General features: G+C 49.5%; 2 protein-coding genes across 5 annotated transcripts; both read right to left on the bottom strand.

Annotated features, from left to right (window-relative positions):
• Positions 1-28,201: 28,201 nt before the first annotated feature.
• SMIM12 (small integral membrane protein 12) lies at positions 28,202-32,401 on the bottom strand. Of its 2 annotated transcripts, none has more exons than XM_008533442.2 (2): positions 32,269-32,401; positions 28,202-29,149 (listed from the first exon to the last, which is right to left on the bottom strand). In XM_008533442.2, the coding sequence occupies exon 2, from the start codon at positions 29,142-29,144 to the stop codon at positions 28,866-28,868; it is 279 nt and encodes a 92-aa protein (XP_008531664.1). In that variant the 5' UTR covers positions 29,145-29,149; positions 32,269-32,401; the 3' UTR covers positions 28,202-28,865. The 2 variants fall into 2 exon arrangements, with proteins under 2 accessions (XP_008531664.1, XP_070466462.1); XM_070610361.1 differs by lacking the exon at positions 32,269-32,401 and adding an exon at positions 32,064-32,180.
• Positions 32,402-37,146: 4,745 nt separating this feature from the next.
• DLGAP3 (DLG associated protein 3) lies at positions 37,147-94,176 on the bottom strand. Of its 3 annotated transcripts, XM_070610358.1 has the most exons (13): positions 90,222-90,361; positions 89,877-89,985; positions 72,841-72,923; positions 70,225-71,382; positions 65,728-65,933; positions 65,350-65,422; positions 55,095-55,308; positions 54,498-54,811; positions 54,010-54,095; positions 40,168-40,652; positions 39,085-39,176; positions 38,682-38,825; positions 37,147-37,986 (listed from the first exon to the last, which is right to left on the bottom strand). In XM_070610358.1, exons 4-13 carry the CDS (start codon positions 71,329-71,331, stop codon positions 37,768-37,770), a joined length of 2,940 nt encoding a protein of 979 aa, XP_070466459.1. In that variant the 5' UTR covers positions 71,332-71,382; positions 72,841-72,923; positions 89,877-89,985; positions 90,222-90,361; the 3' UTR covers positions 37,147-37,767. The 3 variants fall into 3 exon arrangements, with proteins under 3 accessions (XP_070466459.1, XP_070466460.1, XP_070466461.1); XM_070610359.1 differs by lacking the exons at positions 89,877-89,985; positions 90,222-90,361 and adding an exon at positions 93,979-94,176; XM_070610360.1 differs by lacking the exons at positions 89,877-89,985; positions 90,222-90,361 and adding an exon at positions 83,772-84,007.
• Between the last annotated feature and the right edge of the window lie 9,876 nt (positions 94,177-104,052).

Here is a 104,052-nt window from a genome sequence, read left to right as displayed (position 1 = left end):
TGTATACTCCTCAGGAGAAAATCAAGATTCTAGATTTTCACAATTCTATGAGGTACTTTTTCTATAGATGAGGAAAGTAAGGTTCAGAGAGGTTAAGTAACCTGCTGAATGTCACATAGCCACCAGGTAGCAGAGCTAGAAATTGAACCTATTCATATGTTTGATCTTTCATTGACTTAGTCAACAAATCGCTTCTGCCATCTGCTCTGTCCCAGATCCTGTGCTGGGCCTGAAGACACAAAGACGCAAGGAGACAAAGTCCTCAAGGTGCTTACAGGGAAACAGACCCGTGACTCATTATCTACAGTACCAGGCAGAATGGATACTGTGCAATGCCAGCCCCTCTCTGGTTCCCTCCCCCAGCTCTGCTGCCTCCCAGAGCTGTGGAACCCCAGCAACAGCCCAGAGACATTTCCTGAGGCCGCTGTTTTCCTTGGCCCCATGGTGGGAGACAGTGTGCCGAGCAAGGTGGAAAACAAGACAGAAGGTGGGGGAGGCGGGGTGAGCAGACCTCCCAACAACCTGTCCCCATCTCTGGTGGGAGCAGGGAACAGAGGGGCTGCCCTTCCACCCAGCCACCAGCCCACCCAGGCTATTGTTCCCTTGTTGTGACAGGGGGTTTGGCTGGGGCCCGCAGACCGAGGTCTTCCTCCCCAGCCCACAGTGCTTGGACAGCTGGAGGAAACGGGAGGCCAGGAGCCAGCTCGCCACTCCAACAACAACAGGCTGCCCGCTGGCTGGCGGCCTTGCTGGGGGGCCGGCCTAGAGCCAGAGAGGCCACCCCACTCCACCCCGCCACTGGCAAAACATGTTTTCTTGTTTTCTGAGGGAGAGGAGGAGGCCCGTACCCATCCTGAGCAAACACGGGAGCTGATAAGCATGGACAGGCCTGGCTGCCAGGCTGCCAGCTGGGGCTGCAGAGCAGGGGCAGGCCAGGCCCTCCCTGGCAGTCACTCAGTCCAGAATGCCAGGCTTAGAGGCAGAGGGGGGATAGCAAGGTCCTGGCCACTCCAGGAATAAAGTCCCCAACCCAAAGTCTGCCTTCTCTGAAAAGGGAAGACCCCGGGGGCTGCCAGGCCACGAGGACCATCGCTGACCTCAGAAGCACAGCAGGATAACCTTTGAGAGCAGGAGCGCACCCATCACTGGGTGCCTGCTTCTTGGCCAGCCTCGGTGCCTGTCCCTTGCCCGGCATCACCATTGTCAGTGCTCACACAGAATATGAGAAGGAAGGCTTGCGGCCCATCACCTTTTTCAGGTAAGAAGACTGAGGCTCAGAGAAGCAAAGTGACTTGTCCAAGGCCACACAGTGATGGGTGCACAGTTGGGATCTAAATCCATACGTGCCAGACCACAAAGTCCATGTTCTTTTCATCCTGTCCTGGCTAGCCCCACAGCCCGTGATATTTGTAGGGGTCTTTTTACAAAGCACTTACCAAGTTACTGTATTAGTTTCCTAGGGAGCCATTACCAGCCTGCCATAGCTACCCCTCATTTTTTATCAGGAAGCTCACAACAGACCCATTAGGTTAAAGTCTTAGTTTGGGTTCCCCCTAAAGCAGGCCCTGAGGTAAGGGTTTGAGTGCAAAGCAGTTCATTTGGGAGCTGATCCCAGGAAGCTCCCATAAGGGCAGAGAGAGGGAGAAGGCAGCAAACTAATACACGGGGCATCAGTGGGCAGGGACTGTGGGCAACTGGGGCTCAGTCCCGCAGGAGACCTCTGGGACACAGCACAGAACACCATCGTCCCCCAGACATGCAAGGAGGCTGAAACACTTATCCACTGTGCCCGCCCATCTGGGGTGAGGGCTACGCCTGGCACCTCAACTCTCCAAGCTTCCAGACTGCCCTGTGAGGGGGCTGAGCAGGCTGCTGCAGCCAGAGAAGGTTCAATGCAAGTTGACACGACAGCAGGTGCAGGAATAGTCGGGGCCAAGGGGACATGAGTGGGGCACTGATGGCCCCTGTTACCATTGGTAAATCAGGGGGCATCACCCCCATCTTGTAGATGGAACCTCTTGTCCCTCTAGTCCACATCACTCCCAAATCCTATGCATACTGGGACTCGGTCCCTGAGGCTGCTCTTCAGCTCTAAGTAAAAAGATGACCTCTCCCAAGGGTCACAGTCCCTGCAGCCAACCCACATGGTCTGAACCCCACCAAATGATTATGAGTCCCACCATCCTCACCAATTCTGCCTCTGTCCAGCGAGAGTCCTTGTCCTTCGATTCCTCCCACTTCCACCTCTGCCTCCCACCCCCATCCATGACCTCCTCCTCCTCCAAACAGTTGGTGCAGTATTTACTTCCTCTCTTTTTGGGGAGAAGATCTTAATATTACTGTCCAGGAGCCATATGGTCAATCCCCAAATACCCTTCGCCATTTCACCCACTGCACCCAGGGTCTCTTGTGCAAACAAGACCTCTGGTGGCCTCGCAATGCCAGAGAGCCAGTGCAGGCGGACAAGAGAGGGTGCACCAGGCACGTCCCTGCACAGATGAGGAAAGCGCCAAAAGTCAAGGGGTTTGTCCAGCTTGAACGCAGCGAGCTATCTTCTGATTCCAAGTCTTTGGAAAAGAGGGAGAATGAAAGAGGCAATAGAAGGGTGCGTTGTCTGCAGCAAATTTCAAAAGACTAAGAAAACTCACTAAAACTCAGCCTCCTTTTTATTATTACCATGCACTGGCAATTCTAGAGAACATTAGGGATAAAATAGGCCCCCACCAAGGTGGACTGCTCCCACCCCCACCCCTTAGTGCACCTGCACCGGGCTCCTCCTCTCCCATTCTCTACGACAGACATTATGAATTGGTCATGTCTCTCTTTTCCACTGAAGTGGGATGCTGCCTCTTACATCGCTCTGAGCAACGGTATTCTGTTCCACAGGCTGTTCTCTGCACTAGGGGTCTAGCTTGGACTCCACCCTCTCACACTTACCCCAACTCCCCACCCCCATCTCTCTGCTGTCACAATCCTCATTCATCTTCCCTCACTGTCCGCAGCTCTACCCTTGCTCTGCCCTTGTCTAACACACACCTGCTTCCTGGCCCCAGGGCACCTATAGCCCTAGCCTGAGAACTCAGTCCAAAAAGGTTTGGCCTCCTGCCAGTCTACCTCTGGGCCATGATCTCCGGCTGGTCACACAGCACAGACCCACAGGGAGCACTGCACAGTGACTTCTCCCCTGTGCCTTGTGTGATCAACCCAACCTTGAACCCTCAGGGAAATCCCCTATAGGGAGATCTGGCATCTAGTGCTTCTAATCTGAGGTTCTATTAGGGGTTTGCTTCTAGGTTGGCTTCTTCTAGGTTTGGCGTCTGTCTCCCTCCATCAGAAAGTAAATTTCGAAAGGGCAGAAAGCTGGTCCATCTTCTTCCCCGCTGTATCAGCAGTACCTAGAGCAGTGCCCGGGATGTGGCAGGCACTCAGTAGCCAGCAGTTGAAAGAGGAAGTAAATGAGTTTTCCTCCACCCAGATTTTGGTCCCCGAGGCCCAGACCCATCTGGGGTAGCCTCAACACTCAGAATGGCTTCCCCCAGGATCTCAAACTCAGAGCCCCCTTGGAGCACACTGCCCTTCACCCCACAGAGGACCTCCAGCTCTTCTGTCCCCGCAGCCTGTGTCCCTCAGCCCTGCTGTGCTCTCCTGCCTCCTCCCTGGGCTCTCACCTGTCCTCTGGTTCCCTGAGATCTGTGTCTTTCTCCAGTACCTGTTAAAAGAAAGCAGCAGCCCCAGGGGGCTGGCCCAGTGTGGTAGTGGTTAAGTTCATGCACTCCACTTCGGTGGCCATGGGTTCAGATCCCAGGTGCAGACCTACACACCACTCATCAGACCATGTTGTGTGCTCATGGGGCCATGCTGTGGTGGCGTCCCACATACAAAATAGAGGAAGATTGGAAACAGATGTTAGTTTGGGGCCAATCTTCCTCACACACACACACACAAAAAAAATCAGCAGCCTCAGGGATGGACACACAGGAGGTGGAAGGGCAGAGTATTTGAGAGCTAGGACTCTGAAATCAGACAGGCTGATTACCCAACCTCTCTAAGGTTCGTTGTCTTTTCGTCAAGAAAATGGCAAAAGTAATAATACCCATCTCAAAGGTCCTTACAGGGATTAAACAGAGAGCTAAGATATACCAGATGTGTAGTGAGTACTCAATAATGTTTACTGTTAACAACACATTACTAATGCCAAGCTAAGAGCTATTCTAATAGCCCAGAGGAGAAATTCCAACCCACTCAGCCTCTCCTAAGCCTTACAGGGATCATTGAGGAAAATGTTCAGAACTTTGGGTTGCAAAGAACTCAGATTGAGAAACACTGTTCTAACCACCCATTTGGTCTTGCATTAATGACCCTAATTCTTCACTCCTCCCTGGACCACAGCCTTTGTCACATAACCTTGGTTTTTCTCACTGAAGAGATAGAGTCTACTTCCCCACCCCTTGAATCAGGGCCAGCCTTGTGGCCTGCTTTGACCAGCAAAATGCCCCAGAGTGCCTGTGTGCCAGCTCTGAGCCTAGCCCCCAGAGGCCTTGCACATTTGCCTCTCCACCACAGCCAAGAGAACATGCCTAGACTAGCCTGTGGGAGGAGGAGAGATGTGTGGAGCAGAGCCCAGCCACACCAGTCACCCAAACCAAGGCAGTGTCTATCAGCTGACAGCCAAGCAACCCACACTCATGTGAATGAGCCCATCCAAGACCAGCAGAGCTGCCTAGGCAGCTCCCAGCTAACTCCAGACCTGTGAGCCCCAAATCCTTATTGTTGTGTACCATTGAGCTTTTATGATTGTAATGCAGAAAAGGCTGACTGATACACTACCCGACCAGCTATTGGCCCATGTACCGTAGCCTTCCTACCAATGGCTGACCAGCTGCTCCTCAGACAGCTCCATCAACAGAAACCTGATTGCCATCAAAGGCAGCCTATTCCCAAAATCTTTCCATATTTTGAGCTAAAATCTCTCTCCATGTCTTTCAACCCTTGGGACGAACTCCTAGATCTACACACAAGCAGCCAACCTCTCTCCTAGGCCCATGTGCACGTTCACGTGGGAGTCCTCCAACCACTTCAAAGTCAGCATGTCCAAACCAAAAGGCTTCTTTTTTCCCTCTCCGTCTTGCCCAGGACAAGAACCTCTCAGCTCTCTGGAGTCTCGCTCTTCCTCCTCCTCCCAACATTGAAGTAGTTGCCACGTTGGGAAGATTCTATTTCCTCAGAGTCACACATCACTCTCAGTGCTGACCTCATGTCCCTGGCCTGGATCCCTCCAACACTTGCCTCCCAAGAGTCTCACCCCTCCACTCCTTCCTCCACACTAGCTACAGTTCTCCATCCAGCCATCTTTCCTTCAAAGAATGCTACTCGCATCTGCTCTGTTCCAGGAACTGCTCTAAGGATAACGACACAACAGGCACAACCCCGACTCTCGGGGAGTTCATCCAGTGAAGGGGCTCATCCTTCTAGCACAGGGATCTGATGATGATGATGATATCATCCTTTATTGGGAGGCTGTTATAAAACAAGTACTTTGTACCACACAACATCTCAAATCCTCCCAACAATTCTACTGGGTTTTATCATATCCATTTTTATGGATGAGGAAACTGAGGCTCAGAGAGTCCAAGTGACCTGCTCAAGTCATAGCTCATCAGTGGCAACATCTGGCTATTGGTTCCAAAACCCAGGCTCTTCCTATGGCACTAAACTGCCTCTCAGGCTGCCACCATGTCCCTCCCTACTCAAAACATCAGCGACTCCCGTGGCTAACAGAATAGAAGCCAGTCTCTTTAGCATGGAATTGGGGCCTTGCCTTTTGCTATACTCACACCGGGTCTGCATGCTCCAGACTTGCCCGTCCCCTTGGCTTCTGCTGTTTCCTTAGCCTGGGACGTTCTCCCTCACATCCTGACGTACCCATTCCTCAAGACCCAGCACAGGCACACCTTCTCTGCAGTAGCAGGACTCTCCTGTGTTCCCAGAGTACTGTCAGGCCCTCTGTGCTGGCACAGGCCAGTCTCCCACGGCAGACTTGGGTGTCCTTGTAGCTACTGAGTGCTGTGGAACCAGACAAAATGAATTGGACTGGATTGCTGAAAATAGGAAAGTGGGCTCAATCGTGGGACAGAAATTGGTTGTGTAGAGTCATTCAACCAATATCTATTGGACACCTGCTAAGTGTGCAGTCAGGATTCTTGATGGTGACTAGTAGTAACAACTCTGGCTAACACATGTGGAAGAAATTACTAGAGGGATGTAGAGTGGCAATAGGAAGATTTAAAACAGAGGCTCAGAGAAGCACCGGGAACCAGGGAGGCTCGGCAGCAGGAGCTCCAGCTGAGGTGACACTGCGGCCAGAAAACTCAAGCAGCGCTGCCGCAGGAGCCCGTCCCTGTTCCTGCAGGCTTGGCCTCTCTGAATGAACCCTCTGTTGACCCTCATCTTTGGGCCGTTCTCTCTGGATTCAAAGTCTGAGCCCAGATCACGTGCCCCGACCCAAGGGGGAAGAGGAGGATATCTTGCAAAGGCAGACCTCTGTAGCAAGGGATGGAGCTCTGCTTCCTCCAAGACTCACATGAGATTCCCTCAAAACAAAGAGGGGGCTTGGGGCACAGGGAAGCCAAAAACATATGAAGAATGTCAGCAATAGACCTTGACCTCGAGGAGCTTAGTAGAGGTGAAGAGGGACCTGAGAGATTATCTCTTTAAACAAGACCCAACATGTTCTCAGTGGAACACCATGAGGACAGGAGTATGGGAAAGGTGAAATGAGAGACACTGGCTAACTCGGGTTTCTCCATTTTAGGACTTCTCAGAGCCGTCGATACACCAGTGGGCACTGCGAAAGTCCAGGGCTGGAAGTCCATGAATCTTCAGCTCTTCTCTTATTTGACCACGCAGCCCTTTTCTTGGAGAGTATTCTGTAGGACTAAGGTTCAGCAGACCACACTCAGGGAAACCCCACTCTAACTCAACCCTCATTTTCAGACAGGGAAACTGAGGGACTTTCCTGGCCTCGCTGGTTCCCTGGGCTCCTGACTGTCAGCCCAGGACTCAGGGAAAGGACCTGTTCCTAGGAAGAAGGGGCAAAGAGGCGGGGACCTGGGCCAAGGGAGCTGCTCTGCCCTCCTCAGCCTGGCGCTGCCCTCCCCACTCTGCCTGCTGACATGAGCTCACCCTCCAGGTGCAGCTGAACAATGCACACCCTCCAGGCCCTCGGGGCCCACTTCCACCCTCAGGAAACCACTTCTAGGGGAGAACAGTCATGGGCAGAACCAGGCAGCCCGGGCCCAGCTCCCAGCTGCCTCAGCACCAGAGGAGAGTGGGCAGGACACCCAGAAAATTAGCAGGAGCTGAGGGCCTGGCTGAGGTGTGCTAACATCCAGCCCCAGCTCCACCACACAGCTGTTGGGCCTTGGGAAAGGTTAGTGAATTCTCTGAGCCTCGGTTTCTTCAGCTGAAAAAGAAAGATCAGGTGAGACATTACAAAGGAAAGGATTCTTTTAAAGTGTGAAGCATTCTTCAGATGTGAAGAGTTATTGTTACATTGGGGATCAGATATGAAACAAACTTTCCTAATGAGAGATGCTGCAAAAGACTTCTCAGGGAGGTCGCATTAATTCTGGGGTGACTTCCACATAGGGAAGTGTCTCTTATTTGGTTATGTTTGGCAGGGCCAAGACCTGCCTGGAAACAGAGATAGGCGAGCATTAACACTGAAGGATTTATTCCAGAAACATTTCCTGAGTGCCACTAGTGTGCCAGGAACTGTGCTCATAGTTATTTTAACACACACACACACGCACGCACACACCCCCCTCATGCTGGCTCGCATTGCGTCTCCATGCCCTTGCTCTGACAGCCCAGGCTGCCAGAATATGCTTCCCCTCTTCACCTGGTGAATTTCTATTCATCCTTCCAAATGCAGACGAGGCGTCACCTCCTCAGGGCTGCCCTCCCGGCCTCTCCTCTCTCCGGGCTAAGTTGGGTGCCTCCTCTGTGCTCCGTCTGTACAGATCCTCTCACCCATCTTCCTACCCTAGAGTGATATTACCTGTCTGTACACTCGTCTCCTCCAGCAGACCGTGAACCTGGCACGTACAGGTTGAGGGAATGAACGTGTAACCCAGCTTTCAGCTTTTTCCGTTGTGGGAAGCCTGAGGTTTTTCCTCAAGTCAACCCTTGAAGCAAGAATCCACGTCTTCACATTGCGCCCAAAGAAAATAAATTCCACAAAGCATCTGGGTGCTGGAGATTTCGTAAGGAATACAGAGGACTTGCACAGCCCACAGCAAGATCCCCCAAATACTCATCAGATGTGTTTATTCCAGTCTCATTCTCACCGCCAGCAGTCCTCGGTGGTGGACAGAATAATGCCTCCCGCAAGATGTCCACGTCCTAATCCCAGATCCTGTGAATATGTTAGGTTACGTGACAAAGGAGAATTAAAGCTGCAGATGGAATCAAGGTCGCTAGTCAGCTGAGATTAAGATAGGGAGATTATCCTGGATTAGCAAGGGGTCGTTAAAAACTGGGAGAGGAAGGCAGAAGGGGAGGTCAGATGTCATGTGAGAAGGCCTCAAGCTGGCTTTAAAGATGGAGAAAGGAGAAAGGGGGCCATGTGCCTATGAAGGGAGGTGGCCTCTAGAAGCTGGAAAAGGCAAGGAAATAGATTCTTTCCTGGAGCAGGAACACAGGCTGACAACACCTCGCCTTTGGCCCAGCGAGACCCACTACAGACTTCTGACCTGCTGAACTGTAAGAACAGATTTGTGTTGCTTCAGGCCACTAGGTTTGTGATCATTTCTTTCAGCAGCAATTGGGACACTAATGCATCCTCTTACCCCTGCGCTTTACCAGGCCCAGACTCTCCTGTCTCAGGCAATTCCACTCTGGCCCCAGACGTACACAGCTCACTCAGCTAAACAAAAGCTCTGTGGTTGCCTAAACTCACCCTGCTTCAAAGGCAGTTTAGTAGCCATCTGTTATTATCCAAGGATACAGCCCTTGACAAGAGGGCCCACAGCCTAGCAAATAGTCAAAATAGTCCTTCCAAACAGATACAGTACTCTCCCTGAGGGAAGTACCAGTAAATCAGTTGTCTCCATCTTACCACGAGTGAAAATAGTAATATAGCTAACATTTGGGAGCACTCACCACGGGCCAGGCAAAATTCTTCCAGCTGTTAACTCATTTCACGTGTTATATCATTTCATCCTCCCCACAACCCAGTGAAGCAGGTACTAGTCTCAGCCCCATTTTACAGTTGTGGGAGCTGAGATACAAAGAGTTTAAGTAACTTGCCCAAGGTCACACAGCTGAGATTTTAATTAGGCAGTCTGACTCCGGAGTCTGGGCTCTTAACCACTGCAGTGTCCTATCTCCCAGAACACAAGTAAATGAATAAATGAGGCATGGACACAGACGCATGTGTAGATGTCTGTCTACACATGCAGATGCTGAGAAATAAAGTCATTAAGACAGAGAGTCCAGCCAGGAGGCAGAGACATGACCCATCCACACAGTCCAGTGCTCTGAGAGCATCCTGCTCAGAGCTCTGGGAGCAAAGGGGAAAGGAGTCCCGAGTGGATAGGAGGGGTCAGGGAAAGCTCTCTGGAAGAAGTGGCGCTAAGGTGAATTTTGAAGGGTATGCAGGCAATCATCAAGTGAAAGATGTCAAAGGGCATGGGATCAAAAAGACCCTGAGGCCTGAAAGAGAAATACAGAGACAGGACAGACACTGAGAGACAGAGAAACACTGCCTGTAAATTACAGAGGCAGAAAACAGCTGACTGTGTCGTGACTGGCTGTTCCTGGCCCAACCTCCCTCCAGCTCTGGGACAGAAAATAGCCTGGCTGACCCATAGTGTGCACAGCACTTCCTGTGCAGCCCTGGGGACCCCGAGCTGTACTTTCTCAGGGGTGGGGCTGGGGTGGTGCGGACAGTGAGGGCAGAGGGGGAGGGGATAAGAAGTCCTGGCCCTGGATGAATTCTCCAGGACAAGAGTGGCTGAAGATGGGAAGGAAGCGGCATGCATATGTCGGGGTCCGTGGATGTGCATGGGTGTGCGTGTGCATGAGGGTGCCCAGGGTGGGTGATGAGCCTCCAAGTGTGCACATGACTAATCCTGGGGTTCCATGTGTCTCTTCATGGAAAATGAAGCCTGGATGGACACACAGCAGGTCATGGTGGCCACCTCCCTATCTTAGGTCTGTGAGGGATTGGAATTGGCCACCCCAAGACACATCTCTTTGGCATGAGGATTATTTGGGGCTGGTTGCTTTAAAAAAAAACTACAGACATGAGAAAAACTCTGAAAAGTATAAGTTACCCTTTGTAAGAGACATTTACACTTGTCAGGAGAATCTCCATCTGTAAAGGTGTCTCCCTCTCTGTACCAGGAAGAAGGGGGGATGACCTTATCTCTAAAAACTCTTATCAATGAGGAAAGCAAGGACTTAAATCTGCATAATAGCCTTACTCTTGTTTACTGTACTTTTCTGCTAACCTCCCATAACTGACACCCCCCCACCTCCAACATGCTCCTTTGTCCTTAGCTGAAGATGGTATTTAAGATGAGTGCCTCCACCACTTGGGTGAGTTGCTCAGTTTTCCTGAGTCTCTCCCACGTATTCACGTTACAAAGCTTTGTTTAATTTTCTCCTGTTATTCTGTCTCATGTCAATTTAATTCGTAGCCCAGCCAGAAGGACCCAGAGTGGGTAAAGGAATTACCTTCCTCCCCTACAGTCCCAGGGGAAAGGGCAGCTCTGAGAGCCTTCTTGAGCACACAAGCCATCTTCTCTGGGAAGCCTCCAGTTTCAATGTTCCTGAAGCTGCTTCCAGGGGCCTCTTTATCCTGCATGGTCCCTAAGGACATCACCTCTGCATGCTCCCTTCACGGGTCAATGACCTGGTCCCAACTTTTGCTGGGGACTTAGTGATCCAGCCAGAACCTTCTCTGAGGGCCTTCCCCAGGGAACAGGGGGAGAGGTCGGGGCACAGCTAGGCCTGGCTCCCAGAACCCAGAACATCTCATTGGGAAGGATATCCTCCTCTTGAGGAGATCCCAAACTCCCCCGGCGATTTCTCCATGCCTCAGCCTAGCCCCTTCCCTCCGCTCCTCATTGAGTCCCCATCTCTACCACCCCCAAGGTTGTTTTTGAGACTGTCTGTATTCCAGCTCTCCCATCTTGTCTTTGTGCAGTTTATTATTTTACTCTCTCCGCCTGTTGGATTTTTATCATTCCAACACATGGAGAAGTCTTTGACTGGAGCACGTGTTTTTCTTATTAGATGGACCTGCGTTCCGAAACAGTCCAGCAGAGACTGCGTGGCCATCTGCCAGGCTGCCCCAGAAGGACTGCTGCAGAGGGGGTTCCTGCCCGGGAGGGAGGCTGGGCCTTCATTTTCAGCTGCGTAGACACGCGCCTTGGCGGAGGCAGTCCAGGTGAAACAAGAGTTTTCTGGACATTCAAAATTACACTCCCTCGCTCTCCTCCTAAGTCTGAAGCCTCAGCCAGGATTACTTCTGCATGACCTTTTGGCTCAAACTCTGACACACCTAACAACCAGCCAGGATCTTTGATTCCACCACAGTGGGACCATGGAGCTCACCCCAAAAAGCCAGAGAAAAGCTGCTAGGCTGGAAGTACACTGGCTTCATCTGGCTGGGCATGCCAGGCCTTCCCGGCCCTCAGTGGGACTGCTCCCCTGGCTCCCAGGCAGCTAAACAAATAAAAGGTGATATTGTCCCAGTCTTCCCAAAAGGAACTCAATGAACTCCTGGATTAAGAAAAGGGAAGTGACATCTGTTGAGCACCTACCATGTATCTCCCTTAATCAATACAACCACCCTTAGAAAAGGAAATTGCTATTCTAGAGAAGAAGGGATTTCCAGATAAGGCTAAACCAGGATTCAGAGTTGGGTTGTTTGATACATTGGAAGGACAGCGCCCCCTCTTCCCGGCATCCCTGCACAAGGGGAGGGTCTGACGCAGAGGGAGTATACAGGAGGCAGGCTTCTGGAGAAAGAGAGGCCAGAGCAAGATGACCTTTCCCCGGCCCAGCTCCCAGCACTGGGGCGGAACCTTAGGGAGACCAAGGAGGAGCTACTGCCAGAGGCGGTTTCTTTCCAGGGGAATTCTATGAAAAAAGACTCACAAGACACACTGCTTTGGGGCCCAGAGACAAAGTATGATCTGGATCTTTCCCCCACTTTTTTATGGAACTCCAAGTAGGTCCAGTTCAGTGAGGACCGAGGGAAACATGAGGCCACCTGGAACCCGGTCTGTCTGCGGGTTTGAGGGCACTGGGATGGCACTGGGCATGGAATAAGGGCCCTTTCAGGAGCCCCGCAGCCCTTCTGTGGCCTGCAGGCCAGGCCAGTCATGACACACCAGGCTAAGAACACATGTGAGACATCCTGGGGACTCTCTGAGTAGGTAGAAGTCTGGGTCCTATAGTTGGGGAGCCATGAGGCAGGAAAAGTGGGGCATTAAGGTCAATGTGATTTCATCTGTAGCCACAGGTTGGTGAGGCCAGGGAAAGTCACATCACACACCCTTTAGAGCTGAGGACCCAGCTCAAAGAGGCCAAGTCACTTGTGGAGGTGGTGGAGCTAGTGCCCAGCCTGGGTCTTGGCCCCACAGCCATGCCCTCTCCGGTACATTAGTCTGCCTGAGCCACCTCTAACGCCCATTTCAAAGCCCAGGTCCCGGGAAGCCTCTTCGTCATCCCCACCCCAGATCCATTTCTAAGGCCCATGCACTTCCAGCGAGAAATCACCACAGCAGAGAGGGCTGAGTCCACATCACAAACCCCTGGCCTGCCCTGCCCAAGAGGCACCATCACACCTGTTCCCCTCATAAAGCCACCTAAGAAACGGTCTGCCTTCTCTGGGAGTGGTAGCCCCATCCACAGGCCACTGCAGAAGTGGCCGTCTTCTCATCTAACGCTTCTTCCTCAGCCACAACCTATCAAGGGACAGGCACCCAGGCCGGCATGTCTCTTCTCTGGGCTTTTTAGATTTGGAAACCAAGGACTAAAGTCGGTCCTGTGACTGAGGCTGTATGAGATCAGACTTGGGAGCTCTCAGCAGCTCTGTTTTCCTCCACGTGGAAGGAACAGGTGTGCAGTGAGAGGCTGAAGCCACTGTGGAGAAAGACACAAAAGTGAGAGGCAGAGAGAGTACTGGTGACTCCTGTGTACCACCGAAGCTGCTCTGTGAAATGGTAAAGTCTTTTTTTTTTTTTTTTTAGGAAGATTAGCCCTGAGCTAACTGCTGCCAATCCCCCTCTTTTTGCTGAGGAAGCCTGGCCCTGAGCTAACATCCGTGCCCTTCTTTCTCTACTTTACACGTGGGACGCCTGCCACAGCATGGTTTGCCAAGTGGTGCCACGTCCGCACGCCGGATCCGAACCGGCTAACCCCAGGCCGCTGAGAAGCGGAACATTCTCACTTAACTGCTGTGCCAGTGGGCCGGCCCCTAAGGTCTTCTTTTTTTTTTGCCCGAGAAGATGAAGTTGGATTTGGTCACTTGCCTAAGGCCCCGTCCAGCCCCCACAGGCTTCCATCCATCCCAGGATAGGCAGGACGAAGAGCAGCAGCGGCAGGGAAAAGAAAAGCCGGGTGGGGGGTCCCCAGGGGGGCTGTCCCTTGGGTCTCTCTCAACAATGACGAGGGTAGCACATTGTTTGTTCTAGGTTGAGATACCTCCCCGGATACCCCCTCCCCTGACTGGCAGTTGAGTGAGGCAGAGGCAGGAGTGGGTGGTAGGGGCAGTTGCTAGTGTCTTTGGAAACCTTCTGATGCCTGGGGACACCGCTCTGACCACAACTTCCCATAGGCAGGGAGGGAAAGAGGAGAGGTCAGATGGGGAACAAGAGAGCAACTTGTTCTGTGCTAGGAAGCAAGGCAGTGACCCCAGGCTGTGTGGAGAAAGGGGCTGGGAGACCTGTGACCAGTAGAAGCAAGAAGGATGCTTGATCCCTAGTCAGACCCCCATATGGCCTTTGAGTCAGCCATTTCTCTTTTCTTTCCCTTGGGGTCCCCAACTGTGGAACTAGCAATGGGAGCAGAACATACTCTGAGCCAGAGAACCCTGATTCTCCCAAGTTTGGGGACAACTTGTCCTCATATGTGATCCTAGGCCCACTCCTAACCTTATCATCTGCCAAGCTCCTCAGAACTCTAACTGCTGTGACCGTCTGTGTACCTGCTCAAGGTGGGCAAGCCTATGGGCCAACAGTAGTAGCCTCAGTTCCCAGACATTCTGGGACTTCACTGCTGGTGCAAGCTGATGGGAAAGGGCAGGAAGCTGGGCCTTGGGCAGGGAGAGTGAGCCACTCCAAAGGCAAGACCCAGCCCAACACTAATGTCTGTAGGCCAGTTTGATGTTCAGAGCAGACAGGTTTCAGAAGTGGAGTTTCAGGAGATGGGTGTGTTCAGGGCGGGATCCCAGTCCACAGCTTAAGAGCACAGAGACCTAGCCGAGCCCTTTTTTTGGGGGGTGGGGGGGACACTAACAAGATTAGTCAAGGCAGGGCTTACGAACTGAATAAACTGAGAAAGTACGGCTGGGATTAGGCAGCTAAGGTCCAGGGGTGCCCAGGACTCATACACACCAGGCTGCTGGCCACAAAGATCATTCCAGAGCCCAGCAGCCTGCCAAGACTCGGGGACCAGGCCAGGCTGAGTGGTGGCATAGGCACTTGTAGCTAAGTGTGGCGAGCGAGGAGAGACTGAGAGTCACACGCAGGAACTACAGTCTACACCTCGGAGGAGGTTGTGTCACCAACGTCAGGGCAAGGCCATGTGAATGGCGGTGGTTTCTACAGCGAGGATGGGACACAAAGGGGGAAGAGAGCCTAGAGCAGCAGGCTTTAGGACAGAGAGTCTTATGATGCTTGTGGCTCTCCCAGGCCTAAGCAGTGGTAATTCATACCTGCATGGGGGCTGTGGGACACAGGGCAAACTGAGTTCGCCTGTAAGGCCTGAAGATGACCCAACCCTGGAGCACAGGACCCACTTGGGCGGATGTCTCAGCCCAGCCTCAGAGGTCCCTGGTCTGTGAGTGTTGGCCCAAGTGTGTTCTGGATGAACTCCACTGACGGAGGAAGAGTGCTACACAGGAGTCCAGACCCCACAGGCGCTCCACGAAGCAGAGGGCCATTATTTGACTCGGCTCTCAGCTACCCACATCCTCTCTCCCCATTTGCGTCTTTCCGCTTAGATTCCGTGATACAGCACATCCTCCAGTTCGGCGCTGCCCAGCAGAACCTTCTGCAGGGATGGGAATGCTCTGTCTCCACGGTCCAGCACAGCAGCGCCCAGCCACAAGTGGCTGTTGGACATTTGAAATGAGGCTAGTGAGGAACCGAATTTTTAATTTTAGTTCATTTTACTTTTAATAGTTACATGTGGCTAGTGGGTATCATAGTGGACAGTGCAGTCCTGGCTCTTCCATGCAGTGGGGCAGAATGAGGTCCAACCACTTAACCATGTCTGTGTGACAGCAACGATCAGAAGGGTTCTCTCTTCAAAGTGGGGCTGAAATGACAGAGGCAAGAGGGAAAGGGAAAGAAAAGAAAAGAAAACATACCCAGGTGGTGGGCACATGCATTACCTTACTTCATCCTTCCAGAAACCCTGCAAAGTAAATACGGTCATCCCCACCTTACCATGAAGAGACTGAATCTCAAAAAAGTCTAACAACTCATCAAGGGCCACACACTTAGTTAAGGCCAGAGTCAAGGTTTGAACCCAAGTGTCTGACTCAGACTCTCAGCATCCGTGGTTTTCCATCTGATCACATAGCTGAAAAGAAAATTGGCCCTTCCGGGCACCGACAGGTTCGAGTCGGGCAGGGCAAAGTCACGGGGCTACCACACAGTTCTTGTGCTCGTCTCTTCCTGAGCTCTATGGGCCCTGTGACAGCTTCATTATTTGGCCCGAAGGGAATTTCTAGAACTCAGACACACCCAGATTCATACATAAAGCCAAAGGCACATGGCCAAAGAAAAATTATCTGCTCTGTGCCGTCCATTAGTGCAGATAATTAACCACTGATTTGATATTCTTGGCATAAAGGCAGGCAGAGGTCTGCTTTGTTTGGGCTGATATTAACATACTTCTTCGTCCTCCTGCACACGCTGAGTTGCTCACTCACTGGAGGCCCAGACACGGGGGTCAGCACTGAGCTGGGAGGGAAGGAGACGAGGGGGGAGAAAGAACTCACATTTCTTAGACAGCTAACATGTGCCAGGCACCAAGCTAAGAACTTCAGCAGGTTATCTCAAGGAATGACCATCTCTAAGAGGTGGCTCCGATGCTTGTTTCCCAGGAACAAAACTGAAGCTCAGAGAGGTGAGGTGACTTGCCCAAAGCCACACAGTTGATAGTGGCAGAGTATGACTCCAAGCCCATTTTATACCACACTGGCTCTTGCCAGAGATCCAGAAAGCCTTCCACTGCTGAGAAAGTGCCTGAACTCCTTTCCAGCTCTATCTGGCACCACGCCTGAAGCCAGGCTCCTGAGGCAGCCATCCTTTCTCCATTCCTTCTCCAGAAGTTCAGGTTCCCACGAGCAGGATTGGACCCCAGCCCCCAACCCATTGTACAATCAATGACAATGAGAGGCAGGCGCCCCCTTCTTACCCACCGCTTTCCTGCCCCCCATGGGGTGCTGCCAGGTCAGCACAATAGTGCATTCTGTGTCCAAGAGCCTCTACTGGTGGCCCCCAGCCTTTTGCAACCCCTCCAGACAATGGCAGAGCCCAAATCACCTGATAGCCAGTGACAAACTTATGTGACTGACCAGCTCAAGGAAGTGGCCTTCAATAGTCCGATAGCTTCCTGTATCCTGACATTGTGAAGGCCCACTTCCTGTGCTGTCTCCGAAAATACAGCAAGGCAGAGCTGGGGGCAGGGGCAGGGGCAGGGCTCCCCCATCCTCCCACTGGCCCTGGCAGTATTCAACTCGCTCCCCTAAGAGTGTCTCACCTGATTTCTGATTCTCGGGGAAATTCCCTGCTGGCCTCTGACCAGTCCCTTCACCTCTTGGCCAAACCCCACCCAAGCCCAGTTGGAACAAAACTATTTTCGTTTTTTTTAAAGATTTTGTAGCCTTCCTCAGCTCTCCCCACCACCACCCAGTTCCAGGATCTCAGGCTTCTGCTGGGAAGGGCTTTCCCACGTCTGCTTGCAAAGTCCTGGTGCACATGAAACACACTTCCCGGGGTCTGCTGCTCCCTCGGCTCTGAAGGATAACCTTCGATAGGCTTACAAAGGCTTATGTAGTCACCCCTCAATCTTATCTTCCCAGAGTGGCTAATCACAGTTCCTTCAGCTTCCTCCATGTTGCAAAAAGCAAAGCACAGCAAGACAGCGGGGACGCAGGGAGGCCCCTCTCTCTCTCCCGGGGCTCTGGCTGGACTCGGGAAAAGGCTTTCCCAGGTTTTGCCTCCCCACGCACCTTGCCTGCCAGCAGAAGCTGCTCAGAGATCAAGACCACCTCCCAACCAGCAGAGGTAGGGGCAAGAGGGGAGCTAATGTACTGCTTTCTGTGGAGTCAGGCTCTAGGCTAAGAGCTTTCCTTTCAATTACCTGGTGATGTAGGTAGTAAATCCTCCTATTTAAAACAAGGACACAGAGAAGTCGAGTCACTTGGCCAGGATCACCCAGCCAATGGGAAGCAGAGCCATACTACCCCCTGTCTTGCATGGCATTGGGAGACGGGTTTAGGTATAGGGGAAAGAGAAGGATATCATTTGCCCCCTCCTCCCACACCCCCTGTTAGGACCCCCACCTCATACCCCAAAGATTGAAGGTCTTCCCCCAACTTCCTGGCGCTGGAGAAGCAGCTCCACTGAGAGGCAGGGGGCTGCGCCCACCCTGCCCGCAGCCTGCCCCTGCATTGTTCTCCACTTTCAATAAAGCGGGCGCTGAATCAGCTTCAGGCCATTGTGGTTGCCTGGGTGGGGGGGCTGGTGTGGGAGGCAGGGACAGGTCAAGAGGTAACAACCCATTCATTCCGGCCCAGCCTCGGGAGACCTGAGACCCAGGCTCAGCCAGTTAGGAGCCCCAGGGCCCGGTGTCCGGGAATCAGGGAGAACAAAGAGGTCTCTGGAGATGGAAGGAAGAAGGAGGGGAGGAAGCCCCCGCCAACTTTCCCACCCTCCACCGTCACAGGGGAAGAAAGGCAAAGGGCACAGTGAAATCCAGAGGGACAGCCAGCTTCCCTGGAGGTAGAAAAGAACTCCAAAGCCAGCAGACCTGGGCTTGACGCCCAGCACCTTCTTCACCTGTGACTTAGAGGTGACTCATCTCTGAGCCTCAGTTTCCTCATCTGTAACAATGGGGACAGCCATCCCTGCCTTGGGGATCTTGGGAGGATTAAGTGAGATGTCATGAAGCACCCAGGCCAACGCTTAGCCTGCAGGAGCTCAGTGAGCAGGCAGTTTCTCTCTCTTCTTTTCTGGGATTTGTCTGTTTCAGGTTCCTGAGACTGACAAGGTCAACAGCAGAAACAGGGTGGCTGGGGGCCTGCCCCATGGCCAAGCGGTTAGGTTCATGCACTCCGCTTCAGCAGCCCAGGGTTCGCCAGTTCAGATGCCAGGTGTGGACCTAGGCAGTGCTCATCAAGCCACGCTGCGGCGGCATCCCACCTGGAGGAACTAGAATGACCTGCAACTAGAACACACAGCTATGTACTAGGGCTTTGGGGAGAAGAAAAAAAAACAAGAGGGAGATTGGCAACAGATGTTAGCTCAGGGCCAATATTCCTCACAAAAAAAAAAAAAAAAAAAAGAGGGTGGCTGTCCTCTAGCCCTTTTTCAAGAAGCAGGGAACCTCTGCAATCCTGGGACATCTGGAACTGGCTGGGCAGGAGGAGGCTGGCAGCCTGACCTAAAGCATCCATTGTGCCTGTCTCCACTGCTGGCTCTGGACTCTGCAGGGAAACAGCAGCCACCTGAGACCCTGGGCTGCTGACCCCAGAGGGAGACACAGAGGGCTGGGACAGGGCAATGCACCATCGGAGTCCCCTGAGATGATCTCTAGTCCACCTAACGGGGCCGCATGAAAGTGACAGGGAGGTGGGCTCCAGGGTAAGGCAAGGTGCTCACTTGTTATCAGGCCAATTCTGAATCCCAGCAAACTTCTGAGCCACTTCCCCACCCTGCTCAGCTTTCGTCCAAAAACACATGAGCTCAGGGGAAAAAGTCTTTACTAGAATAACAGCTTGAACCAAGCCAATCAGGTAGGTAGATCTTCTGGAAAAAACAACAGAAGTGATGTTTGGATTCTCAGTACTATTTCTCCCACTCCCTACCTGGACGGGTGGAGAGTTGCAGAGCTCAGCTAAAACAAGGACGGGCTAAGTTATCTCCTTCAAAGCCAGTGTGCCCCCACTGGGAGAGCCTGGGGCCGCAGCCAGGGCCTGGAACGGCTGCCTGAAGGAGGAAGGGCGTCCAGGCTCTGATAAGACAGCGGAAGGACAGGACCTGAACCTGGGGCCCGCTGACTGTTCCTTCACCCCAGAGACCACAGGGATAATCAGCTCGCAGAGCCTTCCGGCCTCGGGCGTTTGGTTCCCTCCCTAAGGCCTCTTGGGGAGAGGAGGAGGAGGAGGAGCCAGCACCAGCCTCACCCCAGGACCAGGCCAGCAGCCAGGGACCCGCAGGCCCCTGCCTCAGGAGGCTGGACCCCTCGTCCAAGGCCTGGCTGCTGCCACTCTCCCCGTGGAGGTTTCCCCAGAGGTAGCCCTTTCCGGGCGGTTGCCCTGTCCTCCTGTTACAGACTGAACTGTGTTCCCCTAAAGTTCATATGTTGAAGCCTGACCCCCAGCACCTCAGAATGTGACCGTATCTGGGGACAAGGCCTTTAATGAGGTGACTAAGTTAAAATGAGACCGTTGGAGCGGGCCTTAATCCAATCTGTCTCGTATCTCTATAAGAAGAGATTTGGACACTGAGAGAGACATCAGGGGCTTACAGGTACACAGCAGCACAGCCACATGAGGAGACAGCAAGAGGGCAGCCGTCTGCAAGCCAAGGAGAGAGGCCTCGGGAGAAACCAACCCTGCTGGCACCTTGATCTTGGACCTCCAGCCTCCAGAACGGTGGGAAAATAAACTCCTGTTGTTTCAGCCGCCCAGTCTGTGGTATGTTGCTGCAGCAGCCCAAGCAGACTAAGACACCTCTCCCGCCTCAGCTGGGGGATCCCGAGGAAGGGTCTCCGCCCTGAGCATCACCATGGACTGGTGTCCGAGAGCCACAAAAACCCAGGCAGGGCCCCTTTAGCTCAGCCCCAGCCCTCAGCTGCCTCCTCCAGGAATCTCCATGTGCCTGCAGGCCCATCTGTGAGCCAATGGGGGCAGGGCCATGTGGGTGCTGGGGACCCAGCTGGAGCTGGGGGATGCTGCAAGAGTCCGAGGCAGTGCAGGAGGGACTGGGGCGTGGGGGAGGCAGTGAAACAGGGGGCAGAGAAGCACCAAGCGGCAGAGCCAAAGGGCCTCAGGGCTGGGGATCGGGCTCCCTCACCATTCCCCAGCCTTCAGCCGCATTACTGTAGGCCTCAGTTTCCCCTCTATACTTGGGCACCCCCTCTTAGAGCCCAAGAGAGATGGGGGTCTTGAAGCAATAGTAAACGCACGGAATGGAAAAACTACCACTGATCCAAACAACCAAGTTTTCCTCCGTGCTAACTGTCTGTGAGTCTCCGATCCAAATGCCTTGTGTGTGTTTTCTTTTAATCCTCACTGACCCTATAAGTAATATATTATCCCCATCTGACACATGGGACTGAAGCACTGAGATGTTAAGTAACTCGGCAAAGGCCACACAGGTGCAAGTGGCAGTGCTGGGCTTTGAACCCAAGCCATCTAACTCCAGAGCAGAGTTTTGTGAAAGGGGGAGGAAAGATTTGGGATTTGAGCCCATCAAGGCCTCAGCGGACGTCAATGAGCCACACACAGGGCTTTAGGACAACAGCAGCTGAACAATCCACCTTGTCATCAATTGACTAGATAATAAGGACACAGACCCATCTGTGGGAAAGACTGTGACCTCCTACCCTCCTGCATGTGGGGAAAACACCATGGAGAGCATCAAAGGGGCAGAGCTAGCCCAAAGGTTTACCTCTGGTCTGTGCACTGGGGAAATGAAACCAGGAGGAGGGCAGGAAAAGCAGGCTGCAGCCTCCATCAGGGGTAAGTCATGCAAACTGCCAGCAGAGGGGCTGGGGCTGGCCTGCTCTGTGCCCCATGGCCAGGGGGCCCTCAAGGGTGTTTCCCTCAAGTCAACCCGTCTGCAGGCTGGCTGACCTTGGTCTGGTGTGACGACAAGATGCAAACTGGGAAGAGGAGGGGGTCACAGGGTGGCCACCAGCCCAGCTCTGCCAAGAACTCCCTGTGTTATCTTGGGTGAGCTATTTCCCGCTCTGGGCCTCAGATCCCCTTTGTTGGCAAGAGGAGGACCAGTGCTCTTCTCCCTTCTGTTTGAACTCCTTGGGGAGGAGGGACAAACGAAGAGGGCTTCATATAAATACGGAAGTTTACATGAGCTTTTTGATGAAATGAAGAAACCAAAGCCTGTCCCATCCATTTCCAAGGCTTCCACCTCACCTACCAGCACACCCTCCCCTCCCAGGCCTCGGCCAGAGGGAAGGCGCTAAGGGAAAATGGAGACAAAGCAGAGACACTCCAGAAGCAGTGGCTCCCTCAGGCTCCTGGGCATTCCCAGACCTCCCCAGGATTTCCGCCTCCCACAGGGTGGGCCCAGGGGTCTTCCAAGGCTGAGGACGAACTCTACCTGGTAAAGGCATTAAGTGGTTCCCTTGCCGGGTTCCTTGGAGTGTTCCCATCCATCCTGCTGACCCGCTGCAGAGCTTTGATCACTACTACATGAAGGGCTTCCTGAATGCTTTCCTGAGGACATTGTTCCCCACTCCAGAGTCATCAGGGTCAAATTCATCATGGGCTATGCCGCTCCAGGTCCTACCCAGTGGGGAAAGCCAGCCCTCTGCCTGAGCCCCACTTCCCCTGGGAAAAGTCAGCCAGCAGTTTCTTTAGTTTGGCTCATTACAGCCTCGGGGGAAGCGAAGCTGCAGTGAAACACCACAGCTGTTGGCTCAAGGCCGCCAGGCACCTCAAAGCACACACCTGGTAGCCATGCTCCCTGTCTGCTTGGGGCCGGTCTCCGCACCCCAGCATCTCCATACCCACACTCCAGCCCCACTACCAGCTCCAACCTAGCATCTCACTCAGGGGTCTCTTAATTCATTCAACATTTATTGAAAATGACTGCAAGGTCCTCTGTGAGGGGCAGAGAGGTAAGACTTTGTCCCTGCCCTCAAGGAACTCACAGTCTGCAGGGGACAGACACATGCCCATCACAGCGCCTTGTAATAAATGCTGCAGCAGGGAATGAACACAGGGCGCCAGAGAAGCACGGACAGAAGGACGACCTCTGCTTAGGGCAGTAGGTATGGACTCACATCTGCCAAGTCCTGCAGCATAACAGTTCACCGGAGAGGCACGAGGCAGAGTGCACACAGACGCATCAGGATCTGAACAAGCATCACGCACTCAGGAAACAGCGGAAGCTAGGTTCTGTCCTGGAGACAGATGGGAGGGAGGCTGGGGAAAGACGGCAAAAGATCTTGCATGACATGCAAGGGGCTTTGGTGACAAGAGCCATGGAGGTCTTAAAGGAGCGACCTCATCAAAGACATGTTTTGGAAAGAAAATGTGGCAGAAATAGGGAGGATTTTCAGGAAGAGATCAAAAGTTTAGGCAAGAGATATTGAGGGCCTGAAGCAGGGAAGTGTGATGGAGAAGAGGATGAATTCCAGATGTAGAAGCAGTGGGTCTCACAGGTTAGGGGGAAGGGTTAAGAGCTGACTTGAGCCACAGGAAAGAGGAGACAGACTCTGTGTCAAATACCGTGCTGGGCATTTTACAAGCATTCTCTCAATCTTCACAAGAGTTATCCCCATTTTACAGATGATCCTTAGAGAAGTTACATGAATTTTCTAGTCATACCAACTAGATTACAGAGTTAAGCTTCAAACCCAGGTCAACACTTCGAACCATCAGACTATATGGGAACTCTAGACAGGGATGTATAGTAAGCTGTTTCAGACAATGATATGGAGTTTGGGGGAAATTTACCACTAGAGATAGACACTGGGGAGTCATCAAGGTGGATTCAGGTGGTGCTTGAAGCCAAAGATAAGGCTAAACCTGCCCAGTAAGAACAAAGCCAAGAATGAAGCTAGGAGAACACTCGCATTTACAACAGGAGGGAGTGGTGGCAGGGGAGAGAGCTGGAGGAGGAAACTGAGATGGTGGTGATGTTAAGAGAGAATGCCAGGAAGAGTGCCAAACATGGCAAAGAGCTATAGGATGGCTAGGACCAAAATGAGGATACAAGACTGGAAATTACAAAGGCTTTTAGCCAAAACGGCTTCAGCACTGTAGCAGTCGAGGCAGAGAGCAAGCAGCAAAGGGCTGAGAGGAGTGCAGGGATGGGGCTGGGGGCTTGAGGAGCTTGGTGTAAAAGGAAAATCCCACGGAAGGGTGCCCCCAGAAGCCATCAGTGGAGAGCACCAGGCAACAGTGTCATGCAAATTTCTCCAGCTGCACTTGGCAGCTCAGGCCCAGAAGTGGACAGCGGAGCCAGGGTGGGCAGTGAAGGGATAGGGGCCGTGGAGAGAGGACAGAAGGGCACAAAGGACTTTGGACTCTTCTAGACAGAGAGCTGTCCTTGCTGGGAATCCAGTAAAGATTTTTTAAAATCTCAAATCTTTGGAGGACCCATTTGGAATTTTTAAACAAAAAACAAAGCCAGAGTTTACCTTTGCATTATGTAAAAAGGATGTGATAAACAGATTAATGTTAACAAATTTAACTCAAGAAGGATAAACTTTTTAAGTACATCGGAGGCACCACTGGAACAGGATGCAAACCAATATACTACTTACTAACCACTCCTCTTTACTCTTAAAGCTGACTCCCCAAAGACTTCTATTTAGCCAATCCTTTGGGAGACTGTACAGAAAAGGAATAAGAGGGCATTTATTTCTAGTTCATTCTTCAGACTGGCTGCCATCCCAGTTTGATGAAAGTGAGGTTTTCCCAGGACATAACACAGCCCTTGCACGTTTTCAAAGCACTCTCTAAACTGGTTTCTCACTTGTACACTATCAGCAGGGAACACATCAGTATTCCCATTTTGCAGGTGGGGAAACCAAGGCCAGGAGAGGAGAAGGGGCATGCCGCAGGCCACCCAGTTCTCTTGCCTCCAAGTCCAAGGCTCTTTCCTCTACCCATTCTCCTGATACATGACACTCTTGGGCATTCTGCAACACCTTGCTCCCCATGCCCCGTCTCCGACCTTGCAGACAGCACCGACAGAACCACTATGTAGCAACATGGGTCTGAAGCCCGCACTCCTCCCAGCTTGGTTCTCACGCAAGGCGGTCCTTTCTGTAAAATACTCCTAAGCAGCCCCCAACCACCAGGTCTATGAGGGTCTGTTATCACTTTTTGTGTGTGAGGAAGATTAGCCCTGAGCTAACTACTGCCAATCCTCCTCTTTTTGCTGAGGAAGACTGGCCCTGAGCCAACATCCATGCCCATCCTCCTCCACTTTATACGTGGGACGCCCACCACAGCATGGCTTTTGCCAAGCGGCGCCATGTCTGCACCCGAGATCCAAACCAGCGAACCCCGGACCGCCGAGAAGTGGAACGTGCAAACTTAACCGCTGCACCACTGGGCCGGCCCCACTGTTATCACTCTTGCAGCAAGGTTGCTCTCTCCCTTGGATCCCCACATCCCCAGGGTCACAAGGATACATGCAACTATTACAGGAAATGGAAGCTTTTCCTGCAATAAAATTAAAGCGGCTAGTATTTATGGAGCACCTACTGGCTGCGACGGACTCTGCTAGGAACATTACATACATTACACTTTAGCCTTGCAACAGCCCAGCAAAAATAGGTATTCTTATCCCTGTTTTATAGATGAGTATATAGCCCAAGGTCATTCAGCTATTGTTGAGACAGTATTCACAACCCAATCTGTCAGAGTCCAGACTCCACTTGATTTATACTCCGCCACACAGGCTTACCACCCTACAACTGCCTAGAGAGCCACCCCAAAGTGGAAGAGGACATTTAGGCAAGGCAGGAGCTTCTTCATTTTCACCACCTGGCTCCGAGACTCCAGGGAGGCTGGTCCCACGGGGTCTCCCTCGGCTGACAGCCCCATCAGCCCGGGGCCCTGGAAAGCTGACAGGAGTCAAAGGGCTCCCTGGCAGGCTTGTCCTGGCCGCTGCCCAGCTGACTTGTGCTAACACAGCAACAGGCACAGGAAAGGCTCTGGCGAGAGTTGAAAAGCACCAGACAGTGGGCCGCTGAGGGCAGAGACGTGATCCCTGCCGTGCTCAGACAGGATACCCCTGCTCTCAAGCCACTGCCACTGGGCCGGGAAGAGACCCAAGGCGGGGGCAAGCCAAAAGCCCCAAGCACATCGACTTCCTAACGTGCTTCTCTGAATCGTGACTGCTGGGCCAGTCCAAAAGAGGGCCACCTACGTCTGAGGTGAATCAGCAAGCCTGGAAGAAAACCAGCCCAGGCCCTGGTTCATCCCACAACCCTGGCCTGCCTCTGCCCACAGCCACATACACCCTGCTTCTTCATGTCACCCGAGCAGAGGCAAGAAAGTGTGCACTGTCCTACAGCTCCAGGGCAGCAGCAGATCCCAGCCAGCTCGTGGGAAAGAAAGATCCAGCTGAGAATATTAATAGACTTGCTGGAGGCAGAAATGCACAGAGGGCAAGCCCTGGGAAATAAAATTATTTGAAAGGGGGCACAAAGTGAGGCTGGAAGAAGGCAGCAACTTGCATTTCCAAAGATAGGGCTTCCTCAGCCAGGCACTGGGAGGAGGTACCCCAGTGCTTATTCTAAAATATCTGGAAATCCAAAAATGTCTCAGTCTGTGGGAAAAATTTTTTGGTGTTGATTCTGTAGGTTTTCTGTCCTCTAATGTTTTGCTTAGGCTGATACTAAACTAAGGACGTGCTGGATGCCCAAGAGTGTTCTGAGGAAAACCAATCCTGGGATCTAATATTTGCCACAAGTGTTTAAACTGCTAAAAAAAACAAAGCATCCTTCTTGGATTTCATTAGAAGGAGCGGGGCACTTTGAGAGGTCGCCAATGGGTCAAGTTAATCCCATGGGTATGTTAGCATGCTTGGAACTTTTTTTAAATGAATTGTCAGCATTCAAAAATCAGTTTACACACACACACACAACAAAAAAAAAATATGCACAAAAATCTGAATTTCTAGCATCTTTTAGAAAAAACCTGAAAAATCTGATATCACCAGGCAAGCAACACAATTGGAAGGAGCTGCATAGCCACTGCCCCCTGTATGCAGGCCTGTGCTTTCTAGTTCCTGGCCCGGCCGGCTCATTTCAGCCACGTGGCTGACCCCTGCAGGCATCCCAGGCTGCTGCTACTGGTCCAGCCCCTTGATGGGATCCCAGGCTTGGTCGTGCTCAGGACTGCCACAGGGCGGCAGCACCGGGCTGTCAATGAGGCCTGCCCAGCAGCCAGAGTCTCTAACCAAGCTGAGCTTAGCATATCCTTTCAGCACCAGAAATCTCACCCTTACTTCAGTAGCAGACACTTCTTCCCCAGACTCCCCATCACGTTTGTTCCCTGAGAAGCAAGAGCAGCTCGTTTCAACATTCCCGTTAGGCCTCAAAGATGGAGGGGAAGCCACTGACTTGACCTCCTTCCTGCTCTCTCTGGCCACCACCTTCCACATCCTTGCAGCTCCTCCCACTCCACAGCCAGCATCTCTACCTGTTCAGGAATTCGACCCTCACCCACCTGTTGACACCACCAGGCCTCAGATCCTGAGATAAGCAACAGAGCAAACATTTTAAAGGCAGTTTGTTCTTCATCAAATGCTCGTTACTTGCCTTTGCTCACTTAGGTTAAACGTCAAACTTCACAAGGCACTAACTATGTTCTTAAGCCTCTTCCTGCCTCTGCTCTCACTCCCCTTCCAGCCTCACCAGCGACACCTTAAGTGGTAGCATGTAGTACAACCTCCCACAGCCCTCTGGGAAAGACATTTGGTATTATGCATGGAGACCCTTAAAACTGCTCATTCCATTTCATCCAAAATGCCATTTACTGTTCCTTCCATTGAGTCCCAAGTGCAGGGAAAGCCTTACATAAGATTGTCTTTGCAGCATTTATACTAGTGAACAACCGGAAACCCAAACATCCAGCAACAGGAAAATTATTAAAAACAAACTATGCTATATTACCACTTGATGGGCAATTATGCAGCTATTAAAAACAATTTGGAAAGGAAAAAAAAGGGGGGGGGGGCAGCCCTGTGGCCGACTAGTTTAGTTTGCGCGTTCCGCTTCAGCAGCCCAGGGTTTCACCACTTCGGATCCTGGGCGCGGACATGGCACCACTCATCGGGCCATGTTGAGACAGCGTCCCACATGCCACAACTAGAAGGACCCACAACTAAGATATACAACGATGTACCGGGGGGATTTGGGGAGAAAAAGCAGAAAAGGAGAAAAAATAAAGAAGATTGGCAACAGTCGTTAGCTCAGGTGCCAATCTTTAAAAAAAAAACCAATTAGGATTATGAAGATCACATGACAAGATGGGAAAATGATTATATGAAAAACTATGTGAAAAAATATAAAATTAAATGTACAGTAATGATCATCTAAAAACACTATGCCAAGAATTAGTGAAAGATAACAAAATGTGAACTTTTTAGCTGCACTAGAGCCCTGGGACTGTGGGAGCCCTTTTTTTAAAATCCCTACTGAATGTTCTCTAAGGGACATCTATTATCGTTAGAGGGGAACGTGTGTGTGAAACCGGCAATTTTGATAATAATCGTTAAGCCCCCAGGTCTCCTCTAATTCAGACTCTGAGAGGTGCTATAAGCCTCTCGCGATCATGATAAAAGTGCTCTTGGGATCCTGCGCCTCCAGGATTCAGTGCACCCACAGGACTGAAGCAAAGCCTCCAGGCCCCGGAGCCTGGAGGTGAAGGCGATGTCACCCCACCCTGAAACACCTGCTCCTGCACACCTCCTACGGAGACCCCAAACACCATGTGGAAGACAGCATTAGATCAACACGGTTCTCAGATGCCAGTTTAATCACGTTTTGCGCTACATAGTGATGGGGTGGCTGGAAGCTGGCGATTGTTTTCAAGCAAATTCACCTGCCCGGAGGTGAACAGCCTGGGCTTCCAAAAACAGAAAAATGCTTTCCCTCCCCAGGGAATCCCCCTCCTGAGCTGACAGGACAGGATTTCAGGAAGAATGAGCGCAAAGGACAGGAAAAACTAGTGAGGGAGCTAGGTCAACTTGTGAATTCTTCCCAGCGCAAACTGGCACAAGACACGTAGGTGTCCCTCCCAAAGGCAACACCCCAACCCCAGCCACTCCCACTTGAGGCCGAACCGCCTCCCCACGGAGACCGAGAGCGACACGTTCATTTCTTCACGCCGTTCGCAGCAGAGCAGTCACAAGTGCAGAAGCCTGAGCGGTTGTGGCCACCATCCAGCAGACGCAGCGTTGAGGCCAGAAGCCTCAAGGGTCCTCCTCTTCACGGGCCCTCAGCTGCCACTGTGCCTGCCTAAACACAGCACAGCGGCCAGTACGTGTGCGGCTGGGCGGCGGGTGCAGTAGGGGCCAGAATAAGCAACAGAGCAAATCAGATGTGGGTTCTGGGGCTGGGTTGACATGGTGGCAGGACTAGTCATGGCCCACGCAAGGACCCACAGGGCCCCGCGTCCTCCATTAATTCTTCTCGGGGCGGTTTCTGTTCAGGACGGCTTTAGGGGCAAATTCCAGCTTGTCCTTAAGGCTCACCACTTGGGTGTGGTCCTTGCCCAGCAGCTCATCCAGCTTGCGGTCCTCCCGGCGCTCTGAGATGCTCTTCTCCTCCTCCACAGGCTGGGGTTCCTTTCCCCTGATGAACCATTCCAGGTGGTAGCCCACGGCCCCGACCACAAAGGCAACAGGAAATGTGACATAAGGAGCATAGGTACGCACCACGGTCCAAAGCACAGGCCACATGACATCTGCAGAAGAGCACAGGCAGCATCAGAGAGAAACTAGCACCTCCTGCCCACCAAATACGGACAACCCGCTAGGGCTCTCCACTTCTCAGGTGGCCCGGCACAATTCACTGAGCATCCACCCTAAGGAGAGTAATGCAAGGGGGAACCTGGCTTCATGCAGCAGTTGGGTTCCTGAAACGATCTAGGAAATTGTGAAAGATTCAACTGTTAGGGCAGGGGGGAAGAATTGCTATTTTATGTACTAGACTCTTTGAAATTTATGCAAATTATGCAACCATGTATGGCAGCGTTCCCCACGAGGGCACCTCTGAGCCTTACCTAAGAAAGCTTCAAGCTAATGGAGACCCCAGGCCCCCGTTCCTGTTTGCCAACATCTCAAGAACGGGAAAGAGCCTTTCTCCGTTCTACACAACTTCTCCATGAGCACAGCCAGCTGCTCTCTCCCCATCACACACAATCCCATTATGAGTCTCCTGGCTGCAGGACAACGAGCAGTAGCTCCTCTGCCTCACATAAAGAATAAGGAGCACATTTAAGCAGCCAAAATCCTAATCCACTACCCAAGCATTCTGGATTTTAGATAAATAAATAGATAATAGTTCTTTCCTATTCTGAGCTTGATTTTTCTAGCAGTGACACAAATCTATACTTTACAAATCTGCTGGCCAAACTCCTTTCAAAATACACACTCTTCAATTAAACCCGTATCCTCACGTTTGCATAATAAGCTCCTAAAAATGTCACCAACCCATTATGCATACTTTGGACATATGAGGACTTGGAAATTCTCCGTAAAAAAAACCACTGTACTGGGGCCGGCCCAGTAGCATTGTGGTTAAGTTTGCATGCTTTGTTTCAGCAGCCCAGGGTTCCCGGGTTTGGATCCCAGGCACCGGCGTACACACTGCTCGTCAAGCCACGCTGTGGCAGCATCCCACACACAAAACAGAGGAAGATTAGCACAGATGTTAGCTCAGAGACAATCTGCCTCAAGCAAAACAGAGGAGAATTGGCAACAGATTTTAGCTCAGGGCCAATCTTCCTCACCAAAAACCAAAAAACCACTGTACAAGCCACGGCAGAAAAAAAAGAAGTGGAATGGCCCCAGGGCCTCCTGAAATGAAGTAAGACAACACCAAAGTAATGTAAAAACACACAAACTGGGTCACTCTAATGGCCATTTAGTCTCAAATGATTATTACCACTATTAACAATTATCAAAGATTATTCACAATGATCATAATAATGATAGCTACCATTTACTGAGTACTTATTATGTGCCAGACTTGGGGCTAAGCACTTTATAAACACTATCTCCTTTAATCCTCATGTCCACGCTATGAGGTAGATGGCATTATCAAAGGGTTAATTAAGTAGTTTGCCCAAAAGTCTCAACTAAAAGATCATTCCATTTGTGCCCTGGTAGGTATTTCTCCAACTTGGCTATGTGCGGTCTAACGTGAACAGTGGAAACCTTACCAAAGACTGAGATGATGCTCTCCGTCTCTTTGGTTCCAATTCTCTTTGGAGGAATCCCAGGGTTTTGTGGACCCAAGAAAGACTATAACAGACCATCATCAGGGAAAGTACTGTAGCAGCTCCAAGATTCCCCTCCCAGCCTTTCGTCTTAACACCAGGCACTACGCTGGACAATTCATACACTAGTCATCAACTGATCTTCACAACATCTCTGGCCCAGATTTTTATCTGAGGCCACAAAGGCTCAGGGACACTGCGTCAACTTGCCCGAGATCACCAGAAGCGATGGAGTCACTGATTTTGAAGCCAGGTTCTCCAACTTCAATGCCTGTGTTCTCTCTAGTGGAAAGAACACACTGCAGATAGGTGTATGGTTTCTGTCCAAATCCTGGACTTGGGGAGAGCTTCCTGCAATTTTTTTCCCCATCCACTTGGCATTTCACTACCTAGAAGAGCTTCCCTTTTAGCAAACTCTAAAATTATTTTCAGAGATTTATGAAATTATAAGATTTGGAAGTTGTTTAAAAGCACCCCCAAAGAATCACTAACCTACTACTTCTCCATTTTCTTTCCTTTTAGGCAAGTTCTCTCTTTATAAGCAAACACTTTCCCTAAACAGCAACTCTCCACTAAGATTTCCAGTTTGTCTTAAAACATTATCAAGCACGAGTCCACAACTACTATTATCTCTCATATGCAGCACAAGGTCTCTCTCTGTCGTCCTGCTCACATTCTAATCTTTCCCAAATAAGTCAATTCATTTAGTCAACACTTACAACCACTTTCTCTGTGTCAGCCATTGTGCTGGCCTACCCCACCAGTCTGCGTTTCTCAAAACGCTTGAAGCTCCAAGAGGGCAAAGACCATGTTTATTCGGCCCCACTGTGCCCTATCCATCCCTCTCCTCCTCCACTCCACCTGGCAAAAAATGCTCCAAAAAAGTTTGTTGAATGACTGACTGACAGCTCAAGCAACGTACTAGTGTAAAGCCACAGCAGTCATTCACCCAGCCGCCCTCAACAGGCGGCAGCAGGTGCCTTAGCTGATTACGAGAAGCCGGATAGTCTAACACGTCATCCGCAGGGCATCAAAAAGAAAGAGGCAAACGTGTCTGGCAAATACCGTGAGGCATATTTCCAGCCCGGCATGGAGGGGGCCTGAGAGTCCGGTAAAGGTCAACTGAGTTGCCGGGAAACCTGCCCTGGTACCGGGCCCTGGGGCCCAATGAGACCCGAAGCCGCAGCCCGAAACTGGCGAACAGGACAGAGGAGATCTGAGCCGGGGGAGAATTAACCCTGACCGTCACTCAGCCCGGGGCAGGGATGGGAGCGCACGTGAGGGCAGGGTCCAAGTACCTACCCTTCTGCCTCCTCGGGGCTCCCGCTCCCCCGCCCTATCCCACCACGCTCACGGGCTCGCCTGCGTCCGTCCTCACCCACGTGCCCGACGCCGAGAAGCCCTGGCCGCAGAGAGTCCCCGAGCTCCGGGAAGAGGGGGACCCGTCAGGCCAGGCCGGAGCGGACACTCGCGATGACCCCTCCCCCTACTCAGAGGTCACGGCCCGGAGCCGTCACCATGGCAATGGGCAGCTCCGGCAGCCGCCCGGGGCGAGGGAATGCCCGCCGGGACCGCGTGCTCACCTGCGCCGCAGCCAGCGGTCCTCGGTCCGGCCCCCTCCCTCCACCGCCGCCGGGAGCACCGATGTCGCCACTCCCAGCGGCCCGCGGGCCTCGCCCCGGGGCCCCGCCCCCCGGCCGCCGGCTCCCTCGGAGCGCAGGGATTGGCTGAGCTCCAGCCAAAGGCCCGGAGGAAGCGAGGTGTCCTCAGCCCAGCCCCGCCGCGCGGAGATGGTACAGCGCCCCCTAGTGGCCAGGAGGTTTACCAGTGACGTCACACCGTGCCTTTTCTCACGGAGAGAGTGAAAGGTCGGTCAAGCATGGGTTTATTCAACTGATGTTTATTAGGCGTCTTCTAAGACCTAGGTCTGGGCGCGCAAAAACAAAAGACATGAGCCCTGACCTCAAGCAGCTCTCTTTAGCAGAATATAGTTTAGTGCTTAAGAACGCTTCAGATCTGGGCTAGCTTTCTAGCTGTGTGACCTTGGGAACATTATTCATCTGTCTGAGCCTCCTTTCCCTCTTATGTGTAAAGGTAGTAACACCTGTTTCACAGGATGTTGTGAGGGTTAGAAGAGATGATGTATGTAAAGTGCTGTACCAGGCACATAGCAAGCAGGGAAAGAAATGGTACAATTGTTAGTCTACAAATAATAGAAATACAGTAAAACCTAAGTCTTACCTAGTGGGTAAGATTTGGCGCTCTAACCAGGGTGCCCCAGGTTGTTTCCCTGGTCAGGGAACCCCACCCCCCACATCCCCACTCCACCCCACCCAGTCTGTCAGTTGTCATACTGTGGTGGCTGTGTGTTGCTGTGATGCTGAAAGCTATGCCACCAGTATCTCAAACACCAGCAGGGTCACCCATGGTGGACAGGTTTCAGTGGAGCTTCCAGACAACACAGACTAGGAAGAAGGACCTGGCCACCACTTCCAAAAACATTGGCCATGAAAACCCTGTGAACAGACGGGGAGCACTGTCTGGCATAGTGCCTGATAGGTGAGAGGATGGCGCGAAAAGACCAGGCAGGGTTCCACTCTGCTGTACACAGGGTCACTGAGAGTTGGAGTCAACCCAACGGCACTAACAACAAAAGTCTTACCTGACCCCTCAGGCACAGATATCCACTCCCTCCTCTGTGTCCCCGCCGCGCCTTGTACATACGTCTGTTTTATCACAGATGGAAACAAACGCCAAAGCTCAAGCTCGGTAATGCCCCCTCCCAGCCCTGCCTTTCCACCCTCAGCCCTCTAGTCTCAGCCAGGCATATTTATTTATCTTTAGTAACACATGCTAAACCCCTCGTATTCCCCCGTGCCGACCAAACTGTTTCACACCTCGGTGCCTTTATTTATGTTGTTTCATCTACCTGAAAGTGCCCTTCCCACCTTTCTTTAGCCAAGGTCGCTCTGGCTCATTTTTCAAGCTGAAGGGACACCTCAGTAGGAAGCCTCCTAGACTGCATAATCAGGTTTATGGATACGCTTTTCCTCTACAATCTCGAGGAGCTCAATGCTAACCTCTGGCAGTGGAGATGGAGAGAAAGGAACAGTATAAAGAAATACGTGGAATAGCAGACCTTGTTCACTTACTGAATAGGTAGAGGAGAAGGGAACAGAACTGCCTGGAATAACTAGCATTCAGTAAGCCAATTAACATGTGATAGGCATTGGGGATGCAAAAATGACTGAGACCATCCCTGCCCGCAGGAGTTCTCTGGCTGACCAGGAAGAACACAGGTCTAAAAACATCAATAGAACAGGAGAAATGTATCAACAGAAGTATGCACAAGTGGCACAGAGAAGGAGCCCCAGGAAGAATCGCGGAAGGCTCCCTGGAGGAACTTGCCCTTGACCGGAGTCTCCAGTGATGGCTAGCAGTTCCATCAGGCAGAACCGAGTGGGGCTTGAGAGCCCAGACTTGGGAGTCAGACAGATCTGGGTTCAAATCCCGGCTCTGCTGCCTCCTAACTCAGAAAAGCTATTTACACTCTTCGTTTTAAAAAAGACAATAGTAGTACCCACCCCCTAGGGCTTTTCTGAGTACTAATTCACCAAATACCTAGAAAGTGCTTGGTTGGTACCTCCTAAGTGCTCAGTAAATGGTCACCGGTATGGTCAGTATCCTCCAGATTCCTTCCTCCTTCTGTAATATCCTATGTCCATTTATGGCATTACTTATTCACTAAGTTAAAAACCTGAGTGGCATCTTCAAGGCCTCTTCATCTTTGCCTGTTCCCCAGATCCAGCACATAGCACCTCTGCCTCCTGAATCTGATGCCTGAATCTCTCAGATTCATCATCATCATCTATGACCTGGACCACCTTCACAACTCCCTCAGTGGTCTTCTTGCCTTCCATTGCCCCCTCCAGTCCATTTCACTTCTCTTGGCCAAAGAGTCTTTCAAGAACTTAAATAAAACCATGAAATCTCCAGCTTAACCCCGCTCCCCATGGTTCCCTTTCGGCCACTCTTCTCTATGCCCTCTACCCCTCTGTCCTAGCCTGTCACCTCTCTCCAGTCTCTGCTCTTCCCATCCTTCTCCACACACATACCCTTCCATGCCTTTGCCCAAGCTGGTCCTGTTGCTTGAAATGAACATCTTCCCCTCTCTTTCTTGATTGCAAAACTCTATTTCATTCTGCAAGACCCAGTTCTCTGAGTCTGAAAGCTTTCCCAGACTCCCCAGCTGCTAGAGGCTCCCTCCCTGGTCTCTGCAGCCCCTCTGGGAGAGCAGGCTTCCCTTTGTACTGTACCTTTCTGTTTATGTGCCTGGCTATGCCAGACTGCGAGCAACTCAAGCACAGGGATGGGCTCTAATCCTTCACTTACCTATGGAGCCCAGCACAGCTACCCAGCCACAGCACCCCAAGGAGACTCCTCTCAACATCAGCCCACACAGGGAGATCTTAGACTTCATGTCTGCAGCAGGATGCCCACACAGTAGCAGGTACTGCCCTGGTCCTCCGTGCCCACTCCCATATATCTCACGGTCCCTGGGAAACCTGGCCCAGTTTCTGGGAAAAGACATAGACCCATAAAAAAACACATACTGTACTATGAGAGTTAAACCCAGACTCAGCCACTTCCCAGCTTTGTGATTTGGGGTAAGCTGTTTAACCTCTCCAAGCCTCAGTTTTCTCATCTGTAAAATGGTGCTGATAACAACAGGATTGCTCTGAGTATTGTCTAGTTCAAACCTCATCCATGTCCCAATTTCAGAGATGAGAAAACTGAATCTCAGAGAGGTAAAGTGACCCAGCCAGAGCCTCACTTGGCCAGTCTGGGGAAACAGACAAGTGAGCATTTCCAGTTGAAACCTTTAGACCGTCCTCCAATCTAAGTGTTCCCACACCTGGCTGCCCAGCAGAACCACCAGGTGCACTTGTTAAAAACTCATTTGAGGGCAGAGAGTCTCTTCACTAAATCCTGGACAGGGCTAGGGAATCTGTTTGGGATAAGCTCCAGGCTGATTCCTTTGTGGGAAGTGGGATCATATGGGAGTCCTCTCCACCTTCCGGTGGTCTCACAGGAGTGTGTGTGTATGATCTCTTGCTTTTCAGGTGGTCTCCCAGACCAGCCTGTAAAATATCTGTTCATGCCACTCACCTGTTCAAACTCCTTCTGTGGCTCCCCAAGGCCCTCAGGGCCCAGACCCACCTTCCTCAAACTGACCCAAAAGCCCAGCATGATCAAGCCTCTGCGCTCCCAACGCCTCTTTCTCCTCCAGGCCTTTGCATGGCTGTTCTGTGATTGTGGATCATTCTTCCTAGCCCCAGCCGCCCTTCAGTGGCTAATACCCAGTCATCTTCCCAGCACTCACCTTTTATTGTAACTGCTTGTTTACTTGTCTGTTGTTCCCATAAGACCGTTAGAGCCATTGAAGTAGAAACTACACTTGTTTAGGGCTATCTCCCCGGTGCTGGACAGTGCCAATAGGAAATCTTGAGAAACGTTTGCTGAATGAATGAGAAGAATTGGCTAGTGTGGCCCATGCTGTGCGCCAGGCTCACATCCAGTGTGGCCCAGAAGAGCAGCCAACCCCTTGGAAGGCTTTTTCTCCTGTCTCAGGGGCATACATCAACCCCAGGGATTGGAAAGGTGGCTTTCTGGGTGAGGGCTGCCATCAAACTCTTTCTGGGCTCCGAAGGCTGTCGAGCTAAAAACTCATGGTTTAGCATTCGACAGACCCAGGCCCACCTCTCTTAGCCCCGCCTGTGACTTTGGACAAGTCACTTAAGCTCTCCTGAGCTTCTGCTGTCTCACCTGTCCTAAGGATGAGCCACATGCATGTGAAGCACTCACCCCCTGCCTAACCCACAATAAGCACCCCATAAATATTAGTCATCACCACTGCGTTTGGGTTGCCATTTAGCTTCCTAGGAAAGTTGTGTTCTCCTCCCCCTGTGCCCCCACCGAAGTGCCCACCCATAGGAGGCATCAGAAAACGTGATGCACTTAATTGAAGAGTTTTTCTACTGCTGATCAGGAATGACTGGAGCAGAGGGAACAGTGGGCCTTTAGGGGAAAGGAAACCAATTATTTGTCCATATCTGAGAATAACAGCACCCCCTGTTTATTGAGCACATGCTGTGTGCCAGGCACCGGGCTCTGGGCTTCCCTCTCTGCGGGAACCCTGGGAGGCAGAGAGAGAAATGGACTGAGCTAGGAGGAGTGGAGAGGTCGAAGTCCTCCTCTCTTCACCCGATCCGGATCCCTCCAGCACTGCTCAGGTCTTCTGTGGCCGCCAGGGGGCCGAATCCCCTTTTCCCTGGCTGGCCCAGGCAACCCCCGCTCTCCCGAAACCAAGAGCGTGGGCTCCCAGCCGCTCCTCCCTCCACCCACTGTTCCCCACGCACGGGGCAGAGGTGGCTTCTTCTGGAGAGAGCAGGTGGCTCGAGTGCAGTTCTGCCGTTTTATTTTTCCTGGGATACTCAAGGGGGTGTGGGAACAGCCACAGGTGTGGTGAGGGGAAGCCCCCATCTCCCCTCCCCAGCAGCTGGGAGAGGGGAGAGGCCCAGGCGCCCTGGTCCTGGGTTGGTCCAGCCACTGTGGTCCCTGGGCCCGGTGGGCTGAGGGCTGAGGGTGGAGCGGGCTCCTAGGCGGGGTTCGGGATTCTTCATAAAAAGCCACGAAGCTTGATTCCCCACGAAGCCCAGCCCCGCGGGGTGGGGGGGACGCAGAGCCCAGATGGGGGACCCGGCCCGGCCTGGCCCGTGGGGGGAAGTAATGGTAGAGATGGTGCCCATGGGGAGGAGGTGGGGACGAAGCGTCGGACCAGGAGGGAGGGGAGTCCAGGTGGGGGCGCAGGGCGGAGAGGCACGGCCCCCAGCCCAGCCCGGGCGCCTTCGCGTGGGGTCCGGAAGGTAAAAAACCCACGAGAGTGTGATGGGCAGGAGGGGCCGGGGCGTGCGGTGCCGGCGGGGCGGGCGCACGGGGCGGCCCGCGATCACAGTGACCTCGACGCTGGGTGTACAGTACGGGTAGAAAACCGCGGGCCCGGGCTGGGCGGGCCGGGCCGGTCACAGCCTGGTCTGGGCCTCGGGGATGTAGATCTCGATGCTGTCGGCGCTCTCGGTGGCCGAGCTGTGGCGGAAGGAGGCGGCGCGCTTGGCCGCCAGGAGCCGCTTGCGCGCTTCCTGCCGCTGCCGGTCCACCGAGTCCAGGGAGCGCTCCTTCACCGGCACGCCCCGGCCCCGCGACGGCTTCTTTGGTATCGGCGGAGGGACCTTCTTCTCCTCCTGCCGGCAGAGGGGGCGGCGGCTTAGTTCGGAGACGGGGTCCCACCCCGACTTCCCAGTTTACCCCCCACGGCCCGGAGGGATTAACATCTGTGGCTCCGCCACGTGGGTGCGGTTAGAATCCGCCAACACCTAAAGCCCCAGATGTACTTGTTCTGACAAGGTCAAACCCACATTTTTCATTAAAAAATAATTGATTTGATTCGAGCGCCCCCTGGTGGAGCCGTTCTGGAGCACTCCCTCGGGGAAGCGGATGTTTTCATCCCAGGTGGGGAGGAGGGCAGCTCCCCCGGGCAAGGCAATGGGGGTTCACATACGAGGCCTCTGGGCCCCATCACAGACAAGGTCTCACAAGGTGAGATGAGGGCTGAGGGGACCCTCAAGGTCGCCTCTGGGCCTCGGTTTGAGCTGCGGGCAGTCTGCCCTTCTGGAAGCTCTAGTTCTGCTTCCTCAAACTGCAGCTGGTCCAGGGTGGCTGCAGGCACCTCAGGGTTCTGGCAGCTCAGGCAGTGATGAAGCCAAGCAGACGGCAGTGACCAAGAGTGCGGTCATTGTGGAAGAAGAGGGTCCCCATCACCTGTCCAGGGCTGCCTTTGCTGCCCATGGGTCTCTTCTCCTGCCCCTTCCACCCCTCCACTTTGGGGAAGGGCATTTTCCCAGGTCTGGCCTCTTGGCTTGAAGGGACCTCCCCCCACCTTAGGTTCCAGGAGTTTCCAGCTGTTGGCCTTGAGTTGCTGTAGCTCCAGGAACTTGAGGGTCACATCCTCGATAGAGAGCTGCAGGAGGTCCCAGAAACCCGCCAGGTCCTGGAAGGTGGGCACAGGGAACGCAGTGGGGTCCTGCAGCAGAGAAAGACAGAAGAGGGACAGCCAGTCAGCGAGGTCTGTGCTCCAGCCAGGATCAGAGAAAGCCCCACCCACCCTTACTGTCGGGAAGCTCAACTTGGGAGAGTGGAGTAGGGCCTGGGAGACAGGGAGACAAGAAAGAGCCCAGACTTCTCTCTCGGGCACAAACACCTGGTCTCACCTCCAGGCATATACACACTTGGCCTCCTACAGGTACACACATCTGGTAGGCTCTCCACTCCTGGGCACTCACCATGCTTTGCTGACACAGCCGGAAAAACTGCTGAACCTTCTGGGACAGGAGAAGTTGTGTGCTGCCCACGGCACTGCGGATCTTCTCCAGGACTGGAGAACAGAAGGAGATTTAGGGAGAGGAATGATGCCTCTCCTTCCCCCACCTCCAGGAAGTCTGCCCTGAATGACTCTGACCCGTCCATTATCTGGCACTGTCTACCCATCAGTCTCCTCCAATCCCCTCCCCATCCCGTCCTCCAGTTCCTAACAAGCAGCTCGTATCCCATGTCACCAAGACGGGATCCTCAGACACTGATGTTTCTTCCTTCATATAACTGGCATTTCTTGAGTGCTTACCCGCCTGTGTCCTTCTTCCCTCCCACGTCACAGAACAGATGGAAGCCAGCTCCAGCCTAGCCCTATAGCCTCAGCCAAGCACTAGCTTAATAACTACCCACTGGCTGAACTTTGTCACTCATCAGTATATGATTCCTTGGCTCATTAAGAATTACTGAATAATTTCATGTGTGTGCCTCTTGTCTTCCCAGTCACCATCCCATCAACTTGGGGATTCCAGGGTGAGACTGTGTCTCCCCTCAGTCTGGACTTGCAGGGAACGGCCATGTCCTCCCTCAGGCCAGGGCCATGTCTCGGCTGAATCCCCTTCCCCTACGCCTCAGGCATGACCTGAAATTGTGCACTGCCTCCTCCTCTGCCTTGAAGTCCTGGTCCCAACACCTGGATCAGACCCAGATCCCCACACAAGCCCAGGTCGGAGCAGAATCCCCTTGACCCCCATGGACTTGGTGACTTGGACTGGCGGCCATCTCCTAGACGGCTCAGCCTTTTCTCCTCGTCACTTTCCCTGGTCCTAGCCCTGGCCTCTGAAGCTGCTCCCTACTTCCTTCCAAGAGCTCCCGGCATGCCCTGCTGCCAATGGGGACCCACCAAGGTTCGGGGCTAAAGAACCGAACAGCAAGGAAGGCACGCTCACACCCAACCAAAGTGCCCTCCCATTGTGCTGCTGGCCCGCTGCTCTCCAGTGAGCCAGGATCCCTCCACGCACACGAGGCCGGAGGCGCCCCCAGAGCATCCCACTCACTCTCCTCGGGCAGCTCATAGTCCTCCGCCTCGCGCTCCATCTGCTGGCACCAGTGCTCCAGCTTCTCCACCTCCGCCCTTAGCATCTTGATGAACCACTCGCCGTCCCGTGGGCAGGGGGACGTGCGGCCTGAGTCGGGGAGGCTACGTGAGCCCCGCTCCATCCAGGAGTCACGGCGGCCGGCCCCGGGGCCGGGGGTGGAGGCGGGGGCAGGGCCGGGCGACCCATCGGTGGCCGGCGGCTCATACGGCAGTGGGTAGCCCTCGCGGTAGGCCCACTGGCCTTGCGTGTGGACCGTGCGGAAGACTGAGTAGGTGGGGGCCCGGGGCCCGGGCTGGGGCTCAGAGGCGTGCCTCTGGAAAGAGCGTCCAAACTGCAGAGCCTTGTCTTCTGTGGCCACTGTGGCCAGGCCGGCCAGGCCCTCCAGCTCCAGGTCTGCCTGCACGCCGGCTGTCACACTGTTGGAGCGCTTGAACCTCGCCCGCCTGGTGAGAGAGGTGGCTGTCATCTCTGCCCCTGCCCAGTCTTATCCCAGCCCTCATCCCCTACTCAGGCCAAAAGGAAAAGGAAGGAGAAAGGAAACGTGCAAAATGATGAACATTAATCCACGAGCTTTAAATATATCAGTCCTTGCAACGGGTGGGTACCTAATATACTTCATAACCCCTCTGGACAGTGGTGATATTCAAAATATTTAACTATCTGTACTCCATGGGCAGAACAGATGCTGGCATACACCAACCACAACAGACACAGAGAAGTGCCAGGGCATCACCCTGCAGAAGCTGGATCATGGGGCAGACCAGAGGGGCCCAGGGAGGGTCTAGGGTGGTGGTTCTTTACCAATGAATACAGAAATACTTCAGCATTTTAACAAATGGTATGTCTTTGCTAGTTTACGCCAGCTGTGCGGGTATGTCCTCAGCCCTACAGAGAGATGAATGAAAGAAGGCCCAGAGAGGCCCATGGTCACCCAGAGAGCCAAGATTTGGACCCAGGGCTGCAGGCTGCACAGCAGAAGCACTTCCCACCACACAGGCTGCTAGAACATCAGGAAGAATTGCCTTGGAGCAGCTGCGGGGTGGGGGTGGCTGCAGCTGGGAGGACTTTTCCTCTGGGGACCCCCATGGCTCAGCCCAGAGCCTGGCCAGACACAGTCAGCCAGCCGGTGCCAGTGGAGTTGAATTAAGTTGTTGGCAGGAATAACACAGGGCCTGGAAATTTCTTGTCTTTGAGTTAATAATATGCAAATACTATGCAAAACAGAAAGTCAATTGGCCTTGTTCTTTATTTTACCCCCCTGAGTTCAGAGTTGGGGCTCTTTTCTGTGAAGAAGTCAGTGGCCCCCTGAGGTGCATGAGGCTGATCAGACAACACTTGATGAAGAGGGAGTCAGAAGATGCGGGGGTGGCAGGGGAGGTGAACAGAAGTTTGAGGTTTGGAAATTCAAGGACTATAAAAGACCCATGTGTCCTAAGCTACTGCCACCCCCATATGGTCAGAAGAGAGAAGGCCTTGGGGGGCCAACTCCAGGGGCCCCTCCAGCTTCCCAGGAGACTCCCCCAACCCCCACAACTTCAGCTTTCCTCCTGCTGCCCAGGCCGTCTCTCCCTGCCTGCCTTGCCTGCCTGCTTCCCTCCAGCTGGCGGGCTGCCTGCTGGGAGCCTGTTGCCATAGAAACCAGGCCCAGAAGGATGCTGCAGGACCCAGGAAAGAGAGATGCACTCATGTGCAGTCTCCAACGAGCCCTATGTCCCAACCCCCACCCAGAGGGAGAGAAAGCGAGAACACATCTGCATTGCTTCCCACATGGTCTTCACCTTGGCGTCTGCCCTCGTCAAGATTTGCATCACCCTCTGCCTTGACTCAGACACCTCTGCCTCCACTCAGGACAGTGCAGAAGAGCACTGGACTAGGAGTCAGATCTGAGTTCTAATACTGGCCTTGCTGCTATATGCCTTTGGGAAGTCACTCACTCTCCATCTAGGTCATCTACTATATATGTGTATTTAAAATATATGATATATATGATTATATATTATATGTAAATACACACACACATATATACACACTATATAAAATGATAGGAATGGACCAGTAATTGCCAAGGTACCTCCTCTCTCTAAAATTATACCTTGCATATTTTAAGATCTGGGGCCCAACATTCCCTCACCCATCCATACTGGAGTAGTCTTCCTGAAGCTGACCTCTGCCAACTCATTCCCCTGCTCCATACTCTCCCATAGCTCCCCATCACTAATAAGATAAAGTTCGTGCTTCCAATGCTAGCATCTACCCCATGCTGGCATATTCTCTGGATGCGGTCCTCCTCTCCAGCCTCTTCCCCCCTCCATTCTCCTTGTTCCCCAAGTGGCTTATACTAGCTCTCACTCTGAGCCTTTGCACATGCTATTCCCCTGCCTGAAATGGCATTCCTCCTGCTCGCTCCCTGTCCATTCCCTGCTCAAGTCCCCTCTTCTTCTGCGAACCTCCTGACCGCCCCCAAGAACATCCTCAGTACCGCACCTCCCTCAGCAGTCTTCTTGCATTTGGAGGCAGCCCCACTGTTCGGTTAAATTGTTCTGTCTGGTGAGAGTCTTGTGTGTCTAACTGAATTATTAGGACACATTTTGCTTCCCTTTGAATATTTTTGTGCCTTTGAGCTCCAGTTAGCTTTGGGCTCCTTCAGAGATCCAGCAGTTGCAAACCACGCAGGGAAAGGTGGGGCTTGCCCCAAGAAACACATTATTGAAGGTCTGCCTTCCCAGCCTGCTTTCCTGTTATCCCCACAGGGACCTGTCCTTTGGCATCACTGGGTTTGCTGCCTTTCACCTGTCCTCTGAGGGGTCCAGAGAGGGTCATGCTCTGTCTTGATGGAAATAGGACACACAGTCTGGAACAGAAGCATAAGTGCCCCAGGCTTCATGGTTCTCAAGTGAGCTCTCTCACTGTGTTTACTTCAAGGAGGGCCAAAGAAGTTGAGGAGCTTATGGGATTACAGGAAGCACCATCTCCACCAACACTCCCAGCTAGGGGCCAGAGATTTGCACAGCTCACGCAGGAGTCCGCCATCCTTGTGCAAGTGGCATTTAGAACCAGCAGTGTGATTTCCAAAAAAAGAACAATGCAACAAAGCTCTAAAGCCCTGGGAGACACAGACATTTCAGGGGTGGGTGGAGATAGTGTAGCCCACAGAGGGGTCTAGGCCAGACAGGAAGAGGAAGAAAACGAGCAGAAAGTCACCCAAAGGCAGATAGAGGACAGAGGGTCTCAAGAAGGAATGAGCAGCCAACAGGGAAAATGCAGCCAGTTAAGAATGAAAGGTGTCCACTGATCTGGCAATATGGAAGCCATTGGCAATCAAGGTGAGAGTAGGTTTGGTGGAGGATGGGGGCAGACGCAGGTGGCAGGGGGTTGTCAGGAGGTGGAGAAAACTAGGCAAGACAACGCTTTCAAAGAGCTGGGTTGAGAAGGGAGGAAGAGAGAAGACAGTGTACCTTTAAGGGAGGAATATTTTGGTTGTCAATTATATCTCAATAAAGCTGGGAAAATAAGGGAGGGGTATTTTGTTTAGGATTGTTCTCATGTGCCATATCCCAAGGGGAGAGAACCTGTAGGGTAGGTAGAATAATGGCTGCCCAAAGAGGTCCATGTCCTAATTCCTGGAACCTCTGGATTTGTTACCTCCATGGAAAGAGGGACTTTACAGATATGATTACATTGAGGATCTTGAGATGAGAAGAGCCTGGATTATCCAGGTGTGTCCAATTTAATCACAAGAGTCCTTATAAGTGAAAGAGGGAGGCAGGAGAGTAAGAACCAGGGAAGGAGATGGGACGACAGGATCAAGGTTGGAGCATGATGCAAGGTGAGGACTCGACTCGCCATTGGCGGCTTTGAAGACAGAAGCGGGCTACAAGCCAAGCAATGTGGGCAGTCTCTATAAACTGGAAAAGCTGACAAAATGGATTCTTCCCAGAGCCTCCAGAAGGGATCAGGACTGCCAACACCTTGATTCTAGCCCAGGAATCCCAGTTCAGACTTGTGACCTCCAGAAATGTAAGATAATAAACATGCATTATTGGATGTTGCGAAATTTGTGGCAGTTTATTACAGCAACAATAGGAAACGAATATAGCCTGTAAAGAGAAATTGATTAGAGATAGAGAAGAGAGAGACAGTTGTCCAAGGACTAGATATAAGGGGGGCAAATAATAATTAACACCCTCTGAGCACTTAGTATGTGCCAGGCTAAGCACTTTACATGAATCGACATGGTCAGCCCTCAGAAACAGTGCTATGATAAGGGTGTTAGTAACACCCCTACTTACAGATAAGAAAACTGAGGCTTAGAGAGGTTAAGTGACTTCCTAAGATCAGATGGTTACCAAATTAGTACAGTCTGGCTGCAGAGGGCAGCTCTTAGACCATTCCACTGCAGCGCCTCCCTAGGAATGAGCGAGAGGGGTGGCTCTCATCAGGAAGGCAGATGCTTCCACCTCCGAGGCAGGACTGGTGGAGGGAAGAGATGCAAGCAAGTTGGGGGTTGGTCGGGAAGTGGAGAGACGTCCCACCAGATGACCTCAGTGGTTACAGTGAAGTGAGCAGGGAGGTTGTCTGCTGGAGATTCGGGGGTGGGAGGGTGGAGGAAGGAAGGAGAATGAGCATCTTTCGGGAAGGCAGCCCAGCTCCATGGCTTGTGCCTCAGTTTCCTCATCTATCAATGAGAATGACAACACAACTGCTGGTAAGGTTGTTCTGAGATAACAGATGTAAAGAACTTAGAACAGCACCGGGCCTGCCCATTGTGAATGTAAGCTACTATATAGAGAGGCAGGAAGGGTTGTTGCTCTCACTGAAAAGAAAGGGACAAAGAAAATCATGGGAATGTAGCACTGAGAACCCAGCTAGGGCATTGTAGTTATTAATTATTATGATTGCTGTTGATCGTTTCCATCTGTTCTCCCACAGTACTCAATAAAACCTCTTTTATACTCCATAGCACATTGGATTGTAGTTATTTGCATATCTGTCTCCCTTACTGAATAGGGCAATTTCTCAAACAGACGCTGGGTGAGTGGCTGGTTGGTTGGTTGGAAGGATGGAAGAGACCACTAATCATCCCCCAGCATCCATCCTCCTTTTCTTCCTTAGTAATAGAATCCCACAATTTTATGCTGGACACAAGGCCACTTTGAATACAGATTCTTTTACCAATCTCCCTAGCAGCTAGCTGTAGCCATGTGGCTAAGTTCTAATTCATAGGATATAAGCAGAAGAGGTGTGTGCAACTTCCAGGAAATGTTCTTAAAAAGAGAAGGCATGACATTTTTTGTTCCTTCCTCCTCCCTGCTGACCAGAATGCAGACATGATGGCTGGATCTCAAGCAGCCATCTTGGAACATGAAATGGAAGCCAAATGAGAAGGATGGAGGAGCAATAAGATAGAAGGAGCCTGGGTCCTGTCATTGTGGAGCACCTACCAGCCCTCACCTGACTCTCTCTGGCCTTCCTCTAAGCAAAAGAGAAATAAATTCCTATCATATTTAAGTCACTATCATTTGAGGGTTTCCTGTAACTCACAGCCAAACCTAATCCTAACTATAACAGATGCATTTTCACGGTAGTGAAGTCCAGGGCTTATGTCCCTATTTGGTTCTGGATTTGGCAGTATTTGCCGTGGTCTTCACCCACAGCTGAAAACACAGGTTAGAAACCAGCTCCAGTTATGAATTATCACTAATTCGTAACAATGCCTTTTGTGATATTTTCTGCCCAAGCCTTTTAACAGGATTGAGGAGGCCTCCTCCGCTCGAGTTCTTCAAGGTGACAGGGATCCCATTGCTGACAATTCTGGAAGTTGTTATCATGGTTACTTCACGGAGACACTGCTACTGTGATTCTCTAAGGGATAGCATGAAAGGCTCCGGGAAGAAACTGGCTTATCCCAAGAGACACAATGTCCAAGGAAAGCTCAACATCCAGGAGTTGTCAAGAGGTTTTGCCAGGAGTATTTGGCAGCAGGCTGGTGGGGGTGGGAGGGGGAGTGGGCAGGGAGGAGGAAGAGCAGGGACGTTTCAGCAAGCTCAGCGCATGTGCTAGCTCCCTCTCTGAGAAAGCATCTAAGAGCTTAAACATATCATCAATCAGGGGTCCCCAAGTCCACCGCCCCAGCCTGGGGGCTGTGACAGTGATGCCGAGGTGGGGCTAGGGTGGGAGATTTAGGAAGAATCGTGATGGTCAGTCAGGAATCATCCTGGAGCTGATGGCTGAGGAATGGAGGTGGCATCCACTGCCAGGGCTTGTGGTCAGTCAGCAACTCATTGCTTTTGCAGAACTGTTCTCAACATATAGCTTCATGAGGATGCAAGCTTCCTTCTCAGGGCTCGAGGGCCTCTGTTCTTTCAGCTCGTGCCCTTCCCAAGGTCCCCAAGTCAGAAGTGACCATCATGCTAAGGAAGGGGTGGCGGGGGTCAGCCTTCCCATACAGAGTTCTCCAGGAGGCACTGGTTAGGCACAAGTGGGTATAAGCAGGTTTGTCAGATAGAACACAGGACTTCCAGTTAAATTTGAATTTCAGGCAAATATCAGATAATTTTTTGGTATAAGTGTGTCTCATACAATATTTGGAACCTATTTATCATAAATGTTATTCATTGTTTATCTGATAATCAAATTGAACTGGGAATTCTGGTATTTTTTGTTTATGTTATTTTGGTTTTTTTGCTAAATCTGGAATTTAAGGTAAGGTCTTAGTAGGAGGAATCTGGAGGTGGAAGATACAGGGGGATCCCCATGGTTAGAGAGAGTTAGAGGCAGAAATCGCATGGCTTCTAAGTTCTCCAAGGGCCCCAGGATCAGTCTTCTAACGTTCAGCAAGGACACTTGATACATTCTTTCATCATGGCCCAGAGTATGCTGGGTCTGTGAAGACAGGAGCTGTGGGATGCCCTAAGACAGAGCTGGTTACTGTTTCTTAAGTATGCTCCCTCCCACCACAGGGCCTTAGCACGAGCTCTTCCTTCTGCCTGGAACACTCTTATCTCCCATTTTCACTTCCTTAATTTTTGTTCATCCTTCAGATCTCTGCTCAATGTCACTTCCTCAGGGAAGCCATGCCTGACCCCTCTGACTGGGTCAAAGCCCCCTATGATCCACTCTCATAGGGCATATACCTCTCCTTTGTGGCACCTGTTACAGCTTTTCTTCTACATCATTTATGAGGTTCTTAGATTAACGTGACAGTAAGCTTCAGAGGCCAGTCAGGAGCTGTGTCTGGTTCTATTCACCTTTGTATCCTCAGTGCCCAGCACAGGACTTGACAAATAATAGGGATCCAATAAATATCTGTGCACAAATGAATCTTGGGTGTGGGCGCAGTGGAGAAGCAACTGAAGGGGCACCAACCCCTACTCTGCATATTTCTAAGCCAAGTCACCACTGATGATGAACAACTGGAAGGACCCACAGACAACGCCCAGGTATAAGGGGCAATAAATCTGAACTCCTCACCCAATAGGTTAGCGGGGAATGCCTGAAAGGCAGAAAAGGAGGCCTTTCCTCCCTGGCAATTTTTAAAACCAAAGTACAGAGAGAGAGAGAGAGACTGTGACCAGTGAGACAGGAGCAAGGACAAGAGAGTCCAAGAAAATGGGGTGGCAGCGGGTGGGGGGCAAGCCCTGGATGTCTGCCTAGAAAGGCTGCTGGTAGTCATGGCTTGCTTTTATGTACCAGTTGGGGCATGGTGTGTGGTAAGTCAGACTTAAAGTGCCAGGGACAAAAGGGACAGAAAGGACAGTACAGGTGTATAACTAAGGATGCCTTCAGCAGACAAGCAAGGGAGCCTAGCCAGAGAGATGCGCCAGATTTCTTCTCTCCCCACCTGTCACCCCCTCTGAATTCCCAGTGTGATCACCTGTCCCAAGCAATTCAGTTCCTCAGACATTTATCCAACACTGTCTCCCCCCGCCCAGCCTGCCCCATCAACACCTCCCCAAGCACCTACAGGAGAGCAAGGAAGACCTCATTCTCTGCCCGTCCCAGCCCTTCCCTGACTTCACTCCAAATGCTTCTCAGACTGGTCCACTACTCTCTGTATCTGCTGCTATCAGCCCAGTCCAGACGACTGATCAATACCATGGACGGAGCCAACTTAGGAAATCCCCCCCAATATATAGAAATGATGGATAAAACAAAATCACAAAAGTGTTTTTGCTACCATGCCAAACTTGAAAATAGGAAAGAGTAATCTTCAGGTACCAGAAACAAAAAGGCAATCCAAAATCTGAGTAGTGAGAGGGAATCTAAGCCAAGAGAGCCACAGGAAGATGGGGCCAGACATATGCTAGAGGCTAGATGGGAACACCCAGGGAGGACGAGAGGAGAACCCCCAAACCTGTGCGGCGTGGGGAGCTGGAAAGAGATCCCATGCATAAAGCCAGCAACCAAGGAGGTTCATTGCATTTACAAACTTGGACCAGAAAACTCATGTCTTGATTCAGGAATGTGGCCTGGAAGTAGGATGCTGAGAAATCAAAACATTAAGACTGCTTTGTGTGTGGGTGTGGGGTTCAAATGAGTATTACCAGTGAAATGCAGAAACCTCAAGCTGAGATATTAACTCGAAAACTGGTCCCAAGTTCAAGCAGTACTTCAGCATAAAGGAAATTGAAGCCATGAGGGACAAGTGGGCAGTAACAAGCAGTAGTGAACACATAAATTGTTAAAACATGTTTGTAAATCTGAACTATTAAACCATAAAAGACATAACAACAACTGATTTAGCAGGGTTTTTAAAAGAGGTATAATCAAAATACTAGACAAATATAACATGGAAGATAGGAGGAAGGAGTTAAGAAGGAAATGAAAGTGTTCCAAGGTCCTTGTTCTGTGCCTAAGAAGGATAGAAATATTAATTTTAGACTTTATTAGAAAAATATGAAATTAAGTAAATTTGTTAAAAATTTAAGGAAAATTACTATTAAAATGTAAACTTCCAAACCAGTGGAAGGAACAAGACAAATAAAGCCAAATTGATCAGTTTAACAGAAGGCAGAAAAGTAGAAAAGGGGAAAAGCAAAGAAAAAGCATGTCAAAGAAACACTTTAAAGAAATGATAGAAATAAGCCCAAATAAATCAGTAGTCAAGATATATATAAATGGATTAAAATGTCTATTAAACTCTAGCGCTATACTGCTTACAAACAGCACATCTAAAACATAAGGATATAAGACAGCTAAAAATAGAAAGAAGGAAAAAGATATACTGGAAAATTAATCAAAAGAAAGCAGTCATAGCAATAAACTCAGGTAAAATAGACTCCCAGGCAAAAACCATTAGTAAGGATGAAAAGCAGCCTATTTACTGACAAAAGAGCCAACCACCAAGAAGATATAACAATCATAAGCCTGAATACTTCTAAACAGCACACTGTCAAACTAAAGAAAAAATTAATAAAATTACCAGGGAAAACAACACATCCGCAATTATGGTGAGACGTTTTTAACACACCTTTCTCAGAACTGGTAGATCAAACATCCAAAAAAAAAAATCAAAGATAAACATTTGAAAAATATAATTTCTAAGTCTGACCATATATGTAATATATATGTATATGATGGAGGAAGCCTCAACAAATCCTAAGGAATAAATATCATACAGAATGCATACTATGGCCACAATGTAGCAAATCTAGAAATCAATCGTGAAAAGGTAGACTCCACCCCCAAGAAATACATTTGGAAACTAAAAAAATTCTTCTAAATAATTCACAGGTTTAAAAGGAAATTATGATGAAAGTTACAAACTATTTAGAACTGAACAATGGAAATACTGCATCTCAAAACTTATGAGATGCAGCTACAGCAGCATAGTTAGAGGGGAATTTATAGCCTTAAAAGCACGTTAGAAAATAAGAACTAGAGCTTGAGAGCCTGAACAAAAGACAAAGATGGTAGAAGAAAGAATATAATAACACAAAAGTAGTAGAAGAAAGGAAATATTAAAACTAAAAGAGAAAGAAACAATAGAGATGCTCACTAAAACCAAAAACTACTTTTTTTAAAGACTAATAAAATATAGTTTTTAAAATATACAAACCTTCAGCAAGATTGATCAAGAAAGAGCAGGAAGGCATAAATATACGGTATTAGGAATGAAAAGGGGGGGCATAACCTATGGATACTATAAAATTATAGTACTAAGGCAAAGAACATTTGTGCCCCAAATTTTGAAAACTGTCAATTTTTATTAAATGGTCCATTTTTTTGGAAAATATAAATCACTACAATAGACAAAAAAATAAAACCAGAATAGATCAATAACCACTAAAGAAACCGAAGCTGTAGTTCAAAAACTTTCTCCTATCCCCAAAAGGCATCAGGTTCCAATAGTTTTATGGGCAACCTTTACTAAACCTTTAAGGAATAGACAATTCCTACTTTACACAAATTGTTTCAAAGAACAGAAACACAGAAAATGCTACCAAACTCATTTTAGGAGTCTAGCATAACCTTAATACCTGAACTGAATAACAACAATAAAAACAAAATCATAGGCCAATGTCACTTATGAACACAGATATAAAAACCTTAAATAAAGTAATAACTATTAAAAAATCCAGCAACATATATAAAAATAACACAGCAAGACAAAAACTGCTGGAGGTCCATCTATCTCTTCTTCTTTTTGTCTTTAGCCATAAGAACCCTGCTTTTCAGCCATGTGCTCTGCTCATTGCATGTTACTTCCCAGCTAAAAAACTATTCCAAAGCCCCCCTTGCAGCTAGATGCCACCATGTCATGAGGTTTCAGCCAATGTGATGTAGGTGAAAGTGTTGTAACTTTCAGGAAGTCTTCTTAAAAAAGAAGGACTGAATCCCTCCTCCTCTCTTCCTCCTTGGTACCACTCAGAATGCAGACAGGACAGCTGGAACCTGAACTTCAGCTCCTTGAGATGAGGTGATAAACAAAGGGTGGAAGAGCAGCAAGATAGAAGGAGTCTGCGGTCCTGACACTGCACTTCCACATCCAGGCTTTTTCTTTTCTTAACTGAGAGAGAAATACACTTAAGACACTATTGAGGCCCTGTTACTCACAGCCATACTTAATCCAAACTGGCAACAGTGTCAAGCAGGGTTTCTCCCAGGAATGAAACAATGGGTCAACGTGGAAAATCTATTAATATAGTTCACCACATTACAGATGAAAGGAGAAAGCATATGATCATCAAAGTCAATCCTGAAAAAGCACTCAATAAAATTCCACTCTCATTTTCTATTTAAATAAATAAATAAATAAAAACTCTTAGCCAACTAGGAATAGAAGGGAATTTCCTTAACCTGATAAATAGTATCCATCAAAATCGGTAGCAAATATCATCATACTTATGAGCGGGGCTTGAGAAGCATATCCACTGAAGTCGGGAATGGGACAAGAGTGCTCCATTCAACAGCGACCTGGAAGTCCTATCCAAAGCATTATCACAAGAAAAAGAAATGAAAAGAATATAGATTTAAAAGGAATATCTTCATTTGCAGAAAATATAACTGACTATATAAGAAAACCCATCAAGACTTTCAGATAAACTATGAGATCTCCTATGAGAGAACAGCAAGGTTGCTGACTACAAAATCAATATTCAAAGGTTAGTCCTGTTCCCATACACTAACACTGTCCATTTATAAAATACAATAGGAAAAAAGATCCCCCACCCAAGAGCCTCTATAGTGCAAAGGACTATCACCTTTCTTCTGGATCATGAAAAAGTCCTGCTTACTAGCCTCCCCATGCCCACTATTGCTTCCCTCGAATTCATTCTCCACTCAGCAGCTAGTGACCTTCTGTAAACATAAATTAGATCATGTCACACTTCTTCTTGAACCTTTTAATGGCTACTCATTAGTTATAACTACATTCTAGTTCTTCATCATGCCCATGCCTATTCTCCATTCCACTCCCTCACCACTCCCCCATCCCATTCCACACCAGCCACATGAACGTTCTTTCAGTGCTTGATGCATGTCAATCTTCTCCTGCCCCAGTACCCTCACATATGCTATTCTCTCTTCCCGGAACACTTCCCCCACATCATCTTCCGAGGGTTCCTAGTCAATCCTCAAGTCTCAGCTCAGATGTCACCTGCTTAACCTAAATAAGATCCCTTCCCTCTTAGCTCCTGCTTTTTTCTTTCATGTTCCCACCATAATGCATAGTAATATCCCATTACATATTATACCATAATGTGTAATTGCATTTTTATTCATAGATTATTTATGCATTACCTTGATTCCCTTCTAGACCATAACTTCTATGAGGGCAAGAGTCATATCTTTGACATTTCCCTGAGCATTTAACAGGAGCTGTCATATAACAGATGCTTAATAAGTATTTTCTGAACGAAGGAATCAATGACTGAATGACGGAGTTTGCTGATTTAGCTGAAGTCTCAGTAGAATGCCTGCTGCTCTCTAGGAGGGGGCCTCCAGGGTTCCACCTGGATGAGGAACCAAGAAACCTCATGAGGGAGCGAGTGGGCACACACGGGCTTGGTTTATGGTTCATGGGGTAGAATTAAGAGTTGGGGGCAAGATTCTGAACACAGAGCTGCATCCATCCACGACTTCAAACCCACCTCCCAAGAGCACATGTCATGGACTTGCGGAATTGAGTTTGCCCGAAGTGCTACTTTTCTGTGATTTTGGTGAAATATCAAGAATTTGGAGGACAGCAGCTTTCAGGAGGGATGGGGACAACAAGGGAGGCTTTTTGCCACCCTTGGTGGAGGCATTTACAGCCTCAGGAGCATATGGAACTGCAGGAGCTAAAGTAAGAGTAGAGAAAAATGGTGAACCCCACAGGAACCCCAAAAAGACTTGATCAGACACCCACACACAAGACACCCCCAGGGGTTCCCAGAAATAATTGGATGAACTTTAGGGGAGAGCTAAAGGTCCAAAACCACGGCAAGTGGGAACAGAGCTGTGAGGGACTGCCACTGAGACTCTAGCTTTATCCCTCCAATGGGTATGGCCTGAGACAGGCAACACAGATTACCATGAAACTCTTACAGCCAGCCCCAGGCAGGTGCCCAGACACCATACTTAGGGCCACTGGCCTGGTAGCATTGCAGCCCAGAGGGCCAATGGGCCACTGAGACATGGTCATTAGAGAAAGCATCTTCCCACAGGAACCCAACAACGGGGGGACTCCTCCCAGTATTCCCTCCAGAGCTTGCAGTGCTCATTTTTCAGTTGGAAATTAAGGAAGCAATGTTTCTGAGGCCACCTAATGCCAGAATAGTGGCTGCTGGTAATTCTACCATCTCGGGTACACCACAGACGCAGCCATATAATAGGTACCCCCGACTGGTTAAATGCTTGTGTGAGCCAAATGAGGAGGAGTGTTATATCTGCCAGGGGCCCCTGAGAGGCAATCTTCATGTTTATTTGTTTCTTTTTGAGCTCACATACTTGTACGCCACGGGAAGTAACGAGGGACTGGAAAAATCCTCTGTAAAGGACCATTGTTCGAGGCCTGCTCAGCACCCACCTGCTATCTCTCCCTACCAGCTCCTTCCCCCATCACTGTACATCTCCTGTCCACCTCAGGGCACCTGGGACAGGCATGGGCATAGGAAGAATTCACTTTAGATCCCATGACTGCCCTGGTGACATCTCTGTGAATAACCTCTGTGGCTGCTCTGACTCTTCCCTCAATAAAAGGGCGTGGTCTCACGTCCAGGAAGAGAGTGCAAGCAGGGAGACCCCGCCAGGGAGGTCCTTATGCAGCCCTCTCTCCGCTTCTCCCACAAGAAAGCCTGAGATGCCCCAACTCGGACCTACCTCTTGTCCTCTTCCACCTGTACGCCGATGGAGTGGAACTCTCTTCGACTCCTGTTCTCCGTGTCCGAGTCCGAGATAGTCTCCACCTGGTGGCAGGGTTGGGGAGTCAGTGGCCGGGGCCAGACCAGGGACGCAAGCCCTTCCCAGGGAGAAGGGACAGCAATGTCTGAGCCCCAAGCCAGCTGGCAGATTCTGCAAAGACAATCTGCCTGAACAAGATGAGAGACCCAGGTGGTCAGAGGCATCAAGGTGGCAACCTCTGGGCACCGCTCTCCACTCGCCAGTAGGGGTGATGGTGTCAGGATAAAGGACAGGGAGTGAGCTGGGGCTGGTTAGAGCAGCCCCGTCGATGACCAGGCACTGGGGACCACCTGCAGCTCAGAGCAAGCCAGGAAAAGGCCTATGTATCCAGAAGGCCCAGTGACATCCTCAACCCATCCCCCACCGCCCAGGGCCTGAGTTTTCGTCGGCGCCTCCTCCTTTCATACCTGCACCCCAATGGACGGCCGCCACTTCCGCTGCCGCGCCAGGCTCCGCAGCTCCTCCCTGCCAGGAATGGTCTTGATGATGAGTGTGGGGGGCTTGGGGCTGGCCCGGGGGGGCACCGGCGCCAACTCCAGGGTGCGCGCGCCCATGGCGGGGCCGTCCAGCCCGTCGGCGGAGCTGCAGCGCCGGGCGGGGCCCTCGGCCGCGGTGAAGCTCTCGTGGGCGGAGTCGGTGCTGCTCTGGGCGGTGATGGAGATGCGGGGCGGGGCCTGGCTTCCCGGTGGGATGGGGGGCGGGGCCTTTCTGAAGTTGAAGGCTGCGGCCAGCGAACGCAGAGACGCAGCGGGTGAGGAATGCGACCGGGTAGGTGCCTGTGGCCGACCACCCCACACACCTACGCGATGCCACAGGACCCAGCAGCCACAGGTACTCCACGTGCTGCTAACCCACAGAGCCAAGGATTGTTCTCCCCATCATCCGACCCAGAGAGGCAAGCAATCTGCCAAAGGTCACACAGCAAAGCTGTGGCGGGGGCCAGAACCAGAATCCAGGGCGCTCTCCAACCTAGAGCGGGGCCGAGGCAGAGAGGGCGTACTCACAGGAGCCGGGCCTCCCTGAGACAGAGGCAGGGGCAGCAAGGAGGGGCAGGCAGTCGTCGTCTTGAGAGCAGCCGGCCTGGATGGCCCGGAGGTAGCTGTGGCTCCGCATGCGGAAACAGCCGGGCAGGTCCAGGGCGTCCACAGCCTGGGACTCAAGCTCCCCAAACACGGACCCGCACACGGCCTCCAGCTGCTGGTTCAGCTCCTCGCTGAGCTGGGGGCAGGGCCCAGGAGGACAGTTACTGGGGTGCTGGCATGGGGTGGGCCCTCCCTGAGGCACTTTGCCTTAGTAATATATCTAGATCTGCAGACGCTTATCTCTGTGTCACTCTTCTGCACGGACTAAAAGAAACGCTCTCTCTGCAAAGAAAGGTGGAGGCACCCGTGCCCTGTGCTGCTTCCCAAAATGCAGTGGGGCCCACCTTGGGGTCCAGTCTTTCCTCTAAATACTCTTCCCTCCCCCCCATCTATGCTGTTCCCAGATGTCTGGCTGTGCCCCAGCCTCCAGATCACCAGTCTTCCTCTCCATCTAGTCCCGGCCCCTGATGTTTCTCACACCTGACCCCAAGGGAGAGGACTAGAGACCTGACACTCACCCTCCTGCCCAGTATGGCTGTACAGGATGGGTGCACATTTGACCCTGAGCTTCAGGGCAGCCAAAGCATCAAGGAACGTAGCCTGTGAGTTGCCAGCACAGGCTATGGAGTGAGACCCACCTGGACTCAAGCACTGGCTCTGCTACTTCCTAGCAGTTTGGCCTGGGAAAGTTACCTGAAGTTTTTGGGTCTCAGTTTACTCACCTGTCAAATGGGAGTGGTAATGGTACCATCTTCATAGGGCTATTTAGAAACACATGTGAGGCACTGGGTGCAGGTACTGGCACATAGTAAGCACTCAGTCAGTGGCATGTGAAGGTCTCAGGGCCTACCTGGTAAACACGGGTCACCACCCATGAGAACCTTGACTATTCATGTCACTGAGCCCAAGAGAAATTCTCCCATGGGTGATTATGTAGAGACCATTGGATGAAATGACAGACAAGGTCCTCAGTAGCATCCACATGGTGAATGTGACAGGAAATATCCCATGGCTGCATCTTGTGACATCTCCCAGGAAAGACTCATGGCATCATATTTATGTGTGATCAACAGAGGCCCAAAAGAATGGCTTGATCCGTGTGTAGAAGGCAACACAGCCTCCAAAACATAACATGATTTCACTAGATTCTACCTCAGACTGAGCAGGAATTTCCATCCCATTCTACCAATGGCAAACTAAAGCTCAGAGAGGGCAGATGAATTTTCCAAGGATGCCCAGCTTGTAAGTGGTAAAACCAGAGTTAAATGCCAGGTTTCCTGGCTCTCTGCCAGGCTGACTGAGCATCAGAATCTCCTGGGGAGCTTGTTAAACCTGCATTAACTCAGGCCCCACCCCAAGGATCTGAACCCAGGGCTCTCAAACTATATGCCTCTCTTTGCTTTGGCTGCTCTAAAGCTCACGGCCAAATTTGCTAGAGATTCAGATTCCGTGGTTCCAGCGTGGGCCCAGTAATTAAAAAGAAGGATGGTCTGGACTTCTTTCTGAAGCTTTTTTTAAAGGAACTTCATTACAAGAAATCATAGACCATGGAAAAATCAATCCAAGATCCTGTAGAAGTTCTCCCATATTTGACTGGCACAAACCATGCCCCTGTGGCAGCTGTGGCTTTCACCACGACTGCTTGAGTCCACCTCTCAGTTTCCTATCTCTGGACCTGTGAGGTACAAAGGACCAGCAAATACCTGGCTATTTCCTGAAGCTCAGGAGCTGATCTAATTCCTGCTAATTCTAGACCAGGCTCAGGAAACTCCCCAACTAGAACCAATACAGACCAGAGGGTCCTGCCCAGAGCACAGGAGAGCTGACCTAACCCCAGCAGAAAGTGTTCTGGTCTCAAGTCTGGACACCAGGAATGGAAGGACTCTCACTCTGTGGCTTATCTCTGTATCTCCATCCCTCTTTCGTGTGTAAAGAACTAGGCATAATATCTGGCATACAGCAGATGCTCAATAAGCATTAGCTACTATTATTAGTAGCAGGAGGTTCTGAAATCACAGTGACAATGCTTCTGAGACGCCTCTCTTTCCCAGGGGTTCTGAAGCTTTTGAGATCCCAGGACCAATGCCATTCAAGGCAGACAGAGGGAGGGTGAGAAACTCCCTGGGGCCACACACCTTCCATCTCTACAGGCCAAGAGGAGCTTCTAGAGTTCCAACAAGGAACCAGGACCCAAGGGAAATGTGGGCTTATACAGACTCTCAGAGGAATACTGCACCTGAGTTGATCTTGACTGTATCATGATTATAAAATTATAACATTGTACTGTGAATTCTCCCTTTACCCCTGCACTGCCTTCCACTCTGCCCCTCCCAACCCCCTGCTTTCAGGAGAGTCAAAGTCAAAGAATCCTCTTGGGAAATGAGAACCTTAGTCTTTCTCCAAACCAGCCTCAGAACCAGTAAATATTTCCACGGGTGTGGGACATTTAGAAGAACATATTTTTTGGGGACCTAATTGAAAATTGTTCATGCTAGAGTTGGTGGGTCCATCTGGGGGCTAGACAACATCCTGTATACTTATGTCATTTAGTTTAAATAACCTTGGAAAACCTTCTCATTTCAAAACACTCTAAAACACTGGATAAAATATAACAAATGTTTTATATGCATAGCTGAGCTCACAAGAAAGCCAGTGAAGTCCCAAGGGGACAAAAGCTAAGAAGAGACTGGAAAATCAGAATATTAACTGTGTGAGTCAATGCTGCAAACAGCCCAGTGGAGGTGGGAGGTGGGGCAGGGGTTCCTGGCCTCACTAACCAAAGGGTTTCTCTTTTAACACCCACATGGGTGCAGGAGTAAGGTTTTGGGCTCAGATGAAGCACGGAATTGGAAATGAGAACTTGCATAAAGGTAGGAAAGGAGATGCCTTTGATGCAAAGGTGGACGAAAAAAATCAATTATCAATACACACTGATGATAAAGAAGCTAGTCTGTGGTCCAGGCATTGGAAGGAAAGGAGGCCAATCTCCTATTCTGTATCTATTCAGGACTCGGTGTCTGCATGAGCCTGCATGGGCCAGACCCCCCAAATTAAAAATTAATACAAAATGGTCCCAGACCAAGAATAGTCTAATAGAAGCAATTGCAGAATATTTCCTGGCAGACCCACTCCTAACGCAGGCTGCTCAGGAATCTCACGGATAAAGCTCCATTGAAGATGAACTAATATTAGACTGTGATAATCCCTGCCATGGCCCCAAATCGTCTCTACCTCCTGATGTTCACACCCTTGTGTAGTCCCCTCGTCTTGAGTGTGAACTAGACTTCTAATTCTAATTGGCCCACTTCTAATAAATAGAATGTCACAAATACAAAGGGACGTCACTTCTGACATTAGATTACAAAAGACTGTGGCTTCCATCTTGGATACCTTCTCTCCCTCTCACTCTCAGAGCCTTTGTTCTGGGAGAAGCAAGATGTTATACTGTGAGTAGCCCTCTGGTGAGTCCGACATGTCAAGAACCTGATGTCTGTGGCCAATAGCCTACAAGGATCTGAGGCCTACTGACAGCCACGTGAGTGAGCATGGAAGCAGGTCTTTCTACAACCAAGCCTTGAGATGACTGCAGCCCTGGCCAACACCTTGAGTGAAGCCATGTGAGACACCTGATCCAGGTGGCACCCAGATAAACTGTGCTCAGTTTCCTGACCCATAAAAACTGAGGTAATAAATATTTGTTGTTTCAAGACACTATGTTTGGGGGTAATTTATTATGCAGCAATAGATAACTAACACTAACAGTGACCTAAACAAGAACTAAACTTTCATTGAATTAAGCCATTGAGAATTCAAGGTTTATCTGTTACAGTAGCTAGTGTTACCTTAGCTAAAAGAGATTAGCTTTTAAATTATGTTTAAAATTTCTAAAACTCAAAAGATAAAATTAAAAACATAAAAAGAGAATAAAAGCTTTGATCTAAAAAAAAAAAAACTAGGAGAATTTGAAAAGGAACCAAATCAGATTTCTAGAAATGAAAAAAAAAGCACTGAAATTAAAAACACAATTCATGAGTTAAATTGTAGATGAGATTTAACTGAAGAGAAAACTAGCAAACCAGAAGATATATCTGAGGAACTTGCCAGAAGGCAGCACAGAGAGGTAAAGAGACAGAAAATATGAAGGAGAGGTTAAGATACATGGAGGATATAAAAAGAAGGTCCCACATAAAACTAATAGGAATTCCAGAGAAGAGACTAGACAGAATGTGGAACAGGCAATACTTGAAGAAATCATGATAGTGGCTGAAAATTTTCTAGGCTTCTGACTTCAGGCATGACAGTGAGGGGGACACCAAATCCTATCTCCCAAGACAACTGTAAATCTGGACAAAAACTGTCAAAAACAATCATTTCATCACTCTGAAAATCAATAAAAGGTGTACAACAAAGAAACATTTACTCATGAAAATTACTGAACTTTGGATAAGAATAGCATAAGTCTATGGTGTCCTTGCCTGGGGCTGCTCCCATTACCCAAGCTCCCAGCTCAATCAGTTGCAACAGTTTAACAAGGGTGGGGCAGGCTGTGAAAACCAGTTGCCTCACTACCACTACCAACGGAACCTCACTTAATTTGGAGCATTGTCAGTTATAGTATCAAGAACAGCAATAGCCAACAGCACTGCTAGGCTGAGGTTTTGGCACTGTTTGGGGCAAACTATGGACTGGAAGACCAGCCAGGGACTTAACAGAGAGTTCCACGGGTTGAGACAGCCAGAGGGGGTTTGATAAGCTCTCCAAATAACCCAGGTTAACCAGAGGTTGGGTACATGTATACAGAGACCAGAGAGGCCCTGAGTCACCTGCACATCCTTGGCCAATGGAGCCTGTGCACATGTGCAGAGGCAACAGAAGAGAGCCCGGTGAAAAGTAAAAGCCAGGGCAGGCTTGAAAACTGTACTCCTGAAGTTTGTACTCCCTGCCCACACACAGAACCATATGCAGAGACAAGAAGCCTTACTGGCTTGAGGTTTTTGAGCGCAAACTCCAACCAATCTCTAGCTGAATACTGAGCTATGCAGACACAGGAGCAACTCCTAGAAAACCAGGCTTAAAAATAAAAACAAGAAAGAAAAAAGATAGTGGAACCATCAGAGGCCACATTTGGCAGAAAGATAGATTTCACAGATGCAGTCCAGAGATTAACAAACAAATAAACAAAGCAATAACAATCTTCAAGTGGTAAAGTAAGAATCCAGAGTTGCTACAATATATTATCTAAAAGGTTCAGCATTCAACAAAAAATGATGAGACATGCAAATAAACAAGAAAATGTGAATGTCTCTAAAGGTTTGATTTATCAGACAAAGCCTATAGAGCAGCTATTATAAATACATTCAAAGAATTAAAGGAAATCATGTTTAAAGATTTTTTTTAAAACATGACAATGATGACTTTATGAATAGAAAATCATAACAAAGAGAAATTATTTTTTAAAAAGAAAAAAGAACCAAATGGAAATTGTGGCACTGAAAAGTACAATAAATGAAATGAAAAATTCACTAGAAGGGCTCAGCATAAGAAATGACCAGTAGACTTGAAAATAGATCATTATAAATTATCCAGCCTGAAGAATGGAGAGGAGAAGAGATTGAATAGAAACGAACAGAGCCTCAGAGACCTATGGGACAACATCAAGTCTACCAGTATACAAGTAATGGGAATCCCAGAAGAAGAGAGAGAAAAACAAAAACTATTGGAAGAAATAATGGCCCCAAACTTTCCAAATTTGGTGAGAAACATTAATATACAGATCAAAGAAGCTCAATGAATCCAAAGTAGGTTCAACACAAAGAGATCCATACCCAAACACATTCTAGTCAAAATGTTGAAAGCTGAAGACAAAGAGAAAATCTTAATAGCAACAAGAGAAAAACAATTTATCACATAAAAGAAAACAATAATATGATTAATAACTGGCTTTTCATGAGAAACAATGAATACGAAAGGCAGTGGAATGATATATTCCACTATATGAGTGCTGAAAGAAAAACTCAACCAGGAATTCTATATCCAGCAAAACTATCCTTCAAAAATAAAGTAAAAATAAAGAGATTTCCAAATAAATATAAACTGAAGAATTTACTGCTAGCAGATCTATCTTACAAGAAATACTAATGGAAGTTCTTCAGGATAAAAGGAAGTGACACTCAATGGTAACTCAAATCCACAGAAAGAAATGATAAATATGAGTAAATATAAAAGACTCTATAAACATATTTTTCTCAGTTTTTATCTTAGCTTCTTTAAAAGACATAAGATTGTACAAAGCAATTACTATAATACCACCAATGGTTTATAATAATTCTTAGGTTTACGATGTATATATGGTGATATATATGACAATAATAGCACAAAGAGGGGAGAGAAAAAAGGATATTGATTCTAATAAATTAAGATATACATTGTAATTCCTAGCACAACCACTAATATTCAAATAATAAAGTAAAAAGGAATTAACAACAAAGAAGTTAAAATGGCATGCTAAAAATATTTAATTATTTAATACAAAAGAAGGTAGTAAAGAAAGAACAGAGGAACAAAAACAACGTGAAACAATCCAACCATATCAATAATCACATTAAATGTGAATGGACAAGACATCCCCAATCAAAAGGCAGAGATTTTCAGATTGGATAAAAAAGCAAGTAGGTTGAAAGTAAAAGGATGGACAAAGATGTACCAGCAAACAGTAATCATGAGAGAAGTTTCTAGATTTGATGAAAGACATGAATCCTCAGATTCAGGGAGCAGGCACGTGCACGCGCATGTACACACACACACATCATAGCGAAACCACAGAACACCAAAATCAAAGACAAGATCTTAACAGAAATCAGAGAGAAATGAAAATTACCTACAGAGACAATTAGATTGACAGTACACTCCTCAACAGCAATAACAGAAGACAAATGACAAAGGAATCTTCAAAACACTGAGAGAAAATAATGATTGACCTAGAATTCTATAATAAGGTAAATTATCTTAAATACTGAGGGTAAACTGCATTTTTTGTTAAAGGCAGAATTTGCTACTAACAGACACTCACTGAAAAAATTACTACAGAATTTACTTTAAAAGGAAGGAATGAAATGTAAGAAGGTACAGTGAGGGGAGAAAAGGTAAAGATGTGAGTATATATAACCAAGTACTAATAGCATAAAATGTAACAACAATAATAAAGACTAATTTGGAAAGACGAAAAGAAGATGGTACCAGGGACTGGCCTGATGGCATGGTGGTTAAGTTCATGCGCTCCACTTCAGCAGCCCGGGTTTGAGGGTTTGGATCTTGGGCACTTACCTACACACTGCTCATCAAGCCATGCTCTGGTGGCATCCCACAGACAAACTAGAGGGAGATTGGCATAGATGTTAGCTCGAGGCCAATCTTCCTCACCAAAAGAAAAAAGAAAAAAAGGTTGAACTAAAATACTGGGCAACAAGTACACATAAGAAAGGAAGAGGCGATCAAAGTTAAAGTGCCCTAAGGTCTTTGCATTGTCCAGGAGAAAGGCAGAAGAAATTGTCAACTTTAGACTTTGCTAAGTCAAATAGGCACACTAAAATTATAAGAGTAACCATAAAGAATGAAAATAGAATATATAACTGCTAAACTAGTTTGAGGAGAAAAATGAAGCAAACCCAACTGATCCAAAAGTAGGCAGCAAAGGAGTAGAAAGGCATCAACCAAAAGACAGGATAAATAGAAGGTACAAAGTAAGATGACAGAAACAAAATCCAAGCATATTGGTAATCACAATAAACATAAATGTGCCAAATTCTCAAACAATTGTCAGAATGGATATAAAATAAAATCTAGCTATAAACTATTTACAAAAAACATACCTAAAACATAAAGAGACAAAATGTTTTAAAGTAAAAGATGGAAAAAGATGTTCTGGGAAAACACTGAACAAAAAAATAGACTTAAAGGCAAAATGCATTATTATAGATAATAAGTTGACATCTCTCATGCATTAAACTTTCTTCCACTTCTGTAAAGCAAAGATTATAAGCCATGCCTCCCAGGAGAAATATGTATTATATACATGATGTTAGATAGTGTAAAGTGCTAAGAAGAAGAAAAGAAAAACAGAGAAAGGAAATAGGAAATGTTGGCGGGTGTAGTTAAAATTTAGATTTTAGAATATTTGGGGAAAGACCTGAAAGAAGTGAGGGAGTGATCCATGGGAGTGTCTGAGAAGGAGAGATCCGGACAGAGGCAGCAGCAAATGCAAAGACCCTGCGGCTGGAGCACACCTGTGGTGTCAGAGGAGCAGCAAGGGGACTAGTGTGGCTGGAGTGGTAAGGGAAGAGAACAATGTTAGGAGGGGAACTTAGAGGTAGCAAGGGCCAGATCATGCAGGGCCTTATAAGCCATAGTAAAGTCCTTGAATGTTCCTCTGAGTAAGCTTTTGAGTGAATGTAGTTCTATTTTTAAATGATCACTCTGCTGTACTGAGAGAGAATGAAGTGGAGCAAGGGCAAATGCAGGAGACCAACTAGAAGGCAGTGCAACAGACCAGACAAAAGAACATGGCAACATGAACTGGAGTGGTGGCAGTGGAGTTGGAGAGGAGTTGAGGGATCCTGGTTATGCTTTGAAGGTGAGACCAACAGGATTTGCTGGAGGACTGGATGTGGGATATGACAGAGAGAAAGGAGTCAAGACTGACTTCAGGCTTCTAGACCAGAGCTCCTGGAAGGATAAAGTTGCCATTATCTGAAATGGAGAAGACAGTGGATGGGGCAGGGAATTTGTGGGGGAAAGGACACCAGCAGTTTAATTTTGGACATCTTAAGTTTGAGATGTTTACTAAACATCCAAGTGAGACTTCAATACACAGATATACACACCTGGCATTTATGGGAGGGTTTGGGCTGAAGACGACTTTGGGAGTCATCAGGCTCTTGATAATATTCAAAGCCATGAGGTTGGATGAGCTCACCCAAGGAGTGAGTGTAGAGAGAAGTCCAGGAACTAAGCCCTGAAAACTCCAATGTTCAGATCCTGGAGAGTTTGTAGGCACCAGTGACACAGACTGAGAATAAGTAGCCAGAGAGAGATCTAGGAAAACCTAAAAGGTGGGTTGTCCTCCAAGCTAACTGAGTGAGGTGTTTCAGGAAGGAGAGAGTCATCGACTGTGTTAGATGTTGCTGATGGGTCAAGTAAAATGAACACTGAGCACTAACTAGTGGGTTTAGCAACAGAGGCTGGTCTGATGTGAAAAGACGGCTGTGCCAGTCAGATTCCCTGATTCAGGAAATGTAGCAAAGAAATGCTGAGAGACTGAAGCAGCAAACAATAGGAGCCAATGTGGACAGTCTTTTGCACTGCTTTTTGCATTGCTTTTTTCCCCAGCAAATAGTAAAAATAGCTAACCCTTCTTGAGTGCTGGCTATGTGCCAAGAACACTATTATGATGCCTATTTTTAAATAGGGAAAGTGGGGCTCAAAAAAGTCAAGTAACTTGCCCCAGGTCACTCAGCTGGTAAGTTGGTAAGTCATTGAGCTGGAATTCAAACCCATCTCATGCACTTAATTACTAAACTGTGCTGCCTCCGTTTGGTTGAGGGGAAAGTCTACACTTAGGTATGAAACTCACATTTACAAAATAACAATTTGGGGCCAGGTACCTTGTGTTTGCAAACATTGTTTCACTGAACTGTCACAAAACCCCTGTGAGATAAATACAAGTACTGTCGTCATTTTAAAGATGAGAAGACAGAGGCGTTGAGAGGTGAAGTGTCTTGCTAGTGGTCCCACAGGGTGGAGGTGGTGAGGGGAGAACACAGCCCTGATCATCTCTGAGGCTGAAACTCTGCTCGTCCCCTCTCTGTACAGTCAATCCTACTGTTCCCGGGAGGGTGGGCTGAGAGCAATAAAGTCAGGCCAGGGCTGGGGAACCTGAGAGAAACGATGTTGCCCTCACAAGCTCATCACTTTGAGGACGCTTGGTGGTTTCTAAGGACGTGACTCTCTGAGATCTCCAGTCTGAGTCAGCTCCAGGAATCCCAAGTCGGGCTTCCCAGCTCCCCCAGAACCAGACCCGAGCTCTCTCCTTGGGCAGATCTCTGATTTTAAGGCCTAGGCTAACATGGGACTGACTCTCCCTTCCCGCCCGTTCCTTCGGGCATCCTGGGCCTCTCCCTACCTGTCCGGTAGTGAGGGAACGGGTGTAGCCAGGAATGGAGCTCCGTGGGTGGATCCGGGGTGGGACACAGCAGCTGGGAAAGGTCAAAATTCCAGATTCAAAACAGGAGTCTGCTAGGAGGCAGGGGAGGGGAATGATAGCATTGGGGCCCATGAGCAGCTTCTATCTGCCAGAAACTCCCAGGAGACTCCTGGGTAAAGGAACCAACCCAAAGAGGCACTCAGACATATGTTGTCACCCGGGACCCCCTCTTTATATGGGGACTACCCAGTTGAACCCTAAGCAGGGAACCCGACCGGTACCCACTTTACACACACCCCCTGCAGGTACCCAGCATCAGCTTCCCGCCTCCCAGCCCCCAGCATTCCCTGTCCTTACTTGATCCGGGCCTGGTCCACGCTGGAGGAGCGGCGGGAGGTGAAGCGCCGGGCGACAGCTTTGGGAGATGTCTTGGGGCTGCCATCTGAGTCTCCGCTCTCCTCGTCCCCCATGGCTTTGATGTAGCTGCCGCTGCGCATCCTGCGGCAGGGGATCTCCCCATCCTTGCCCCCAGTGGGGTAACCCCCCCAGTCATCTTGCGGCACCTGTGGGAACAGGGGCCTCTGTCTCTCAGACACGTCCCTACTAAAACTAGAGGCCAGGACCCTCTTTCCCCACTGCCAGTGGGAAATGCTCTGCCCTGGCTCCAGCAGGCCACACTCAGGAGCATGCAGACATGGAGTGGGAAGCGAGGTCTCAGGCTGTCCTCCCCCTTACAGGAGATGCCTCATCCTCCTCCATGGACCTTTTGCTACTTAACCGAAGGCCACCTAGAAAGTCCTGGGGCTGACAATGCCAGATGCCAAGAGGTCGAAGATCAGAGGTCAAAATGACCTGTGTCAATCCCACCCCCAGCAGTAAAGTATCACCTGACCTCAGTCACCTTTTGTCCCTCCTTCTCCTCCATCCTCTTCACCTGCTTAGCTCCCAAATCCTCTGACTCCCCCTCCTTCCTTCTGTGAGGAGCCACAGAGGGTTTTAAGCAAGGGAGTGACATCAGATTTGTGTTTCAGAAAGAGCTCTCTGACAGTCCAAAGAGAGGATGGACTGTGGAGGGCCAGGAGCAGGGCAGGGGCTCAAGTGGCAGGAGGGAGATCAATTAGGAGGCTGTTGCCGTTATCCAGGCAAGAGATGATGAGACCTAAATTAAGACAATGACAATGAGGAGGAAGAGGAGATGGAAATGAGAGGTGTTAAGGAGCATCAGTGAGCCTGATTAGATGTGGGGGGTGAGGGGGCGGGGAGAAGTTGAGGATGACTGGGAGGCTGCTGGCTGAGGACCTGGGGGATGGTGCTGTCGCTCACTGAGCCATAGAATCCCAGAGAAACAGATTTGGGGAAAAGGTGATGGGTTCAGGGTTGGGCATCTTGAGTTTGGCAGAGAACTGTTGAGCAGGTGCTTGGATATTTGGTTCTGGAGTTCAGTGGAGAGATCCGGGCTGGAGGCAGACGTGGGAATCATGGGCGCCTGCTGAATCCAGAGGCGTGAATGGAAGAGCCCAGGGGAAAGAAGAAAGAGAGCTGGGAGGGATCCACTGACATTTAAAAAGAGATTGCAAAGAAAGGAAGAGGAGCCTATGAAGTCACCTGAGAAGGAGTGGGCAGAGGGGTAGGAGGGAACTCAGGAGAATGCCATGTCATGGAAACAGGAGACATTTCCAGAATAAAAGGAATTGATAATGTCAAATGCCACAGTGCATTCAGAGGTTAGTAATTCAGGCTCGGGAGTCAGACAGATCCATGCTCAAATTCTGGCCCCAGCACTTGCTAGCTAGGTGAACTTGAGCGAAACTGATTAATCTCTATCAGTTTCCTCATCTGTGAATTGGTAATGATAATTATTCCTACATCACAGGGTTGGTGAGAAGGGTAAATGAGCCAATATAGAGTGCCCAGCACACAGTAAGTGCTGAATAAATGTCAACTATTATTATTATAAACATTGAAAAGTACCTTTCAAGGAGAGCTCTCAAGAGACCATTGGTGACCACGGCCAGAACATTTTAGAGGACAGAGGGTGTGGAAGTCAGACTGCAGTAAAGGGAAGAATGAAAGAAAGTGAAGAAGCGGAGTGTATGCTCTAAGAACTTGGATACGAAGGGAAGACACGACGGAAGGGGCTATGGGATTGAGGAAAGGATTTTTTGGATGAGAGACTTGGGCATATTTTCAGGATGAGGGAAAAAGCCAATAAAGATAAAGACAGTCTTTAAATGTGGGGAGGGAGGAGGGACAAACAGCTCAGGGATGGAGGGGGTCCTGGGGAGATGGGCTCAAGCCCTACTGAAGGGATCATCCTGGGATGGTGGTCCTGGCTTCTCCTCTGAGCCAAGAAATAAGGAGGTGGGGGTGGCTGGGAAGCTAAATGAGTCTACAGGTGAGCTGACAGGCAGGGGAGGGGGGTCCGTGATGGTCGACTGCACTACAAAGAATGAGTGTAAATGAAGGTGTGGGGGAGGGGGCTGGGGCAAGTAGGGAAGACTTAAAATACTTGTTGTAAAGAACAGGTTAAATGGGGTGGGGATTGGGGCTCAGAAAGGGATCAGGGATCAGGGCTCAGGGGAGGGACAGAGACTCTGGGAGTGATGCTAGGTGAGGGGACGGAGACCAGTGCGAGAACAGGGACCCAGGGATGGGATGGGGCCCGATGAAGGAGCCTACAGGGAGGAACAGGACTCAATGAAGGGTTGGGGCTCAATCAGAAGATGCGAACACAGGGAGGAAATGAGGCTCCATAAAGGAACAAGAACTCCAAGTGGCAAGAGGAGTTCCGGGAGAGGGTTGAGGGAGAGCTGGGGTCCAGTGCGAGAAACAGGGTCTTGACAAAAGGACTAAGGGTCCAACAAAGACACCTAGTTTGATGGGGCCGGTTTCCCCTGCTTTTGTGCCAGGGGAGCAGCAGGCTGTCTGGAGGGTCCCAGCAGCCCCTTGTTCTCCCCCAAATGGGTTGAGACTTCCCAGTCCTAAGATGCCCTGGAACCCTAGGCCCTGATGGGTCATTCACCTTCCCCATACTCTACAGAGAGGAGCCGCAGGCAGGCAGAGAAAGCCAGGCCAGATGATGGGCCAGCCAGGGCACGCTTTGCCACACTGCAGGGTTCCCACTCCGTAGCCACTGCAGAGCTCCTCGCTCCTCTGCAGGACACTGTGAGGTGCATGTTAAAAAGGAAGCCCCCAGGGAGGCCAGGGCAGCCCTAGAGAAGTAGCAGGGAGCAGTGGGGTGGCAGTGAGGCTCCAGGGATGGCAAGGGCTCAGTTATGGGAGAAGGGTTGGTGTTCCCACCTTGGCCCTTCCTGCGGGACCCTTCAATTCCCAGCTTAGAGAACCTCTCTACGCAGGGAGGGGGCAATCCAAGGCCAATTCAGTAGTCCGGAAGTCTCCAACCTTCCCTTCTGTCTCCCACCCCTCTCTGCTTCCAATGTGGCCCTAACTGTTCCCTTGAGCTTCCGTAAGTTCCCCACCCAGGAGAGCCCTAACACGTGAACAACTTACCAGTAAGCCCAGTGACACCCAAAGACACATGCAACCTCGATTCTCCACACCTTTGGACATGAGTAGCCTCTTCCTGGAACACCCTTCATCCACTTCTGCACTAACCCAACTCCTCCACTGAGATTCAGCTCAGGGGACATTCCTCGTAGAAGCTGCTTTGAGCAATCCCTGGCCACCACCACCCCAGGTGGGTGCGGTGCTTCCTCTGTGCTCCCACGGTACCCAGCACTCTCTCCTACCACAGCCTCATCGCACTGGGTTCTATACGTTTCCTTGCCCACCTCACCTCTAAACAGTGAGCTCTTCACAACCTGCACCTGTGTCTTCATCTTTGCAGCCACAACACCCAGGAAATACTCACTGAATGAATGACTGTGGAATAACTATGTGAAATATTGGGCTTGGGGGATGACCGGAGGTCCGCTGGACTTCTAGAACTTGTATTGACTTTTTGTCCTAAACTATGGGAGGGCTCAAGAAAATATGTCAGGGGGTATGAGAAGAGACCCGAAGCAGAGAAGAGGAAGGTTGATGGTGAGAAGAGCCTCCGACCAAAGTTCAGTAAAAAGATAGAGAGTGGACAGTGTGGGATGGATGAAGGCTCCATAAGGAGTCAGAGCTCCCAGCATCACCTGCGGAGATCACAGAGCTGGTGAGACAGGATGGGGATATCATGCCCTCTATCACCTGCACCATCCTCTCCCAAGAAGCCCTGTCTTGGCGTTGCATCCGGGGCTCAGACCTCAGTGTGTCTCCAGTCTAGGAAAATCCACGGGACAGCCTCCCAGGGTTCTTCCACAGCTTCATGGGCTGTTCTACTGCAGGTACCCCAGAACGACAAACTCCAGCAGAGGCACATTCTGGAAATAACTGACCTTCATATTCAAACAATATCTGGACCACCCAGATTTGAGCAGAAAAGAGGTCTGGAGAAGGCCTGGGGCAGGAGAACCGCTTTCCAACTGCTGACCTCCAATCTACAGCCTAGAAGCTACAGCCAGGGAGTACCACACAGTCCTGTCCGCTGCCTACCTTAAACCTCATTCTGCCTCCAGCCTCATAAGACAGAGGCCAGCACAGCTGGTCCAAAACAGCAGGTCAAGGGGAAGTCTGCCTGACATGGATACAACATCAGAATAGGAGGGACCCTTCATTGCCCAAATGGGGAAACGGAGGTTCCAAAAGGGCCTCAAGGGGACACAGTGAGGCAGGGCAGAGCTACCCTGCCTCCAAGCTCTCCATCAGGGGCACAGCTGGCTCCCATCCAACCTTTTCCATAGCTCCCTGAGTGACAACACTGATGAGGGCCGAGGACCCAGTTCCCCACCCCCACCAAAGCCTCACCTGCAGATAATGATAAGTCCTGGCTTTGGTCTTGGTCTCTGGACCCAGGAGCCCCTTGCCTGGCCCAGCCCCTGGGTATCCATCCCGGCCTTGGCTGACCATCATGGTATGCCAGGCACTTCGCTTGACTGATTGTCCATCCAGTGACATGGACATGCCAGTGCAGGCAAGACAGCGGCCTTCTGACCCGCCCGAGCGCCCCTTGAAGCTCAAGTCCCGGTAGGACCCATCTGGAGCCTCCAGGCAGAAGGGACCACCAGGCTCCCCCGGGGGCCGGCCACCCACCAGGAAGCCGCTATCACTGTCCAAGTTGTCGTCGGAGCTCCACCAGCCCGCGGCCTTGGCCTGGTGCCGCCCGTCCCCCTTGCGGTCCTTGCTCTTGCTCCTCTTGCCGTGCCGGGACTGGTGGTGGTGGTGGTGGTGGTGGTGATGGTGGTGGTGGGAGGTGTGAGGGCCTCCAGAGCCCGGGCCAGGGAAGCTGTCTCCCCCAGAGCCACCTCTTCCCTCGGCCTTGGGCCCATTATAGTCCCTCTTCCCTGGGGCCTCCAGAGAGTGGGACTTGGCAAAGAGCTTCTGCACAGAGTGAACCAGGTGCCGGATGCGGCTGGGGCTCTCACTGCGGGCCTCCGGGGCAGTGCCAGACCCCGGCCCTGGTCCTGGCCCGGCCCCTGCTGGACCTCGCTGGTATGGTAGCGTGTGGAAGCCATCCTGTTGAACTGGCAACTGCTTTTCAAACTGGTCCAGGAGTGTAGGAGGCAGGCGGGGGGCACCCTTGCCCTGTGGGTGGCCCACACAGTCTTCACAGGTGTCAAAAGGGCCCTGGCCAGGGTACATCCTGGGGAAGGTGCTGCTACCCCCCCCAACTCCGGCCCCCCCTGGCCCTCCCTCGGGGCCTACTGATGGCCCCTCACTCAGGCTCAGGGGCCCTTCGGGAGAAAGGTGTCCCAGGCCTGCTCTCGGGGCACAGAAGCGGGGCTCGGTGGAGAAGGCCTCCCCGGAGCCCAGCAGGTACGGGGCCCTGGCAGCTGGGCCCACATCCATATGCTGCTGGTCAGCAAAGCGGGCTGGGCGGGGATGGCTGCCTCGGTCGCCATGGTAACCCCTCATGGCCTCAGCAAGGGCTCTTCATAGTGTTGGGGGCCAGGCCCCAGGAACCTCCTGGGAAAATAGGGAGAAAAGGGATTCAAATTGAACAACAGGTCACTTCAACTAAAACTATCGTTTATGAGGTGTTCTTGTATTCTTTTTGGTAATGCATACCAATTTATTGTGATTAACTATACTATCTTTCCACAAATGGACTTAAAATTCCTTAAAACAGTCGTACTAGCCAAAGACACTCACAAGGGCACAAAATAATACCGTCATTCATCAAATTCTGCAAATGTGATAAATATTCCCAAGAGGAAATGCCCTCAGCCAAATGAATTTTTTTAAATCCTTAGGTTAGCAAAAATAAAAGGATACCCAAACAGACACAAAAAAAATATTCAAAGAAACCAGTCATTAGGTGAACTTTTAACAAGCTGGCTTTAGGCAAATTGACCCAGGGCCTCACCTCTGCCCCATCCCTGCCCACTTCCACTGCTGCGAGGAGCCAGGTCTCAGGGTGACAGCTCCCAGCAGCAGTAATGAACAAGAGCACTGGACCCAAAACTACATCTCCAGCATGATTCTGCAGGAAAATCCCTCCACTTCCTTCCACACCCTGCTCCTTCCAACTGACTGCAGGCTCATTCTCCCTCCTTCCAGGACCGAGATAGGAAGGAATAACCTGAGATGACTCCTCCTTCCTCTTCCGGGTTCCAAATAGTCCCCAGTGGAATTTCTTCTCCTTTTGCCTTTTACCCACCCCCCGCCAACCCCATCCCACTGGAGGGAAGTCATAAAGGGAGGAGACACCATAAAGAGAGGGAATACTGGCTGTTCAAGGCAGCATCTGAATCCTAAACTGGGATGGGAACCCGAGAGTTCCTCCTCCTAGGAACAGTGGGCTGGCAGGGCAAGGAGGTGATGGAGAGAAAACGTTGGAATCAGTGTCCCTGGCCCCCATCCCAGGCTCGCCAAGGCTACAGGACAGAGAGGTCAGCTCTCAGCAAGAACTGCCTCCAATCAGGACTCCAGAGCTGCCAGGACAGGAGCTACAGCAGGAGGGGGTGTCAGCAGGAGGGACAGGGACCGATAGGCTGGCAGACGGCGCCCTCCCTCATCCCAGACCAGGCTCCTGGACCATCTGCTGACTAGGAGGGGATGACAGCCTCAAAGACTCCAGACAGCAGCACCTCTGCGACTCACCCTCCCTTCCACCCCGCCATCACCTCCCCATACCCACCGTATTTCAGGCTTCTTCCAGATCCTGCTCACAGCTCATCTCCTACTATTTCCCAAGCACTTGCTATGTATATGGTACTGTGCAGACCTAATGTTCTCTAATCCCACTGACATTCTGTGCATAGATATTATCCACATTTACCCATGAGAAAATTGAGTTCAAAATGGTGAGGTCACAAAGCCAATAAGTGGGTAAATCACTTTGAATCAAGATTCAAACCCAAGTTATTCTGATTTGAGAACCCCCAATCTAATCCCCATCTCTCAGACTCTCCTACCACTCACCATCCTGGGTGTCCCATCCTCGGTGTCAGGATCCCCACTGCCAGGCAGAATACTAACTTCAGAAGGCTCAGGACCACTGGCTCCTGATAGAAAAGAAGAGTGGTGAGTGAAGGGGACAGAGAGTTTCCCAGAGTCCTCAGAGGACCAGTCTCCGGCCTTGACAGTTTCCCTTCCCAACCCCCCAACCAGGAGTGATTGGATCCCCCACGATGCAGAGCCTTTGGACCCCCAGGGAAATGAAGTTGGCTTCATTATGCAAATACATGCAAATGAGCTTACAGGTTGGACTACCTCCAACTGCAGGTGTCTGTGTGATTGTGCTGAGCCACTGCATTTTCATTGCCCTCAAATATGATTCCATTCTACAAATATTTGTTGAGCAGATACCATAAGCAAGACTCTGAGTGAGAAGTGTTTAAGGTGATTTAAGTGTGGTCCCTTGTCATCAAGGGGCTTATAGTCTAAGAGGAGAACAATCTCTCACACGACAGGGTTATTTTAGGTCCCTGTTTTTTTGCATAAGCTGTTCCCTCTTCCCAGAATCTCTTTTCATCCACCCCCCAACCCTTTCCCCTGGCTAATACTACTCATATTAAGCCCTACCTTCCCTTGAAGACTTTCTGTACTTTTATTCTGGGTTATGCCTCTCTATTGGGTTTTTATAACACCCTGGGTTCCCCCATGAAAGCAGCTTTCACACTGCACTGAAATTATCTGTTTCAGTTTCTGTCTCTCCAATTAGAATGTGGTCTTCTGCAGGGTAGGAACCAAATTTTATTTATCTCTGGATCTCCAGCACCTAATTCAGGGCCTTGCCCAGAGCAGGTCCTTAATAAATGTTCATTAACTAGATGAATAAATGACAGGGCTGGAAAGAGGTACCAAAATGTTAGGCTAGTTCAGGTGAGGGCAAGACCAGATTCAATAGAGAGAAATTGAAGAAGACTTCCCAGAAAAGAGTGTGTTTGAGTTGGAGAACAAGATGGCTGTGTGTTCCATAGACAATGGTGATGGGGGAGAGAGAATTCCCAGTGGAGGAAACAGCAGGCACAAAGGCAAACGAGGTGGGAAAATTAGGAATTCTGAGGAGTGGGTTGGGAGAGTTCCAGCAGACATTTAGGGTTTGGAAAATACTGGGAAGAGGTGGGAGAGAGAGAGTCAGAAAGGAAGACAACTCTGAAGTTTGCAGCAGCCGTGACTGGAAGACTAATGATGCCATTATTAGACATGGGGATGTCAGGAAGAAGAGCTAGCTTTGCAGGCATGATTAATGGTAGTGGAAGATACACAGTCAGACATCAGGAGGAACTTCCTGACCTCGAGGGATGTGAGACAATGAAGAAGATTGTGGAGTCTCCTGGGAATCTTCCACAGAGGAGAGGGTGAGACATGCGCAGCCCCCTGCCCACCCTGTGGCCTGGACTGGAGAAGCTGCTGGTTATCTCGCCTGGAGGGAAACTGGGGTGACCTCACAGATTTCAACTGCCTGGCTCTAGACGACAATTCTCCTCCATTGCTCTTCCCTGTGGAAGCAGAGGTGACTTCAGACCAAGAGGGCCCCGAAAGCAGTTGTTGGAAAAGCACCTGGAAGCATCTCCATGCCTTGGAAAGAAGCTTCGATAGCCTGGTCCTTTGTCCATGGCATGGTCCTTCTTATCCTGCCCCAGGCAGCATCCACATCTGAGACTCAAAGCACGAAAGGCCACTTTGGCAGAAGCCCAGACCAGCCCATGGGCTTTGTTTGTGGTCAAATCAAGCTGCAGCCTCATGCTGAGCCTTCCCAATGGTGGCCATTCCCAGGCTCCCCCCTCCTCAACCCACACAGGTGCTGCTGCCAAGCCACTGAGCCCGCATCAAGATCTTCTCAAACTTCCATCTTTTAGCATCAATCCATATTCTCCTGGCTCTAGTCTCAGAGGTTATGGGCCCCTGTAATTGCTCCTCTCCGGACAAACCACCCCTGACTCCCTTACCAATGGCCTATGGAGCAGCACTGCCTAGTGGGAAAAGCGCAAGCCCTGAGATCAGAAGGTGTGTGACACTAGACAAGTGACCTACCCTCCCTGAGCCTAATGACACCTGCTCACCTATCTCCCAGGGCTGTAATGAATATCAAATGATACAATGTATACAAAACCAATTTATAACCTCTAAGATTCCATAGTGTCATCCTTCATGTGAAGCCTTTATTTTGGATTTCCAAAATCTCCAATGTCCAAAAGAGTAAATAATACAATCAAATCCAAATTACCGGGGGAAGAAGATGGTCAACTTACGAATTTCCTAAAGAGAAGATTTAATTGATATAGATTTAACTATATAGGCTTCCTCCTATATATTATGCTTTATGATCACATTCCTCCTGCTGCCATCCCATTACTAAACATAATCAATAGGAAGGAAAAATGAGCAAGGAGGGGACTAAGAATGCAATCCATCACCAAGTCCTGTGGATTTTGCTTTCTAAGAATAGATCTGTCCACTTATTTCCATATCCACCAAATCATTGTCGGCTGACTAGCTAAAACAGGCCCAACTCTTTCCCCTTTCCCAGCCTCCTTTATAACTAGAGGCCACATGATTCACTTCTGGTTAATGACATAAACATAAAAATATGATGAGGGTTTCTGGGAAAGATTCTGCCTTTGTGATAAAAGGGATGGAGCTTGTTAGTACCAGCCTTCCTGCCTTTCTTCTCAGCTTGAATACAATCGTGATGCCTGGAGCTAGGGCAGCTGTCTTGCCACCATGAAAGAAAGGCCTAGAGAATCACTGAAATGCTAGTTCTGGAGTCATTGAGGCATGGAACATAAGCAGTTGCCTTCCTCCAGGCCTAAATGCAGTAAGGAATATACTCCTCTTTATTTAAACCACTGTCGGCCAGATTTTCTGTATTTGCAGCAGTAAGCATTGCTAACTAATCTGACTACCTCAGAACATCCTCTCCTGCATGGACATCAGCAAAAGCTCCTAACTGGTCTCTGTGCTTCTGTTCTTCCCCTGCTCCAATGCATAGGGTCATTTGGAAACACAAATCTGATCATGTCACTTCTCTGCTTAAAACTCTTTATTGGCTTATTGATGTTCTTAGGATAAAATGCCTTGACCCAGCCAATGAGACCTGCAGGGTCTGGCCCTTCCTACGTCTCGAACACCCTCTCACGACATGCTCCCCCTTACTTCCTCTGCTCCAGCCAGGCCAGTCTTTTTGCAGTCCCATGATCCCTCCCATCATGAGGCCTATTCCCCCTGTCCGGAAAGCTTTTCCCGCCCACCTCTGCCTTGCTAACTCCTCCACACCCTTCAGATCTCAGCCCAGTTGTTGCTTCCTCAGGGAAGCTTTCTCTGGCCTCCCTGACTAGGTCAGATCCCCCTGCTGTTTGCTCTCGAGGCACCGTGTCCCTGCATAGCTCTTACAGCATTACCATTTTCAATCTGCATGATTCAGAGGTTGTCTGTCTCTCCTACCAGAATGCAAGCTCCAGGCAGGTGCAAGAATTTCATCCATCTTATTCACTGCATTATCTTCGACCCCTAGAACAATGCTTGGCATGTGGCAGGTGTTTGCTGAGTGAATGTGAGCCTACAAAGAACAAGATCCTTTCTCTTAGGACATTTTATCTAATTCTCACAACTGTTCCAAGGGATAGACATTACCCCTCCTCCCAACTGACAGAAGAAGAAACTGAGGCTTGGAGAGGCAAACTGACCTGCCCAAGGTCACAGAGTTGGTGGCAAACCCAGAAACAAAATCCAGTGTTGCCTCACTCCAATGCCTTATCTCTTCTCCTGCCTGTGCTTCAAGCCCAGAGAGGCCGAACTTATTAAACGTCAGTCTGAAGCAAACACAGTAATGAAAGTGGATTTGCTTTAAAAAAAAAAAAAAAAGGGAACAAACAAATAAAATAACCTCACCCATACCACACACTCTAGACCTAACCAGAGTATGGTTTCGCCTTTCCCCCGTGTGGTGAGTACTGAGTTTGTTCTAAGTCCAATGTCAGATAAGTACTAAAGGAAGCTCCCTGAAGCCCTATAACAACTCTGGGTGCTGGTGTTATTTTCCCCATTTTACTGCACCCAGGCGTCTATCCACTATCCCAGGACACAGAGAGCTGCCCAGGTGTGGAACCTCTGGGCCCAGAAAGGCAGCCGCTTTTGCAATTGCCTGTGGCTGGCTGGGAAGTGGGGAGTGAAGGAGTCTGGGAGGGTGCCGTGTGTGACAAATTCTCTGATGCAGCTCGAATCTATCTGGGAATGGAAGAAGTGGCACACATGCCGTCACCAAGAAATTACCCAATTTAGCACCAACTACACAATCCAGCAATTAGTTTCTTAAACCGGAACTTGCTGGGGGCTGCCAGGCTGGCGGGGTTGTTGTTACAAATCTCACTGGGAAACCAGCTGTGTAATTCGCCAGGAGGTTGTCACTGCCCCAAGCAATTACCTTCCAGAAAAAGAATGGAAAATGGAGGAAGGAAAGGAGCTGCAGAGGAAGGAGTCAGAGTGTTTTCTTCTGCCCTCCCCCAGGGCCCTGCCTGGCCAAATCAGTTGATTTTCCTTTCTTGAGACCAAGGCGACTCACAATCTCCCTGGATCAAAGCAGTCATCAGTGTAGACTCTGTTGTGAGTCTCTCTGGGTTCAAATCCCTTTCCACTCACTAGCTGTGTGTGCTTGGGCAGGTGATGCACCTCTCAGCTTATTTTCTTATCTGTAAAGTGGGGATAATATTGGAGCCATCAGGAAGGTATTAATGATGTGACGGTTAATGGGGCAAAGCACACAAATCCCTTAGTCTTGTACCTGGTGTCTGGTGGATACTCAGTAAAGGTCGCTATCATTATTTGTACCTTCATTTCTACAACTTTCTCCATTGTTTTACAGTGTGACCTTGGGTAGGTCACTTAATCTTTCTGGGACAGCCATATGAAACCAAAGATATTCTGCTGGGGAATAGCAGTTCTTACTCAAGACTGTCCAAACGTGGGCACCCAGGGCTCCAGGTGTGTTCGACAAAGGCCAGTGTCTTAGAGATTGACACAAAGTGATGCCTTGGGCAGTGGGGAAGATTTCAAAAAAGCAAATATTAACTGATTCATGTCTTCCCTATGAAGTTGTCTGGGAGAGCAACAAGCTAGGCACAACGGTCCAGATGGCAGGAAAGGGAGACAGTTGCTCTCTTGCTGGGGATCAGCCCCATCTAGTCCCCTCACACTGGAGCCTATGAGGTCATGCCATACCAGTTCCAACACAGCAGAACTTACAGCAAGTGAAGTCTGGAACTCATTTTGCACCTGTGTGTCTGGGATCCTCCATGCCTATGGGTGGAGCCATGTGGGCCCTTGGGAGCCCAAAGTTTCGGACTTTGCCTACCTGCCCCCTTTCCCTGTGTTGACTTAACCAGAATATCCAGGATTCTGCCTCAGTTCCCGTGTCCAGTCCTCCACCACCACCTGTCCTGACAGCAGTTTGCGGGGCTGGAGCTGGATGTCCACTGTGAAAGGGTTACCTACTGGGGAGCCTTAACACAGAGCCTCTGACGTGTAGCCCACACTCCTGTGCCCAGGGATAGGCACTCTGCCCTCAGCCTCCCGCCTCCTCCTGCATCCAGTTCTGCCAGAGCCCACTGACCATTTCAACACTGGCGTTGCCCAGCTGCCTTTGGCAGGATCTCTGCAGCTGGGCTGGTGCCCCCATCCCCATCTCTCAACCCCACTACCCAGTCCTGTCACTGAGGACTCAGCATGCCTTGTGCCCAACTGCAGCCCTTAGGACCCCAAAGAAAAACCTCCTTCTCCTACTCTCACTGCTCCAGAAAACAGAGAAGAAGGAAAGAAGAAGAGAATCGAAGAAGGGAGGTTTAGGGTCTTTTCATTCACCTTTACTACTTTATTTAATCAACTCTTCCTGGAGGATGGGGTAGGAAATTTACAGAAAACGGGCTGACTGTGCTCCAAAACACTGGAGACATTTAGGCAGAGCCAAGTCTAAATCCATCTCCTGACCCGTTGGATGGTGCTCAGCCTGTGAATAACCCACACTACCTGGAATCTCTTTGAAAATCCCACCTCAGGGGGCTTTTGTCTTGATGTTCTCTCTGCTGGAACACTCTGCCCCAGATATTCCCATGGCTTCCTCTGTCTCATCTTTTGGGTCTCAGCTCAGAGAGGCCTTCCCTGACCACCCACGAACTAAAGTCGAGCCCCATCCCACAGGCACACTCTACATCATCCGTGTTTTATTGCCTTGATAGCACTTGTTGCTCTTTGAAATTATTTTCTTTATCTATTACATGTTTACAGTACATCTCCTCATAGCAGAACATAAGCCCCAGGGGGACAGGGACTACGTCTGTCAAATGCGTTGCAGTATTCTGAGTGTCTAGAACAATGCCTGGCACTACAGGTGCTCAAAAAATATCTATTGCATGAATGAGTCTTCACTTGCCACCCTCGTCCACTCTACAACTGCGCACAACAGTCCACAGAAAGGACCTCCACTCTTTTCCCTCTAAAGGCTGTGGAGAGCCCCTGAAGGATCTGGTATTAGAAATCGAGCCTCCAAACCCAGCCCTGCTCATCATTTATCTAGCCCCTCTCGACTAGCAGGTAAAGATGGTTCTTTTCCAGCCACATCTGGCTCTCTCCAGATATGCCCCTTTGCATAGTTCAAGGAAAGTAGTGGGGGGAAAGAGGAAGGAAGAGGGGGTAAAGTGACCCTCCCCACATTGCAGAGAAGAAGAATGAGAATGTGGGGAGGGTTCTCAGGGCTCGGGGTCCACCATCCAGCCCCAAGGAGGTGTCTTCCTTCAGACTCTCTGGGCCTCAGCTCCTCTCCCAGCTGGAGCCATGTGGCCAAGAGGCACCAGAAGTGAAGTTCAGGCTTATTCTCCCTTCTTCAGGACTACCAAAGGGCCTATGAGACACAACTCAGCCTAATCAGCCTCATGCCCCCACACTCCCTAATTGCAGCCACGGCCAAGTGCTTTTGGCCCGTTCTTCCCTTTCTGTGAACAGAACCAATTCTCAGGCTGTTCTGCCTTGTCATGTCCATGCTCCCCCTCCTGAGGGTCTCCAGGAGCCTTCTTTGGGGAAGTCATCCCTATCTATTGCTGAAAGGCAGGACTCCCAGGACAAGACTCCTATAGGACCCTGGTCAGAGGCAGCTAGTGAGAGAGGCTGTGGGTTCTGAGCCTTGAGCTGAATTGTTTGGGTTCATGTCTCAGGTCTACCAATTATTAGACATGTGGCCTTAAGGAAGTCTCTTCATCTCTCTCAAGTTCACTTTTCTCAACTTTCAAATGGAGGCAAGAATAGTCCCCTTTGTGATTTCACAGGATTAAGACAGTACAAGTAAAATGCACAGCGCTGAGGGTGAGCTATTGATAACTCAGGAGAAACCACTAAAATCCACGAGGTATGGAAGCAGAGCCTCTGAGAAAGCTTCTCAGTCAGCCATGGGCCAAAGCTGGAGGCATCCCTGACTCAGGCTGGCTCAGAAATGGGTGCTCTGAAAACTCATTGTCTCACGTTTCATCCAGGACTGTCTGTTAGCCTGGGCTCCTTTTGAAGACCTCCCACACCCTGAGCATGCTGAAGACAGCACAGCAGCCCTGGCGAACAAAGATGGCAGCATCTGAGGAACCAGAGGCCCTTGCTTTGCAGACCGTCACCAACCCCTGCAGCCGGGGCAAGTGGTTTCTCTTCCAACTCCAGAGATCTGGAAGGAGAGGCCCAGCACCCTGACTGCTGGTTGTTGGGAAGCCAACCATCTACCTCCAACCATTATATTGCAGCCTACTGCGTGACCATGAACAACCTGTTTCATCTGTCTCAACCTCAGTGTTCTCTTCTGTAAAATAGGGATAACACTACCTACCTCCTAAGGTTGTGGCAATGAGGAAATAAGCTGACCTATCCAAGGTAACGGGCACATATGTCCTCATATGCTGGCTTCTCCTGACTTTAGCACCCTAGCACCTTCTTTCATTTGTATGTATTTGGCAAGTATTGGGATGGTGCTGCCCTGGCCTCCAGGATGTTGCCAGACCTGAGCCTGCCAGGGACATCAGAGAAGAACAGGTAGGATCCCAAGCCCACAACAAGGTCCACTGGGCAGCAGCTTCTCAGCCAGGTCAGGCCCATGGCCTTTCTACCCTCTGGCCCAGATGTCCGGTTCTGCCATGGAGTCCAGATCTTAGGACTGCCTCCTGGGTTAGCACACTGTCCTGTAAGCTCTCTATGTGAGCTGGAACAGGGCTGCCAGCACCAGGGCCCGTCTCCTCCTTCTATGCCTCTCCCATGGGGAGTCAAGCACAGGGCTGGGCCCCATGGAGATGGGTGCTTAGCTGACTGCCAGGCTCACGTGGTGACACCTCTCACCCCTCAGCTCTGCCTGATCCTGCCCCAGCCTCCAGTGTATCTTAGCCTCTGCTCTCCTCTCTGGATTTCTGGGCTTAGCAGGAGCCAGGACCACAGTGGGAGAGAGCATGGGCAGCGCAGACTGTGAGATCCCTCCATATGGAAGGCCTGTCCTCCCAACTTTGCCCTCTGATACAGTCTAGGTATCTTCTCTTCCAAGAAACCATCCCTAAGAGTGCCTTCCCCATCAATCCCAGGGCACAGCTGTTGCTACCTACTCTTGGGTCTTCAACACAGTAGGGTAAATATTTGTTGGCAGGCTGTGAGCTCCTCGACAACCAGGATTCATCTGATCTGTATCTGCATGGACAAGATCTGGCATACAGTAGGTGCTCAATAACTTTAGGGTCAGTGATTGAGCCATCAAGAAGTAGTACCCCTCAGCTGGGGCATAGCGAGGGGGGAGAAACAGGAGAAGGCAGGAGGGAAATGAGTCTCTGCAGCTGCACCAGAACTCCCCAGAAGGCAGGGCTGGTCCAGTGTGAGGTGGGTTTCCTGAAGACCTGGGAGTGTCCTGTCCAGGGAAGCATGCAAGCAGAGGTGGGAGGGTCACTTCGCAGGATGGTATAAGCACGGATGGATTCGAGCACTGAACACATTTCAGGCCAGACAATCTCTGATGCCTTTCAACTCTGAAGTCTAAGGCTAAGCTCTTTGAATGCCTACAACTGAGCAGGCTTTACGTTAAATGCTTTAGATGCACTTCTTCGTCTAGTCCTCGCAACTATCCTTCGCAATAGGTAGCATTATTACCCCCATTTTACAGATGAGGAAAATGAGGCTTAGAAATGGAAAGAAAATTGCCCAAGGCCACACAGGTGCTGGAAGAGGGATTTGAATCTGGGTCCGAGTCCAGGCCCGACACTCTCAACCATTAGGAGACCAAGCCCTGGCAGGTCTAAAGTAGCACATTCTCTGACTAAACTGGTCTGATGAGGCCACCAGGTGGACACCCAGTGTGCCCTGACTCATCACTCAGCCTCAGGAAACCTCTACCCTTGCCATCCCTCCTTCGCACATGGGCACACGTGTTCCCGAAACTGCTTATTCACAGTGTAACCCATGTATTATCCAGAAGCAGATTACACAGCAAGGCAGAGTCATCCAACACAACTCACATGGCATCTGTCCTCACATATATTGTCATCATTGCGTAATGTGCACAGATACACACATCCTTGCTCCCACAAGGGTTCACATGCATGTGCATTTTCATCCAATGGACATTCATGCTCCTGTACACAGAAGCTGTACAGATACAAAACCTTACATACGTGTTCACATGTTTATCCCCATACAACAGACATACATGTTCATTTCGCCTCACTTAGGCACCCACGTCTTCTCAACGTCATACACCAAATCCTCCCCCAACAAGAACTTTATCCATTGTTCCCAGGTCCAATACTAGGCCCAGGTGAGCGATAATGCTCCCTCCCTCTGGGGTTGGCCAGGCAGCCCTGAGAGGGGGAGAAGGCTCAGCCTGCCTGTGATGGATGGAATTAATCTACTGAGCTGGAGAAACTAAATAATTAAATCCCTAATCACCCCCCAAGCCAACCCAGGCCAATATAGCTGAGGGAGGGAGGGGGCTCTGAGGCCCAGACCAATATCCTAGAGAGGGGGAGGGGTTTGGGAAGAGAGGCACAGACAGAACCCTCTAGGAGGGTTCTCTGAGAGCTCTGGCAGGCAGACAGACAGACAGACATGGTTCTCCAGTGCCACAGGCTCTCCCTTTCCCCGTGGAAATGGAGCAGCTTCAGAAGGCAGCCCACCAGCAGCCACTGATACAGAACGAGAGGAAGCATACAGTCCTCTCCTACCTTCCCCACAGCCTTTCTTGACCCTCCATGGGGTGTGTCCTGGGAGCATATGGGGAGGGCAGACAGGACACTCAAAGTACCCAGGACCATGGCCATCAGTGAGGTCCACCAAAAGTGGAGCTGACGAGGGATCAGTCGGGCCCTGGTCCAGCCTTGCCCCACTCAGAACAGGCCCTTTCCCAGCCTGGCGCAGAGGGCAGGGAAGGACCCCTCCACGCAGGTGCACCTGCTTCCCTCAGGAAGTGGGTCCAGCACGTGGCTAATAAGCTGAGGATGGGGCAGAGGCCTGGGCAGGGGGGCTCAGGGAATCAGCCGGGGAAGAGGCCCCAGTCCGATTGGCTGAAAAGTGGGTCATATTCCTTTTGAAAAATAGTGAGAAAATGGATAAGTAGGTCGGGCTCTCATCCCCTCAGCCCCAGGCACCATCCCCGACTTGCGGTGGGGAAAGAAGGAAAGGCCTGGACGTGCCAAAGCCCCATCTCCCCAGGACCCCCGGGGCCCCCAGCGCAGGAGGCCAAGGTCATCATCACTCAGGACACTCAAGGACATGCACACTCTGAGGCCAGGACTGGAGCACAAGCCCCACCCCGCCCTGGGCCCTGGAGTGAAAGGTGCTAGGGCCCAGCCAAGCTGAAGGGCTGGGGGTTCCAACACGCAGGTCCCTGAGGAGCCCCTTCCCATCCTCACGTCGGTCGTGATGTCTCCTCTCCTCTCTTCTCCTCCCTTTCCTCATCGTCCACGTGGGCAGAGTCGTTGCCATGACACCGCGGGCAGGTGGGCGGCTCTGGCGGCTGTTTCGGCCCAACCCCCATGCTCAGAGCCCAGGTGGGAGGGGATCGGCTGCAGCGCCCCCGCCCCTAGTCCGGATGAGCGAGGAGATTGGCAGAAGGCCCCCATACACCCCAGAAACTACAAGGGGCTCTAACACCGGCCTCGGGAAGGAGGCAACCCTGGCACACGCTTGGATGTCTGGGGGAGGAACTCTCAAAGAGGATTTCAGGCTTTAATGCCCCCACCACACCTAACAGAGGTCAGAGACTGGCATCCTGGCGGGACTGACCCACAACTCCCACTTCCTCCCCCTTTTCTCACCAGCACCCCTCCCAGATTTCCCCACAGAGTACTAAGTCTCAGTCCCTTCACCCTAGCAGCTGACTGGTCCTGCCTGAGGTCTAACCTCAGTTCCTCATTCAGCAACACAAGCTCAAGTCTCCATGCTCTCTTCAGAGGGGAAAACAGCCAAAGTTGCGAGTCTCAGAGAGATTCCTCCCCTACCACGAAACCCCCAGCCTGTCCTCTAGATATTGGGTCCCCTTTCCCTGGGTGTCCCCCATACCTGAATTCACATCACCGCCTGGGGGGACCACTCACTCCTAAGCCCATATTTGGCCAAGGTACCACCCCACAGGAGAGAGGAGGGGCAAAGGTGGGGGCTAGATGCTGTCTGAGGATGCTGCCCTGCCTCCCACCACATCTGGCCTCAGGAAGTCTGGGTCAGGCCCAAGCTCACGGCTCTGAGCCCTCCTCCCAGGGTCTACATGCCTCCCTGTGTGTGTCTCTAAGTCTCTGTGGCTCTCACTGCCTAAAAGCCTTCCCCCTGTTCAGGACTCTGCTCCCTATCCCTGTTCCCTAAGGCAGGAGTCCTGTATCACTGGCTAAATGGAACCAGAGGGACCCCTGCTTGGTAGCCCTCTGCAGCCTGGCGTATGTGGGGTGGTGGTGGCAAGATCCAAAACGAAGGGAGAATGGCAGCCAGGGTATCCAGCTTGTCATGGGGCATTCATGACATACATACCACATATACACATAAAGATACTTTTACTTTCTTCCTTAGCCTTCCCCTACTGACTAAGATAGTAGATCCGACTGGCTAAAATATATACGTGCACACGTGTGCTTGTGTGTTTGCATGCATGCATGTGTTTGCACATTGCATCTCCTTTTCTCCACCTCCACTGCCAGGGCTGCCCTCATCCTAAGTCCTCACCAAAGCTATTACAGCGGGTTGCTAACTGGTCTCCCTGCCTCGCATCTTGGTCCAGCTCAATCCATTCTCCTCACTGGCTGCCAGTGCGATCTATCGAAAATTGTCTATTCACCAACACGCGTTGAGGGCCTACTCTGAGCCAAGCACCCCTCTGGACACAGTGGGGGCAACAGTGAACCAGACAGATGAAGCTCCCGTTCTCATGAAATTTACATTCTAGTGGGAAAAGATAGAAGATAAACAATGACATGAAAGAGTGGAGGTGGTAAGTGCTGAAATTTTCTTTAAAAAGTGGGTGAGGGGCTAGGATGACAAGGGGCTATTTAAGACAGACTGTGGGGGAGGCCTCTCCAAAGAAGTGACTTTTGAGCAAAGACTTGGATAAAGTGAGGGAGCGAGTCACGTGGGTGTCTGGGGGAAGAGCATTTCAGGGTGAAGGAAAACCTAGTACCACAGCCTGGAGGTGAGACTGCGCTCAGCATCTCTGTGAAACTGAAAGGAAGCCCTTGTAGAGGGGGCACCTGACACCACGGAGGTCACTGGAGGCTATTGTACACACAGAATTTGTCACTCAGGCCCCAGGAAGCACTGTGGATTTAACTCTGAGTGAGATGGAAAGCCACTGGCAAAGCAAGACCTCATCCTTGTCTGGCTGCTTCTGGGGGAGAATCTATGGTGTGGGGCCTGGCAAAGGTGGAAGTAGGGAGACCAGTGGGGACATTTCCTGTTTCCTACAGCTGCCCACCTGGTGACCACCTGTTCAACCTTCCAGCCTCAGCTCAAAGGTCTGCTCTCCTATGAATCCTTTACCAAACCCCTCCCTTCCCCACTCCAGAAATGACCAAGCCCTCCATGGGTCCCCACTGCCCCCAGTGAACACGTATGTCTTCCTACCTTCCTTAACACTCTCCTCACTTGGTTCCAGGGCTTTTACCTTCTCTAGATTGTAAGTTACCTGAGGGCAAGGACCATCCACAGTATCTAGCACAGTATGTGGCACATCACAGGCATAAAATAAACATTGGTTGAATGAATAGGTGCATTGGGTGAAGCACATGTGATGGCAAAGGGACTATTTGCTGGCTGTTGTTAACCTGGGTGAGTGAGGTGCAGCTGTAAGTGGTCACGAGTTGCAAACAGGCCAATGTTAGCATGTGCCCACATATTTTTGCATACTCTGATCATATGGATCTGTGTGTACATGTTGACAAATCCCTATGTTGGTATATACAACCCTGTAGATTTGTTCATGTATGTACATGTTAGAAAGCATATTTATGTTGAGATATGTACATTAAGGCACAGACAAGTAATGTACACATGCACATGTACATACATATTGCCACATACCCTGTATGTGTGAGGGTTATGCACACATTTGGACTTCCATAATATCCCTGCCCCTTTCACCCACTAAGCCCAACTTGTTCTGCTTGATTCTTGAAATTTCTGGGATAATATTAACGTTCAAGTTCCCATACTCTTCCCCCACATTACACCCTTAAGAACCATAACATCTGATCAGCTTTGGGTTCAGTTCCTTACTCAGCTGTCCCAAAGGCCTGCACAGGTTTCTCCTCTGCAAACTCCCATCATATGGATGGTGGCAAGGAACAACTGGGTCCCTGTGACATGAGAATTTGAGAGATCTCAAGGAGCCTACTTTATGGAGAAGAGTCACAGGCATCAGGATGGATCAAGTTCAAGTTTGTGGGAAAACAACTTTTGGACAGTCCCAATGTTTAGTCAGAACCTCCCTCTCTCACGCTCGCTCTCTCATTTTTTCTCTCTGTCACATTTATTCACATGTATGACTCAACTTATGTACATATATTTGTATGTTGTTAAGTCATGTGTGCATATATGTGCCCCAAATACAAGCTCACATGCATACTCACACACATCTATGCATCATTGAGTGAGTACTCCACACATACACACACACAGATTTAAGTAATTACCTTCAAGTCACATATATACATGGATGCACACATAGAGTCATACACATATATACACATGTATATATGTGTCCACACTTATACACAAACTCATAAGTGTGCTTGTACACATTCACACAGCATACTCACACACATGCATGTACACAGTACATACATAGTCATATGCCCACTCCTAGGCAGAAGTACACATGCATGTGCACTGGAATCACAGAGATATCCAGCCCCTCCTCTGGCTTCTACCCTGTGCACAAAGCCAGGAGTCCATATTCTCTCCAAGTGACATCACAAGTTTGCATTTGCTCTTTCGTCTTGCCAATCTCCCACTTCGCCACGTGGAAAGTTATCCCTATCCTCAATAGGATATGCCCCACTCCTGGACTCACTCCATTCCCACCCCTCCTCAGAAAAAGAAAAAAAACAGTCCTTTTAATAAAGGGCTCTGTTATCCCCTTGTCCCATGCGTGGAATAACCAATATTTCCTCAGACAACTGCGGGGGGCGGGTAACAATGAAGTAGGTGCACCTCAGGGAGTAGATGCACCTTTTCCCACCCAAGAGGCAGCCCCCACCCCCAAACCCATATATATATATATAACTCTTTAATTCTAAAAGGGGAAATGAAGAGAAAATGTCAAGGCCAGAGTTCTTCCTCCCAGTACCTCTGACTATGGTCCACTGATCTCAGACTCCAAAACAGTTATTGGGGCAGAGGAAGGAAGAGTCAGAAAATTATCTCTGGGCCCTAAAACCTCGGAGGATGCCACTCTTTTTCCCTAGAAAGCAGCTTCATGATGTTCAGTGAACCCCTCTCATCGCAGCCCCAGGGCCCTGCCAAGGAAGCATAGACCTGGAGGCTTAAAAATGTAAATAGGGTGACCTAGGCTCAAGATAACAAAAAAAGCAAGTATTTAAATGCAAGAGCTGAGTAGGGAGCAGGGAGGCAAGCTGAAGACACTTCATAGCAGGAAAGCAGCTGCTGGAACACTGGACCATGAATGGCAGGACTCTCGAAGGGGCCAGGGAGAAGGGGGTGGACATCCAGCATTCCGTGTGGGGGTGGAGGGGTGATTGCTTCAGGCAGTAGCAGCAGCTCCAAAGTAAAGTCTTATCAAAGCTGTTATGTAACCAAGGGAGCTGAGTGGAGCACAAACACCTCCCCTCCCCAAACAGGCACCCACACCCACACCCACCACCTCCCAGCACCCACAGCATAGGAAAACTCAGCTCCTTCCAAGCAGCTAGAGAAGGGAGGAATCATCTTGATGAGTTACATCAAAAACATGATGGGTGAGGGGCTCCTTATTACCTGGAAATCACATCTGGGAAGAGATGAACTGGTTCAGTTTGGGGTCCCTAGATACCTCCCCCTTTTCTTGAACTCTCTGCCACACCCAATTTTTGCCCAGCATCATCTGGAAACCCTCTCCTTCCTCTCCCCTCAAGAAGGATTCCATTTGAATATTTGATTGTGCTCTTGGGGATGGGGAGGTGAAGCTGCCATCAACCCCTCCTGCCTGTTGTTCCCCCACAGTCTCATCTGCATGTCCTGACATTTGGCTCTCATCTCCCTGGGATGACAAGGGAAGAGACCTGGAGAAATAACTCCTTGCCCTATTCCCTTCAGAGTTACAAAGACAGAGCATAAGAACCCAGAAAATTGAGATGACCCTGACCCTAGGTTAGTGGGGAAAAGGTTTCCAAGGGAGTTGAGGATTGAAACCCAGACCCTATCCCCCAATTTAAATATTTTTTCTTCCCCTGATCTTCCTCTTTCCCCACTGTCCCATCTCCAGTAGCCTTCTCCTTCTCTGCTCATGGCATTGAACAACCCCACACATACACTCCTTAAATCCTTTGCTTGGAAATCTTCCTCCCTAACAAAAGTCTCTCCAAAATGCTGCTCTGAGCTGTGGCTGGAGTAGGCAGAGAATGAAACAGGCCTGCAAAACATTTCACTATCCTCTGTCCTATATTCCAAAGTGTGGTGGGCAGGGGGATGACATGTGGTCAATCAAATTATCCTGAACTTCTGAGCTCTATCCACCCCAGACCTAACCAGAAAAACCTAGCTCTCCTAATCCAGCACTGCCTTGAGCCTGAACTTCTGGGATCCAGTAGGAGAAAGGCTGGTGCCAGTACCCATAAGCTTGTTACACTAAAAACTATCTTTAAGAAGAGAGCTCACATCCACAACATCATTCTCCATCCCTACCCCTACACTAACAGTAGGGTAGTTTTGGAAAGGGGAGGGGGAACTGAAACAGGGAAAGAGGAGCTCCTTTCCCAAATACCACTAATAACTATGAGGCCTAAAGCCAGAGGGAGGACTCCCAAATCTATCTTTCCATCCAGGGACTCTGTCCTTGGAAAGTGGGTCATCTGGGAGGATTTTTCTAGTGAGCCCTCAGCACTCCCCAGCGGCCTTTCCATGATCGGGCCCCAACGCAGCCCCTTTCAGGACCCAGGACAGTTCCAAAGGAGCAAAACCACACGAGTCCCGTTCAGCACTCGGGACAGCTCCCACCGACTCTCTGGGCCCGGTTGCCCGAAACTCAGCCTGCCAGAAAGGAACAGGCTTACCCCACCACACACTTTCTTCAGAGCAGAAGCCCCTCGCCCCTGCCCCTCCCACACTCGCTCCAATTCACCGAGGGCACCTGGTCCCCTCCTTTCCCTCTATGTCCAAAGAGAGAAAAGAAACCGAGACATGAGGCTTCCCTGAAGGAGCCTAGAGAGAAGACCCCACCCACCTCCATTCAGCCCTGAGCCTCTCAACGCCACTCACAGCTGGTTCTAAAAACCACTTTCTTTCTTAACCACCATCCCAAAAATAAAAGAAATACTCACGTGGGGGCTCCCAGCCCTGTAGGCAGATGTGGTGGGGGGAGGCAGAGAGAGGTAGCTCCCCACACCCTGCTCGGAGCCCCCTTGCTGAAGGAGCCAGCTCCCATCTGGACTGGGGGGAGGAGAGACATGTGGAAGCACTGAGTGAGGGGAGGGGAGAAAAGAGAGGGGAGGAGGCAAGAGCGGGGTACTGCGGGGTGGGGGTGTCGGGATGGGGGCGAGGGAATCCTTTTTAATTTTGTTCTCTCCCCATGTCTACATCAGCCCTGCAGGCTCAGCTCTTTAATATTTACACACAGGAAGAGGAGAGGATGAGAAAGAATAGAGAGTGAGGGGGGCAGGGGATACCTGAGCTTAAAGGGCATAGAGGCAGGGGCCTTCGGGAGCTGGGAGCTTGGGGCCCCCACACCATCCCCAGCCCTCTCTCATTCCAAGCTCCTCACTGGAAGGAAGAAGGAACTCTGGGACCATTCTGTCCCTTTGTTAACAAGACACTTTGAAGCCGCATCAGAAAAAGATCAGATCCCCACCCACATACCTGGACACCCCCACAAACCCAGATTTCTTGGGTGCCTTATGTGCAGATGGTAGAGGCAGTATTCATGCACAAGCATGTTCTTATGCTTGGAGGCATGTTTGCATATGGGATGCTGTGTAAAAGCACATGAACATATCATGTAGCATGTACAGATTTATACAAGTATGTTCCGAGTGTATTCACATGTAACAGTCCATGCAATCATAGGCAAACTTATGTAATCATATGCGTAAGCCAGCCCCCAAGTGACCTCCCCGAGCTCTTCAGTTACAACCCCAAGGACAAGGCTACCCACCTCCCCAGACTCCTTTATTCACAGGCCCCTCCCTCACAGCCTCACTTTTTCTTTCTGTGACATGGGGAGAAGGGCTGGTGGGAAGGCAAGCTGCATTTAAGCCTAGGGACTTGACAAGTTATTAGCAACGATGAGCTGGCAGCTCGTTACCATAACGATTGTGCCACCGCCTCACCCCAGCTCAAACCCAGACTCCCCAGACGGCAGGAGGCCCGCTGAGCCAGCAGCCTTCAGACGGGAGGGGGCGGGGTGGGTAAAGAGAATCGAGACATAATGCTTGTATAGTGGAGGGTACGCAGCTGTTCTTCCAAACCCCACTGAGAGACAAAGCTTTGAATCCACCAAGTGGGAATGAAACCAGACTCTGGAAAGGTTTCCTGACCATGGGGATGGTAAGACAGTGGAAGGGGTCTGTCGAAGACCCTCTAGACAAAAGCTGCTGCTGTCATTTGCTCTCTTCATCCCCTCACTCCAAGAACCTCTTCTACTGATCTTCGCAGATTAAAAGAAAAAGCAACCAAATGGGAGTCCTCTCTCTGAATTGCAGTCTTCCCATCTGTAAAATGGGAACAATTATCTTTATGGTTTACCCGAGACTCCTGGAATGTTTGATTAGAAAGGGTTTAAGGGTAACTACACACTCTTCTAAAATCAGACAAGCCCCAGGAGTTTCTCTACCCAACAGGAACCCACGAAGTAAGGAACTGTCAGGCCAGCTGGAGGCAAAATGCATCAGAAACTGGGTAGGATGAAGGAAAATGGAGCTGAGCCAGCTCAAGCCCCAACATCAGCTAGAGAGAGATGATGTGAGGTGCCAGGCAGCAGCTGAAGGCAGGCACTTCCTCAGAAGAAAGTCTGGGAGTCTGGCCTGCAGCAGCTTCAATGCCTCACCAGCAGGAATCAAGAAAAGCCCACAACCTACCTCAGTGCTTGGTATGGCTAGGAATCCCCATCTCCAGGAATATCTGTAGCTTCCTCTCTTTTGAAAGGGGTCCCAGATTGAAGGATCTACAGCCTTAGGCTTATTGAGTCTCTGATCCTTCTCCCCAGATCCCCTCTGTTCAGCTCTGATGGCATGGGGATGGCCGTGGGGAGGGGAGGTTGGGGCGGCAGGAATGGAAAGCAACACGGAGGGTTGGAAAGTTCCTGGGCTAAGACTAGCCAAAAACCCACAAGTTTGCTGTGTGACCTTGGACAAGTCCCCTCCCTTCTCTGGGCTTCAGTATCCTCACTTTATAATTAAGAGGTTAGATCAAGTCAATTCTAAGGTTCCTCCCTTGGCCATCATTCGATAACTACATACAAGCTCACTCCTTGGACGTGAGCCCCCTGGCATAAAATGCAGTGGGCACTGCCTGCCAGATCAGTGGGCCAGTGGGGGTGGGGGATGCGGGGGTTGTATCAGAGGCTGTTCATCCTATGTTCATGTTCCTTTTAGAAGCACCTGCCACCCTAGCCCTCCCGCTCCCTTTTTAGACCCTGATTCACTGCCAACTCACGAAGCCTCTCCCTCCCCTCCCTCCCTTCTCCCCCTCTCTCTCCCTTTTAGGCCTTGGCAGCTGGGTGCAGCAGTAGCCCCAGGACTCAGGGACTGCTGGGCAAAGGTGGAGATCAGTGCCCCCAGGGTCACAGAGAGCACACCAGGGGCTACCACTCTCTTAACTTTGGCCCAGCCCAGCTCTTCGGGTTACCAAAGGACCAGGGATGGAGTCTTTCTGTACCACTAACTAGCAGTGTGGGATTATGGGAAATGCAATTCACCTCTCGAGCCTCAACACCTTCATCTGTAAATTGGCATTATAGTGGTATAGTAGGTTGAACTACATGAAATTGCTGCTTTTGCAGGTAAAAAACAAGAACAGTTGAATATTGGCAATTTCATATGGCTTAACCTGACCCACCTGCTTCCTGGGGGCTATTGGGGAGATAAGATGAAAGAGTTGAGAGGGGAGCATTTTTCAAAAGCCCTAAACTGATAAAAGGGCATTTTTATTATTATTATTATTATTATTATTATTATTATTTTATTACTTCACAGAGCACAGACCCACCTAGAGCCAGTGGGCTGAACCAATGACCCAGAACTTAGAAATTTAGGGCTTGGGAGTCTGGGAGACAGCCACCTGCTCTGATGGCTAAGAACAGGGCAGAAGCTTCCACCTGGCCTCCTCAGCTCCAGGCTCTAAAGGGCTCTTGGTGAAACATTACTGGGTTGACACAAGTTCCCAGGCCCCAAGAGGAAGCACACACACTCCAGCTCACCCCAGGCCCCACCACCACCAGGTGCCCCAGCACGCAGCAAGGACACAACCAGCAGCATCACAGAGGGTACCCCCTGAGGTGGCTGAAGGTGGGGACCAAGGTGGGAAGTGCAACGCAGCTCTTGCCTGAGTCAGGGGTGAGGAGTCCCGGGGGAGGGGGATGATCTGACTCTGAAAAGTCTGATCTCCCTCTCCCATGCTCCCCGCCACCAAGAATCCCTGGGGGGAGTGGGGACAAAGACCAGGTGTGGATGATTCAGAGTGAACCCTGCTCAGACACATTCTCACACAGCCAACACACACACACACACACTCACACTCACACAGGCCACAGACACCTGAACCCACTCACAGAGACATAGTCACACCAGCACACACACACATCCATTCACATACACACTCACAGACACATATACAGGCACACGCGGTGACAACACACTCACTCATTCACACACATGTCCAGAGATACATACACAGTAACACCCTCCACACTCACACTGCATACACCCACTGACACGCGCACACACTCACTGCATACACTCAGGGGCACACAATCACCCACAGACTCACACGTTGACACACTCACACTCGTCACAGACACAGTGACACGCACTCACACTTACACACCAGCACAGGAAACTTCTCTCCGGATCTCCCCAACACCACCACTTCCCCCCGCAACCCCGCTGGCTACTCCCTCCCGAACCCAAGCCTCCAGACCGGCCAGAGCTGGGCCAGGGCTGGCCGGCCCCGGCGGCTCTACCCGGAGAGCCGGTCCTCGCTCCGCGTGGTCCCCTCGCCGGTCCCTCGGGTCAGGCCCGCGGGCCGCCAGGCCGGGGCGGGGCGGGGGCGGCGGAGGAGGCCCAGCCCTCCCCCGTTCCGGGGCCGGGAGCCGAGGCCGCCGGAGCCCGGGGCGTGGGCGGCGCCGGGGCCGCAGCCAGGCCGAGGCTGGGGGGCGCTGCAGAGGGCGCGGCGAGCGCGGCCCCGTCCCCACCCCTCCCCGCGGCTTACCTGGCCCGGCTCGGGCTCCGGCCGGGTTACATGGTGCCGGCGGCCCGGGCCGGGGGCGCTGCGGCGGCGGCGGGCGGGCGGGCGGGCAGGGACGGGGCCCGGCACTGCGGAGCCCCCAGCGGAGGGGCCGCGCCGGCTGCGGAGCCCCAGCGAGCGCCGAGCGGCAGCGGGCGCGGGAGCGGGAGGCGGCCAAGCCACGGAGGCTGGATTTCCCGGGGACCAGGAAGGGGAGGCGGGGGGATCCCGCCCGCGCGCTCCGCCCCCGCCCCCGCCCCCGCGCAGGGCTGCCGAGCCCGGAGCCCGCGAGAGGGAGGGGGAGCCCGAGCTCCCCGCCCCCGCACCGGACCCGGGAGGGCCGAGGTCGCAGCCGGCGGGCGGCCGCCGGGGTCTCGGAGGAGCGCCAGCCTCGTTGAGCGACAGCGCTGGGGAGGCCCACCCCGGGAGTGGGAATAAGCTCCCCTCCCCGGGGACCACTGGGTCAGTGTCGCCGGGGACCCTGAAACAGGCACACAGTGTCACCGCCACGCGCAGCCGACCTAGGCACAGGGAGCCGAGCCCAGAGGCGGGCGGCTGGGGAGACCGTCACACAGTCTCACGGACACGGTCTCGCGCCCCACCGAGGCACTGTCACACCCTGAATGTCACGGACGGCCCCCCAGGCACATCCCGTCAGGAGACTCTCCTTCGGGTTTTCCTGGTCAGCTACCTGACTTCAGCTCCTGGCCTCGGTTCAAAGAGCCCCCTTCCTCTGCCCCAGCCCCGGCCAGGGTGGGGCGCTGTGCCCGGCCTCAGAGCCTCCGACAGGCGTTCCCCACCCACAGTCCGCACGGCCGAGGCATCCCCGGTGTGGAGGGAGAACCCGGCTACACCTGCCGACTTTGCTGGGGCCCCCACCCGTGCCCACTGTGCCCGCCCACCTCTAGGCCCTGAGCCAGGGGTTATGCCATGGCGGGGGCGGGGCGGGTGAGGGAAAGGGGACTGTCCGAAGCACAGCCGGAGGCTGCAGAGCCAGGACACAGGCTGCAGGAGCCAGGAGAGGCGGAGGAGAGCTGACTGCAGCAGTCCCTTGGCTGGAATCCGTCTTGGCGCCCAGAACGATGCTGTAATCGGGGGGAGGGGGCCGCATTGGGGAAGCCGCAGGGGGAGGGGCTGAAGGTGTGGGGGAGGGGCTGGTCTGGATTCTGATTTCCCAGGGTGGGTGTGAGGGAACACTGCCTCAGGCGCTGAAAGTTGGGCTGAAGAGTGGTATGCATCCTCCAAGCCCTCTTCCCCTCTTCCCACCTCCACCTTTTCCGGTCTTGAAAGCTTTGGGGTAGTGATGTGTGGGCTCAGGCAGCTTGGGAGACCAACTGTCCACCTCTCTAGGAACAGACCTTGGAGTAGTTCCGATTAAACGCCCACCCAACAGCTCCCTTCTCCCTATACTGTCTCTCCTCCTTGTATAAAGGTGGAAACTGAGGCACAGAAAGTGGAAGTCACAGGCCCAAAACAGTTAGAGCTGGGAGCCAAGCCCTTCCTCTTTCCCCATGGCGATGTTTAAAGATGCCACATTACATAAATGACATAAAGGGCGTTGGCGGGCCCTTTCCCCAGGAAACCTAGAAGTCTGGTGGGAGGCTGGCAGACTGGTCACCTATCCTGCTGCCTGTAAGACCAGTTCACTCAAGACTTTTCAATCATGAGCCAAGGTTGCAGACAATCCCAGCCTGGGGATCAGCCAAGAGCAGATATCAGAGAAAATAAGACAGAAAGTTGTTCCCAGGAACTAGCTTTAGAACTGAAAGAGGCATTTCACTTTCTATGAAGCATAAAGAAGAACAGCCATCATGTAGGATGCTAAAAGGCCCCACCATGTTTTTTCAGTTCTAAGATGTACATTTTGTTAACTATACTGAAATTGGAAAGCATTTCACAATGGATAGGGACATTTAATATGGTTTTCTACTTTTTCTTAAAGCTGTTATCAAAAAGATGATGTGTTTTAGAATTGAGAACATAGTGTAGTTTTCATCTGTTCATTCAACAACCATTTATTGATTGCACCTCGCACCTTGCTAGCCTCTTGATTAAAGATTAATCAGACAGGCTTACCTTAGTCAGCATTGTCTCACACGCATCCGGTATATATAAGGGAGATGGAGATGTACACCAATAGTTACTCTCAGGGCCAGCTTCGTGGGAGTGTGAGCTGTACAGTCACACAGAGGCCCGCACTCAAAGGGGCCCCACTCTTGCTTTAATACTCTGCTGTCACCATCTTGAAATACTTAATAATTTTCGAATGAGGGGCTCTGCACGCCACAAATTATGATTGCTGTATTAGGAATTCCATGCCTTAATAGAGATGGGCACAAAATACTTTTAGAGTCTAAAGGCAACAGCCTACTCTGCCTAGGTGAAGAGGGGCAGTCAAAGAGGTAAAGAAGCATAAAGGAGGCTTTTGAGTAGAATCTCAAAGATTGGGAAAGAGAATTACAGGTAGACAGCCACATATGTGCAAAGACAGAAACTCATCAAAATGTCAATCAAGCAGTATGGCCGACCAGGTGCTTGGTTGATCCTTTGCTGAAAACGTCATAAATGATACATAAAATATTTTTTTAAATCTTCTTAAATGCATCAATGAGCTGGCAAGAAAATATGAATCAGTGCAGCCAAAATCTAAGTGAAGGCAGAACCGGAGAAGTAAGCAGAGCACGGAAGCCAACTTTAGCCTTGGGGGCTATGATACATTGGTTGCAAAAATGACACCAATTCTCCACCTGTCCCTGAATCCATGTCCTTTGCCCTGAGACTTTGCAACTCCCTGCATGAAGAGATGGACTCTATTTTCCTACCCCTTGAATCTGGACTTGTAACTTGCTTTGGCCAATAGAAAGTGGAAGAAGTCATGATGTGCCAGTTCTGAGCCCAAGGTTTAAGAGATTTGCATGCTTCTACTCTTTCTCTTGGTCTCCTGCCTCCACTGTAGAACAAGCCTGGAATAGCCTGTTGGAGGACGAGAGACAAGGTGCAAGAGAGCCGTGCTACCCCAGCCAAGACTATCATAGAACACCCTGTAGCCAGCAGACCCCCAGACACATGACAGAGCCCAGCCAAGATCAACATAGATATCTACCTGACCACAACTAGCTGCAGACACTCAAGTGAGACCAACCAAATGAGAAGAACCATCAAGCCAATTTGAGGACTCTTGAGCAATAATAAATGCTTATTAATTTAAGCCACTGAGTTCTGGAATGGTGTGTTATGCTACAATATTATGGCAATAAATAACCGATACAGAGATATTTGCTAATAGATGAAATTGAACTTCAGTTTTCATGATTTCTCAGGGCATGTGGATAAGAAGATAAAGTGCAGGGTCTGCCCAAGTTGAGCAAATACTCCCCTGCATAAACTTAAAAGCCCAAACGGCTCTACTCTAATGCACAAGTGAACTAGAAAAAACTCACCCCATTCCCACACCTAGGAAATTGCAAGGAAGATTATCTGTTTTAAACCTTGGCAATAGCAATGTGTGTAGGGAGAAAGAATCATCTTCTGAGAATCCATAACTACAGCTTAGACTTCACACCATATGCAATCAAATTCACTCCACCTAGGTGATCTGAAAACCTCAAACTATGAATTTAGTATAAAATGGTCCCAGATGGATAGTACCCCAGGTGCCTGGCAGAAGCAAATATAAATCTTTGTTAGAGGAACTCACCTTTATCTCAGGCCTCAAATAATTTCCACAGATAAAGTTCCAAAGAAAATGAACAACACACAGTCAAATATCACTAAACACACACAAAAAAATGACACCAAGAACAAGAACCAATAAAAACAACAAACAGCTGAAACACATCTGCAAAGAACTCAACTGTTAGAGTTATAAGACACAGAATATAAAATAGTTATTTTTAATGTATTTAGAGAAATAAAATAATCCTATTGCTTTTGGCTTATTTTCCTTGTCTATTGTAGTGGCCAGGTCCTGAAGCACAATGATGGTGGATATGTTTCTCTTGTTTATAACTTTAGTGCTCTGATATTTTTTCTTTAGGATGATATTTATTGTAGGATTTTTGGAGACCTCTCTTGAGCCGAGAAAGGAAGCTCTAATTTGTGTCTAATTTACTAAGAGTTTTAATCACATGTATGTTAAATTTTATCAAGGGCTTTCTCCATCTTTTGACGTGATCGTATGGTTTTTCTCCCTTAATCTGTTAATGAGATCATTTACATTTAGAGATTTTCCTACTATTAAATTTTACTCTCCTGAGATAAACTCAACTTACTCAAGGAGCTTTATGATTTATTTTACATATATCATTGGATTTGATCTGCTAATTTTTTCTTGGATTTTTGTACCTATATTAATAAATAAAATGAGCCTAATATTTTCCTGTCTTTGTTATCTAGGATTTGATATCTAAGTTATTCTAGCCTCATAGAATGAGTTGGAGTGTTATGTTTTTTTCTTTCTCTGAAAAAGTCCATAAAAAAGTACATAAGATTGGAATGACCTGATATTTGTGAGTTTGTTGAAACATATCTGTAAAACCATCTGGGGGGCCGGCTCCATGGCCTAGTGGTGAAGTTCGCACGCTCCGCTGCAGAGCCCCAGGGTTCGGATCCTGGGCGCGGACATGGCACTGCTCGTCAGGCCACATTGAGGTGGCGTCCCACATCCCACAACTAGAAGGACCTGCAACTAAGATATACAACTGTGTGCGGGGCGGGGGGGCGGTTGGGGAGATAAAGCAGGAAAAAAAAAAAAAGATTGGCAACAGTTGTTAGCCCAGGTGCCAATCCTTAAGAAAAAAGAAAAAGAAGGAAGATTGGCAACAGTTGTTAGCCTAGGTGCCAATCTTTAAAAAAAATAAAGTCTGTTTTTAAAAAAATAAATAAATAAATTTAAAAAATAAATAAATGAATAAAACCATCTGGAACTGGTGTTTTCTTTATGGGAAATTTTTTGGTTTGTTTTGTTTTACTATTGCTTCTGTTTCTTTAACAGGACTATTTCAAGGACTATTTCAGGCTTTCTATTTCTTTTTGAGTTAGTTCTAATACGTTATATTTTTCTAAGAATATGTCTATTTGTCTAAGTTTTCAAATGTATTGCCATAAAGTTGTTGATAAAATTATCATTTGAATCTCTGCTTCCTCTGTAATTGTGCCCCTCTTTATAATATTTATTTGTGCCTTCTCTCTTTCATTGCCAAAGATTTGTCCATATTTTAATCATTGTAAAGAATCAATTTCTTAGTTTTGTTGATCTTCTCTGTTGTATATTTTCTAATTTCTTGATTTCTGCTTATTTTTATTATCTATTTTCTTTAGATTTATTTATTCTTTAACTTACTGCTTAAATTGGAAACTTAGTTTCCTAATTTTCAGCTTTTCTTCTTTTTTATTATAAATATATAAGGCTATAAATTATCCTTGAAGAATTATTTTCACTGCATTTCACATGTTTTCATTATAATTTAGTTCTGAGTATTTTAACATTTCCATTATAATTTCTTCTTTGGCCTATGAATTATTTCAAAGTGTGTTTTTCATTTCCAAATGCCATTTACTATATATTTTTGTTATTAACTTCTAACTTAATTGCATTATTATCAAGAAATCTTGCCTGTATGATGCTTATTCTTTGAAATTTATTGAATCTTGCTCTATGACTAGTATATAATCAATGTTTGTAAATGTTACATGTGTGCTTGTGGCTGTCAGTCTCCAATGTCACCCCCAATTAGTCTCATCTCAATTTATGGTATTGGTTAGTCCCAACCTACATTGAGTAATAGGGCTGATATGTATAACCAATAGAATGTTGCATAAATGACAGTATGTGACTTCTGAGGTTGTCATAAAACACTTGTAGCTTCTGTCTTGCTGTCTGAGGTTGCTCACTCTGAGGGAAGCCAGCTGCCATGTCACAAAAACACTCAAGGAGCCCTGTGGAAAGCCTCCATGGGGAAGAACTGAGGCTTCCTGCCAGTCACTAGTACCAGCTCACTAGTTATGTGGGTCAACCAGTTTGAAACAGATCCTCCAGCTCCAGTCAAGCCATCAGATGACCGCAGCCACTCACATCTCGGTGGATCTCATGAGAAATGTTGAGCCAAAACCACCCAGCCAAGCTGCTCCAGAATTCCTGACTCACAGACACTGAGAGATTTTAAAAAATGCTTATTTTTCTTTTACGCTACTGAGTTTGTGCAGCAATACATAACTAAGACAGTTCTGGAGAAGATTTTTTACTCTCTAATTGTAGGAAGCAGAATTACGCACATGTCAAGCCTTTGTTGTTCAATTTTATTGTTCATATCTTCAGTATATTTAGTGGATTTTTATCTGCTTGACTTATCAACAATTTAAGAAAATGTGTTGAAATCTCCCATTGTGATGGTAGATTTGTCTAGTTCATATCTATTGTAGCCTTATCAAATTTCCTTTTTATATTTTAAGGCTACTTTGCTAGGTGCAAAGTAGGATGTTAGGATTAAAGAGGAAACATAATTATCATTATGTTCAGATGACATAATTGCTCAGCTAGAAAACAGAAAAGAATCCAAAGACAAAGTGTTAGATGTAATTGTATTTAGCAAGTGTCTGGATATAATATCAATATACAAAAGTCACTTGCATGTTTTTACATTAGCACAAGTATAGGTAGCACACAATACATTACATTACAGTGTTTTTACATTAGTATACAATAGTAAAACATGTAACTTGTGAAAGTACATCATTTACAATAGCTACAATAATGTTAGACATTTAATAATAAATCTGAGAAACGATGCAGAAAAGTATAAATATTTACTGAAAGTCATTTAAAAAGACCTAATCAGTGATGAGAGATTTCACATTCATGCATTAGAAAATTATAATTTTGTAATGATGTCAGTTCTTCCCATCTTGATCCCTGGACTCAATGCAATTTCAATAAAAAACTATGTAATTTGATAAGCTGATTCTAAAATCAATATGGGAAAGCCAAGAATCAAGGATGATTGACACGTTTTAAAAAATTTTTATTATAAAAAATTTCAAACATACAAAAATATAGAAGAGAGAATAGTACAATACATCCCCATGTATCTATTACTGAAATTCAATGATTATAAATTTCTGGCTGATATTGTTTAATCTATATCTTTCACTCCCCTTCTCTTTGTATTATTTTGAAGCAAGCCCTGGAGATAATATTTCATTAATAAATATCTTAGTATATATCTCTAAAATACTAGAATTTTTTTGTTAAACATAATTAAAATATGGTGATCACATCTAAAACATTTAACAATAATCTTTTAATATCATCAAATATCTAGTGAAATGGCCAAATTTCTCTGATTCTTCTTCTTATACATTGCAATTTATTGATATCACTTAAGTCATTTTTTAATCTATAAATTCTCTCTCTCACTTTTTTTCAGAAAATTTATTTGTTAAAGAAGCAAGATTGATTATCTTGAGAATTTCCTATAGTTTGGATTTTTTGCCTGCAGGATTATTTATCATATTTCTCTATATCCCATATTTTCTGAAATTTAGTAATTAAATATAGAGTTTTAATCAGATGCAGATTTCAATTTTTGGGCAATAATTCTTCATAAGGAGAGTTGTATATTTCCATCAGTAGACATATCGTATCCAGTAATCTTTCTTTTTATGATGTCTCTCTTTTATGCAATAGAGGTTGTAAAACGGTGGTATATAAGTTTCATAATTCCCTCCTCAATTATTAGCTTGGGCACTTCCATAAAGAGAAACTTCTCTCCTCAATTATTTTATTACTCTAATGTATAGTTCATGCAGGAAAAGCAGGAAAACACTTGATGTGTTCCCTTTAGCTTTCAGTTTGAAAAACAATGAGCTGGATAAAAATGAACCTTGATCTCAAAAAGTAGGAACCTTGACTACAAAAAGCAATTCAAAATGGATTCTATACCTAAATGTGAACAGTAAAATATTAAAGCTTCTGGAAGAAAATATAGGAGCATATTTTTATGACCTTGGAGTGGGCAAATATTTCTTAAGCAAGATGCAGAAAGTGCCAACCATATAAGAAAATATTGACAAGAAGATTCTGGGAAGATGATAGAGTAGGAAGGACCAAGAATTTGTCTCCCCACCTAGACAACAATTGCATTGGTAGAATCTGTCTGATGTAACTATTTTGGAATTCTGGAGTCCATTGAAGGCATGCAACTTCCAAGGGAAGGTTTGGATGGAAAGTTGATGTTAATTTTGGTCAATTTAAGTTCTTAGCACAGTAGCATCTGCCCATCCCCCACCCCCAGCCACATGGCAGGCAGCTGTGCACATGTTCCTGCAGCAGCTTGCAGAAACCAGGGTACAAAAAGGACCCTGTTCTCTATATATCAGAGATCTATCTTCTGATCACTGAAAGCTATTTCTAATACAGAGGTGTAGACAAAGTGGAGGTAGCCATTGTTGTTGGACCTCCTTCCTTTGTTGCAAAGCCCTCCCCCTCTGGCTAAAGTGACTTCCAGGGCATATGAGGAGCTGAAGCCTTTTTTTTCTCCCTTAATTTTTCTCTTTTTCCCTTTGCGGGAGCCAGACATTAAAGACTAAGACATTCAAAAGCAGCTACATATACCGAAGAAATTAGAGTGTCATTGTGAGTGCCCCAAAAAAGGCACAGGCTCAGAGAACATCTGAGAAAATCTTAAGGTTACACCACAGGTGGATCCTTGGCATAGAACCAGCCTACAATAATTTATTTTTAAAAAATTAAAAACAGCAAACCCTGGGGATAGGGGAAAAATCTGACTTCCAGTGTTAACCCATTGTTAGACACAAAAGTCCAGTTTTCAACAAAAAAAAAAATCAGAAAGCATACAAAGAAGCAGAAAAGTATGCTCCATTCAAAGGAAAATAATACATCAACAGAAACTGTCCCTGAAAAAGACTTAACGGTGGATCTACTAGACAAAGACTTTGAAACAACTGTCTTAAAGATACTCAAAGAACTAAAGGAAGACGTGGAGAAAGTCAAGAAAACAATGTATGAACACAATGGAAATATTGATAAAGAGATAGAAAACCTGAAAACTTATTCTGGAGATGAAAAGTACAATAACTGAAATAAAAAATTTATTAGAGGGATTTAAAAGCAGATTTGAACAGAAGAAAATATCAGTGAACTTGGAGACAAGACAATGGAAATTATTGAGGCTGAGGAACAGAAATAAAAAACATTGAAGAAAAAGGAACAGAGTCTAAGGGACCTGTAGGAGACCATCAAGGGACCAATACACATATTGTGGGAGTCCTAGAAGGAGATGAGAAAGAGAATGGGGTGGGGAGCTGGCTCCATGGCCAAGTGGTTAAGTTCACATGCTCCACTTCGGTGGCCTAGGGTTTTGCCAGTTGGGATCCTGGGTGTGGACATGGCACTGCTCATCAGGCCATGCTGAGGTGGCATCCCACATGCCACAACTAGGAGGACCCACAACTAAAAATATACAACTATGTACTCGGGGGCTTTGGGGAGAAAAAGGAAAAATAAAATCTTTAAAAAAAAAAAGAGAGAGAGAGAAAAAGGGGCAGAGAGAATAGTTGAAGAAATAGTGGCTGAAAATGTCCCAAATTTGATGAAAGACATGAATATAAACATCCAAGAAACTCAACAAATCCAAGTAAGAGGAATTCAAAGAGACCCACACATTATAATCAAACTGTCAATAGAAAAAGACAAGGAGAGAATTTTGAAAGTGCAAGAGAGAAGCAACTGGTCACACACAAGAGATCATTAATAAGATCATAGCAGATTTCTCATTACAAACTTTGGATGTCAGAAGAGGGTGGCTGATATATTCAAAGTGTTAAAAGAAAAAACTGTCAAACAAAAATTCCATATTTAGCAAAATTATCCTTCAAAAGTGAAGGAGAAATTAAGACATTCCCAGATAAACAAAAGCTGAGGGAGTTCATTATGATTAGTTCTGCCCTGCAAGAAACACTCAAGGGAATCCTGCAGGTTGAAATAAAAGGACACTAGACAGTAACTGGAAGCTGTTGGAAATAAAGCTTCCATGGAGAAAT

This window comes from Equus przewalskii, chromosome 2 (genome assembly GCF_037783145.1).
Source record: "Equus przewalskii isolate Varuska chromosome 2, EquPr2, whole genome shotgun sequence".
Lineage (NCBI taxonomy): Eukaryota > Metazoa > Chordata > Mammalia > Perissodactyla > Equidae > Equus > Equus przewalskii.
Note: the sequence above shows the minus strand (reverse complement) of the source record. Positions and strands in the feature narration are given on the sequence as shown.

What these genes read in the sequence shown, in the direction of transcription:
- SMIM12 (XM_008533442.2), bottom strand. Translation starts at nt 29,144, where the DNA reads ATGTGGCCTGTGCTTTGGACCGTGGTGCGTACCTATGCTCCTTATGTC.
- DLGAP3 (XM_070610359.1), bottom strand. Translation starts at nt 71,331, where the DNA reads ATGAGGGGTTACCATGGCGACCGAGGCAGCCATCCCCGCCCAGCCCGC. An exon ending in CTCAGGGAGGCCCGGCTCCT is followed by an intron (nt 54,812 to 55,094) that starts GTGAGTACGCCC and finishes CGCTGGCCGCAG; the next exon opens with CCTTCAACTTCAGAAAGGCC. An exon ending in GGAAACTCCTGGAACCTAAG is followed by an intron (nt 37,987 to 38,681) that starts GTGGGGGGAGGT and finishes CTCTGCCGGCAG; the next exon opens with GAGGAGAAGAAGGTCCCTCC.